At 41.7% G+C, this 121,370-nt stretch overlaps 1 protein-coding gene across 5 annotated transcripts; it reads right to left on the bottom strand.

Annotated features, from left to right (window-relative positions):
- Nucleotides 1–7,404: 7,404 nt before the first annotated feature.
- On the bottom strand, nt 7,405–104,552 carry LOC134577864 (pleckstrin homology domain-containing family A member 7-like). Of its 5 annotated transcripts, none has more exons than XM_063436773.1 (24): nt 104,148–104,552; nt 44,042–44,199; nt 42,586–42,693; nt 41,389–41,461; nt 40,015–40,115; nt 38,168–38,283; nt 37,095–37,550; nt 35,460–36,510; nt 33,063–33,155; nt 31,364–31,462; nt 30,429–30,497; nt 29,228–29,308; nt 26,374–26,523; nt 25,251–25,349; nt 24,193–24,301; nt 23,265–23,368; nt 18,885–18,983; nt 18,438–18,528; nt 16,576–16,676; nt 15,900–16,079; nt 14,023–14,424; nt 13,712–13,836; nt 12,311–12,450; nt 7,405–9,078 (listed from the first exon to the last, which is right to left on the bottom strand). In XM_063436773.1, exons 2-24 carry the CDS (start codon nt 44,126–44,128, stop codon nt 8,576–8,578), a joined length of 4,437 nt encoding a protein of 1,478 aa, XP_063292843.1. In that variant the 5' UTR covers nt 44,129–44,199; nt 104,148–104,552; the 3' UTR covers nt 7,405–8,575. The 5 variants fall into 5 exon arrangements, with proteins under 5 accessions (XP_063292843.1, XP_063292846.1, XP_063292845.1 ...); XM_063436776.1 differs by having other exon boundaries at nt 18,438–18,525; XM_063436775.1 differs by having other exon boundaries at nt 33,063–33,152.
- Nucleotides 104,553–121,370: the final 16,818 nt, after the last annotated feature.

The following is a 121,370-nucleotide window of genomic DNA, read 5'->3' as shown; positions in this document are numbered from 1 at the left end:
GTGGCAACGCTCTGCGGCCGCGGGACTCGCGAGATTTACACAGGGAGCTTAAGGGAAGGTAAGCATCAGCTTGCTGCGGGCCCCCCAGGACCGCTGGGCTTGTAATGAGCCCGGTGGTCCTGGTATGTATTATCAGCAATATCGGTATCTCTATTGCCAAAAATACAGAATATCGGTAAAACCGATAATCAGTCGATCCCTACTCTATTTCCACAAGCAAGTGGACTTCGGTAATAAATACGGTGATATGTCATTTTATGATTACCACCGGTCCTTTTCAGCAAAGGCTTAACATCAAAACAGATTGGAGCCACCTGGACACGGAGCTGTTTTGTAGGCACTTCGCTGGGCTGAGGACACCAGCTTGTGCAATCTGTGCATCCATTACGCATGCCACGGACTATTGTGAGATCTTACCTGATATCACTCCAACCATGGCTTTCCCAAGGGCCAAAGCCAAGTTTGACAAACCGGTTAAGGATAAGCTTGGTCATTTTATTGTATATTTAGGGAAATCGCAGGTGTGTAACAATTTCAATGAAGGTACCTGCGGATATAGTGCCTGCCGCCTGTTGCATGTTTGTTCTCACTGCTTTTGGGCACATGTGATGTCCACGTGCCCCAATAAAATGCATTCCAAACCTTATTTGACCTCAGTAAGTGTTGGTTCTCTGGCTAGTTCTTTAGCTACTCACCCTTCTAAACACTTGGTCAATTTCTTGATTACGGGTTTCACACATGGTTTTCCTATTGGTATTATTCACATACCAGCAACCAACTTTTCGACACTTTCGCTGAGACCTTGTGTTGGCTTCTATTGAATAAGTCCAGGTTCCATACAGTAATCCACTAGCTGGACAATTTTCTGTTTATTGAGAACAATTCCTTCCCCCAGGCAGCTTAAATAAAGCCATTAAGTTATTTCATTCCCTAGGTGTACCAGTCTCTCCCCCCCCAAAAAACAAAGGACCTGACACCATTATAAGTTTCCTGGGTATTCACCTAGATTCCGTGGCCATGGAAGCCAGGCTCCTGCTAGACAAAATAGTTAATATCCTACAAATCATCAACCAATACATCCAAGTTGGGTCCTGTAACCGTAAGGAGTTACAATCTCTCTTGGGCTCACAGAATTTTGCCATAAGAATCATCCCGCAGGGTAGAGCCTTCATCTCTAGACTCCTTAGCCTCCTTCCCGAATTTTCTAACATTTTAGTCGTATCTCCCTCAATCCACAAGCTACTGCTGTGGCAAAATACCGGTTACACTGGAATGGGAAGAGCATGTTTCACCCACAGTTGTCGGTACACTCCCCCAGTCATCTGGACGGATGCAGCAGCTACCACCAGTTTTGCAGCCATATTTGGCAACAAATGGCTCTGGTGTAGTTGGCCAGGAGGTGCGAGATATTGAAGGGTGCCTTATTCGAGGTGTATCCTATTATTGCGGCAGCAGTGTCATGGGGCCATTTATGGGCTGGTTCATCAGTGCGATGCCTTTCCGATAACCAAGCTACTTGCCATATCATTAACATCATCATCCTACTGGCTATCATGAGGAGGTTGACTTGGTTAGCTACCTCTAATCACTTTTATCTGGTTTTCTGTCTGTCATGGACTTTTCATTACCGCAGCTGACCAATTGTCTTGTTTTAAATTCCAGGCATTCCGAGAAACTCTGCCCACTGCCTCACGTTTAGCCACTCATGGATTAAATTGCTGGATCTTAATAGAGCACTCACCAATCCTACAATAGGACTTTCTCATTTTATAGGAGATCCATGGCAGACCATAAATTGGATAATATGTTGGACGTTATAGCTTTTTTTTTTGTCACCTTAGGTTAAGTCTGTCCCATAATACTATAAAGCTATACTTAACTGGCATTCAACATATGTGAAGCTTCAGTACATGGCCCTGCGCAAAGGTGTCCCCCTGAAGGCACCCACTTAGTGACCGGGGGTTTACTTGCTGTGACCTTAGGGGTAGCAAGAGAAAAAATGCCAATTAACTTATTCCCTGCACTGAGCAAGAGGTAGCAGGAAGTGGCAAGAAAATTTCATGCTGGATCAATCTTTTCATTTGCAGCAGCACACATGTATATGCCTGAAAAAAATAAATTATATATATATATATATATATATATATATACACACACACACACACACACACACACACACATATACATATACATATACACACTTTATTCCCCCTTCTACCTCTATAATTACTTACTTTCATTTTTAGTATTCCTGAGCTAGGGATTAGGTTCATTAGTTTAGCGGCAATTTTGCAGCATTTTTTCTATAGTTCAAGTTTGTGTTTAGTTGGTGACTACCGTCTATGGGAGCCGCCGTCTTCCTTGGCATCCTGCATTATCCAGTGCGCATGCGCAGGGTGTTCGCATCACACGATAATTGCGCATGCGTGAACGGATTGTTCACACGAACAAGGTGTCTGCGTATGCGCAAAGTATTCATATGAATGCGGTGTTCGCGAGTGTGCGAACTAAGTGTTTATTTCATGCCACTGAATAGCTTGCGCATGCGCAGTAGCAGCACGCATGCATTTCGGGACATTATGATCAGGGTGATGTCACTTATGACGTCAGGGGCTTATTTAAAGCGCCAGATCCAAATCTAGTTTACCTGTTCTTCATTGCAGAAAACAGGATCTGCTATATCATCATAATTTGATGGAGAAAGAAAGATTGTTTTTGCAAATTTGATAGAGAAAGAAAGATTGTGATTTGCAAAGATGGAGAAAGAAAGATTGTTTTCTTCTGAATCAGCATAATCTACGAATAAACATAGGTCACAATTTAAAAGTTATAGGTAAGCCACTTGTTCTTTTATTCACTGTTCATTTTTGGGTACTATACGTTATCGATTATACAAACAAAAGAGCGTAAATAATCATATATTCGCTATCATGATAGTTCTACGGAAAAGAAAGCATCCAGGTTATCCAAGGGGAAATCGCCTAAAGAAAAAAAAAAACAAAAAAAAAAAAAACGATGCGTAGCCTGTGATAGAAGACCTCTGGATTCTAAACGCCTCTGCGCAGAATGCTTATCGGCAGTAGCTGGTTCCTCTAATCCTACACCTACGCTGGATATTATGCAGTTTATAAAGCAGGCAGTAGCCCAAGGCATTAAAGAGGCAGGGAATGCACACAAAAGACCCAAGTTCCCTGATCCTTTGGATTATTCAGACAAATCCATGGATATAGAGACATACTGAGAAAAGTTCTCTTCTTCAGAGGAAGAATCTCAACCTTTTTGAAACCAGTTCAATTGGATCACCTAATATCCAGAGTCCGTAAGGCATTAACTTGAAAGAAACTTCTAAGGAAGAACCTTCTACTGCCAACCGCTATTTCTCAGATTGAAGGAGGACGAGATTTAATTATGGATGAATGGTCCAATACAGATTAAAAAGCTATCGGCACAAGGCAGAATCTCACGCCTCTACCAGTTTGGAAAATCTGGCTCAAGCTTTTGGGATTCTGCTCCAAAAGGTAGATGCAGTAGTGGTCAGACTTGTAAAACACCACATTACCAGTTGACAATGCAGGCTTGTTCAGACACCCTATGGATAAGAAAATGGCCTATCATCTTTTTAAAGCATACGTGGCAGCAGGCACAGGTTTTCACCCTGCAGTAGCCCTCACTTCAGTATCCAGAGCATTAAAGATTTTGATTGATAACTTGGAAGACGATATTAAAGATGGCAGAAGTAGATCCTCTCTTCTAGAAAGCCTTAATGACATTAAACTGGCTGTTGACTTCACTTCGGAATCCTCAATAGACGTGGTACGAGCCCTGGCAAGAAATAGGTCTCTCTCTGTATTAGCCAGGAGAGCTTTATAGCCAAGATCTTGGTCTTCATCAAAGTCAAGTTTGTGTGCCCTTCCTTTCCATGGAGATATGCTGTTCGGAAAGAATCTGGGTGACGGCATAAAAAAAAGCTGCGGAAGAGAAAAGAGCTTTTTTACTACAAGATCGTAAATCCAGAGATTCCTTTCGCTGTAAAAGATATGGGGAATTTCATTCCTTTCGTGACACCAGATCATATAGACCAGGAAGGGAATATGGAAGATCTTAAACATGGAGAGGAGGACAGTCATCTACCAGAGGTGGGAAGTCTAGAGGTTCCTCATTTCGCAAGAATCTAAGATCTTTATGACTGGGTTTCCTCCCAGTCTGGAGGAGTAGGGGTACTACTTTTCCAAAAGGCATGTGAACAATCCACAAAAGACAAATGGGTACTCAACATAATTCAAAGAGGTTATCTTATAGAATTCTACGGAGCACCTCCACTTCGCTCCTTTAGAAGAACAAACTGGCCAGGAGACAAGGAAAAAAGAAAGCTCCTTAAAAACATTTATTTCATCCGTTCAAAAAGAGGGAGTCATCATTCAAGTACCACGGGCTCAACAAACTATGGGAGTGTTTTACTCCCATATTTTTTTTTTTTTTACAAGAAAAGCCACAGGAGGATGGAGCCCAATTCTAGACTTAAGTAGACTAAACAGATCTCAAAACGTCCACAAATTCAAGATGGAATCTCTACAATCAATCATAAAAGCAGCATTCCCAGGACAGTGGCTAATATCCATAGACTTGGTGGACGCTTAAGTCCATATTTTCATCGCTCACCAGCATCAAAAATACCTCATATTTGCTGTAGAAGACGGTCACTTCCAATTTCATGCCCTGTAATTTGGTCTAAGTACAGCTTCTTGTACATTCTCCAAGGTGCTTGTCATCTTAATAACAGAACTCAGGAAAAAGGGCATAGCCATTTTCCTTTATTTAGACAACATCTTGATCTTGGCAGAAAACAAGGATACATTACTGAGTCACGGACAAATGTGTCTGCAATTTCTTCAAAATCATGGTTGGAAGATCAATGTGACGGACCACCTGGCATCCCGACTCAGTACCTCAGTCAATCGCTGCTTCTTTGTACTTGCGAGCACCATAAGCACTGTACTGGATCATCATAACCACCTTAGACTCCCACGAACCGCTGCAGCTTGGTTGGGGATCTCACCGTCCTCCACCCACCCTGCACCCAAGATCGGGCTCCAGCTTCCAGTGGGTAGACCTCTCCTAGTCCAAAGAGCGTAGCAGGAACAGCTCTTATAAAAGCTAGTGATTATACTCAGGGGAGTATTGTGATATAGCAATCCCTAGAGTGAATGTAGTTCTCCAATCCCCCAAACATGAGCCAAGGCTTCATGAAGGGATAAATGAATCTCAGTTTAATGGGAGCCACACTCTGCCTTATATGACAATTCCCATGCAAGGGGTACACCCACAGGGACCTTGTGGGGGACTGATTTGCAACTTCACAGACCAATAACAATACGGTTACAAGGCATGACACTCCTAAACACAGCACACAATCCCTCCCCTCTGCCTGGGAGATAATTGGATCAGTAATGGTCTAATTCTAATCCAATTCTCTCCAAGCACAGAAGAAAAAAAAAAAAAAACATACCTTTTTGACCCCTTAAGGACCAAACTTCTGGAATAAAAGGGAATCATGACATGTCACAAACGTCATGTGTCCTTAAGGGGTTAAAACACCCAAAAAGTACCCATAAAATACATAAAACCCTGCAAATGTTACATACCCCTATAGCCCTGATCTGTGTGACCAACATATCCAAAAATCACCCAGATAAGTTCAGGGGTTCAGGAATTTCCTGGAAGTCTTATTTTTGACCGACCGTGCAGATGGTCCCATGCCCAAAACAGTTCCAGAGAATTAGGGCTAACGGTCGGTATCTCTGTCTGGAGTACAAAAGTACATACTTCACATGAACAGAGCCTTTTAAAGTGCATTGGACAAAGTATATTGCAGGGCCCATAGTCCGGAGGCAAGAGGCTGGCCAGCAGGCCCCTACAAGAACCCGTGACGAGGTTCAGTTCGCCACAATCAACATGACCAAAAGTCAGCTATTCCCATCTCAGAACAGGGAGCCTTGTTCAAAACTTCCAAGGGCACGGTACAACGGTCACCAGAAAGAGGTTCAAGAATTCTAAAGAACCAGAATTTTATATTGAGCCCTATATCTTACAGGAAGCCAATGCATGGACTGACAAAGGGGTGAGGCATGGGAGGTGCGGGCGGACAGGAAGATGAGCCTTGCCACCGCAATTATTATAGACTGCAATGTGGGAAATTGGGAGCATGTAAGGCCAGTGAGAAGCGGATTGCAGTAGTCAAGGCAAGAGAGGACCGTGGCATGGACCAGCACCTTAGCCGTATCTGGCGGATGCGCGCAATGTTTTTGAGATGGAAGCGGCAGGATTTGGCAATAGACTGGACATGAGGGGTGAAAGAGAGGTCTGAGTCAAAGAGAACACCTAGGCAACGAATCTGCATGGTGGAGCGGATGGTAGAACCATTCACATGGAGGGAGACCGAAATGGGAGTAGCAACACTTAAAGGAGGAAAGACCAGAAGTTCTGTTTTGGACAAGTTGAGCTTAAAGAAGTGGGCAGCTATCCAGTTAGAAATAGCAGAGACACTAGTCAAGAGGGACAGGGAGAGATCAGGGGAGGACAGATAGATTTGCGTGTCATCTGCATAGAAGTGATAGTGAAAGCCAAAGGAGCTGATGAGTTTACCAAGGGAGGCAGTATAGATCGAGAACAGTAGGGGACCAAGGACTGAACCTTGGGGGACATCAACAGAGTGAGGAAAAGGCAGAGCCAGAGAAAGAAACGCTAAAAGAGTGCTGGGTGAGGTAGGAGGAGCACCAGGAGAGAGTAATATCTCTTAGACTGCGATTACAGAGGGTGAGAAGAAGCGGTTGATGAGCAACAGTATCAAAAAATCAAATGCATTGGGAGACTTCCTCCAGCAGCATTCAGCAATTCTGGAGCCTTTTTGGAGGTATTGAGTCAGCTTGGTGTGCCAAGGTAGTTGGGGGCGCTTGCTGCGTTTAAGTGTAGGAGGTGCCACAATGTCTAAAGCTTTAGACTTGATAATGGGAGGTTCTCCTGAAAGCCTGTCATTAAAAAATGCTGTTGGTCCAATAAAAAAGGTATTACAAGATACAAATGTTACATCTAAATCACTGTACTAATAGAGCTACAATCTCTACTAGAAATATTTATCAAAATAAACAGGGAATCCAGTAATATGGTCACAAATCCTTTTTGCCAAGTCACTTTAATGCTTGCTCTCAAATTAATCTATAACAGAACACAAAACAGATATATTCAGATTTGCTTTATTTGCACATTAATGTCTTGCATAGATACCACAAAACAAAAACAACTTAAAGCTTTGAACCCATTTCTTTTGCATGTTTTGAAATTCAAAAAAAAAAAAAAAGTAACAGAAATGGTTAGTGGATTCCAACAAGATTATTACAAAAAAAAAAAAAAAAGTCATAAAAAAAAGAAAGTTGTGGAGCTTATAATAAGAAAGGGTTACAGCCATTATATGGTTAGGTATTGCTAATAAAGCAATAGATTGACCTATTTGGTTTTAATGGCAGGTTAACGACAGACAGCATACACAGTAAGAGCCAGTCCAAGAGGCACGTTCATAACATTGCATGGATTGCATATTAAAATTATACAAACCCTTTACAAAAGGGCAAAATAACAAACCACTAGTTTACTGGTCAAGGCACTGCAATAAAATACAAAGTTAATAAAAATATACAGACCAGTCAGGTCTTAGGATTAAAAGAAATTTTTCGTAAAAAATAAACCATTCATTTTGGCAGACAGATCCATGATGAATGGTGGCCTCCACTTCATAAAGGCATTCCACGTTGACCTCTAACTGAGAAGATTTGATTTTGATTAAGAAACAATTGTAGAAAAACAGATAATATAGCTGATAACAGACAACTGTGGTAGTTTTTCAGTACATTAAAAAACAAAAATAAAAAAATACACAAATAATTCTGGTAGACATTTCGGTAGATATTTCCTTCCAGTTATGCGGAGATCCTAGAATGGCCATAGCCTGATGAAAAATAAAAACAAAAGAAACCAACAACTAGTTTCAGGCAGGATGAGAAGCCCTTCATATATTCCAGCCTTCTTATTCAACATTACTTTTGCTCACTGAATAGTGCAACTGTCCCTAGTCATGCAAGTTAAGAAAACATCAACTTTAACCTCGGCTTTGAACAATAATACTAGCAGTACGTTTCCTCTAAAACCTTTTCGAGTGCAACTTCATTAATATCTTCTCCAGTTATAAATCACATACCATTCCCTCTTTTAGCCTTGTTGCATGTGTAGCTCTGTCTAGCGTACGACTTTCTTCCCTAAAAGTTTCTTATTTCACAAGTTTAACATTTCAACTCCTCAGTGCATCTACGATTCCAATTTAGGATTCAAAAGGATCACAGCTTCATTATGTACATACTATTTACATCCTCTGACATTCTTTACATATCTTTCATCCAGCACTTCCCTTCTCGTGTCTCTAGCAATGCTACATAAATTAAACCATCTCCACCATAACATTCTGTTTCCACCATTAAGGCTCACGTAAAAGTCCTTCTTAGAGCTGTAGATTCAGTTCTTCTTAAAACTAGAAACTAGATTGGAGAAGAGTGATTCTGATGGGCTCTCGCTCTTCCTTGCAATAATCGGATACTTTGTTTAAACTCAATGGGTGGTAATGCAAATCTTCTATGAGGAAATCATAGGTTCCCACTTGCCCATTGCACTTTGATAGTGATGTATTCTCCTGTTTCATGGCTGGGCTGTGATCGGATTTTCCATTCTCATTCTGAGCACACCAATTCTCATAATGAAGGTTCTCTGAAGGGATAGCATTACAAAGATCTTTGTCAAATTCAAAATGTTCTCCTTGAGAGGTGCAGGTTTCTCCTGAATTCTGCTGGCAATTTCCCAGTTTATGCACATTATCTTCTGTGGAAGAAGATTTAGAAGTGGTTTTGTACCGACAGCCCTCCTTAGCTTCAGGCTGTTTGCTGGGATAGGAATCCTGCATAAAAAAGTCCCAGGGATAAACTTCCTCGGAAGCGGAGATATCACTTGCTGCATCACAATCATCAGCGAAGGTTTCGGCTAAATAAGGGGAAAAAAAAACAATGACAGTTGAAGACGAGAGTAATGTGTGTAGGCCATCAATCTCTTGCATTCTACAGAACAGACTAAAGAATCTTACAATAGCTGAAGTCAAAAAAGCATTTTGATAGTTTACTTTATTCACGTGATAAAAGGATCATACTTACAATTTTTTTTTTTTTTTTTTTAAAGTTAATTCTAATGAAACTCCAAGTACCATAACCTCAACAGACTGTTTCAATTAGGTGGCACAGAGAGGGTCAATGGGGATTTGCACAGCTACACTTTGCTCTCCTGTTAAAAAACCCTTTTTCAGGTCTTAAGTAGAGTAGAAACCAAAAAAAAAAAAAAAAAAAAAAAAAGGTATAACTCTGATCCACTAGTAAGCAATTTATTTTAATTGTGCCCGAGGAAGTCTATGTTACAACAAAACACATGGGGCAAGGTGAACGTGCTAAAACAGGTCTGTGTAATTGTGGACGCTGCAGGGATGTTGCATTAATATCACCCGAGACATGTAGTTTTGGGTGCAAGCTAGGCAGGTTTTGTTGACATTTAGAAAATGAAGAGACTGGGAAACGGGATTACAGAAAGGTCCTCCCAGTTAACAGTCCCTATACCCAGAAGAAAGCTGTTCATTAATCTAAGGCAGCCAATTGCCAGTATAGAACATAGGTGAAATATATGAAATAATAATAAATTAACATTTTATTAGTTCCTCTTGAGGAGAATAAAATGAAATAAACAAAGAAATATAGTGACAAAAGCGTATAAACAGTGAAAAAATATATTCAGTATATAGGAACCGTCTAGTTTCCTGCTATCTAAATATTGTGTACAGCACACCAGTATGCTCTTTAATTGATAACTGAGATAGATATAGATTGTTGCTAATATGTGCAACAATGTCTCATTAATCAGTTTATTCGCGGTGTGAGTAAGAGGAGTTACAGAATAAGTTTAGAAATAAAGTAACCTCAATAAAGTAGGACAAATGTTTATGTCCCTATAAGGTATAATGCTTAGAAGCAAGGCAGAGTCTTACAAGGGGTTGGGGGTGTATAATGGAGATAAAGAAGTGAGGTGGCAGTAGTATCTTATCTAGCAGTGTAGTCAAGATATAAGCCAATAGAACACTTCTGTAGTCCTAGTAAAAATTCCACCCAATACCACAGTACAGCAGTGTAGCGATAGACTTTATCCACCAGAGGTGAGGCTGCAATGGTATCTGATCTAGCTATGTAGTCAAAATATGAGCCAGTAGGACACTTCTGCAGTCCCACTACAAATGTTGGACCAAATATTCCAATCTAGCACTGTAGCGATCCATTGGAAATAGGTTAAACACATCTGATTAACAAGCAGATACCAAGTCTAATACAACTCTGTCTAATAATCTGTAACTGAATTATTGCCATAGAGGGCTGGGAGTATGATTCATCATAATACTGGCTTAAAGCCTAATAGTAGTATTCCAGACACCCCCTCCTATTACTATGCACACGAAGCAATTAGACATCCTATGTTAAAAACCTAGTGGTTATGGTAAAGCTCAACGCGCGTTTCGGCACCAGCATTGTGCCTTTGTCAAGAGCTTACCGGAGAATGAGATCGCGCCTCAATTTGAACACTGTAGTCTCCGCCCATGATACCCATGACGTCATCGTCACTCTCGGACGGCGTCAGGCAGTGGGCGGGCTACCAAGGTAGGGAGTGTGAAGTCCTAACTCTGATGGATGTGTATCTCCATAATCGCTCCATTGTAATTGAGCATCTTCTAAGGTGTCAGAGTTCTTGACTCACTGAACACATTTTAAAGATTGGTGAATAAACATGCCAATATCCAAGTCTAAGCAGGATCCCCAAACGTTTTGAATTTTCATGACTGAGAGGTAGATTGGGCCACCATTTTAGTTCCTTGGACACAAAGGATACATACATACATACATACATACACATATATATATATATATATATATATATATATATATATTTCCACAACCCTGCAATGCATCTTTTTTTGCTCCTTGATTTAGGTCTTTGTTGCAAGCACTCTCCTGGCATCATAGACAGCCCCAAGGGGGTCTAAAGATATTACATGGACCAAGCACTTTATTTCAATGCCTGATTATTATCCCCTTTGTGCAATTTCACCTTGTAATATGTATTAGTGTGTGTTATTTTAGATCCACTACAACAATTTAATAGGATTAAAGGGACACTATAGTCACCTGTACAATTTTAGCTTAATAAAGCAGTTTTGGTGTATAGAACATGCCCCTGCAGCCTCACTGCTCAATCCTCTGCCATTTAGGAGTTAAATCCCTTTGTTTATGAACCCTAGTCACACCTCCCTGCATGTGACTTGCACAGCCTTCCATAAACACTTCCTGTAAAGAGAGCCCTATTTAGGCTTTCTTTATTGCAAGTTCTGTTTAATTAAGATTCTTATCCCCTGCTATGTGAAGAGCTTGCTAGACCCTGCAAGAGCCTCCTGTATGTGATTAAAGTTCAATTTAGAGATTGAGATACAATTATTTAAGGTAAATTACATCTGTTTGAAAGTGAAACCAGTTTTTTTTTCATGCAGGCTCTGTCAATCATAGCCAGCGGAGGTGTGGCTAGGGCTGCATAAACAGAAACAAAGTGATTTAACTCCTAAATGACAGTGAATTGAGCAGTGAAATTGCAGGGGGATGATCTATATACTAAAACTGCTTTATTTAGCTAAAGTAATTTAAGGTGACTATAGTGTTCCTTTAAAGTATGTGGAGTGTTCGCACTCACTGTACATTGCAAGCAAAACTCTGGACACATGTAAGTTTAGTACAAGACTAGTTTACCTGAGTTACTTACTATGCCGAACATAACCAACATATTAAAATATAAATACTTATTACAGTGAGTGAGATATCTGTAAGCAGCCCTGCCTTAGTTTATACAGTATTATTTTATACAGATTAATATAGACATAAGGAAACAGCCAACTATCTTTGTAGTTTGCAGGATAAGTATTAAAAACTGCTTTAAAAATTAGGCATTGTTTAATTAAGTTAATTTTCTTTGTTTATCCTTCACAAAGGGTTCTATTAGAGGTTTGCATCAGTCTATTGACTGCATACAATATATATGATTATATGATACAAAAAAATTAAATAAAAAAGCCACCAACTTATCATGACATAATTTATTTTCCATGCAGAAAAAGACTGTTTAACTGCTCCCCAGTTACCTGTCATATTTTTGCTAAGTTGGGAGGCCTCTGATGCCAATGTGTATGATAAACTGATAATCCGTTCACGTTCCCCCTCCATTTCGATGGTGTAACCTTCTTCTGACTGTCTGCTGATTCCTCCAGGGGGTGGGCTAGGGCTAAAAGGCAAAACATATATTAGACATAAAATTACAGGAAGAGCTCTACTGAAAAATGGGTAGTTGTGTGGTGGTTTAAAAGGTACAGGGTGCCCTTAAAGGAAGGAAATCTGTTCCCATACCAGATATATACATGTAATAAAAATGAGAAATAATCCCAAGGCACACCAAGGTTTTGCACATAAAAAAAAAAAAAAAAAAAAAAAAAAAAAAGTTTTTTTATTCATGCATAGAAAATACAACAGAATATCTTTTTAGCAGAGAGAAAGTGCATAGTATAGTATGAAACATATATTAGAAACAAAGTCTGTGTGTCACAGCAGGGTAGGTAAGTAGTTAGGAGGAGGCAACCTAAAACACTAGAAGGCCAAGAAAAAGCTATTCAAGTGGGTTGAATATGTAAATAGGATTTGTTTCCCAGTAACAAATATGGGTTAGGAATGCGAAAATAAAATCTCCTGGAGAAAGTCAAATTCCATGTTTAGTGAATCAGATAATACAATAATCATCTAGGAGATTTTAGGACAGCTCTGATAGGGTACTGTACACACCTCATTCCCTCGTCTTACCCAGTTAGAGGCAGCAGGTGTAACAAAGACAAAAAGATTGCACACTGATGTGCGAAGCACAGAAGAAGGACAAGTGAATTGGAGTGCCTGGCTACAACTCTTCTTCTTGGCTGGCGTATCACCTGGGCACTTACATAGTACCACTTCCATCTACTAAACCTAAGTAATCAGTGTGTAAGGTAGATATATAAGCAGGGTACCAAAGTTAATATGCAATGAGATCTCCCATGATCTTCTTAAAAATTCTAAATATTTTTGACATAACACAGCAAAACTACTTTTAACTTTTTTTAACCTATCGTTCCTGTAAGTTTTCTTGTAATTGTCCTATTTATAGTTAAATTCCCCCCCTAATAATATTGTAAAGTGCTATGGAATCTGTTGGTGCTATATAAATTGCGATAATAATAATAATAATAATAATAATAATAATAATAATAATAATAATAATTACAATTAGTTTTAAACACAGGCCTGTAAGCATATGAGTCAATATGTGAAATATTTGACAGAGCTTAAAAAAGTTTATTCAATAAGCAGAGAGGTGCAAAATGTAACCTAAAATACATTTTGCTAGTTTGTCCCAAGTTTGCAACTCTATTGTTCTTTCACCACAGCTTTTTTTTTTTTTATCAACCTTCTACAATGTGATAAAGGGTGGATAGCACGTGATTTAATATTGAATACTATACCTAGTCACAGACCCTTTTTTAACTCGCTCAGAGTTTCTTTGGACTTCGAGTTCTGGTTGGGTGCTGGCATGTGACTTGGTTTCTGAAGAAATGCCTTGATGGGAGTGCATTTGGTTTGAGCTTGACTAGAAGGGGAATAAACAAAAACTGAATAAGTACATATACAATAAATAAAAATATTAACAATAAAAAAAAGCAATCTCAGAAATGTATGTTGCCTCCTAATATATAAGCTGCAGAATTAAGTTGGAAAAAAATAAAATAAAGGTGGGTATTTGTTCAGTCAGTCCAAGTATATTGTTCTCATTTACCTCCAGTTTCTCATGGCTGCCATCTTGCAAATCCTTTTTGGCTTGCTTACAAGCTGCAGTGACTAGTTTACTGCTTGTCCTCAATGGAGGAGTCACCTTGGTCAGTGGAGAGATCTCAAGGCTGGTCATGGAAGTAATGCTTTGTGCTTGGGGTTCCATCACCAGACTATATGTTGGTTCATCAACATTGCATTGGGCAGAGGGTCTACTGTCCTGTGGTGTGTTAGGGGGAGCTACCTTGGATTTCACACTTCCCAATTTTCCAGCTTGTGGAGTGGATGCGGTGCTTGGATAAAAGGAAGCCGTAACCCTGACCAATGCAGGTTTTCTTTGTTCCAAAGATGCTTTGTCTATTTGAGAATTTGTTCCAACTGGGAGGGAATCAGATGATGAGGACCTCAACTGCCAAATAAGAACAACGATAGATAAGTATACAGTGGAATATATACCACATATTTTAATTCAATACATGCATTTTACTGTTGCAGCAAAATAAAAAAGGGAAGAACATAAAACACACTTAGAATGTGTGAAAAACATATATTAATTGCTACATTTCCCATCATTGAAAACTAAAAGCTAAGCTAAATGTTACTAACCGCCAAAAATACTGCACCAGCTACACCAAAGTTTAAAGGACCACTTCATTGTGATGAATTGGTCTGTGTGCAGTGGTCTTTTAGTTTAACCCCTCAATGTAAAGCATTGCTATTTAGTAGATATTGCAATGTTTACGTTGCAGGATTAAATATGTATCCAGTGGCTGTCTACCTGACAGCCATTAGAGGCGCTTGTGCTTTGATTTTGGAGTCACACTCCTCACAGCTTATCTCCAATAGGAGCGTACGGGATTGGAGATTAAGAAGCGTTGGCATGCCATTGGGGGAGGCAGATTGAGTGACTGCAGGGTCTATCTTGGCGCAAAAAAAAAAAAAAAAGATAAATACATTTTTTTCAGGTTTTATTTAGGTGGGGCCCTGAATCTAAAGAGAAGAATACTATAGCAATAGCAAAACAGGTTTGTGCTCTTAAATGAAAAAAAAAAAAAAAAAAAAATATCTTTTTTCTATATTTTCCCAGAAACGTAACTCCAGACCAAATCAATATAGAGATCGTCAACACTTCGTGTGGACAATCTGTAATTAATGCTGCCACCAGGCTGATCTTTCTCACCAGTCACTCCTCCCATACCGCGCCCCTGTGCCGATCCTTACACTGGCTTCTTGTATCCTATTAGGCAGCAACTCAAAATACTAACCCTCACCTATAAAGCTCTAACCAACACTAGCCCCTCTTATATTCCTTCACTGATTCATAGATCTGCCCCTTCGTGGTTTCTCCAGTGACCTTCTCGCACCCTTACTGCCAACTCACGCTTGTAGGACTTTTCACGGGTGGCACCCTTCCTTTGGAACAGCCTGACTTCCCCTTACAGACTCTCCCCTAGTCTTAAATTGTTTAAAAAGTCCTTCAAAACACATCTGTTCAGAAATGCTGTGCTATGGACTCCCAGGTATCTATACCTATCCATATAGGTCTCTTGCTCTCCGAAAGAGCCACGTCCACTCTCACCTCCAGTTCTGCTACTTTTACGCCTTGTTTGGTGGCTGTCACCCTTGCTGCCCTGTTGTGTATTTGTACCACACCTCCTCTAGACTGTAAGCTTGTTTGAGCAGGGCTCTCATCTACCTATTGCTCCTGTCTCACTGTGTAATTGTCTCATTTATTGTAAATCACCCCCCCTTGCATAATTTTATAAAGCGCAGTGGAAATAGTTGGCGCTATATAAATACCAATAATTTTACTGGTTTATTGGCATATTATGTTTGAGATCAATTGTTCTGACAACGATTTTTAATTGGACATGTTTCCCTTACCCTTCCTCCAATTGTAGCTGTAATGACTCTCTGAGAGTTCTGCCTCTGAGTAGAAATGCCAGGTTTTGGTTTTTCATGAATCTGGGCCTCCTGGTGTTTCCGCATTCGTTCCAGCTGTTCTTCTGCACTCATTCTCTGCTTCCTAACAGTGCCAACGTCTGCCATGCTGGGAGGCGAAGACTGCAAAATTGGAGAAAAAGCAACTTTCAATTTACAAGCTCTACTTTTGTCTGCATAAATACTACGTAAGAAAGAAAAGAAAGGGAAAAAACAGAAAAAACATACCGCATGAATCCAAGTTGGGATTCAGCACATATAAGTAACTAGTGGTGTTGACAGTAGTAGAATATTTATTTTGCAGGCCATATTCAGCACAGAAATTTGCAGTGGTGTACAAAAGAGGATTTATAATTAGACATGGGTGGACAAAATTTATATCAAGCTTTTTTGTTGTGTTTTGTTTTTTAAATAGTTGATGCTTTTGCCAGCCTTAAATCTCCTGTAGATCCCCATTCATTCAACCCGGCATCAAACTTCACTCATTTCACAAATACATCCAAGTTAAAGAAATGAAAGCATACAAAGCTACTGTGTAAACATACACCTGATTACTCTTAATTTTTACCATTACTAAATACCCAAGAAGATACAAACTGGGGACTGAGTTTTATCATACCTTTACTTCTTTAATGATCTTGTGGCCTTTGGGAATGGACACCGGGCAGGAGGATTGAATCAGACGATAGTCTACTGCATCCTTATTGGGTTTTACAGCATCTAAAAAGGGAATGTTATAGGCATGTTAGATCATGTATTACCAATAATAAAAGTGCCAACCTTATAATGCATTACACTGGCATGTTCACAAAGAAATTACCTGGTGATCACATAGCGGAGCGGTAACTTTGAATTCTTCGCCATTTACATTTCATATATAAAATTTTATAGGGTTTAGAATGTGATTTTCGATTTTTTCTATTAGGGACACTTTAGAACGCTAGATCATTTGGTTGGTCACTTAAAATGGGATTGACCCATCTATTTCTTTTAAATATTCATTCTCCTTTACTGCCTATAGTGTTATTACGAAACTGATGTCTGCTCAAACATCTGGAGTTAGAAAGTACATAACTACGCACAGGAAAAAAAAAAAAATATATATATATATATATATATATATATATATATATATTTATTTATTCATTTTTCTGTGCGGTGTGTGTGTATATATTAAAAGGAACACTATAGTATTAACAAAAAAAAAAAAAAAAAACTGTATTCCTAACACTGTAAAGCCCTCTGCAAACTCCCTCCCTTGCAGCCCCAGTCAGTGAATAAAGGGTTTTTAACCCTTCCTTTGCAAACATGACGCTAGCACAGAGGTCCCATGGTGCTGGGTTGGACTCCTCCTTCGCCAACATCACAGCTATTCTGAAACCTAATGCGCATGCACGGCAAATGCCACACACATAGGAAATAATTTACCCAATGATTTCTTATGGGACTTTTCAACACCTCAAGGCATGAGGATGTCCAGCGCCATTTTACGGAGTCAAACTTTTGAAGACTGCAATGTTTTGCAGCTGCAGGATTAAGGGGCCAGGGACACTCCACCCAGACCACTTCAATGAGGTGAAGTGGTCTTGGTGCCTACTTTAAAGTAGGTGGATGTTGTGACTGAACATGCTTCTTGTCTAGGGTGCAATCCGATCTTATTAACAACCCTTAGAATCTCAACTTACTTAAAGGGATCCTATAGTGCCAAAAAAAAAAAAAAAAAAAAAAAAAAGTTTTCTTGGCACTATAGGCTCTTGGCAAGCCCCACTCCCTCGGCGCTATACTGGTTAAAACCCCTTCAGCCACTTTTCTTAATCCGGTGCTGGTGAGCTCACCTTCCGCCAACGTCAGCTCCGAAGTGGAGCCGAATGCGCATGCGCGGCCAGAGCGCACATTAAAACCCGCCCATAGGAAAGCATTACTTAAGGCTTTCCTATGGGGATCTTATTTCACGCTGGACTTCATGAGGATGTCCAGCGTCAGATAAGTGCGATTTACTCTGTGTAAATTGCAGAAGCTGCCTCTAGTGACTGTCAGGGAGACAGCCACTAGAGGCTGGATTAACCCTGCAGTGTAAACATAGCAGTCTGGGTGCCTATTGTGATCCTTTAATGGCTAACTAGCTGTCCCCTGTGTCTCATTTTATAAAAGTGACAAGTTTAAGCAAAATCAGCACATTTATAAATGCCTTTAGTTGCACATTCCCAATGTTAAAACAATTGGGAGGGTTTTCTACAAGAGCGATTCTCTAGTTTGAGTGATTTTTCTATGAGAAGCATTCTGTTAATGGAAATTGGTGATTATCATGCATGCGCTAGGTTTCTCTTGGATATAATTAACATGAATGACCTTGTAGGGGCGGAGTGAAGCTTTAGCTTGGAGAGGGTCCAGAATATTTAGCTAATCTGTTCCCAAGAAAATATGAAATTTTTAAGAAGGCAGATTTTTACTACACATTCAAACATACAAATGCCATCTTACCTCCATCAGCAGTCGATGCCTGTTGTCCTTCATTGTCCTTGAGTTCCAAATCAGTCTGTTGCTCATGGAACTGGTCTTGTTTATTCTGCTGCTGGAAATTGCCAGGAAGACAAAAGCATGTTATTTTTGTTGGGTGATCAAAGAAATTAAATGGTGGCTGTGTGTACTTGTAATCTCTTGCAGATAAATTCCCCTGGGATGTTATCTTCTCATAAGGGACATCTACTGAAACCATTAACCAGACAAGATGTATCAACCAATCTTCAATAATCCAATCAATCCTAAAGTTCTGTCATACATGCAGTGGAACATTTATTGCAACACCAGACACATGCGGAGTCATTTCTGGATTAATTCTGAGATTACAAAGGAAATGGACATCCACGTAACATAGTTAAAATGTACACTCTACTCTGGCCAACATATTATTAACTGAATTGTACCCACCTGGTCACTGTTCCCTCTACTCTGTCCATCTATTCCAGGGCTAGGGATGGCCTGGCGGTTCTTGGGGAGAGGTGGTCTAGGAGGAGTATTTTCAAAGTCCTTGACAAGTTAAAGCAAAGGGAAAAGTGTGTTAGCAGTTAAAGTTAAAATCAGTTACATTTTAAATATTGGTCTGACAAATATGACTGAACTTATATAATGTGCTAAGTGAATTAATATGAATGTACAGAGATTCCTCCAGGTTTTTATTTTTTATTTTTTTATTCCTGGGCCTTTAAAATGAAGGCAAAGCATTACGACATGGTGTAGTGGTTATGGTACCAGCAACTCTCTGTCATCTTCCTAGTGTAAATTGTTATTTTAGAATTGTTTGCCTTCTTACATGAGGTCTATTAGTCACTGCTCCCTGCCTTTACTGAAGAAGCTCTCTGTCAGCTGTCTCTCTCAACCAATAATCGATGCTCTGCATCGCAGGGCTTGGCTCTGGTGAGCCAAGAGAAACATAGAAACATAGAATGTGACGGCAGATAAGAACCATTCGGCCCATCTAGTCTGCCCAATTTTCTTAATACTTTCATTAGTCCCTGGCCTTATCATATAGTGAGGATAGCCTTATGCCTATCCCACACATGCTTAAACTCCTTTACTGTGTTAACCTCTACCACTTCAGCTGGAAGGCTATTCCATGCATCTACTACCCGCTCAGTAAAGTAAAACTTCCTGATATTTTTAAACCTTTGTCCCTCTAATTTAAGACTATGTCCTCTTATTGTGGACAGCAGAGAAGCTCCTGCTTAGGAACTTTCAGGCTCTCGGGCGTTCGTATTAGAAATGGGATGCTGGGGATGGGACATCCCGCATTCTTTAGGAAAGAAGTCAAAACGATAATAGGAAAATCCTGGCACCCTTTCATTGCAAGAAGTGCAACTATTTTTGAACAGAGAGCTGTAGTGGTTATGATGCTTGGAGTGTTCCTTTAATGGATCCCCTGAAAAGTAAATATTGAGATGCTAAGTGCCTTCTAGTCTTCATTTATGTTTAATTTAAACACTTTCATAATTTTAGTAAATCAAGTTTCAGTAAGTCCTAACTAGACTGGGATTTAGCTCCGATAGTAGGGCATGTCAATTTACCCCAACGTTTCGCTGTGAGCAGGATTAGTTCCCTCTTCCCTCCATGGAGTCACCCTCTGTCAGCTGGTGACATTTTTAGTGGCCTGAGACTAACAAATCAACTGTATGCAGTGATCAAACTGAGCCATACACACAGCTCTTTAAGTGGGCATTTAAATTACTGTAATTCGATCATGGTGTAAGCAAAGTTAAATCCCTGAAACAAATGCAAAGAACAATAGAATGTTTGTGCAAACACCTGATTGTTCTCTGCGATTGTTTTAGATTGTGTCACATAGTTTTGTGGATTTTCTTTCCTATTCGGGTGTATCTTGCAAGTTCTTTCCCATTTTTTTTACGCACTACAGATCTTATTTTTAAGGTTAAATCCCACCCAAACCAGGGAGACTCAGGTATCTATACATTTAATGGCCCCAGGCTGACCGATTAGCTGTATGCAGCACTCAAAATGAGCTCTGTATACAGCCATTGACATGCATTGAGAACACCAAGGTTCAGCGACTGGGCGAACAAGCCAAGACGAATCTAATCTTCCTGCTGCTCACAGGAGACCATGAACAGACCCTACAGGGTCTCCCTGCATGCCTCCAAGTAGATTGTGATTAGTGCTTGGCTTTGTCAGCTGCACAGCACTGATAACAGTGTAACTGCTCTGGAAAACTTACTTTATTCATTATTACAGGGAATGTAATAATTAAAAAAGCCAGTAGATGGCAGCAACATACCACTGTTTTAACTGGGAAACCCATCTGCTGATATCTGTACAGATTTGAACAGAATATTTCCTTAGGCCCTGCAGGGCTGCCCAGCAGGTAGATCCCCTGATGTTGTTGAACTACAACTTCCATGATGCATTGCATGCCTTTAGAATGCATTTAGAATGAAAAAGCATCATGGGAGTTCTACAACATCTGGGGATCTACCTGTTGGGCAGCCCTGCCTTGGGTTAGGGATAGTTTAGTGTCTAGGTTAGGCGTAAGGTTGTGCCTTATCGGAGTAAAACCATTACTATTATAATATTTATAACAAAAATAAAATAACATTCTAAACTTGAAGAAAAAAAAATCTTCATTTCTCACACTTCTATTTAACATCCTTTATAAAAAGCAAAATTATGCATATGTAAAAAAATATATATATTTTTTGGTGAATACTTAGTAGATATTGTACACATCCATGAATAAATACACTGTAAAAAATAATAATAATAAAAACATCTATCTGGAATCTAGTTTAACCCCTTAAGGACCAAACTTCTGGAATAAAAGGGTATCATGACAGATCACACATGTCATGTGTCCTTAAGGGGTTAAGAAGTGACTGAATGTAATCAGCTTATTGAACACTTGCACATACAGGTCCAGTTATAGGGGTTTTAGTATCGATAATGGAGACCAGATTGATGTGCTGCAAAACTCTTCTTCTTAGTTGCGGATTTAGAGATTTTTCCCACAGTACTGCAACCCACACCTACAGCTTGTTATACACACTAATTGTTGAAATTCTATTTTTTAATGCATGAATACTGTATGTAGTGCTATTTGTACTTCGAGTTAGGTTTTAACATTAGATCCCTTTTGTCTGCAAAATATTTTTAAGAATGGAAATGATACCATAATTATTTTTTTTTAAAACCCGTAACTGGAACGCATTTGGGTTTATACTGACTTTATATTAAATTCTGAACATGCGGGGTCCCCGAACTACTACTGTGGTGTGTCACAAGATATCAGCAACATTTACAGTATAACTTGTGCTATCAAAGGTGCACTGAACTGGGGCTAGGATGTGTCAGGAGGGGGCTGTGGCCTAACACGCAGAATCAAGTCAACTAGAAAAACGTCCTTAGAATGGTCGGACTTAACGTAGAAAGAATACACAGAAACAAACCGAAGTCAGGGGCACAGACAGGAGCAAAAACGAGAAGACAAAGCCAAAGGGTCAGGGATACCAGAAACACGGATAATCAGAATAAGCCAGGATCAATAACCCAAACGCGCTCTCTGATAACCAAAGAAGTGATAACCACAACAGGACAAGGAAGAAATAAAGAAATGGGCTTATATAGCCCTTCCCTTTCATTCATTGGTGGACAGGGGTCACCTGACTCCAGAACGTGCGTGTGCTTGCTTTGTGTGGCCGCGCACACAAGTCTGCGTGACCTCTAACCCTGCTGGAGGCAGGGCTATATCTTGTGCTGCTTTTACAGCGGCTGGCGTCCATAGGAACGCCGCGCTCATTTGGGATGGACGCGCCAGCGGATCTGTCCGTGACCCGCGCAACTTAGGTAAGTCTTGTTTATTTTTTAAGTGACCGCACCAATCTGGTGCGATTCGCAGACCGGGAGCGGTGACAGGATGCTGCAAGACCGCCCCACCCACACTTGTCTAAAGCAGGCATGTAACCCACAGCGCACATGAGGCACTGAACATCTTGTATTGCAGCCTAGTTGCTGTCTGGCTGCCAGGCGGCGACAGAAGCAGGGACCCATTTCTTACTGTGCTCTTCCTACACAAGTCCCTCGTGTGCCCTGCAGTGAGCCGGCAGCTGGGATAGGACATCTCGGCATCACTACTGGGCGAACGAGGGACCTGTGCAGGAAGAGTGTAGTGGTCCCATCACAGCAGCAAGCATTGGCCACCAGGGAAATGATCCACTCCAGCGCTCCCAGAGCACGGTAGGGAGGCTGGGTGGACTTCTTAATTACTAAGTGTGTGTGTGCATGCCAGTCATTATGTATGTCTAATAAGGTGTATGTATAGGACTGTGATTATATATATATATATACACACACACACACACACACACACATATATATATATACACACATATATATATATATATATATATATACACACACACACACACACACACACACACACACACATATATATATATATATATATATATATATACACACACACACACACACACACACACACATATATACACATATATATACACACATACACACACACATACGTGAGTTTAGTAAATAGCTCCCTAATTTGGTATCCTTAAACATTGCAATACCAAATAAGGATAACAAATACAGTTATCTACTAAAGAAATGAAATATTAAAATTTGGCCCGGGAAAGCCAAAAGGTTTGGTCACCCATGATCTAAAGGGTCAATGTAAGCACCATAACCTCTATAGTACATTATAGTGGTAATGGTTCAATGCATTCCTGTGAAAGTTAGCATTTTACTCTAGAAATAGGATTCCACAATATTCGGAAGACTTACTGCATGGCCTTCTCTCTGGCTTAGATGGTTCTGACCGGAATGATGAAGGAAGCTTCTCTGATACGCAGGCTGGGGTTCTCCAACTGGGGACGAAGCCATTATTCCTGCGGCAGAAAGTAAAGCGATACATACAAGATGTTAATACGAAGGGCTTTTTTGTGACCAGTATTCTCTTAGAGTTTGTTCTTCTACAAAAATTATTTCTACTTCTTTAATGATTATTATACCTCGGACATTTTCACAATACAAGTCCTAGGGAAGAATCAATATGGCAGATTTGAACAGTCCACCAAGGGTCCACCTTTTGATTAATATACTGAACTGATGTAGATAATCCTGGACCAAATGAATCCTGCTATTACGGGTGTGATAACTTGAGGGGTAGTTAAAATAAAAGGCATGGCTTGATCCACAGATGCATAAAAATCGTTCATCGAGCAGACAATGGTTCAGCTTTTTTACAACAAACTCAGTTCAGTTTTTTGGAGTTCAGAAACATTTTAGCCAACTGTGCTATGAAGAGAAAGGATTGGACTGAGGTTTTCTACCCCAGTGTTAACTTGGATCTGTTATGTTATGAAATGTCAGCCATGCCAAACCAATATAGAATTATATTATAAAACAACAATTCTTTCAGACAGGGTTAAAATTTTCTACCTGGCAGTACACGAAATTCATATATCCCCAATGTGAAGTGAACCAGAGTAAGATCACATTAATATGCAACACTTTTAAGGGATGTCAGACTGATTGCAGCCAGAGATAACCAGATAACCCTGTTAGCCCTACGAATAAGTTTCATTGCTTTAAAAGGTAGTGAATATAAACCATTAGAACACCAACTCGTTTCACCAATAGTACATGGTTTCAAATAATGTCAATACAGTATGAAACATAAAAGAAATGAAAAGGTCAGGGCATTACATACCGGGATGCCGTGTTGACTCAGGGATGACATGGAAACTGCTTTTATTAAATCGCAGGCCAGAAATTATGTCATTGATCATCCAAAGATCACGCTGGGCGGCAGCTTGCTCCTACATTAAAACATGTAAAAAGTTTGTTAAATCCCACAGATAAGCGATTGCTAAAACCTTATCCAACAGAACGGTTTTCATTACACGCATCATCAAAAAGGAATGTTATTACAGAATAAAAAAAAAATATATCATTGTACACTGCAATTGTAATACCAGATTGGAGAAAATACACAGGAATCCTTAGAGAGACTTTTTTCCTTAAAGTGCAAATTATAAACAACACTTCCATGGAATGTCCTAAAAGGGGAGTTTAATGGGATTATTCCTAGGTTGGATTAGCAATGCGGAACAAGGGGCTGTCGGTATGCTTAGTCTCAGAGTTAAAGTCTCCGAGTTAAATTATTCTAATTTACACTGATAAATGTGCTAAGTGAATTCTAATCATGTACAATGTTGTATATTTATTCATAAGAGAGGTTTCATGGGAGGAAAAAAATGCTGACAAAAAGTCATTATAATGGCAAAAGATTGGTGTCTGGCACTTAGAATTTTGTATAACTTTAACCCCTTAAGGACCAAACTTCTGGAATAAAAGGCAATCATGACATGTAACACATGTCATGTGTCCTTAAGGTGTTAACACAAATAGGCATTTATTGTATACACTGTACCTACAAGTGGAGCTATTCTAGCAGTGACTAATTAGTGAATCAGTCAAAATAATTACAGAATGCTGCACCAATCACAATACACATCTTCAGGGCAGGGATTTTTTTTTTCCTTCTACGGTGGCACTAGAATTTGCCCACCTGAACCCCGACCACTGCTTTCCTCATGTATTTTAAAATGTAACAAACTGCAGTGTACCTCAGTCACCTTTTTTGACTGAGACACATGCCCTCATTGATACAGATTAATTAAAAGGTCTGTATTATAGGTCTATTTGTGCTGGTAATTTACTATTGATTGTCCCTTTAAGGGTCATTGAATACGTTACTATTAATACCTGTGGATGCCCCATTTGACTGACGCGTTCCAAAGTCTCCCTCAATGCTTGCAAGTCACTGTCAAGAACCCTGTATTCCTCCCATGCTCGCTCTCGTTCCTATAAAAAAAAAAAAAAAAAAAAATTCTAGTCTCAAACTGGAAATCAAAAGTCATATACACTTCACCTGTCTCATAGATACCAACGACGGCATACATATACATTGAAATACAATTTGACTTCCAAACCATTTATACATTAGTGAATAATGAGTCTTCATTGATGTAACTTAAGAATGGTTCTAACAACGGCAGGACGGATGTGTGGATTGTTTGATTGTTCTCAACTTACTGCTGGCCCATATCAAAAGGTTAAAGGGACACTATAGTCACCAGAACAACTACAGCTTAATGTAGTTGTTCTGGTGAGTATAATAGGCTTTTTTCATGCACATACTGCCTTTTCAGAGAAAAGGCAGTATTTACATTGCCTCTAGGCACACCTCCAAATGGCCACTCCTTAGATGGCCACTGGAGGTGCTTCCTGGGTCAGTGCTTCCGAAAAAGCAGCCCTGATGTTCAGCGTCCCCACGCTTTGCATGGAGACGCTGAATTTTCCTCATAGAGATGCACTGATTCAATGCATCTCTATGAGGAGGTCCTGATTGGCCAAAATGGCATTTGGCCCTACCCCCTGTGCCGATTTTAGCCAATCCAATCGGCCATTTTGATAATGTCACAAAGGGGGCGGAGTCAGTGCCAGCTGACCATCGCCGCACTGGAAATAATGTGAGTTTTAAACTTTTATAGGGGGGCGGCTAAGGGAGGGCAAGCCACCTAAATGGTGGGTTAAACACTATGGGGTCAGGAATACATGTTTGTGTTCCTGACCCTACCTATATTGTTCCTTTAATTTAGTATAGTGCCAACATACGGCCTATGAGGTTGTTTTTCCTGTAAATTCGAGCAGCATGATTACATTCTGTTCATAAAGTATATATTTGCATAAAGAAATGACAAAATAATGTATGCAAATATACTATTAAACTATTTTTTGGCAAACTACAAGCACAATCTGTAGAAGTTATTCTCTAGGCATTCTAGATATGCAGGTCTATACCATACATTTCAAATTGCACTCTTACCAGGGAAAGATCACACAGTCTTGCACGCACATATACAAGATCATCCTGCAGCAGTCTCTGTTGGTACCAAATATTTTCTATAATATGATCTTGACCCTGGAACTCATCAAGGTGGTGGTGCGTCATTTGTAGTGCATCCTCTAGTTTTTCCTAAAAACAAAAATAAGCATAATAAAGAAACTAACTTAAAAAAAGAAAATTATATATATACAGCTAGGGTACAGCCCTAGTCACACCTCCCCTGGCTGTGACTGAGACAGCCTGCATGAAAAAAACACAATGGCTTTGGTTTCAATAAGATGCATCTTTAAAAGTTTTTATTTTCTGCTCTGTAAATTGAACTTTAGTTACATACAGGAGGCTCCTGGGGAGTTTAGCATGGTATTAGCAGAGTAAGCGATAAGACATTTTTAATAAAACAGAATTAGCAGTAAAGGAAGTGTAAACATTAGAGGACTCATTACAGGAAGTGATTAAGAAGTCTGTGCATGTAACATGCAGGAGGTGTGCCTAGGGCTGCACAAATAAAGTCATAAAAAAGGTTAAAAGTTACTAACAACCTAATTGCAGCTAAATCCAAAGGCCACTACTCCATATGAATTCTTCTTGACCTCTCTGCTTCCTTTGACACCGTTGATCATGCTCTGCTTCTTCAAACTCTTCAATCACTTGGTCTCTGTGACTGTCTTCTCATGGTTTTCCTCTTCTCTCTCCCAACGCTCATTCAGTGTCTCCTTTTCTAATGACACCTCCTCCCTCGGTTGGAGTCCCCCAAGGCTCTGTCCTTGGTCCCCTTCTATTTTCGCTTTATACTGCCTCTCTTGGCAAGCTTATTACCTCATTTGTATTCCAATACCACCAATATGCTGATGACACCCAGATAAATCTCTCCTTCCCGCACCTCTCCCCTGCCGTCTTGCAACATGTCACTGTTTGCCTTTCTTCCATCTCTGACTGGATGTCCTCCCACTTTCTGAAACTCAATCTCTCTAAAACTGAGCTCCTTGTCTTTCTTCCCCCTAATACCGATCCTCCTCTTTCGCTCTCCCTTCAAGTTAGTGGTATCCACATAAGTCCATCCTTGCAAGCGCGCTGTCTTGGCGTCATTTGATTCTGGCCTCACCTTTGAGCCTCACATCCTGCAGATTCCATCTTAAAAACATAGCCCACATCCGCCCCTTTCTTACGCAAGATGCTACCAAGGAGCTTGTCCATGCTCTAGTAATTTCTGGCATGGATTATTGTAAGCCTCTCCTGATTGGTCTTCCCAAATGCCATATTTCCCCTCTCCATCTGCAATGAATGTTGCCGCCAGACTGATGTTCCTCTCTAGTCGGTCCTCTCACACCTCAGCCCTCTGTCAATCCTTACATTGGCTTCCTGTATCCAATTCATAGTGCTAACACATACCTATAAAGCACTGAACAATTCTAGCCCCTCTTATATCTCCTCACAGATCCGTAGGTATGCCCCTTCTCGGTCTCTCTGCTCTGCCCGTGACCTTCTCCTGTCCGCTGCTCGCACCTCTACGGCCAACTCACGCTTGCAGGACTTCTCACGGACTGCTCCCTTCCTATGGAATAGCCTGCCTACCACCTTCTGACTCTCCCCTAGTCTTCACTCGTTTAAGAAGTGCCTTAAAATCCATCTGTTTAGGAAAGCTTATGGCCTCCCAGAGTAACCTCTACCTCACATACCTGTCTCTTACCCTCTCCTAAAGGGCAGCACTCTCTCTCCTCCAGCTCAGCTTCACTCCCACCTTATTTAATTGCCATTTCCTGTCCTAATGTGTTTTACACCCCACCTCCTATAGACTGTAAGCTCGTTTGAGCAGGGTCCTCTTCAACCAATCGTTCCTATAAGTTTTCTAGTAATTGTCCTATTTATAGTTAAATCCCCCCTCTCATAATATTGTAAAGCGCTACGGAATCTGTTGGCGCTATATAAATGGCAATAATAGGATCCTGATACACAGTTGAAATTGGAAAGTGACAATTTTCTTCTCTTATGAATGTCTAACAGAAAATCACTACTGTTAAGAGACTAACCTAATCACAAAATGTTATCTTTGTAATGGCACAAGTAAGCAAAATCCTTTTTGAGACGTGAGTGGGGACTAACTGAAGGGCAAGCTATGGAGTTTCTCTAAGCTTTTGCCTGTTCTCAGAGTTCTCATATTCTCTGTTTTTGTTGCAATGTGTTTGCTCGGGTTCTCCCCAAGATCAAAGGATAATCCAGACATGAATCCTGTGCTTACTGCGGTATCAGCTACAACTTGATGACAATGCCCAAGAAGGCCGAAACGTGATGCATCTCTCGTGCAGAGAGGACTTGCTGGCATATCTTTTGTGGACTGCGCTTATTGGTGGGATCAGACCGATATGCAAATGGTATAGATTCTCTTTGCAATGGCACAAGTGAGCAAAAACATCTTGGAGACCTTAGTGGGGACAAACCAAAAGGCAAGCTACAGAGTTTCTCTAAGCTTTTGCATGTTTGCTCAGAGTTCTCAAAATTTTCTTTTTTTTGTTAACAAAATGCTCTCTTATATAATTTTCTCGGTTTCATAATGCGTAAACAAATCTCTGCCAATTTATTCTAATGCCTTTAACACTTTTTCAGCACAGTATTATATAAAAACATGAATTTATAGAATAAAGCATTTATGTCCACTGCCCATATTTTTCTCAATTATTTCAGCACGCTGCCTAGATTCACGATTTAAATGGCATATAATCTTTCAACAGAATTTCCAAATACCACCAATTTCCCCTCTATTGCGCCCAACGGTGTCGTCGCTCAGCATTTCTATCACAAAACATGGTATCTTAAAAATAAAAATTGAAGAAATTACCTTCTCTGCTCTTAGATGAGTGGTTTCCTCTTCAATGCTGACAAGCAATTTATCCTGACCGCACACCTTTGTCAGAAGTACCTAGTATTGACATTTATAAACTGGTTACAAACTTTAGTTTTCAGGATATTTACCTGGAGAAACTGCAGATTTAAAAGGGGTTCACTGCAGGGTTTATGCAATAGATTACTTACTGTGTGCCCACATTCAATATTTAGGTCAAAATCAATCAATCAATCAATCAATGAGACAAAGCTGGAGAATTCCATATTTATCTTCTATATCAAACTATATCAGATTGGCAAGTTTAAAAGTTGAACAAAGTTCCAAATGGAATAATTCACTTAGTTTAACAGCAATCAATAATTCAGCCAGGTGTCAAATATCTTGAAAAAAAAAAAAAGCGAAAGGCGGAGTTCCTTTTTTATGACGGTAAGCTACTGTCAGGCAGAGTTTGACACAAGCCAAAATCAAGGTTTACTGCTGTTGAACAGAGGAAGGTTGCGTGTTGGAACGCACGACGGTCCCATTTACAAAATCCCATGGACTTCTCATCTCCTTTTGAACAGAAAGCCGGCATGGAGGGAGGATTACAGTGGATTCTTGTAGGGACTACATTCCCCAACACGCAAACTTTACATTTCAAACGTGTAAGTGTTTTTAATCTTATTAATAAATTCAATGTTTCTACAGAGAACACTTTTCTTGCATTTTTATTTTTCCATATATTTGAAACAAGGCTAAATTGTATTGGTTGAGGTTTCACTACCCAATACATGGTTAAAAGTGAATTGTTCCATTTGGGATTGTGTGTACCATTTCTAATTTGAGGCATTATAACATTTAGCAAGAAGTGCTTTCATTTTTGCTACAGTATGTATCTACTTTGTAGCATTAAGCACAGACTCCACATTATTTCCATTCCAGCAACTGTTTATTTGGTACCCATATCATGAATATAGTGGACTTGGGATGTTATATTACATCTCTGTGAATCTAAAGTGGACTATTTTAATAAACATATTTTAAAAACGTGTTTTTTTGTGTGTGTTTGCCTTTTTTTAAATCATTTTACTTGTGTACTTGTGTTTTATATCAGCTCCTGGTCTCATTAACATTGTCACTGTTTTTTCTTGCTACTTAAAAGATGAACAGCCCTCTTAGAAGAGATTGTGCACCACCCCAAGTCCAAATTACTTACATCAATGCTATTGTCTGCCAGGCGAGGCTGATGTAGGGCTCTCTCCCGATAAGTTGTAGAGCCAGATGGCTGAGAAGTTTAAAACAAGAGAATTACTTTGGCTTTTTTTGTTTAAAGTATGTGAACAAAAAATAATCAGTAAAACGAGAAGCGTCTAGACAACAGAATATGCACATATACAATAGTCAAGAGAAGTATTAGTATTATAATCTTTGGCCAGTGACTCTCTGAAGGCCAAAACAAAACTACAACTACAAAGACTTACAATTCCTAGCTTTTCTACAACCCTATTTTTTGTTGACTTGGCTATGATGGTTGCTAGCACTGCCCTACAAAAGTATATTTCAAATTTTGAGGTCCTGTGCAACCCTTTACTCCATTAATTTTTTGCTGCACTGATTTTTAGCTTCTTCAGAGCACATTCTGTCTGGCTAGGTTATCAGTCTTTTTTTCTATTGCACGTCTTCGGCACTAGATAAGCATGAAGTTTAAACTATGCAGTATAAAGTTTTAGAACCGATCTATGTCTGCCTAGCCAATATGGTTACTTTGCTACAATCTCCTTCACTCTATAACCTGTTTTGGGGGTTCACCAAGTTACTCGATACCAAATATTATTACTTGTGCAAGACGCTGTGTCTTCCCCATGTATTGTGAAACTAAATCCCGAAGAACTGTGTGTAGGTTTCATAATTACACAAACAATGTTTTAAATGGATTTTCTTATAAGTCCTGTCTTATGATTTTCTGGGGTACAAATTTAACTGTATCAACAACAAAAACTCTGTATCTAGGGTACACTCCCTCCTATAGGTGGTCTTAATTATTCAACTTGTACTTTGTGTATGTTTTTCATAGTATTGTAGAGGATTGACATTAGTATACACAGCTAGTTCTTTTACACTAGTTTTTAAATAAATGCATGTGTGTAATACCAGAACACTGAGAGACATCCTCTTTCCAGTGGGTGCATGAGCACCTGGTCGGCCCGAGACAGGAGGCAGGGGAGGTAGCTGGGAATAGCTGGCAGAGCCCTGTAGCAATAAAATAAAAAAATAAAAAAAGATTTAAAGAGAGTAGTGATTTATTTTTGTAATTATAATCCTTCTCTAACTGTATTCGTTGTAGTGTCTCATTTTCAAAGTGTGTAAATGTAGGGATTGTACAATCAAACACAGCTATGTTAAAGGGTCCTGTGCTTTAAAGTGGTCATGGTGCCTGGAGTCTGTATGGGCAGAGTTCTAGTAAGAATCACTGCGTATAAATAGATAAAGCACTGTGCTCTCAGAAGTGTAAGTCCAACTCTAGCAGTGTCATTAACAGAACAAGAGTTCCAGACGGCCAACATCAATTTTGTGTATAAACGGCATCCATTACACAAAATTACAAAGGGGGGATTGGATTATCTCAGGAAAGGAGAAGAGCTCACTAACACAGATTTAGACAAAATTTGAGAAAATTGGCTTTTTGTGCACATAGAAAAAGTCTTAGATCTTTGAGTTCAGCTCATGAAAAATGAGGGCAAAAACATGTTGCGTTTATAATTTTGTTCAGTGTAAATGCCAACACAACATCCAAACACAATTAAAAACACAAATATTCTATGCAAACACCAGCACTACACACAAAAGCACACCTGCATTTTAAATCCAACACTATGTACAAATGCACCCCTGCATTGTAACGCAAACACTACACAAGTATACCACTGAATTCAAATGGCAATAGTACAAACAAATACACCCCTACATGCACATACATACTCTACACAAAAGCATGCTTATATTCAAATGCACAAACACTGCTCACAAGTGCAAGGATGCGCAAATGGTAGATCTCCAGCTGGCATAGCATCGCGGGTGTTGTATGACCGATGGGGACCTATCTTTTTGGCACTCTTGCACTAGAAGGGGCTCAAAAAAGAATTCTGGCACCAGGGCCCTCTCTACACTAGTTCAGCCACTGCCTTTGGATATCCCATTAAATAATCTCCATTGTAGGGACATTTTTATGTACGGACCCACTTACTATAAAACCTATAAGAATCTGCATTGCGGCTTATTAGCTCCATTGTTTACTGGCATTTGCTCACTGATATTTTGTTTTCTTGAACAAAAGGTATTTGAGACTAAAACAGGTGCGGTCATAGAAAGACTTTAGAATTTAGACTTGTACAAGAACTTTTTTATAATGAGAGTCTAGATATCTCTCTCTCTCTCAGAGCTTGAAAAGAGACAAGAGATAGATCGATAGATAAACAGATGGAAAACATTTCGTGCCATTAAGCAACGGTCAAAGACTAAAGGAAGGTATGATGCTTACAGTATTGGAGCATATTCACCCACAGACCTATACCTGATGCTTTGAAATGAAACGGCTTTCAAAAATGTTGTTAACAAACGGACAACCACAAGAAATGTAAAATCTAAGAAACCGAGATTTAACAGTTAGCTTATGTATCCAGGTCTAGAGAGATGCTCTGGCTTTGTACTTCAACCATCATGAGTCATACAAATTCAAAAGAAAAATCTATTTTGTGGTTTAGTTTGAATTCACATCGTGATCATCTATTTCTTCGGATATACTGTACATGCCAACAGCCATATTCACGTGGTCATATAATGACACACTTACCATTTTTGACAAGTGTCTGGGTGCACAGCCAAGCCCAAAACCTCGTCCAGAACATACTGCTCCAGGAGCAAGTAATGACCTCTCAGAATACTGCTGACAGAGAAAGAAGGAGGAAGTAATTGTTACTAGCAAATGATGGAAATCAGATTATAGAAAAGTACCTGCTAAGTTTTGTAATGAAGACAAACTCTTAATGAAAAATGCTAAAATGGTAAACAATCCCTTAACATTGCAGTAACAAAACCAAACTGATGCTGTTGACAAAAAACGGATAGTGAAAAACAAAACAAAAACAAAACAAAAAAAACAAGAACAGAGCAACACTAATGTGGTGAGTATCTTTATCTGTAAAATGTTTGAGTACCGTATATACTAGAGTATAAGCCGACCCGAATATAAGCCGAGGCCCCTAATTTTTCCCCAAAAAACTGGGAAAACTTATTGACTCGAGTATAAGACTCGGGTGGGAAATGCAGCAGCAACTGGTAAATTTCTAAATAAAATTAGATCCTAAAAAAAATATATTAATTGAATATTTATTTACAGTGTGTGTATAATGAATGCAGTGTGTGCGTATGAGTGCAGCGTGTGTGTGTGTATGAGTGCAGTGTGTGTGTGTATGAGTGCAGCGTGTGTGTGTATGAGTGCAGCGTGTGTGTGTATGAGTGCAGCGTGTGTGTGTATGAGTGCAGCGTGTGTGTGTATGAATGCAGCGTGTGTGTGTGTATGAGTGCAGTGTGTGTGTATGAGTGCAGTGTGTGTGTATGAGTGCAGTGTGTGTGTGTATGAGTGCAGTGTGTGTATGAGTGCAGTGTGTGTATGAGTGCAGTGTGTGTATGAATGCAGTGTGTGTATGAATGCAGTGTGTGTATGAATGCAGTGTGTGTATGAATGCAGTGTGTGCAGGGCCGGTGCAAGGATATTTGCCCCCCCCATATGTCCTGACCTCCCCTCCTCCTCCCTCAGTGGTCCTTACCTCCCCACCCCCGTGTTCCTTCACCCCCCTCCCCCAGTGGTCCTTACCCTCCCCTCCCCTAGTGGTCCTTACTTCCCCCTCCCCTCCCCTAGTGGTCCTTATCCCCCCTCCCCTCCCATAGTGGTCCTTATCCCCCCCCTCCCTCCCATAGTGGTCCTTATCCCCCCCCTCCCTCCCATAGTGGTCCTTATCCCCCCCTCCCTCCCATAGTGGTCCTTATCCCCCCCTCCCTCCCATAGTGGTCCTTATCCCCCCCTCCCTCCCATAGTGGTCCTTATCCCCCCCCTCCCTCCCATAGTGGTCCTTATCCCCCCCTCCCTCCCATAGTGGTCCTTATCCCCCCCCTCCCTCCCATAGTGCTCCTTATCCCCCCCCTCCCTCCCATAGTGCTCCTTATCCCCCCCCTCCCTCCCATAGTGCTCCTTATCCCCCCCCTCCCTCCCATAGTGCTCCTTATCCCACCCCCTCCCTCCCATAGTGCTCCTTATCCCACCCCCTCCCTCCCATAGTGCTCCTTATACCCCCCCCTCCCACAGTGGTCCTTATACCCCCCCCCCCCCCTCCCACAGTGGTCCTTATACCCCCCTTTTTAATTTTTTTTATTATTATTATTTTTTATTATTATTTCTTATTTTATTTATATTTTTATTTATTTTTCGTCCCCCATCCCTGCTTGATACATGGCAGGGAGGGGGGCTCTCCTTCCCTGGTGGTCCAGTGGCAGTTCAGTGGGGGGGAGAGGGGTGCTGGCAGAGCTGTAACTTACCTGTTCTGCAGCTCCTGTCAGCTCTCTCCTCCTCTGCGCCGTCCGTGCAGCTCCTTCTATCAGCTCACACCTGGGAGCTGACCGAGGTGCTGAACGGACGGCGCGGAGGAGGAGAGAGCTGACAGGAGCTGCAGGAAAGGTAAGTACAGCTCTGCCAGCCCCCCTCTCCCCCCAGTCTGTATTATGGCAATGCAAATTGCCATAATACAGACTCTGACTCGAGTATAAGCAGAGTTGGGGTTTTTCAGCCCAAAAAATGGGCTGAAAAACTCGGCTTATACTCGAGTATATACGGTAAATGATCAACACATAATGATATGATCTGAATTAAATAATTTTTATAAAATTTACTGTCTTAGGGCCTCGTTCATTTTATCCAATGATTGATCTGGGGTATTGTCATTGGTGACCAAATATCACAAAATGAGCTACATGGCGTAATCTACTTACAGCTGAATCTTTTTATTTCAAGTGGCCTTACTCCGTTGCATAAACTAACCTATATAACGCTACATGAGCAGGTTTTCCCCTCAATCACTTTTGGGTCATGAACAGATGCATAATGTTTACGTGCTTTACCAAACATTGTTCAAACAAATCATTGAATATTAAGATATTTAATTGGCACAGAAACCCCACATATGATGTTACGTACCCTTGGTGCCTGGTTTCGGTGTCTGAGGGATGGAGTAAGCGATAACTCTGCAGGGTACTCTTCTATTATAACTCTTTCATTTGGATTATTTTGCCTGATTTGTAATCGGTTTGGGTATGCGTGAGATCTGGGTGGCAAAGGTACCCCACAACCATCTACTAGTCTTTCATCTTCAGCTCCAAGAGGTTGTGACCTCCGGGAGTATCTACCCTTTGCCACTGTAGATGAAGAGTAGGGATCATCAGATGGTATGACATCATACCGATCAGACGGTGTTTGAGGTCTTGATAGTGAGGACTTAACAATATGGCATCTGGTCTTGGAGCTGGTTATGAAATATTCACCAGATCTTTCTTCATTATGTCTGGAAGGAGGTGCAGAATTTGAGAGTCTTTCTTCTAAAGGAAGGATGTCTACCCGCCCAATAGGCGTGTTTGATCGGCCTGATAATCTTCCCTGAGAAGGAGATCCAGGTACAACCAACTCATCAATGGAGCCCACATGGGCCTTGGGAGACTGAACCTTTGGATTAAGGCTTGGAGAAAGGGGAGCATCTTTTCTGGTTGGGCTTCCAGCATATGACACAGGTATCATGTGACTGCTGTCTGAATAGTATGGAGCCTTCTCACTAGTTGATGAACTTCCATAATTGATACTTGAAGGCGACATCCTGTTTACCATCCGATGTTTAGAAATCTCAGATGGAGTCGGTGGAAGTGAAAATGATCTTGAAGGTTTAACTAGTCTTTGTACTACATATTCTGCTTTTTCGGGCGATTGACAAGTTATGGTTCTTGATGGTGACCCAGAATGTACAGGCGAAGAGGCTACATTTCTGCCATCTACATTTCCAAGAAGAAGATCAGTCCGCGGCATTGGTTTCTCATCTCTTGAACTCCAGATTCTATCTCCAACCTCAGAGCTGTATACATGTGCAGGAAGTACAGCAGGAGAAGAAGGGGCAGAGCGAGAGAGGGGTGTTGTATAAACATCATGTGGACATTCAAAACCCTTTTGTGGAATCCTGGATGGGCTCCTGGCACCATAGGACCTGTGTGTAAACAGATACATCTTACTTATAACTTATAGTTTAGTGAAACAAGCCTATGTTCATTCATTATACATAAAAGAGTGGTTACTAGAACGTCATTTAGAAGAAAAAAATAAAGACAAAATCGCCAGTACTTTGGCGTGACAGATTTGATATAATAAAGGTTTACAGGAACGCAAGGGGTTTAGGTGGTTCTGCGGGTTTTTAGGTGGTCCTGGGGACTTTTGACATTTACTTTGAGTGACAGGTTAAGGTAGTGTTACTACCATTATTTACACATTTTCCTCTTATGTACTAAACTTTGTTGTTAGGAGATGGCAAAAATAATTAGTATGCTTTTGTCTTTCAGTCCACTTTTGCAGCGGCTTATTAAGTTGAGAAAAATATATTTATGGTGTTGAAGCGAAAATTTGTAAATCATTTAAAAAGTTTAAACTGTATGAAAACTGACTCCTATAGTGTGCGAACAACAAATACATTATTTATACAAGGTTTTAGTTACGATAAAGCAATAAACTCATTTAATAACCAGTTATACTCAAACATCTTTGTAATTGTAATTTCCTATTCAAACAGTTACTTACTCTGAAGTTTCTTTAAATGCAGATTGATCTTTATGAAAAGGCACCCACTCCTCATCTTCTGGAATGGAGTCTTTCCGCTCCAAGGATCTTTTGCTTTCCAACTCTTGTCTACTATAAGTGAGTTCCATGTTCTTCACTCCATTTTCAGGGGTGGGTGGTGGGACTGACCCATTCTGGGCGATCGATGTGTAATGTTGCATTGCATCTGTTAATGACTCTCTGAGACCAATGAACAGCTGATCCTTATCCAAGTCTCCATTCCTGTCTTGCTCTGGAAGACTGTCCCTTGAACTTTCGTCTTGTGATCTGGATTCAGAGAGTTGCGCAATCTCAAGAGATTCTGCACTTTTGGCATGCTCACCCGACGGATTGATCCCGGTGTGGGAGAAATCCTCGTAGCTTGCATACAGGTCATCATGCGTTGAATTTGTCAAGTTGTGAACATGGTTAATCCTGCTTAGGGAAATAAAAATAGTCACAAAGACAAACAATGTAACCAAAATTATTTAAAAAATAAAATCAATGTAGACCATGGCATTTCTATCAACAAATATGTAAATTCATTATAACAGTGCAATTGGTGTTCTGTACTTCTAAAGGAATATAGTAGTAATGGTGCATAAGAATGCACTGGCACTGTACCACTGTGAGATGCCAAATTGTTTTAGCAGTCTTCTTAAGCTCAAAAGAAAAAGAAAACCAAAATGCAAATGTTATATATAAAATAAATAAATAAAAAGACTATAAAGAAAATGGCTATTTGATTTCTGCAATCCTACCATTTAAGATTGTAAAAAAAAAAAAAAAAAAAAATTTTCAAAAAGAAACTAGCTCACTGTGATTAGTTTTCTAGTAATTATAGGATTGTTCTTGTCAGACGTCTCCATTTTTTGTATGGGGTGTAGAATTAAAGAGTCTATACACTTTAGATATTCAGTAATCAAGACTATTCATGGCTTCAATAATACCCTCACTGTGAAGACAGATGACAATGCACTCGCTGTTCACAGAAAAGCCTGCAATAATGTATTCTATATTCTGAGTCTATTAAACAAGAAATTCAACGTGCATACTTGTTTTTGTCTTCAGAAACTACCAGGGCAGACTGGTTCATGGCTCGGATCCAAGCATTCATATCCTCAAGTGTGTCAGCGCCAAAGTAATAAGTCCGCATGCCAGGATGCTCGGCCTTTAATGATACAAACAACCAGTCAGGAATGGCTACAACATTATAGCATTTCTAGAACTCTAGGTTTCTCGTTGTGCAATTCAAAAAGGGCAGGTGTCCTACATTTAGTCTCTTCCAATCAATCTTTCTTTGCAATGTAGATGTGCTGTAGTCTATGGTAAATGCACAATGTCCATACGACTGTTCTTTGCACATCTAAAATCTAGAATATATTAATGCCATAGTAATAATTTGCACTAAGATCCTGAGAAGACGAATAACAAAATGTCAAGTTTGCTTTGCAGTAGTTTTTTGCACCAATATCATCAGTTTCTTGCAAAATGGCATGATTGAGTGTGGCTTCTATCACCATTTTTGCTAAATGGCTGTCAAAACCACAAATGAAGGAGCCATCTCCAATGGTGTTCTTCCTATATTTACTTTTTCGTTTTGTTAGATGTTCGAGGGGAAGGTTACAACAGCATCTATCACCAACACTAGTCAAGTACACAAAGCTTTTCTGCTACAGATGTACAATAAAATAAAAAGGATGGGTATAAACCCACCCAATGAGGGCTCTAGACACTACAAACAAGTGTAAAAATGGGATATTAAAAATATCAAATTTTATTCTGCACAATTAGCAGTAAATATAAAAATAAATATGAAACAATACAATGTGCAAGTGCCAAAAAGTAGTATAAAACAGTACAATTCTAAGACCAGGGAACAAAGCCCGGCACCAACCACTCACTTGTTTGTAGTGTCTAGTGCCCTCATTGGGTGGGTTTATACCCATCCTTTTCTTTTTTATTTTGTTTTATAGGCAGTTTGGGGTGTGCCTATTTGAGTGGCAGCTTTTCACCTATAGTGTGTATCTACAGTACCTATTATCTGGATCTATCTTTATTTGTACTGCAATAAAATAATAGTGCTTTAAATAAACCATACACTCATTCCTATGAAATCTGCTGAAAGGTTGCATTCTGTTTATGTTTTTTTTCCCCCTAGAGATATTGGTCAAATAAGATATTTTAAATGGAACACCTAGAACTATTACCACTATATATTGCACTATAGCAGTTATGTTGCCAGGATTATCTCCAATGTTAGTAGTCAAACTGTCTGCTTATCTGGGGTCTGCTGGGTACCAGTAACTGCCTTTATGGGGAGCCAGAGGCTCCTATACGGAGCTTTAATTAGTTCTCCTGCACTAAATTGTGCCGTGCAGAGCCAGCTTATTGGTTTAGATGCCACAAAAATAATGCGTAAACGACAATCTTGTGTCTACATTTTGGTTATCAGCCACTTCTTGTTACCATACCTGTTGCTACTTTAGAGAATAGGTTACAGACTACAAAAGTATTAGCAGCAGGAAGTTGGTGGCTGCCACGGTTGAAAGCCAGTCACTATTTTTAAAGGGAGTTGTTGCCATTCTAGTTACTGGTTTACTATACGGATTGGTTTCTAAATGATTATTGTGGACTTACAATACATTTGGTTTAATCTCTGTATGTATTACTATGGATATTTAATGAGTACCTCTGTACACCATTTCCACTCAAGTATACGATTGTTAACATTTGCACTGGTGTTTTGAATGTTGAAAGAGTTTTTTGTATACAAGTCTGTACAGAGGACAGTTAAAAACACAAACTTTGTACAGATGCTTTCTCTTATAGTATACGTGTATCAGTGTATGTAAATGTAGGCATTTGTTACTTAAGATCAAAAAAACTCAATAAAGCGTACCTTGAAGCTGAACCGTCGATTTTTCACCTCTCGTGGGCTGGCAGGTAAGATTTCATAACTAGGTAATAAGATGCTGCCCAGCACAGTCTCTTCTCTGCTGTCTGAGACCCAAAAAATTAGAACAATTGAAATGTAAGCATTGTTTTACGATAGAAGGTACTAAAGTAGGGATGGCAATTGGCAAATTATGACACGCAGATAAAGTTTGATCAAAAGTATCATAACGATCACCCAACATGAAATGTACCAATTACATTTGAGCTCCAACACTACCTGGGAGAAGGGGACTGCAACCCTGAATTATAAGACCTATAAAGCCATCTTTTTTTTGCAATCAGTAAAGAAAATCAAACAGCATGGAGCCCTGGAAATATGGACATGAATTATATTTATTTGAATTTTATAGTCTCTCAATGAAAGAAAAAAATAACTAAATGCTGACTGCCCTTTAAAGGTTTACTATAATCATTAAATATTTAACTACTAAAGGCTGCTTTGCTGGCGACCTAAAATGCAGATTAATGGAGACTTTATAAAATTTGGCGCCTACACTTTTTCATCTCAATAAATGTAAAGGTACCGGTATATTACATTTAAATATAATGCATGTTGTTTATGGCTAAATATTTTTTATTTTTTTTACACTCTACATTCTGCATTGTGGGTAGAAAAGAAAAAAAAAAAACTACATTTTTTTTCCACAATGCAGACGATTCAGCATCCTGATGGAGACACCACCACTTGGGGAATGGTGGCCTAGGGGTTCAGTAGAGGTGCCTTATGTGGTCCCACGCATGCACTGCCATCCTGAATCTTCAGCAACTGGTCTTTCATCTGCCAGGAGCCCACATCAGTGCTGTACTCTTGCACATGCATGAGAATACAGCACAAATGTCTATGGATGATCCCTGCACGATTGCAGCAATCTACATAGATATTGTCTTGTGATGAGTGAGACAATGCCTTAGTCCCACAGGGGTTGCTACAATGGTTGAGGAAGCATCAATACTTAACAGGGGTCAAGTTAAGGATTTACCATAAAACAAAGCAGTCTCTACTTTGTCTTCTATCATCTGACTGGTGTTTGTAATTTTAATTAAATTCCAACACCGTCTTTATGAGCATTTCATGGCAGAGCCGCTTTAAGCCTTCTAGGTTATGTATTAAAAAAACATGCACCACAGCTCCCAGTTATCCTACATTTTGTGCTTGTGTATAAAGAACATTTAGGCATTTTTATACATGGCATACGGATGAAAATGTAAATATATGACTAAAGTACATCATGCTTTGTGCTAGACATTAAACATTTATTTATGCAGAACCCCTATGCTTACAAGCAAAGAACTCCATTTTTAGATCATTCTAGATTACCTCGATAATAAAACAAGCAGAAATCGCAAAGAACAAACCATCTTCTTTTCCATAGTTTTAAACCAGAACTATCCTACAGGAAAATACAAATAAAATAGTGTTACAAAATGTTCCATATTGAATGATATTTGTTAAAATAACTTTCTGGATAATTCATCTCTAGGCATTTGATTCCCCTGATAAAATTGATGGATAATGAGCGCCGCCATTTAAAGCTTTCTTTTTGTCTCCTCTCTCTTTCCCTACTCTTCCACTTTCTATTTTGTTCTCCCTGAGGATGGACCACTCCTTGCGATATGGTTATTGCACTCTAGATTAACAATTGTTCTATCCGTATATATCCAATTCATGAACAAATATGCATTTAATAATGTTGGTTATGCAACCTCATTTAACTTTTTCCCTATGTTTTTGCTTCTTTGCTCATCGAATATTGTAAATCTTCAATAAAAATTGATATAAATCTATAACAGTCTACACCCTTGTTAAAGGGACACTGGATTGGCTGAAATTGGCAAGGAAATCAGCTCCTTATAAAGATGCATTAAACCAATGCAGCTCTAGGATGAAAGTTCAGCATCTGAATGTAGAGCGTGGAGACACTGGACGGCAGTGCTGCACACTGAGCAGCACTGCCCAAGGAAGCACCTCCAGTGGCCGTCTCATTAAGCTGTAGTTGTTCTGGTGAGTCTAGTATCCCTTTAACTATGGTTCAGAAAATGACAAAAAAAAATTCACAGTATTTCCTCTTTAAAATTCAGGTCCAAGATACATTCATTCAGCTCAATGAGAAGACTTTGCAAGGCAGGTGTTTTAAGCAATTGCTTCACCAAGCTAACCAAACCAGGAAGTGTCAGGCCCCGTTTTCTGATTGTCTGGGGGTGTAACATGATTAATTTATTAAAGTGCCAATTTCTTTTGAAACAAAAAACAAAAACAATAAAATGTAACACTCTTCACAAACAACACATTTCAGTTAAAGTGCTTTAGAGAGTGTCCCTTTAACTCTGCAGAACATCTATGCCTAGGGCAACATCATTGCTCTGATTTCTGCACATAAATGCCATCCATGCACATGTCCACTTGGGCATTTCTTAAACACACTTTAACTTCCTATCTTAACAGTGAAATCAGGTGTTTTTCAGCAAAAACTATAGTATCTCTATGCATGAGGCAGATGTGAGCTTCTCAATGTACCTGTTTATACAGCCATCCACGAATCACCACAGGAGAATTTGGGTCTCTCTTTATAGAATATTCTCTTTTTCCGAATGTGTGCACTCTTTTTATAGATCTAGTGGATGGCTATTTGGAAAAGGAGAGGGGAGGGGAAAACATAGGTCATATATTACAATAATGATATTTACTTTCTTTGCTTAATAAATAAATGCACATCCTCCGTTCTCTATTCTATCAAAGTCATGCAAAACTGGAAATGTTTTATTAAAATACACCAATGCAAAATTTCAATATACATTTGATCTAGAATCCTGAAACAGCTCCGGTAAATGTATATTAAGGAGAAACTATAGCTTAATAAAGCAGGTTTGGTGCACAGCTCATGCTCCAGGACTCTCACTGCTCAATGTAGGAGTGAAATTACTTGGTTAATGCGGCCATAGTCACACCTCCCTCGATGTGATTTATAAAGTCTTCCTAAAGACTGCATGAAAAATAATCTAGATATTGGAGATTCCTGTATAGCACAGTCTGTTTAATTTAGAATTTCGTATCTCTTGGTCTGTTAATAGCCTTCTAGAATCTGCAAGAGCCTCCTGTGTGTGAGATTAAAGTTCAATTTACAGAGCAGGTGATAAAAACCTTTTTTTGTTTTCATGCAGGCGGTGTCAGTCACAGGTAGGTGAGGTGGTTAGGGCTGCATGAACAGAAATAGGAATGATTTAACTCCTAAATGGCAGAGAATTAAACAGTGAGACTGCAGGACCATGATTTATACACCAAAACTGCTTCATTCAGCTAAAAAAAAAAATGTTTTGATACTTTGGATATCAGTTCAGGTTCAGATGACAAGATTCCAGCAATAAACACACAAACTTTAAATATACAGTGCTTTTCAAAATGTGTTCTCTTGGCGGCTCTCACCTTATCACAGTGTTTGGTCAGTAGATAGCATAGAATAGATTATAAGCATGTATGAGTGGCCCCTTCTACAAGACTGAATTGGAGGGATTCTATGAGCTTTTTTTTTTTAGCTGTGAGTTCAATCACGATTGCCATCACATAATGGTTTAGAATATATAAAAAAAAAAAAAAAAACGCAACTCCCACCTACAGTGAGCAATAAACCACACTGATACCGATGTAGCATTATCCTCCAATCCTACACAATAAGATTACTCTCTCGGTGACTCAATAGAAGGTTTACGGGAAAGCCCTTCTTTAGACAGATTTTTTTTTTTTTTTTTTTTTTAAACAATAAATTCGTACACGTTAATGCAGGATGAAGAGTGAGGCAAAAAGGTTTAAAAAATGTAGTACGAAAAAAATGTCTTAAACAAAATTAAATCTAGAAAAACCAACTAATGTACACCAGTTGTAGTGAAACAAGAGTCGAGTCTTTTTAATGACTATTTCTTTTGATCCTCTATCGCAGCATGGGTAAGGAAATACAGGGAGGGGAGTAGATACTAACCCTTGACCCCTGGCTGACTGAAGCCGTAGTGACTACGCTGCTGGTGACACTTAGCCCACTCCTGGGACGTTCTATTTCTTCAGTCATGGTTTGTAGTGTGTATTACTGAGAGGGAGAAGGTCTTTTCTATCTGGGTCAGAAGTAGGTCATCAAAAGCTCTGGAAACAAAAGGAAAAAATAATAATGAAATACAGCTTTAATCATCAACGGCGCAGAGCAAACTGATATATTTTCTTTTTAATACATCAGAAGTCAATTACATGATTTCCTACCAATGTGATATAGATAGGCAGCATTTTTAGCTAAACTTTTGGAAATCAGAATTGAAATTTTACAGAAATACTTGCTAAGTGATTTAAATGGTTGTCCATTTCGGACTCCTCAACGAGGTCTAAGTACAGCTAATGCACTGACTCATACCAACCAAGTGTCCCTTTTTAGGAGGGGTACTCCCTATTTTTGCCACAAATCCCTTTGTCCATCCTTTCTATCCTAATGTCCCACTTTTTCTAGGAGCTCCGGGTTATTGAAGTGTCCAAGTGTATAACATAGCTCTATAGCAAGAATACTCACATTAATGTGTCTAAATTACAAAAAATGTGTTTAGAAATCAGTCTGTGTAAATAATATACATTGTTCCTCTTCTAAATTACATTTTAGTTGCATTAATAGTTATTAGTAAGTCACATCAAATTTATCAGAACAGTCCAGCCACTGGCCACACCACCATTCACACCGATAAAATGAAAGTTTATTTATGCCAGAATACTAGATAACTCCAAAATAGATAATGAGGATATCCTGGAGTCTTGATCCAAAAAAAAAAAAAAAAAAAACACACACACTCAAACTCATGTGACTTGTATTTTACCGATTAAATAATCAGAATAACCGGCCGGCTGTTAATGGTGAGGCTCACTGTAAACAGCCTACGGTAAGTCAATGTGTATTGCTTCCAAAAAAAAAAAAAAAAAAAACACTTTATATTTTCTACAGTGGAAAAAAACACAAAAAAATGCAGTTAAGAAGTACATAAAGGTTTACTGGTTCATGGAAAAAATAAAAAAAATATACATGGGTTCCATCTAAATTACCACAATCTGACAAAATGCACAATATTTTATTTTTATTTTTATTAAAACAAATAAAATAACCTACTGGGAAAGATATACGCTGGCAGATTCCCAGAAGCTTTGGGCCAATCGTTAGACAGGATCTAGAGCCATCAGAGTTCTGACTCGGGAGCAAATTAGCGGCTCCTTAGCTTCGCAATAACAAATCATGGAGGCACCTGCTGATTCAAGAGATGAGGCATACTGACCCTTCCCCTGATCAGATCAATGTGACACTTGCATCGTTTGGGGATATAAACCCTGTTAAGACATTTGTTAAAGTCCTCAGATATGAGAACTTTATAGGTTAGATGGAGACATAAATGTGATTAGTGTTGTCGCGAACCCGAAATTTTCGGTTCGCGAACGGCGAACGCGAACTTCCGCAAATATTCGCTAAGCGGCGAACCGCGCGAACCGCCATTGACTTCAATGGGCAGGCGAATGTTAAAACCAACAGGGACTCTTTCTGGCCACAAAAGTGATGGAAAAGTTGTTTCAAGGGGACTAACACCTGGACTGTGGCATGCCGGAGGGGGATCCATGGCAAAACTCCCATGGAGAATTGCACAGTTGATGCAGAGTCTGCTTTTAATCCATAAAGGGCAGAAATCACCTAACATTGACACCTGTCCTCAAAGCCCCTGATACACACTGACACAGAGCAGAATAGAGACTGTCCCCCCTACATAGGGTCACTTGGCAGATATGGATTGACACCTGTCCTCAAAACCCCTGATACACACTGACACAGAGCAGAATAGGGACTGTTCCCCCTACATAGGGTCACTTGGCAGATATGGATTGACACCTGTCCTCAAAACCCCTGATACACACTGACACAGAGCAGAATAGGGACTGTTCCCCCTACATAGGGTCACTTGGCAGATATGGATTGACACCTATCCTAATGATCCCTGATACACACTGACACAGAGCAGAATAGAGACTGTTACCCCCTACATAGGGTCACTTGGCAGATATGGATTGACACCTGTCCTCAAAACCCCTGATACACACTGACACAGAGCAGAATAGGGACTGTTCCCCCTACATAGGGTCACTTGGCAGATATGGATTGACACCTATCCTAATGATCCCTGATACACACTGACACAGAGCAGAATAGAGACTGTTCCCCCTACATAGGGTCACTTGGCAGATATGGATTGACACCCGTCCTCAAAACCCCTGATACACACTGACACAGAGCAGAATAGAGACTGTTCCCTGTCCATAGAGACCATGATACACACTGACACAGAGCAGAATAGAGACTGTTCCCTGTCCATAGAGACCATGATACACACTGACACAGAGCAGAATAGAGACTGTTCACCGTCCACAGAGACCATGATACACACTGACACAGAAGCTGGCAGGCAGGCAACTGCTCTTCTATTACAGTGAAAACTAATTATTTATTTTAAATCTAAAGCTTAACCTATTGTTAAAACAGATATGAGTGGTGGCACTGACTGTGCAAATGGGCAAGGCATCCAACCTGACACAGAAGCTGGCAGGCAGGCAACTGCTCTTCTATTACAGTGAAAACAAATTATTTATTTTAAATCTAAAGCTTAACCAATTGTTAAAACAGATATGAGTGGTGGCACTGGGCAAGTGGGCACAGTATCCAATGTGAACCTCACACAGAAGCTGGCAGGCAGGCAACTGCTCTTCTATTACAGTGAAAAAAAAAATTTTGGTTGTAAAAGCACGCTAAAGAGACACCAGATATGATTGGCAACTGTCAAAGCACGCTGGCACAGGTCTGCAGAGCACACGCTGAAGTAGGCCTGACACCCAGACGCTTGCAGACAACTAACTGATCTTCTATTACAGTGAAAAAAAAAGATTTCTTTAAAATCTAAAGCTTAAGCTATTGTTAAAACAGATATGAGTGGTGGCACTGACTGTGCAAATGGGCAAGGCATCCAACCTGAAGCTGGCAGGCAGGCAACTGCTCTTCTATTACATTGAAAAAAAATTATTTATTTTAAATCTAAAGCTTAACCAATTGTTAAAACAGATATGAGTGGTGGCACTGGGCAAGTAGGCACAGTATCCAATGTGAACCTCACACGGAAGCTGGCAGGCAGGCACCTGCAATTACATTACACAGGGGGAAAAAAAAAAAAAAAAGCAGACTGATGTTCTAGCCCTAAAAAGGGCTTTTTGGGGTGCTGTCCTTACAGCAGAGATCAGATGAGTCCTTCAGGATTGTAGTGGACACTGAATACCCTAGCCTAGCTATCAATTTCCCTATCTAATCAGCAGCAGCTAAACTTTCCCTCCTCTCACTAAGCATGCAGCTTCAGAATGAATCGAAAATGGATGCTGGGAGGGAGGTTGGAGGGTGTGGAAGGGAGGGAGTGCTGCTGATTGGCTGGAATGTGTCTGCTGACCGAGAGGCACAGGGTCAAAGTTTGCCCAATGATGACGAATAGGGGGCGGATCGAACTGCGCATGTGTCCGCCCGCCGCGGCGAACGCGAACACGCTAAGTTCGCCGGGAACTGTTCGCCGGCGGACAGTTCGGTACATCACTAAATGTGATAAAAAGGGGACACCACTCTGGCCTGTGTTCAAGAAGGCCTCAGCAGACAGACTAGCCACTGATTTACAAAACCCATGATGCCACATATTTTTCTAATAGTGATGGAACAGCCCAGCTTAAGGGACAAAGACTTCTCTGGGAATCCAACTCGTCTCTTAGTATGGCAGATCACACAAATACAAATAGGTGTCCAATCAATCTCATGGAACCTTATACAGCATCGGCCAAGGCAAAAATTAATGAGACTATTTTGGCTCCAGGACTGGAGGCAAACTGGTTGTAATGACTGCATCAGAACAGTTACCACAAGGTGTTTGAAACCCACAAGCAGAGTGCTGTCACTCAAATACAAATAGTTGTGGTCAATATTCAAGTTAGCCTTATAGGAATGACCAGTACAATAATGGAGAGTAGACACAGGGAACACATTATTCCTTACTGCTCCTTATATGGTTTTGCACTTTTTTTTTATATCAACAAATCACTGGTGTGCTATATTTGTGTAAATTTTTACACACAGAAAAACCTGGGGAGAATTAGCATATAGGTTTATTACATTCTGCTGCTTGAAGTACAAAAGGCAGTCATTGCAAAACTCAAATCATTACATGAATCTGGAGCTGTGCATATGGACATGTTATTTCAGCAGCCTTAAATTAAACCCCACTGATTCCCCCACCCCGCAACAATTGGAGGAGACTTGGTGTAACTTCAGCAGGAAACGCGCTTGACAGTAACTTCAACAAAAGGTGAAGCACAATATACAAAAAACGAAATCAGCACACTATAGGTCTAAGGTAGGGCTGGCTCCATCTTCAAAAGCAAGAACCGTACACAAAGAATATCATTGGGGGTGCGTAGGGGATGAAATAAGACTTTTGGCTGCTTTCCACTGCAGAAAGACAAGTGAATGGAGTACAGCTTAAAATGACTTGGATTACAGAACTGTTCAAATACCGTAAGTTACAAAGTTAGTCTACAGCAGAAGTGGCAGTTCCTCGCTATATTTATCCATAGATCAGTGACTGAAAAATTTGGTAGCATTAACCATACATTTTTTAATTAAATTAATGACTGCTTTGTTGGGCAGCCGGACACATAGGGAGCAGCCTCATGGGATTTGATGGAGCGGAGACCTGTGGGTAAGTATCCGGTAGTATTTATTAGGAGCTGCGTGCGCCGCGGGTTAGGTGCAAGGCAGCGCGCTCCGCTTGTGTAGCATGAAAATCGTGTTCAGGGCCAACGCCCTGATTGGCGGATTGTGGCATGAGGCAGCCAACGGCGGTAAAAATCGGCGATATAAATTTAAAGGCGTTGACATTGTTTTACCTCAACCTGTGCTAGACAATTAACAAGGTGAGCTGCAGCTCCCATCCCACCCACCCACCACCCTCTCATTTATAAATTTTATAATGTTGTGACCTTATGGTATACAAGTCACCCTCCTGGGGGTGAAGCCTTGTATGGGTTAATTTTTGGCTTTGTTCTTTTTATTATTATTATTATTATTATTATTATTATTAAGGATATTGATGGTTAATTTGGAATTGTGAAATCCATAATAAAGGTTTACGGCCATTCTCCAAATGTTACAGTTTTAATCAAAATAAACAATTGAATAAAGAAGTTGTTTTGTGTTTCATTATATTTATGTATCATAAAATAGTGCAACATTCAAACCCCATGTGCAGTATTTGGCATCCACTTCCAGCAGCGATATCTGACAATGCAAATGTGATCTATCAGATTTGTATCAAATTATATCTACGGATATTGCATGGCAATATTACCAACAGTATATGTATGTATACCTAGATTGAAGTTTGTTCCATATATTTTCCGAATCTTTTCAAAAGTTTAACAGTTAAGAAAATGACTGGTTGCGTAAAATAGATCTACTTACCAAAAACTTTAAATTTCCCATTTCATATACAAAATATATATCTCCGGAGGTGCTTTCAAACACTTAGCAGTTTATCCAGAGGTCAGAGCGGGGCCTGCTTCCCAAATACCCCTGAACAGATTAGTACAATGTCTGTTGAACAGCAGACACTCACACATGCTTGAAATGTTTATATAAACGAAGTATGTTTTGTTAGGAAGGAATCAAAAGACTACAGCTAGACTACTGTGTACAAACATATACAAACTCAATAATATATACATGCACAATATCCTGCTTCCTGTTCATCACTCACATTTGGTTTAAAGCTGGCCTTGTATCTCTTTTGAATTGTGTAAGAACTACAGAAATGCACGAAACAGGTAGAGAAGGGTTTGCAGAAACTGTAGTCTTCTACTTAGCGTTTGCACAGGACTCCTATACACATCTATGGCTACGTAGATGTTATTTCTGTGTGTATGGGCCGGCCTGTGCTTTTTTAGATCTTTGCTATGCAGCCCATCACTGCCATTCAGAAATTCAGTCACTTCTCCATTTTCTGAGTAAAGGGCCTCACATACTTTAGGTGCATCGGTGGATGGCATACCACATACAATTAGCTCTAGAGAGTTAATGTTAAAGTTTCCAAAAGTCCTTTCATACATACTACCCTTAGCCTGGAAGTTGGCATGATGACAAATCATGATGAATTAATTTTTTATTTAAAGAACACTCCAGGCACCGTTGTAACCGCAGCAGTTTTAAAACTTGAAATATTTGCATTTGCCCATGACACCATAACCACTCTAGCTTGCTGCAGTGGTTATGGTACCAAGAGAGCACTGGAGCCCTCCCAGAGAAATTAGTCAAACCAATTAAAGGCTGTTTGACAGGGAGCGTTTCTGCACTCACTGAGCCAATGGCTATGGTGAACTACACTCATTAGCTTTCAGCCAGTGACAGTGTTTGTTTTCAGGTTAGTGAAGACATCAGGTTTTCTCCTGCAGGAAAAAGTTGAACGTGGTAGGGAAAGGGTACCTGTGGAACCAAGGTAAGCGGTCATGTCATTCTGATTCCATGGCATTCATGGAACCATAACCACTGCAGTCGGCTGTAGTAGTTATGGTGCTTGGAATGTTCCTTTAACAGCCATTCTAAAGCTTTACAAATAGCCAACCAGAGAGGAATAATGGCTTAATCATACAAATGATATAATGTTAACTACATATTGATGTATTTTACATATAAAAAGTTCATACCTTTATGATGATTCTGCAGCTTGACATAGCACAATCTAACCACCAAGTTATAATCAAAAAGTTAAAACAGCTTACCCTTCCAATAGTTAACGCCTGATTAACCTTTTAAAAAAAAAAAATGTGCAAGTTCTATCAAATGTCCTAAATGTGATTATATGCTTTGTAAGCCCTCTTGCCGGTTACCTGCTTTTGGGGCATGACAAGCTTGTCTGTAATTATACACGCACAGTAAAAAAAAAAAAAAAAAAAAGCCATTTGTTGGTTAGGATAAAGAGATTTCAAACTTCCTGAAATAGGAGTTCATTGTTAAGCACACATTTCTTTTCCAGAATTACATACTTTAACAAACCGGGAGGGTTAAAATACATTACCTCATTTAGGAAAATAAAATAAAAAAATAAAACACGTTTTGGAAGCCAGCCCAAAGACGATAAGTAATACGACGTATGTTATTCAGATTATACTCTTCTACATGAAACCTGGCAACACTCCATTTTAAATCAGAAACCAGCTACTGATTTCATTAAAACACTTGATTCTGGAGTCAAGCTGGCACAAACAATTTAAAGTCACACGGAACATGTCACAGTCCAAACGCAGAGGACATGGGGACATGTGCTAGTCTCTTTGTGTGGGACAGAGCAACACAAAAATCTAAAGAACATTCCAGGGATCAAGAGTGTGTGGGAGATTTTAACACGGAACAAGGACCCTTTAACAATGAAGGCAATGTAAGCCACCTACAAATCTGAATAGTCAGGGTTCAGACCAAGGGGGGAAAAATAAAAACATGAATGCCCCATTGATAGCAGGATAAAAAGGTCATAAACTAGCAACAGTATTAAAAAGGGACAATCAGTAGTGAGATTTTTGCACAACCAAAAAGCCAACTAAAACATTGGATATTGGTTTTGCAAGAATATACACAAACACAAACATTTATTATACATTTGAACGGGTTAGTCCAGGCACCATAACCACTTCAGTTATTTGAAGCAGATATGGTGCCTGGAGTTTGTATGTGTAGCAAGAGTTCTGAGCTGGCTGATGTCAGTTTTGTGCATATTGGACAACTGTCAACAGTTGGGCTGAGGGGAGAACTTGGCGTCAGGGAAAGGGGCAGGATAGGAAGGTTTTCTCAAACCAAAAACAGTTTTTATCAAAACACTGTTAACCACTGCAGTGTTGTACAATGGAGCAATAATGCATTCCTACAGGACCGTTGAGCCACATGTGCTAGTACAGAATGCTTTTGTAGGTGCCTTAGTGTGCATGATCATACCCATCATGGGATAACGTTCTCCAAGCAAAGCGAAGAGATGCTGAATGGCAGTGCTGCCTACTGTCAGGGCCGGCGCGTCCATAAGGCAGCACAGGCGGCCGCCTTAGGGCGCACCGGCCCGGGGGGCGCAAATGTCTGGGTGACCGGCAGGAGGGAAGCGCACAGCTCCCCTCTCCTGCCGGTCACTTCTTGTAGCGTGGCTGAGCGGCAGCAGCATCCCCACAGACCAGTTTTCCTTCCTGCCGCGGACTGTGTGGAGGGGGCGGGGATATGAACACGTCATATCCCTGCTCCCTCTGTAGCACACAGCGCGCCCAGCAGGGGCGGTGCTACCGCTGGCCACCTTCATGTGAGCATGGGAGGACTTCCTCCAAAGAAGACTGCAGATAGGAGGGGGGCTGGGCAGGACTAGCTCCAACTCCCAACTACCTGAGCCAGCAGTCCCCAGGTAAGCCACCCTCCTGTCTTTGGCTAGAAAAGTGTATTTTTTGATCAGCATGTGTGTGTGTGTGTATGTATGTCTGTTAGTGTGTGTGTGTGTGTTTCTGTCTGTCAGTGTGTCTGTGTGTGTATATATCTGTCTGTTAGTGTGTCTTTGTGTGTGTGTGTGTGTGTGTGTGTATGTCTGGCAGTGTGCCTGTATGTCTGTCAGTGTGTCTGTGTGTGTTTCTGTCTGTCAGTGTGTCTGTGTGTGTATATATCTGTCTGTCAGTGTCCGTGTGTGTATGTCTGTCTGTGTGTATGTGTGTATCTATATGTCTGTCAGTGTGTCTGTGTATGTCTGTCTGTTAGTGTGTCTTTGTGTGTGTGTGTGTGTGTGTGTATGTCTGTCAGTGTGCCTGTATGTCTGTCAGTGTGTCTGTGTGTGTTTCTGTCTGTCAGTGTGTCTGTGTGTGTATATATCTGTCTGTCAGTGTGTCTGTGTGTGTTTCTGTCTGTCAGTGTCTTGTGTGTGTATGTCTGTCAGTGTCCATGTGTGTATGTCTGTCAGTGTGTCTGTATGTCTGTCAGTGTTTGTGTGTATCTGTATATGTGTGTCTGTCTATCTGAATGTGTATCAGTTTGTGTATCTGCATATGTGTCAGTGTGTGTATCTTCGTGTATGTGTATCAGTGTGTATGCGTGTGTGGCAGTGTATGTGTATATGTGCATACATCTCAACATTCAAACACCAACACTACACACAAATAACCACCTGCATGCAAACTTCAACACTACATACAAACACACCCCTGCATTCAAATGTCAACACTACATACAAACACACGTCTGTATCAGACACCAAAATTATATATAAACAAACATCTGCATTAAAAAACCCAACACTACACGTAAATGCATGCTTGCATTCAAACGCAAACACTACATACAAACTCACCCCTACATTCACACAAACATACTCTATACAAACACATGCTTACAGTCAAACACACAAATACTGCAACGTGCTAAATACAATCCTGCAAGCATGAGGAATCGGTAGAGCCCCAGCTTTCCAAGCATTGTTGAAGTTGCACGACACATGGGGATCTATCTTTTAGCCATCCTGTGTACATACACAGACCGTCATACAGTCTGTATGTCTCTGTATGACGATCTGTGTATGTATTCAAAAGGAATAAACGCAGGCAACACTATAATAGTAATAATGGTATATTTTATGATAGGTGAACCACCCCAAAGAAAGTGCAACGTTTTGGCTCAGCAGAGCATTATTGCATGATTAAGGCTCTGCTGAGCTGAAACGTCACACTTTCTATGGGGTGGTTCACCTATCAATAAATATACCATCCTTACTATTGGAGTATTGCCTGCGTTTATTCCTTTTGAAGACTTTACCGGTGGATCCAGCGATGACTGCCTGACACGGAGCATCTATCACTGTGGATGGCCGGAGCATTTACACGGTATCAGTGTGCAGGGTTCTTTGTTTGTCTGTGTATGTATGTCTCTGTATGCCTTGTCTGTATGTCTCTTTATGACTGTCTGCGTATGTATGTCTCTGTATCACTGTGTATGTATGTCTCTGTATGCCAATCTCTGTTTCTTTGTCTGTGTCTGTATTTTTGTGTGGGCCTGTGTCTGTATGAATGTATGTTTGTGTTTGTACGACAATGTACCTGTATGTGTAAATTGTATGACTGTGTTTGTTTGATTGTGTGCCTTTTATGACTGTGTGTCTGTATATCTTTGTGACTGTGTGCCTGAATAATTATGTCTGTGTGCTTGTATGGCTATGTGTCTGTATGTTTGTGTATTTGTGCATGTATGTATTTTTGCCTGTATCTATGTCTATGTCTATATGGGAGAAAAAGAGAGATAAAAAAGGACTGGGGGGAAGAAAGGGGCTGACGGGGAAGAAATACATAAGATGGGTTGTATGAGACACACTAAAGGGGGGTGCAGGCACAAAGGGACCAGAGGGGTTAGAGAGTGGATATGCAACACTAATGGGGGTAAAATTCAAAAGGGGGGCTACGAGACACAGAGGTGAAGATGCATTGGATTTTTTTGGGTGCGGGGGAGGGGGGCGTCAAAATGCATCTTCGCCTGTGTAGTCAAAAATCCTAGCACCGGCCCTGCCTACTGTGCAGCACTGCCCCAGGAAGCACCCACAGTGGCCGCCGAGGTATCCATAGGGGGCAATGTAAACACTGCATTTTCTCTGGAAAAAAAAGGCAGTGTTTGCATGAAAATGCCTGCAGGTAATGATTAGTCACCAGAACTACAGCTTTTTGTAGTGGTTCTGGTGAAAATATAGTGTTCCTTTAAAAAGACCCCTAGATTATGGTTATAATTAGTTGAACAGTAAGTTTATGAGAACAATCAAAAAACAGCCAGATAAGCAAAACAAAAAACAAACACACGAACGCTTTTGGGAATACAAAATTTCTCAGTTCACCACCTACACAATATAACATGGAGTAAAAAAAAAAAAAAAAATATATATATATATAGATATTATAAAAATGTAAAAAATGGAGTATATACTTGGACAGCTATATAAACAGGCACAGAATAAAATAACGTACAGTTCAGGGGAATTTGTAATGTACAGTGCACATGAATTTGTACAGTTACGGGGTAGGAATGGAGATTACGATTTAGACTTACAACCTAGATCTATACAAGACATTAACCCCTTAAGGACACATGACACGTGCGACATGTCATGATTCCATTTTATTCCAGAAGTTTGGTCCTTAAGGGGTTAAAAAAGTTTAATGGGTAGTAGTACAATAAGGATTATAGAAAATTGGGCTTTAATTAAATAAGCAGAAGCTGCCGTGCCCCTGACTTGCCTTCTAACACAAGTTATAGTGGAAATTATTTGAAAACAAATCATACAAGCAGCTAGAAAGGACGTTTCATGGGCCAAACGGTGCCTGTGTGAAACAAATTGTTTATAAGCTTCATATTTTAAGTGAGGATACGAACTTAAAGAGAGGATAGGAAAACCTAAAAGAGGTCATTAGTTTGTCATAAAAACTTTGCGGAATTATAAAAACTAAATAAAAAAAAAATAAGTCTATGGAAACAGTGTTTTTTTTTTTTTAGTTGCCACTTACTAGTACATCTTTATAGAGAGATACACTGCACTAAATTAAACTTATTCAAATTTTGTAATTTTAAATTAAACACTATAGACATTCAGAACACTTCGTATAAATGAAGTGATATGGGTGCAGTGTCTGTCCTTTTAACCCTTTGACATTGCAAGGTTAAATCTACCTCCGTAAGCGGTTTTCCTGCTGAGATGTGCGCAGCACTCGCCACTTATGCACATCAATTACCCAAAGCTCCTCTATGATTGGATTGGACCAGTCTTTGGAGAAGGTCGTGTGGCCAACTATTATGTCCCTTTAAGTTGGCCACTGAGCTGAAAAGAAAATGTAAGTGCTACACTGTGGCAGTATTAGGTTAAAATTAAAAAGGGATGACAATTTTTCCACCTTATAGCTTTTGTAAAATCAAACAGTTTGCAGAACAGAGATTTGCCTCCGCTTCCATTCTTTGAGGCATGGCGCCTGGCGGTAAGTGGCAAACTATTGTAAAATAGTATTGAAGCAAGCTGTATTGGTTATGCAAATTCCAAATATTTACAGGTCACTAACATTCTGCAGCGCTGTACAATAGGAACCAAGACAAACATGTAATTCTATCAAAACAATGTAGGACATCTGGAAACAATAGGTGAAGAGGCCTCTAACATTGTAAGGAATGCATTGGACTTTAAAAAGAATTTTTTTTTACAATTACAATGTTTCTTCAAATAAAAACCTCTTGCTTCTGTCAAGTCTTACTCTCATAGACAAAAACCAATGTATGACCAGTCCTCCAACACAAAGTATTGCTAATTTCCCTTATATTAAAGTTGGGGAAGATATCTGCAGGTGACAACTACATTTAGGCGAAAGGGATACTGGGCACCACTCTTCGTATACCTACTTTGCACCGAAAGTGGGTGTAAGAGGAGCTTAACCAGGAATTTGGAACCTAGTGACACAGCAGTTTGGGGATGTACATCTTCTTGGCATATTGAGGATTTTACAACTCAGAGGTTTGGGACTGGAGTCTGTATGTGCTGTGTTACGCAAAGAGTTTGACCTCTTTGCTTCCACTTGAAGTAACATCATCAGAGCACCATTAGCCAGTCCAGATATCACTTCTGTGCATATTGGATGTCTGATGTCAGCACATACAGCATGGCGACAGAGACGCCTCCCTTCGTGCCACCAATAGATTGTCCTATCCCTACATTTCTTCCCCAACAGCTAAAGGAAGTGACATCAGGCAGGAGGATCGGTCTGAGGGGACAACTTGGCCTCTGCACTAGAACACATGCAAGGTTTAGATTTATTTTTTATTATTTCTGACCAGGATGAGAACGGTCTATCTGGGATACTTGGCATGAAATGATAGTGAAAGTCAAAAAGTGGAGCACGAAACAGATTCGCTCTTAATGCTCAGCATAATTCTTTTCAACTATGTTCATTAAATCTACCCTGAAATATAAATAAGAAACCCAAGTAGGATAGAGATTTTATTTTCTGTGGTATTTAGGATCTTCACCAATGTCTCTGGAGCAGGTGCGGTCTTTGTAAACTATTTCAGTAGCGCAGCTGTTAATGACTTGGCCCTTTCCTCTCTTAGTTTCCCCACTTTATCTATGCTTCCCACTCTTTCCATTTGCAGCTCTGACAAGCATCCAGTGGAATGTGTGTCCTGTTATTTGCCATGGGAACTATCTTCACCTCTATCCGGACAAAACATAAATGACAGAAATCATGATTGTGAGGCTGGCAGCAAAGCATCGAGAGTCTACTGATAATAGTTCTCTAAACTACAACATACTACCTTTTGCCAATCCATTTGCTTCTAGATTCCGAACACAATCTTCATAATTTGACAAGAAGAGAAGTTATATGAAACCTGGGGTGAAATATATTTTACCAACCCAGAAACAGAATGTGTACACACACACACACACACTCCTCCAAATAAAAACATACAATTACATCCATACACATTTGAATAAATAATGAGAATATATATATTATATATATATATATATATATATATACACACACACACACACACACACACACACCCATACACACAGCAACAGTACAGGGCATGCACGGGGGAGCTAGCAAATCAGTGCAGAGTGATGCCAGCAGCTCTCTTGGTGCAAGCACCACAAGTAAAGCGGCAGGGCAGGTACCTGCCATGCACAGTCCCAAGAGCAAACTGCCATCAGACAGGTGCTTGCTCTAGCCCTCCCCACCCCCACCCACCCACCCTGAAGTGTCCCACATCCTACAGAGCTACTCTATACAGTCTTGATATGGTTCTCTCTAATCATCATGAAAAATTGCATTGTCTGTAGGTGCATCACAGGATCTACACAACACATGCTTTCCATTTCAAGCATGATAAGAGCTGGGTTGCATAAAATGGATGCAAGAACTGCACTTGTGCTCACCACATGGACTCTCACTTAAAGGACCACTCTAGTGCCAGGAAAGCATACTCGTTTTCCTGGCACTAGAGTGCCCTGAGGGTGCCCCCACCCTCAGGGACCCCCTCCCGCCCGGCTCTGGAAAGGGGAAAGGGGTTAAATCTTACTTTTTTCCAGCGCTGGGCGGGAAGCTCTCTGCCTCCGATCCTCCCCGTCGGCTGAATGCGCACGCGCAGCAAGAGCTGCGCGCGCATTCAGCCGGTCACATAGGAAAGCATTCATAATGCTTTCCTATGGACGCTTGCGTGCTCTCACTGTGATTTTCACAGTGAGAATCACGCAAGCGCCTCTAGCGGCTGTCAGTGAGACAGCCACTAGAGGACATAGGGGGAAGGCTTAACCCATTCATAAACATAGCAGTTTCTCTGAAACTGCTATGTTTATGAAAAAATGGGTTAACCCTAGAAGGACCTGGCACCCAGACCACTTCATTAAGCTGAAGTGGTCTGGGTGCCTAGAGTGGTCCTTTAACCCCTTAAGGACACATGACATGACATGTGTGTCATGATTCCCTTTTATTCCAGAAGTTTGGTCCTTAAGGGGTTAAGCCACGTTCAGCAGGCATTAAGGATTAGGCAAGGTTGAGCTTCATCATAAAAGTAATTTTAAAAAAAAACTTAAAAAAAAAACTAAAATGAAACTTTTAAACTAAGTGACCATTCTTCTCCCCTCCCGTAAAAAAGCAGCAATCCAACATACAGCATTTCGTAGGCAATCATGTGGGCTGTATAAATATGTATATAGAAGGCATTCAAGTGCAAGCATATAAAAATACCATGAACATGATCTGCCTAGAAGGGCATCAATATAATTCCAAAAACTGATGCTTTACACAGAACACCAACTACTTTGTCCAGTAAGTTGACGACACCTAATTTCATTTTAGTAGTTCTAGCGTCTGGAGTCCTCTGTCCTTACTTTCAGTATTAAACCATTTTTTAATTCTAAACAAGAGGCCCAAGAAACACATCGCCTCTGTGCTGCTTGAACAAACGAGGAAGCATTAGTCTGAGCAGCAATGTGTGGCTATGATTTGATGAGAATGTCAGCTGACCACAAACAGCCTATCACAGTGCCATTGCTGGTATGAATTGTTATGACTAGAAGAAAGTGTGTAATCTCGGACTTAACCACACCTCCAGCAGGGGCAGGGCTGTGCTGGTCAGAGACTCTCTTTCAGGGTTAAACTTCTCAAAAATGGTTTAACACAGAATGGAGCGATAGTGCCAGGGTACTCCAAACTATAAACAATTCAATGAGAAGGAGTGGTTTATAGTGCCTATAATGTCCCTTTAAGACATGCAAGACTTTCAAAAATCCTGAAGTATGCTTAATTGTGTTTTCATGTTAACAAGCATTTTAACAACATCATTCAGAAATACCTTGGGCTGATTACGACCCTTTGTATTTTATTGGTCCCAATAACAGAGACCCTATAATAATCTAAAAGTTTGACTTAAGGGGTTCTAAACTTAAAATGCATCCAATAAACTTCAATATTGAGGATTACACATAGTTAAAGATAAACAGCACAGTGATCAATACTAAAAAAAAAAACAACAACAACAAAAAAAAAACCCACAAAACTATTTCTGATTGACATTCTCTGACATTTTAGCAGACAACTTTACCTTGATGAAAACATGAGGGGAAAAAAAAAAAAACGTCTCACATCTAAAAACAGCAAAATATTTTTTACAGTCTTACTCTAGTGGTTAAAATAACAAAAAACACAGCTGTTGCCCACATTTTATTACCCCAATAAATTCAGGAATGCCAGTTTACATGGGCTTTTTCAAATTAAAACAAATTTAAAGAGATCTGAAAGTCATACAAGCATTGATGTTGAAAGTAACTATCTGTATAAATCGTATACTGTGCTTGGGGCAACGCCATTCTGAGATCAGTTGAATAAAAAACGCTCACCACCTCAAGACATCCAATATTAGACCACTGGCGGATCCGGGGGGGGGGGCAACGGGGCAATTGCCCCCCCCCCCCCCCCTCCCCTCCCCCCTGAGAATCTGAGGTTCTCCCTCTCCCCTGCCGGTGCTAGGATTTTTAATTACACAGGCGAAGATGCATTTTGGCGCCCCCAAAGTTCATTAAAAAAAAAAAAAAAAATGCATCTTCACCTGTGTGTCTTTCCTCCCAAGCCACAGGCACACAGGCATCATTTTTCAGTCACACAGTCAAAGTCATACAGGTACACTGTCATACAAAGACAGAAATAATCATACAGAGACATACAGACACATACAGTCAGAGACATACAAGCAGAGATATACATGCATATAGAGACATGCAGGCATATAAAGACATACATGCATACAGATGCATACCGTCATACAGACACATACATACAGACAGGCATACAGAAACATACATACAAAGACATACAGGCATAAAGAAACATACATACAGAGACATACAGGCATGCAGACACATACATACATACAGAGGCATACCGTCATACAGACACATACAGAGGCATACCGTCATACAGACACATACATACATACAGAAACATGCATACAAAGACATACAGGCATACAGAGACACACACATACGTACATACAGAGACATAAAGGCATACAGTTACATACATGCATACAGAGACATATATACAGACATTCAGAGACAAACATACATCCAGTTACATACATGCATACAGAGACATACAGAAACATACGTACAAGACATACAGACACATACATACATACAGATACATACATACATACAGACAGGCTTACAGAAAAATACATACTCGAACACACACACACTGACAGACACACACACACACACTGACAGACACACACACACGCACTGACAGACACACACACTGACATACACACTCACACACACAGTAATTAATTATTTAATTATCTAAATTAAATTTAAATTTCCCACCCAGCCTCCCTACCTGGAGTGCTGGCGTGGGTCTTTCATTGGTGGTCCAGTGGGGCTGCTGGGAGGCGTGCGGCTGAAGTTCATTAGGAGGCGGCGAGGGAGCTCTCTGATCTCTCTGACCGGCTCCCTCGCAGGCTGTTTTCTGATGCCGCGGGAGCCGGAATATGACGTCATATTCCGGCTCCCGCGGCATCAGCAAAAGGCGCGCGAGGGAGCCGGTCAGAGAGATCAGAGAGCTCCCTCGCCGCCTCCTAATGAACTTCAGCGCCGCTCCGGGGATCCAGGAGGTGACCAGGCAGGAGGGAGCACTTCCCTCCTTCCGGTCACTGGAATTTTGCGCCCCCAGAGCCGGTGCGCCCTAAGGCGGCCGCCTGTGCCGCCTTATGGACGCGCCGGCCCTGCCTGCCGGCTATTGCAGGGCTGGCACTCTCCAGTCCGCAGGCACTGTTTGCTGGCCACCGGCAGGGGAGGGAGAGAGAGAGGACCCGGAGGAGCTCAGTCTGCAGCTCCTCCTTCTCTCGCGAGCACGGATCTCGCGAGAGTGAACTCTAGCCCTGGAGACCGGGGCTACAGTTCACTCTCACCACATGGACCACCAGGGATTCCCCACCGGACCACCAGGGTTCAAGAAATATCCCCCCTCCTCCCTAAACAAAGGTAAGAAGGGAGGGGGGGGGCATTATGTATATTTTAAATAAATAAATAAAAAATCATTTTATCAAATAAAAAAATAAAAAAAGCCCCCCATCCTTATCACACACATGCACCCACACACACACACACACACACTGCCCCCCCACACACACACACACACACTGCCCCCACATACATACACACACACTGCCCCCCCCCCACACACATACATTGCCCCCCACTCACACACTGCCCCCCTAACGTACACACTGCAACTTTCACACACACACTGCTCACACAGTCCTTCTTACACAAACACACACACACTGCACCTCTACTCCTATGCCCTACTACAGCCCCATTTCCAAGCAGACCTCAGGTAAGTTGTCAAACTGTTCTTAAACGGTTTGACTACCTACTCTGGGAGGGGGTCCCGGCACTACTGGCACCATAACCACTACACTGAGCTGTAGTGGGTATTGTGTCTGGATTATTTCTCTAAATAATCTGCAAGTGCCCCTCCCGAGGTCAGGCTCTGGATCCGCCACTCTATTAATCTGTATACTCCTGGGTTAGTCGTGCCACAACATGGGCCAGATTATTAAAACACGTCATGTTATTGTGCAAAGCACAAAGTCATTTCCCTTTCATAGGCCAATTTTTTCCACCTGTTTTCCCCTCGTATTACCAAACTTTCTGGCATCTCACCTTAAAACAAACAAAAACAAAAAAACTATTGAAAAATCCAGCAGAGAATTTAGAATTTAATGAGCACATGCTCTGCATATATATTTTGGAAAATATTGTAAAGTGCTGCAGAATAAGTTGAAGCTATATAAATACTATTCCTAATAGTACAAATAATAATAAAGATTTCATACGTGGCATGCAATAATGTATTGGGTTTTTAACCCATGGGTTGGAACTGCAATTTAGGTGCCCCTACTTTTTCAGTGGGACCCAACTGTTAGAACAAAAACATGATATTCATGGAACATTAAAATGTCGCTTAAAATCTAAGCCATACATCCAAACTTCAGCGTCCTGTGAAGAGAGATGCCGGTGAGAGGGGTAAAAGCGATTTGCGTCACTGGCTCTCTCCAATGTGGGTGGAACTCACCACAGAATTAACAGGTCAGCCTGCGGTGAATGCAAGCCAGACTGCCTGCCAATCAAGCACACCAGCACTATTACAGTACTCTCTGCAGGGTCCTAAGGCACCGAGCAAAGCGCAAGCACGTTTAATCAATTATGCGAAAATGATGGGGAAAAAACAAATTTGATGATGAACCGAGCAAGTCATTTTTTTTAATGAACCGAGCAAGTCATTTTTTTAATGATGATCTGCAAAAGGGCAGAGAAATAAGCCCAAGTGGTTGTCCTGTGCAGAATGTGGACAATCAAATAAAAATAATCAAATTGAAAATCCACACACAGAACGTTAATTTCTGACAAGAAAATGTCAGTCCAGACCAGTTTTGGTAGTTGTGTGGCTTTCTTTTGGATGTGTGTGGCCTTTATGTAAAGAAGCAGGTCTACTGTTGCTTTTCTCCACATCAAATTAATTATTTTATATAAAATAGGTCATGGTTTATTTGCAAAATGATGTGCCACTAAATAAGTAGGGTGTATTTAATTAACGTCTCCCAACCACCCTATATCATAGAAGACATTTCCACTCTGGAACGCATGTCACATTGTCCAAGTAATCTCTAAGGTGAGTTGAGGGGTTGGCAAAATGTATTCTTTGTACAAGTGCACATTTAAATTCCTCAATAATGCCACATATAGGTCACAACATTACGTTGTTCCTAAAAACAGACAAATTAGTCAGTCAGTCAGTCTCAGCATCTTGCACTACCATACTTTTAACAAAGTAGTTAAAATGTTAAGTAATGCAAATAATATGAAAACATTGCAACGAAAGAGTGACGTACAATATAAAATAGACTACTTTCACAGCATTAATGTGCAGTTTAGAGTGCGATGTTGTCCCTGACTGTTTTATACAATGTATGGACTAACAAGTACTGTATACATCTGCAGCCTCAGAAAGGAAATCCCTTGTAAGAGTATATTGGGCATACTTTTTCAGGTCGCTTTTATACCTACGTCATGGTTACAACCTATATTGTCTAAATTACAAAAAGGTTTATTTTAATGAAGAGTAGAACTTATTGCAGAGTTTTACAAATATTTTACCTGTATTGCCTTACCCCATCGTTGCATTTTCCATAACCACAATTTCAACCACAAGATTATTTACTAAAGTGAGAATTAAAAGTGAATTTAACCCCACCTGAAGCCTTCTCCAATGTAAAGGCCTGGGAAAGGGACCTGGGACCCATCGGACTGGGCGGACATATGGGAAGCAATAGCGACAGTGACCATATGTGTTAACCACAAGGAGCAGGCGTATAAAACCCTGCTCTGGTGGTACCTCACCCCCCTGAGACTCAAACAAACGAGACGCACAGACTGACAGATGCTGGAAAGGGTGTGGCGAGAAGGGAACATACGTCCATATGTGGTGGGAATGTCGGCACATAACATAAATATGGAAAGAAAGGGCCACTACCACCTCGAGAGCACTACAAAATTGACGCCCCCCTAGACCCATGGATTTGGCTGCTGTCCAAGCCCCACGAAAACCTGACCCGAGCACAAAACAAGCTAGTAGCAAAGGTGGCCTTAGCAACACGCAGAACAATAGCTACCCATTGGGGCAGCCCGGAAATCCCAGCGGCCCCGGAGGCCCAGGGAAAGTTTAAGGAGGCTATGGAAATGGACGAATTGTCCGCACCAATACATGAAAATACCAGATCTTTTCATAAGATCTGGGGCCCCTGGTTGGCATTGTAAGGCAACTTGTATGGCAGGGACGGACGGACAGGGGGGGGGAGCGGAACAGACAGTCCCCCTCCCCTCTACATCCCACCCCTTTCTTACACCCACCCACACCACACAACCATATACCCCTACTTACCGAGACCACCCACATAAACACGTAAACATAACAAATACAAAGAAAACATCTGACCCGAATTTCGAGAACTCTTAGAGTTCATACAAACACCACAAAATGACCTAAGGACACAAGGGCAACCCCTACTAGGGAAGGGGCAGAACACCCCTCCCCCTGCACCCATAAATCCCATACCGATTCCAAGTTCTATATCCCCGATCCCGGAGGTAACACTGCATCCCTTGAGGACCGAGACAACATAATGCAAAGTACAGAGCGTGATCACGCTACCTAAAAGAGCCCACGAATCCGGCGTTAAAAATAAACGAGCTTTCAACCTTTTCGGCTAAGGAATGGAACCAGACAGGGCTGCCCCCTTTCCCCCCTTTTGTTTGTACTGTCACTTGAGCCACTGATGCAAGCCATGAGACAACACCCTCTGATCACAGGGATAAAAGTGGCGGGGCAGGAATTTCTTGCCTCTGCCTATGCAGATGACGTAATGCTGACCCTCACGAAACCCAACGAATCCATGGCAGCGCTCAGAGACCTTCTAACACAGTTCGGTGCCTTTTCCGGTTACAAGGCGAACCTGGAAAAATCAAGCGCCCTCCCGATCGGCATGACGGCAGAAGACATAGCAACCATAAGAGATACCCATAACATTCCGATAGTACGAGACCACTTAAAATATTTAGGAATACGCCTACCGGCTGACCCGCAGAGACTTCACCTTTTGAACTACACTCCTCTGATCAGGACACTCATACACGATATGGAAAGATGGCACGACAAACCCATATCTTGGATAGGGCGCATCCATACGGTAAAGATGAATGTTTTACCGAGAATTCTATTCCTCTTTCAAGCGTTGCCAGTCAAGTTGCTCAAATCCGATCTAGCGCACCTTCAAAAAGCAATAGGTGATTTCATTTGGCAGAACCGCAGACACAGGGTCTCCAGAAATATATTATACAGGCAGAAGCAAAGAGGGGGGTTGGGCTTGCCACACCTTTACTCATACTACTTAGCAGCACAATTAGCACAGGTTGCCATGTGGCATACACCTCTAGAGAGGAGAAGATGGGTAGACCTAGAGTCACTCATGACAGGATCCGACCTCCCACAGTATCATATGTGGGTACGCAGAGAAGATAGACCTATCATGAGAACGGCATGCCCAGCTATCCTGAACTCCCTATCCATCTGGGACGCACATGCTCACAGGTATCATCTAACATCAAAATTATCCCCCTTGACCCCCATACTGAGGAATAGGGCTTTCCTGCCAGGCTTAGCAGCTAGGGAATTCGCTAACTTAGAGACCGCAGGGATCCAGAGGATCTGCCATATGTACGAACATAAGATACTAGTACCCTTTGACCAGCTCCAACAGAGAACACACCTCACCCCCACTGATTTCTTCCGGTATATGCAGCTAAGAGACTATGTCCAGCGGCCAGACGTTAGACAGGCAGCGACCGGCCCTATGACATTTTTTGAGAGAATGTGCCTAAACGAATCCACGCGAAAAGGCTTAATAACGACGATGTACACACACATATGCTCAGAAACAAAGGAATGGGGTCCACTAACATACACAGAGGCGTGGGAAAGGGATCTGGGGGAGGTGCTGTAGGGGGAGGATTGGAGGGACATTTGGGAGGCAAACCACAACGTATCCATCTGTGTAACATTACAGGAACAATCCTACAAAACAATGTTTAGGTGGTACACCACCCCAGTCACACTGCACCGCATGAGACAAACACCCACTGATGAGTGTTGGAGGGGTTGTGGACACAGGGGCACATACCTTCACATGTGGTGGGAATGCCCCAAAGCTCAACGATACTGGTCTCAGATACATCTCGTACTGTTTGGAATTTTCCATAAAGCACCTGACCTTGTCCCATGGACATACCTCCTAAACAGACCCATAGATAACTGGACGAGAGAGGAACAAAAATTAGTACATAAAATCACTCTGGCGGCTAGGAGAGCTATGGCGCAAACTTGGCTACAAACGGAATTACCCAACATCCAGAGAGTAATAGGAAACATAAAGGAGGTACACCTAATGGATAGCCTAACGGCTAGACTGAGAGGGACCACATCTAAATTCGACAAATTATGGGAGCCTTGGCATGACTATATTCTTCTCAATCCCCCCTAGATCAACAGTTTACCAAAAGCTTCACATTAATTGCAAGCCGAGCTGGGACGTCGCATGGGACCTCCCCCCCCCCCCCCTCTCCCTTCCGCTTTTTCTCTCTTTCTTCTCTTCTTTTTCTTCTCTCCCTCTGCGTCTTTCCTTCCCTACAAATTAGGGGTAGGGAGAACGTGGGGATCCTTCTCATAATCTCCAGAACACTAGCGAATAACCACACAACACACTTCAGTGCATAACCTGTACTCAAACTCGAAGTGCCAGACAAATACGCAGGTACACAACAACTGGTGAGGTCCCGAGTGGAGGGACTTGTCGCTCCGGCCCATTGAGTTACGATATGTTCCGTAATGTCATGTTATGTTTTTATTTTTTCTAATGTTTTATAATGGTTACACCTATACAACGCAAAGAAGGAAAATATAAGAAAAAATGCCTTGGCGGACTGTGATGATGATAGCATTATGATATGGGAGGACTTGTCTCAGCATAACTGTACAGCCAGAAATGATGTACTCATGATGAATATGTTTCGTGGCTTCTGCGCAAGCCCATACACTGTTTGAAGCATAACTCTGTCTGCCAAGATGCAAAAAATAAAGTATTTTAAAAAAAAAAAAAAAAACGAGCTTAACACAATAAAACCATAGACTAGCGCCCAAAACAAAGATACTAAGCACAGGGACACTGGTGGTTACACTAACCGGGGAAAATTCCCCCACTCCTTCTACCCACCCTGTTTTTCCTGACCTCGAGCAACGAACATAGTATGCATGGAAATTGAATGAAGGAATGTAAAAAGGACAATGTCAAATCTGAAAATGTAACCTCAACCCTTGTACTACGTTGCAACCCTTTTTCTTTATCCCACAAAAATGAAAAATTCTTGAAAACTCAAAAATAAAGAATTTATTAAAAAAAAGTGAATTTAAAGGCCAGAGTAGTCATACTGAAATATACTTTTTTTTTTTTATTGTGTTGTGCATGGAAAATACAATAAGGCCAGCGATGCCACAGAAGCTATTGCTGGCATATTTATCAACATTTAGAGACATTTGTTGGCATCCAGTAACATTGCACATTTTTTATAATAGTACAATGTAGAATGAGTAAGAGGTAAACCAACATGTCCGCTACGAAACAAGGGTTGTATGTGAATAAGTCGGATTAAATGTATCGACAGTGTGGAGAGATTATAGTTAGACAAGCGTATATGGAACATTTATTATCGCTGTATATAGAGAAACAAGGTTTGAAATGTCTAGCGTGGATCAGCTTTATCTTCCCAGAATGCCCCGCCCCTCCACTCGAGCAGTCCCGGGCAAAGGCATGAAAATGCATGTAGATCTGCTAAATAGCGTATTGTGGTACACCGTTAACCAAAATTAAACAAAAAAAACAAACAAACATACTAATCAAATAGTAGCTTCTTTCACATGTAAAAGGTATGGTTATGTCGCAGTCTGCGAATACGAATTTGTAGGTATCAAGTCCTAGGCTCTGTGTCCAAGAGAATCCCCCAGTGCCTCCTGATTCAGCCTATGCCTTCAAGGGTTACTGCCCAAACCTGTAACCAACAGAGAGACTCATTCCTCATAGGTCTCAGTCCTGAGAGCCCCGATGTCAGGCTTATCTGCTTGCACACATGGAGGTCTGCTGTGGAGTGACCAGGGCTGCTGGTCAGTGTTGTTCGGGTCCCGGCTGGGTAAGAACGCAGGCTCTTCAGAGCTTTTGCTCAGAGCTGTGATTTGGAAGTGGGCTTGGATGAAACAGGCTGTGACTTGCGTGGGATAGTAGCCGCAATCAGCTGCAGTTTCCAAGCGGGGTTATGTGCCGGCGGGATGTTGCGCCTTCTGCGGCTCCATTTTCTGGCTTGCCGTATTCTGCTTGGCATGTTTCAGAGCAGTGTGTGAGAGAGCAGCGCCTTCGATGAGTACTCGACCGGAGTATGTGCAGTTGCCAGTCTCTCTTCTAGTTTGTTCCAGAAGGCCTCGAATACGGCATCCAGCAGCGCCAGAATGTCAGGCTCTTGTGTTGCGACGGATGACCGCAGGATGGCCGCGGCCATTTTGGGGATAGCAGGACTCGGCAGGGTTTGCGGCCACTTCACCTGAGGGGGCCTTCCTGGGACCGGGAGAACCCCTACCTGTCCAGAGGAGACGAAGGCCCATATTCAAGATGTCAGCCGGTAAAGTGACAGTCTCCCCCAAGCCGACAACGCTTGAAGGCCGTGGTGTTTCCTCCTGGGGTTTCTGCAGGTTATATTGCATGGTTGGTGCAGCGTGTAGCCCCTGCAATCAGCTCCCAGTTGGTGGCGCATATAATTTGATATAGTTCCATTTGAGGCTTTTAAACAGGATAATTTGCTACGAGGAGCAGGAGCAGCTCTAACCCGCGTCCACTCAACTCTGCAGTCAGACCCCGCCCCCCTGTTTTAGGATTTCTGTAACAGGTTTTAAAATAGTTTTATTTGCTTTATTACGGACCATTTTGACAAAATTTTATCCTGAAAATTTGATGAACAAACAAACACCCATCTGGGATTATTTGGGGAGCCCAAGTCTAAATCTATAGATTTCTACAAATCCCACAAGCCAAGTAAATACTGCAAATCGGAATATTTAAAAGATGTTTGGATCAAACACACCAGAGTTTTATACCGGCTGGAGAATTTGCACAGTGCTGGCGTGCTAACATTTCCTTTGAAACCAAATACATAAAGATTCCAATACAAAATTAACATAGTAACAGAGACAAAAGAGAATTATGATTCAACTAGTATATTCCTCCCACTGCATTGTTGTAAAAGTTCCAGACAGAAAGCAAGATGTTATGGTCAACTTTGCAATTGTGTAGCGTATCAGAGAAATATTGAACCTCCCACAACGCATTCTTTCAGCAAGTAAACATCCATTAGTGAGAAGTGTTTTGCTTCCCTTAAGAACTGCAAAATGTTACTATAAAGAGAATCAAAAATAGCAAATTTACAGATCTTAAAGGGAGATTACAGGCACTCCGACCACTTTATCTCAGTGAAGTGGTCATGGTGTCATTCTCTCACCACCATCATTATGACATTGCAATTAAAAACACTGCCTTGTCTGCAGAACGACAATGTTTTCATTGCAGGGTTTCAACACCAGACAGTCGCTTCTGCCGAAATAGGATAAAACCTAACACTGGTTGGCCCAGTGTGATAATTTACTCCGCGTGTGCACTAGCCTCCAAATGCTTTCCTATGGGAAAGCATAGGATAAGCGGATATCATCAATCTCTATGATCCCAGCCAAGGATCAGAGACTGGCACAGTGAGGGAGAAAAGGTAAGCAAACTAAGTTATTGCTTTTACTCTCCACAGGTTGGGGACAGGAACCTAAATTGTTAACAGGGCACTATAGCAGTTCTACCTTTTTCATTCTCAACGCTATAGTCTTCCTTTAAAGATTTTAACAACCAGGAAGAACGAGTCTTTATGTTTGGAAATCAGGATTTAAGTTTAGTCTTCGGGATTTAAATCGAATAAATCTTGTAAGGAATCATTTCACCTTTGGTGTGCTCAACCAGGAGTACAACAAGATCTACAGAAGATCCAGCAAGATGGGATCTTCTGAAGACCCTATTGCACATGGTAAAAAGGTCGCTGTGGAGATCTCTAGAGCAAGAAGATTACTTGCCGTCGGACATTAAACGGCTGAATGTAACAGTCAAGGGAGGTCACTTAGATGTTTTAGTCTCATGCTGATCACAAAGTCTCCTTGAACCGCAAACACTACAATGAGCTAGAGTAGTTATGGTGCCTTCCTGGCTTTAACCTGATGTTAATGCTAATGTGTTACATAGATCCGCTTATAAAAACCCTCAGTTAAAATGGATCATTAGGTCATACATGACTCAGTGTTCCTGTGACATAATGTCTAAGGTCCATATAGCTGTAACAAAATCTCTACCAAAAAAGGTGGGATAGCCTTGAGAGAGAGAGAGAGTTAATTTATCATACAGTCTTTCATGATACTTAGATTTCGACTGAATTGTGATGATCTATTCTCTTTAAGGTTTCCTGTAATTGAAGGCCATATTTAAAAAAAGTTAATGGAATTCTGTGGTTGGTAAATCAATTATCTGAAATTTAGCATTCAAGTCAGCACAGGTGTTCCCTATTGCAACGATGATCATATGTTGACTGATGAAAAAGGCAAGCATAATTATTTTTCCACAGTATTTCTTGTTACTTCGACTATGGTAACCAGACTCAAAGATCTTTTCATTTCAAAAGCATGTGCAGATATCAAGAATAAAAAATAAAATAAAAAAAATACTATTTTGTGAAAATGTAATTAAAATGTTTAAATTAATAAAATAAGGAAAAAATGCATTGGAGTGTGGCATAAATGTGATATTCCTCCATATCTTCATAGGTGGGGCAGTAGGAAACACCACAGATACACCGGAAAATTATGTACGAGTGCATCACTGTTTGCTGAGGAAGGTAATTTATCCCAGCTTTCCCAGAGAGCTTCTGCAGGGTCATATCAACATGCTATCCCCAGGAGTTGGCATAAACCGATCAGCCATATTTAACCACCCCATTATATTCAGTTCCACTCCATATATTAATAATGCTATAGAATTATTTGTGTCTAGAATTATCACAATACATTTTTGAGCATACACCATATAATTTCTCTTGCCGCATATCCTGGTGTTATCTTTGTATAGATTTTGATCTAACCCAGATCCTTTCTTACAGCCTGGGTCCCAAACAGAACATTAACTAGCTCCCAGGACTCTCAGCTACCAAGACAAGCTACAGCCTTATGCAGAGGTAGCTCTTTTTCATGGTCTACCCAAGAATAACGGCACCACTTATTTTATTGTATTCTTCTATTTCTTAGTTTCTCTTTTTACTTCTCTCCCCTACAATATTACTACTTAATTGTTAACTTTGTACCTTCCATGCTCAACCTGTTTTGATAATGGTTTACTTTTTAGTATTGTGCGAATAGTCTTGTTAATTTATGTTCACCATTTATGACCTACCCTTATATCTTTAAATCTCAAATACTTTATCTTCTGTTCTTTATTTTCTTTTCCTCATTAACTGTCATTTCTCACCTCAATATCTGTGTCTTCCCCACCCTTAATTTGCTGCTTGGCTTCCCTACTTCCTCTCCTCTAATGTTCCAATTCTAATTCTTGGGGACTTCGACATTCCCATTAACCTACCATTGTCCTCAGTAGCCTCAAAACAGCTTTTTTTAATGACCTCCTCCCTTGGGCTATCACAGTGGGCTAAGTTCCCCATTCATGTAGTTGGCAATACCCTTGATCTTATTTTCTCTCATGAATGTACAATTCAATTGGATTCCAATACATGAAACATCTAAACAAAGTTGCAATTGTGAGGAAACGTAGTTGCTGACAAGATCTCCCATGGAACTTCAGCCTATCTGTAATTAGTTTATGCCAGGAGACAGCAAAAGAGAGAGGGATTCTCCCAATTAAAGCAGTCCTAGGGAAAGCCATTCCCAAGCCAACGTACAAGATACCAAACCAGGTACCCAAGGGGAGGGGGGAGAAGGAGAAGGTACTAGATGTCACTCAAAACACAGGACCTGAGTCACAGGTCATGAATCTGTCTTCTCGTATATTGAACCAGGACCAGCTTAGGGTTCTTGGAAGGGGACCATCATTTGTACCTACCCCACCATTTGACAGATTCGGTTGGATCAAAGATCTCCACCTTTTTATTTGTAAATTGGCCTTACACAAGTTCCATTCAATTCAGAATGAGAAAAAGGCTAGAGATCTTGGATTCACGACCAAAGACTATCAGTGCCTGGCCACCCTTTTGTCTCTCTTGGACGAGAATGATCCAAGTATCACCCATAAATATACCGACCTAAAACCTAAGAGTAGATACACACCAAACTTTGCTGGCTTCAGAAATATTGAACTTTTTCTTGAAGCAGCAAGGAATGAGATTGAGAAAATTAACTGTAAATCTCTTTCCATCCGATCAAGTGACAACCTCCAGAAAAAGGAACAGCGGGCCTTGAAATCACTCCAAGATGATAGTGATATTATTGTTAAACCAGCGGACAAGGGGGGTAATGTCGTGATAATGGATGTAAATAAATACGTTGAAATGGTGGAACGTGTTTTGGGTGACTCTGAGACCTACAAAATCATTAAATTTGACCCTACAAACGATTATCTCCAGAAATATAAAGAGATTCTGGACGACGGCCGCAGTAGAGGGTTGCTATCTGGGGACGAATATGACTTCATCCTCAATCGTCACCCTAAGATAGCAACCTTCTACTGCCTGCCTAAAGTTCATAAAAACAAAGAGGAACCCCCCGGACGTCCAATCGTTTCAGGTGTGGATAATCTAACACAGAATGGCAGTTTGTACATAGATAAAATTTTAAGACCTTTTTTGGAGGCCCTCCCTTCATATATTAGGGATACAAAACAAGCCCTAAACAGACTATCAGACCTCAAATTTCCATCCACAGCAAGCCTCTGTAGCCTGGATGTAGAATCCCTCTATTCCTCCATTCCTCATGAGAGGGGGATTGAACATGTAGGATTTTATCTCGATCAGAGATCATGTAAAGATGACTCCCATACAACTTTATTTTTACGCCTACTAGGCTTTATTCTGTCACATAACTATTTTTTGTTCAATTCCAAGTTCTACCACCAGGTGAGGGGTACAGCTATGGGCACAGCGTGTGCTCCATCATATGCGAACCTTCACCTGGGCTGGTGGGAACGTTGGATATCTACATCTGGGAATGTGACAGAGTATTTACCCAAGATTCTGTGGTGGGGTCGCTATATTGACGATGTTCTAATTGTCTGGCAGGGCACCCCTCAGGAATTCTCTGATCTGGTGACCCTCCTTAACCAGAATGAAGAGAACCTTCGATTTACATTTGAATTTGGGGAACGCTCTATTAACTTTCTAGACGTGACCATCACCATGGACGAGGGAGGTACATTCCAATCCACACTGTACAAAAAACCAACTGCCACAAACTCGCTTCTCCATTGGAGTAGCTATCACCCGAGACCAATGAAGGAAGGTATTCCCACGGGTCAATACCTCCGTCTCCGCAGGAATTGCAGCGATATTTTAGATTTTAAACTTAAAGCACAACAGCTCAGAGCCCACTTCAAAGCAAAGGGCTATCCGAATCGCTGCCTGAAGAAGGCATATAAAAGGGCACTAGGGACCCAGAGGAGTGCACTCCTTAGCGACAAACCTGACAATGATACAACTAGGGAAGCAGGCAAAATACGTATGATCGCGACATACGATGCAGGCTGGCCCGAGGTTAGAAAGTCACTGGACAGATTTTGGCCTTTACTGCTGAACGATGTCCATCTTAAACATGTCCTTTGCCCTCATATCGATATTACGGCCAGACGGGGACGTAACATCCGTGACATGTTGGTACCACTTCTCCATCCCAATACAACCAAGAGCCACCTGGCTAGGCACCCCACCCTGCGGCTCATACGGCTGCGGTAGGTGTGTTGCCTGCAGATACATCTCCAAAGGTTCAAAAACTGTAAGTGACAGTACAGGTGAAGACTCCATAAAGATAAAAGACTTCTTTAACTGTAACACCAAGGGACTAGTGTACCTTTTATCTTGTTCCTGCGGACAGAAATATGTGGGCAAGACCTTTAGGGCCTTCAAAGAGAGAATCATGGAGCATGTAAGGTCCCCAAGGAATCGCCTAGAAACACCAGTATCTAGACACTTAAAGGAACATCATCATGGTGATTCTAATAACCTTAGATTCTGTGGCCTCGAACTAGTAAAGAGGAACCAAAGACGTGGAGATTTTGACAGAACCCTCAGACAGAGAGAATCCAAATGGATATATCGGTTAAAGACTCTCCAACCCAGAGGCCTAAATGAGGGCTTTTCTTTTGCCCCATTTATTTGACTAGTAATTTGTCTATATATCTAGTTTTTGATATGGACCGAGTATTTAGGTCCTCTTTTGAACCATGCCTCTTCTTCTTTCATATACCACTCTTACATTGTACATAATACATTTAGTTTATAACATTTGATTGAACTATTTTACTTTATATTCTCATTGATACATAATTTGTCGTTGATTATTAATTTTGCCTCTCCTCTCCTATTTGTGCGCCACTACTGGACTAATAATCCGCTTTACACATCCGCCATCCCCTCCTCTAAATAACTCTTGGGATGACAGATGAGGCTAAGATGTCACATGAAGTCTCTATCTTATTATGACAGAGACTGACCATAGACGTTCAGCAGCGGATATGAATTGGCCGATCGGGTCCCAATTTGGGAACTATACGTTTGTACTCAGGCTTTTCTAAAACTGCTAAAGTTAACTCCCTTTAGGCTTTTCTAAAACTCAGGCTTCTTTGAAACTGCTAAAGGTAACTCCCTGTACGTAGCTGACCTACTTTCTATAGGAAGTGGATCAGTCTCCTCTAGTGGTTTGATCGCCTCGTCCGGAGATTAAGTCCAGGCGCATGCGCGTAAAAGAGGACATACATCTACGAACGTAGAGTCCCCGCGCATGTGCCAATATCTAGATACGGACATGCGCATCTCCTCTAGTGGATTAATCGCCTTGCCCGGAGACTAAGTCCAGGCGCATGCGCCTGCAAAAGAAGACATACATCTACGAAAGTAAAGTCCCCGCGCATGCGCCAGTAACTAGATACGGACATGCGCATACCGCCAGCTGCAATCAAGCGCACTCGGCTGGCGGGTACTTTTGAATCCCACCCCCTACTTAACAGGTAGGGACTTCTGGGTATTTAAGGGATGAAAGGAGAGGCTTAGTATGCACTACTTGCCCTTGAGAAAGGCGGTTAGACCGCCGAAACGCGCGTTGGGCAGCTTGTTTCACGCTATCTGAAATGATCCTGTAATTGGACAATCTTTTGTCGACTGCTTTGACAGCTTGTTGGATACCCCGCAGACTGAGGTTTATATTAGAGGGACTACTACAATTCTGAGTTAGGAGCTGTTATGGTGACTGAGCCTCTTTCTTAGCTCTGTCTAGACTCAGCCCTTTTCACACTACTTTGTTTCCTCTACTTCTGATCTCGCTATCCTTTCCATTTATTTTCCTTTGGTGGCACTAGATATACCAGGTATTTTGATAACTGGCAACAGATAAGCATACACACCTTAGGAATATCGGAAGTCGCTATAGGGAAACCCAGACCCTAGCTTTCCCTAGGACTGCTTTAATTGGGAGAATCCCTCTCTCTTTTGCTGTCTCCTGGCATAAACTAATTACAGATAGGCTGAAGTTCCATGGGAGGTCTTGTCAGCAACTACGTTTCCTCACAATTGCAACTTTGTTTAGATGTTTCATATACTAGTTGCATCTATGTGACTGTTGTTGCTGCTTGTACCCCATAAGGTTCTCTGCCGCACTGTTCTGCCAGTTTATATTTACAGTCGCTTTTTATCATTTTTTTTTGCTTTTAATCCTCACATTTTGGGGTGATAAAGTAGGTGTGTTTATTTGATAAAATTTGTGTTCTATTAAAGCTTTTGTTATTTTTGGTTTTAACTGTTTTGACACTGAGATTGGGGGTAGTGGTTGTGAGATTAAGGACCCCGTTTCTACGAGGAGCTTTCCTCACTTCCTTTCCTTTTTGATAGTTATATATTTAGGGTTAAGCCCTATACTACCCCTGTAACCCCTCCTTAGCTATTGGTCAGAGCTTTCCCTTTGACTGATAACTTATTTGTTGGATTCCAATACCACCTGTACACTGATGACACCCAGATATACCTCTCCTCCCCAGACCTCTCCACTGCTTCCCTTTCTTCCAGCCCCGGTCAGTGGCTTCCCATTTGAAGCATCAGAAACAGAAGACTTTAAGGTTAAACAGTTTAACATTTTAGACTCCTGAAGGTAAGATGGCACTATGGACCTTTTAGAACCATAATAACCAGGTTATGGTTCCTGGTGGGTTCGTTTAATGACAAAAACTCTTTAGTGCAATGTTAGAGAGAACAGAATAAGTTTAGATTACCTAATGTCTCACATTGCCTCATAATATTTTCTTTGTGACCCATAAATACCTTATCCTGCTAAATATTATAGACAGTAGGAATAACAAAAATAAAAGTATAAAAAATAATGTGAAAAAAATTAAAGATTAAATAGAATGCAATACCATTTTTATAAATGCAAATCCCCCCATATACTATCAAAATGTAAACGTTACTCAAGCATAATTTCAACATACACCAAGTGCAGCTGCAAGGTATCAGAACTATAAAGAGCATTGCAGCTTGCAAAGAAACTCTGCAGCGAGCCCAGAGGACCCTAGCTGGTAGAATGCATCCATAAAGTACGAGTTGGGCGAGTACCTTCAGTCCTTCTGAGCTATATCTAAGAGGATTACCAGAATTGTGTAAGAATTAGTTTCTCAGTTGGCGACTGACGCTTGTGCAAGTGGAACTTAATATGCTAGATTTAAGTTTTCACTGCTTTGTACAGTACCATAATGTATATGTACAGTATAGTTTAAATCTGTAAGAAGTTTTGTGAATAAGCATATCTTTTTGGAACCAAAGAACAAGTGTATTTGTTTGGAAAATCAAAAACCCAATGTGGCGGTAGATACTACTGGTTAAACAGCTGTAATTTATCATAAGTATTTATAGCAGTAATCATGTTTCACCTGCAGTTGTTAACACTTTTCATAATGAGTGTGTGTTATTTCAACGACTTGTTTATCGAATGTCTTCTTGCTCATGCCATTTATGCTATAGCTAGCCAAGCACAGGCTGTAGGAGTGCCTGATCCCACTCTAAAGTGATAGAAACATCTTGGGTCAAAAGAATTATTCAACACTCACAATAACTCACTCATCAGATCTCTGAGCTATGTGTACTAATGAGAGGCCAGCTGGAGACACCATCCAGACAGATCCCCTTTCACAAAACTCCCACATGAACCTCGGATCCAGGGTTTACCACCCTCAACAATTATACAGCTCAGCAGAGCAAGACCATAGCAATTAGAAGCAAGGATGGTAATTTAACCAGGCAATCTGGCTAGTTTATTAGCAAATATAAAAAGTTCGGTAATGTAAAAACAGGAAGTTTCCCATGACCTTAGTGGAAACAAACTAGAAACCATATCTCCGTAACAAAAAGTCTAGTGATAACAGCAAAATCATAATCATTGTTCCATAAAAATACTTAATTGACTCCATCTACTTTCAGTTTCAATAAATGTTTAATTCACCAGGTTGAAGTAATTTATAGAATAAAATAAAAAATAGTTTCATCTAAAATTCAGTTATAAAATTGAGAATTTCAAGAACAGACTTAAAGTGGTCATTATATTTCTTTATTTTCGGTCAATATCTATCAAGAATGGAACAAAGTGGGTTTGAGCCAGTGACAGCATGGCTAACTAGCCAATCAGAAATACCCTCACACAATAGGAATATGATTACTTGTGTGTTTGTCCTGCATTTTTGGGGGTTTCACTGTAGTTTCAAAAGAAGGAGGACAGCAGCATAGTTTGGATGTATTATTTATATAGCGCCAGTAAATTCCATACTGCTGTACAATGGGATGATGGGCATTGGCCATAATTGAAAGGGGCAATCTATGTACCATAACCATCATATGCCATTTTAGTGGTTATGGTGCTAGTATGCTGAATGAATCAACTGGTACACTCAACCAATTGATGCCATCCATACAAGGATTGAACTGAAATGACAAGTTGCAAGGTGGGGCCTCCATGGAGCAGATTTGTGGTTTCAGCACAAGAGGCGACTGACATCAGGAAACACCAATGCCACGAAGGGGTGTACATGGTCTTCAAGAATCTAGGTAGGTGGTACGTGTCAATGTAATATCCAGATGAATGCCTGAACCCAAGGTTTCTCAGCAGAACATTGCCCAGAGCATAGCACTGCCACTGCCGGCCTGCCTACATTCTTCCCCTAGTGCATCCTGCTGCCCTCTCTTCTCCAGGTAAAAAACAAAAACAAAAAAACACGCATACATACCCAGCCATCCACCTGATCTAAAAGAAAACGTTAAATCATCAGACCACTCACACCCCCATTGAAGGCACCTTTGGAGGTGGATGGGGCTCATCGTGAGCACTCTGCTGCACATGGGGCTTCATAGCCACAGACCAGTCAAACTGTGATGCAATGTGTGTTCGAACACCTCTCTATCATGGACAGCATTAAGTTTGTCAGCAATCTGTGCTACAGTATCTCTTGTGTGTGACCGGACCAGACGAGCCAGCCTTCGCTCCCCATGTGCATCAATGAGCCTTGGGCACCCATGATTCTGACACCGGCTCACCGGTTGTCCTTCCTAGCACCACTTTTGGTAGGTACAACGACTGCATATTGGAACACCCCACAAGGCTTGCTATTTTTTGGTGATGCTCTGACCCAGTCATCTAGTCCTGACTAGTTGGCCCTTGTTATATAGTCAATCAGATCTTTTCACTTGCCTATTTTTCCTGCTTCCAACATATACAATTTAAGAACTGAATGGTCACTTGCTAACCAACATTTGACAGGTGCCATCGCAACAATATACTCAAATGTTATTCACTTCCCTCGTCAGTGGCATTAATGTTGTAGCTGATAAGTGAATCACCACAACAAAGCCCATATACACTGAAGAACCATTCACATTAAGGTATAAAGGAAAACAGAATTTAATGAATCCAACAAAAAAGGAATTTAATGAAACCCTGATTGGTGGAGCTTGGATTAAACCTTTAATAGTCAATAACACGTTTTAGAGTCAGTTTGATTTTAGAATTAACCATTAAGATAGATGGTTTCTGAATTATTTTTATTTAGATTTACAAATATAAATCACATGTAGGTGTCTGTAAAAACATTAACAATGTATAACTTATATTTATTATTATTATTAAACAATAAAAAAAATTATAATTTGAAAGAAAAAATTAAAACATAAATAGCATTTTGACTCCATAAAGCAATACAAATTAGTATAATGCCATATGTAATGTTTCAAGATGTTAGAAACTGCATTTAGTGACATGACCAGATGACTTTCAGAAGCATGTGCTAACATTATTCAAAAGAATTACATGGAGTGAAACAGAAATGGATAAAAAGCATAGAATGCTAAAATTATAGGACATGCTGCTACACAAAATATTTCAAACACCCTAACAATTTATCGCACCCAGGGCGAGCATTACCAAAGCCAGCTTAAGTTTCAAGGGAGAATCATGTTGTAATTAAGTCTTAATATCTAACATTTCATTCCTATTGTAGATGTCTGCATTGCACAGCCCATCAATAGGCAAACATCATACCAAGTTCATAGTCTGCATACTATGCTTATGATGCTGGCATTTCAAAAATCTTGCTGATATACTTCATAGAAAGATAATCGATGCGTGTGCTGCCCTGTGTCATGGTGAGAAATGCCAGTCTACAGAAAGCACAGCTGCAAGGAGGGCAGCACGATGTCACAATACTATAAGATCTATTTTTACCCATCTATGTATAGCAATCTTATACCTGCCATTTGTTCTGGCTATGTAGGAAAATACCCCCATTGCTCCATTATAGCTCACAAGCTGTTGTGACTTTCTGGATTTACTTGAATATTCGATGTATCCAGTGAATAAAATAAATCGGTTATAAAACGATTAAGAAAATTATTTAAAAAGCTTAAGTTTCCTTTGTTTATACAGACATTTACAAAACACACCAGCAGGTAATGTTAGCAGGCATAATGGAACGGTGAACCAGAGACTATGCATTTTGACCAGTTGAGACTTTCAGTTACCCAATGAGGAGTCATTCCTGGTCATTCAATTTGGTAAGATCTTTCCACAACCTTGCATCATAACTGCCAGCTCTCAATATTTACCTACAATTGTCCATGCTTAAAAAGGACCACTATAGGCACCCAGGCCACTTCAGCTCAATGAAGTGGTCTGGGTGCCAGGTCCCCTTAGTTTTAACCCTGCAGCTGCAAACATAGTTTCAGAGAAAAGGCACTGCAGGGTTAATCTCCCTGACAGCCACTAGAGTCTGCTTCCGCGATTCTCAGTGTGAAAATCGCATTGAACTCACGCAGCGCTTTCCTATGGGCGGTTTGAATGGCCGCTTGTGTGCATTCTGCTCCACTTGGGAGCAGACGTCGGCAGGGGGAGGAAAGGCCACCAGTGCCGATTAAGGTAAATGGCTGAAGGGGTTTAACGCATGTGCGTACATCATCGTTGATGCGCATGCGCGCGGACGGATGTGCGCATGCGCACACGATATAGCCCCTTATCCTCAATTCCCATAACCCATTGCGGTTAGCCGGTCACATGACCGCAATTAATAATTTTATGGTATATAACGCTCGTTTTCAAAGTCTCATATTGAATTTAAAGTGCTACCAGTACCTATAATTACAATCTTTTAATATATATATATATATTTAAGTATATTCATAAGCTATTTATTTTAATCGTAATCTCTGCAATCTGATTGGACAACCTCTGTTTTAGGCGCCATTTACAAACATCTGTACCCTTATTTAAAGTCACCATGCCAGGTTATATGTCTTATTCCATATTGATAAAGCCTTTGTAGGCGAAACACGTTTATGGATTTATAATTGTATATTTTAATTATTAAAGATTTCTTTGGTCACCATTTTGTTTGTACCAAGTATCTTTAGAGACATCTTTTTACCTGGCATTTTATACTACTGAACTCCAAGAAATCCTTGGTGGGGATTATTCCACCTACGCTGTCATCAAGGAGTAGTCAGCCTGCTCCACTCTTGTGAGTATCATTTCATTTATTTATTTTATTTCCATACTGTTTTTATACAGAGAACACTGAAGAAAATGACACCACATCATATCCCATAAGCGGGGATTTGTACCGCTGTACGCCATCTACACTAGAGCTGGTTATAGCTCTACTAAATGTGAGTGCGACATTATTCTCCTTTTTTATATATTATATCTTAGAGACATATTACACTATTTTGGATATTTGTTTTTATCTTTTCATATCACTGGATTACCTGAGGAAGGACCACGTGGATACCACCATTGTAGCAACTTATCTTGAAGATATATCCAACTAACTTTTATCTTATTTTATTTTATTTGGATTTATTGGGACTTTTTCCACTTGGACTATTTTTTTTATTATTCTTGATTTGTTTGGCGCAGCTTTTATCTCTATTTTATAAATAAATACCACAGGCTAAGTAAGTAACCTGGGGAGAGGCTTACTAAGGCACTGTGTGACAATTGAAATTCATGGTACTTAAACTGTCCAGGCGAGCAGCAAAGAAAGAGGACGATACATGTGGGGATATCAGTCCTATTGTGTTTTACACCCCACCTCCTATAGAATGTAAGCTTGTTTGGGCAGGGTCCTCTCCAATCTATCGTTCCTGTAAGTTTTTTGTAATTGTCCTATTTATAGTTAAATCCCCTCTCTCATAATATTGCAAAGCGCTACAGAATCTGTTGGCGCTATATAAATGGCGATAATAATAATAAGTCTTATAATCTGACTTATCTGGATTGGCTATTCAGGTTACTTATGAGCATATCTGGTTGTATGTGGTTTTCCTACTTCTAACTATACAGCATTTTTGCTGCTGTGAGTAGTACAACTATTGCATAATATTTGCCTCCTGTCTTTAATAAAATGCTTATTTTCTGATGCCACAAGGGCTGGGAAAATCTTCAATTTTAAGATCTTAAAAACAAACTAGTTTCACACACCTGAAGCTAAAATACAAGCTGGGAAGTTGTATCCCACAAAATCATTATAGAAGCAGCAAGGTGTATAGAAGCAGCAATATATAGGTAATGTTTTGAGTACAGAGTGATCATTGAGTTGCATGACATACCAAAGATAGTAGAAAGCTCTTAGATGCCTAAATTTGTATGTGCACCATATAAACTTAAAGGGACACTATAGTCACCTGAACAACTTTAGCTTAATGAAGCTGTTTTGGTGTGTAGAACATGGCCCTGCAGCCTCACTGCTCAATCCTCTGCCATTTAGGAGTTAAATCCCTTTTGTTTATGAACCCTAGTCACACCTCCCTCAGTGGCGGATCCAGAGCCTGACCTCGAGAGGGGCACTTGCAGATTATTTAGAGAAATAATCCAGACACAATACCCACTACCACTCAGTGTAGTGGTTATGGTGCCAGTAGTGCCGGGACCCCCTCCCAGAGTAAGTAGTCAAACCGTTTAAGAACAGTTTGACAACTTACCCGAGCACTGCTTGGAAATGGGGCTGTAGTAGGGCATAGGAGCAGAGGTGCAGTGTGTGTGTGTGTGTGAGTGTGAGAAAGTTGCAGTGTGTACGTGAGGACGGCAGTGTGTGTTAGGGGGGGCAGTGTGTGTGTGTGTTAGGGGGGGCAGTGTGTGTGTGTGTGTGTTAGGGGGGGCAGTGTGTGTGTGTGTATGGGGGCAGTGTGTGTGTGTGTATGGGGGGCAGTGTGTGTGTGTGTATGGGGGGCAGTGTGTGTGTGTGTATGGGGGGCAGTGTGTGTGTGTATGGGGGGCAGTGTGTGTGTGTGTGTATGGGGGGCAGTGTGTGTGTGTGTGTATGGGGGGCAGTGTGTGTGTGTGTGTATGGGGGGCAGTGTGTGTGTGTGTGTATGGGGGGCAGTGTGTGTGTGTGTATGGGGGGCAGTGTGTGTGTGTGTATGGGGGGCAGTGTGTGTGTGTGTATGGGGGGCAGTGCGTGTGTGTGTATGGGGGGCAGTGCGTGTGTGTATGGGGGGGCAGTGCGTGTGTGTATGGGGGGCAGTGCGTGTGTGTATGGGGGGCAGTGCGTGTGTGTATGGGGGGCAGTGCGTGTGTGTATGGGGGGCAGTGCGTGTGTGTATGGGGGGCAGTGCGTGTGTGTATGGGGGGCAGGTGCGTGTGTGTATGGGGGCGTGCGTGTGTGTATGGGGGGCAGTGCGTGTGTGTGTGGGGGGGGGCAGTGCGTGTGTGTGTGGGGGGGGCAGTGCGTGTGTGTGTGGGGGGGGCAGTGCGTGTGTGTGTGGGGGGGGGCAGTGCGTGTGTGTGTGGGGGGGGCAGTGCGTGTGTGTGTGGGGGGGGCAGTGCGTGTGTGGGGGGGCAGTGCGTGTGTGGGGGGGCAGTGCGTGTGTGTGTGGGGGGGCAGTGCGTGTGTGGGGGGGCAGTGCGTGTGTGGGGGGGCAGTGCGTGTGTGGGGGGGCAGTGCGTGTGTGGGGGGGGCAGTGCGTGTGTGGGGGGGCAGTGCGTGTGTGGGGGGGGCAGTGCGTGTGTGGGGGGGGCAGTGCGTGTGTGGGGGGCAGTGCGTGTGTGGGGGGGCAGTGCGTGTGTGGGGGGGGCAGTGCGTGTGTGGGGGGGGCAGTGCGTGTGTGGGGGGGCAGTGCGTGTGTGGGGGGCAGTGCGTGTGTGGGGGGGGCAGTGCGTGTGTGGGGGGGGGGGGGGCAGTGCGTGTGGGGGGGGGGCAGTGCGTGTGTGGGGGGGGCAGTGCGTGTATGGGGGCAGTGCGTGTATTTGATAAAATGATTTTTTTTTTTATTTATTTAAAATATACATAATGTCCCCCCTCCCTTCTTACCTTTTGTTTAGGGAGGAGGAGGGACATTTCTCGATCCCTGGTGGTCCGGTGGGGAATCCCTGGTGGTCCATGTGGTGAGAGTGAACTCTAGCCCCGGTCTCCAGGGCTAGAGTTCACTCTCGCGAGATCCGGAGAGTTGCCATGGCAACGCTCCGTGCTCGTGAGAGAAGGACCTGGAGGAGCTGCAGACTGAGCTCCTCCGGGTCCTCTCTCTCTCCCTCCAGTGCCGGTGGCCAGCAAACAGTGCCTGCGGACCGGAGAGGAAGATCTCTGCTCTCCCCTCCGGTCCATGAAGGCACATTGCAGGGCTGGCGCTTGGACAGCGCCAGCCCTGCATTAGCCGGCAGGGGAGAGGGAGAACCTCAGATGCATGTGACTTGCACAGCCTTCCATAAACACTTCCTGTAAAGAGAGCCCTATTTAGGCTTTCTTTATTGCAAGTTCTGTTTAATTAAGATTTTCTTATCCGCTGCTATGTTAATAGCTTGCTAGACCCTGCAAGAGCCTCCTGTATGTAATTAAAGTTCAATTTAGAGATTGAGATACAATTATTTAAGGTAAATTACATCTGTTTGGAAGTGAAACCAGGTTTTTTTTCCATGCAGGCTTTTCATGCAGGCTCTGTCAATCATAGCCAGGGGGGGTGTGGCTAGGGCTGCATAAACAGAAACAAAGTGATTTAACTCCTAAATGACAGTGAATTGAGCAGTGAAATTGCAGGGGGATGATCTATACACTAAAACGGCTTTATTTAGCTAAAGTAATTTAGGTGACTATAGTGTTCCTTTAAAGCAGCAATATCATTGACCATCCCAAGGTAAAATTATTATTTCACAAAGATACTCCTGAATTACTCCTATGGACGGTGTTGGAATTTCACTTACATTCCAACCCAGTCGAGATAAACAGAGGCAAAGCAGTAACGTGTGCCATTGCAGTCTACAATGGGAATAAAGCAATTAATGTCAAGTGTGTTTGGACTCTTGGGGGAGCCAAGTAATCTAGTAGTAAAGGTTATCTTTGGCACATTGTGGGAAACATTCTGCCCAACAGCTGCTGTGCCAAAGGTTAGTCTCACTGGCCTGGGGTACCCTGGCTGTAAATCTAGTGCTACTTGTATTGTGATGCTTTAGGAAAAGCAGCTCTGTGCACCATTTTGAATTCCATCATCTGATCAGCTCTGCCTGCATACACAAGTTATACCTTCTATAGAACTAAACAGAATTGACGGTTTCCTATGGCAGGATCGCCTTTCCCAGCACAAGAGAGCCTTCACACCAGTGTTAATTCTGGCAGCAAATTTATATTTAGTTTTAGTTGACTAAATCTCCAGTAGATTTTAATTGAAATGACTCCCCAATGTGTCTCATTTCTTTCCCCCCCTCCCCCCATGTGTCTCATTTCCCCAACCCCCCTCCATGTGCCTTACCCGCCAGTGTTAATTTTGGTGGCAAATTTCAATCAAGTTTTAAATCACAGTTTGACTAAAAAGCGATTTTAGTCATATTTGAGTCATCTGAAATGTTTTAGTCAACTAAATCTCAAACATTTTAGCAGACGAAGATCCGACTAAAATTGATTAGTCAACAAAATGAACACTGCTTCACACTCCGTGAACGGTCTATTGAAGGTGTTCCATATAACTAATTTTAGTACATATATTACAATTGAAAAATTAGTAAGGAGACAATTTTATAATTGTTGAATTGAATTGGTTGCCAATATAATGCTATGTTCATGAGTGAGTGCCTCTTTCCCCCCCAAAAAAAAGTTAGCAGCTAATCACCTATAATATGGTTAATGCTGGTAGGGGGCTTGTAGTATAAAACACCATACATAGTGTAACAATGATTCAGTTAAGCCAGTAGGGGGCTAGAAATTTATGGTCTTTCCATTATTCACAACGTCCAGTGCTCACTGAGCCGCCTATTTCTATAAAAGGCTAGGTCATAATTGCCAGCATAAATCAACTATTTAAATAAAGGTTGACCCAAGGTCTTCAAATGAAAAAACACTAAGTTTCAATGCTCCGCAGGGGGCTCTAAATTTTATCATCACAGCACCACCCCCTCCTCCCCCCCCCCCCCCCCAACCGCCCTGATTGTGCCAACTGCTGCACAATTTGTCAGCGTTTTATTCTAAATGTAATTTAATACATTTATCATTAACCTTTTAAGGACCAGAGGTTAAGCACACCCCCTGTCTAGCATGTAATGCATCTTTAAGGGGTTACGAAGCAACAATGTTAACATATGTTGCTCCAATAAGAATGTGCTTTATATTGCCAATTCTTTTTCTGTTTACAGTGGATCGGTTTGCTTTTCAGATATGAACTTTAAAAATAACAAAAAAACACTGCAGCGGTTTATAATGAAAAGTTACAATCTAATGCTTTGAGGATTCCCCATGTTTGAGTGACTGATTTCGAGGAAGCTGCTATGCAGTCAATAAACCTGTCTTCAGGTTTCTCCCATATAGCCTTTCAGCATAATGATAATGAGAGAGCAAGCAAAAATGCTGTTTGATAACAGCAAACACCAACATCAATATCTTCATAGCAGCAAGAGAGCCAGACTTCCCTCCCATAGAAATAAACAATTGTAATGTACCAAGGTAAGTATTGCTGGAGTGACGGTTATCTGGAAGTCCACATAGATTAGTTATCTTTGCGAGCCCACCATGCACCGTCTACTGAAGGATTTTAAGCCAGCATTTGGCTTAAGGAAAAAAAAATCTGTGGCTGAAGGAAAAAAAATAAATAGATGAATAGGCTCTAATAATTCAGTATGTAAATGACAGAAAACTGAGGGATTCCTAATTTCGAGTCATCAGAATATTAATTTGTGTATTTGTACTCCCTCTTGAGTTCCAATAGTTTTGCCTCATTCTAATGTAAATATTCAGAACATGCTGTCACTTTAAAAATATAACAAACGGTTTGCAAGTATTAGGTATTAGTTTCTTGCCCTGCATTTCTGGGTTGGTTCAGGACACCAGGAAAAATAGCACAAGTGCATTCCTAGATTTAACTTTTACCATGCCAGGTAACCTTCGGCATTTCAGATGTTCGTCTCCCAATATGCTCTTAAGGCAAAGATCTGGAGTGCCAAAGGTTGTCTACTGCTGTACTATGCTAAGGGCATCGGACCATGCATAGTATTCAGGTTCCGGTTTCCATAGAATACTATGGAAAGGGGGTGGAGAATACTATGGAAAGGGGGTAGAGAATACTATGGAAAGGGGGTGGAGAATACTATGGAAAGGGGGTGGAGAATACTATGGAAAGGGGGTGGAGAATACTATGGAAAGGGGGTGGAGAATACTATGGAAAGGGGGGGGGGACACTATGGGATGAGGGGGGGGGGGAGATACTATGGGAGGGGGGGAAATTTCCTGGAATTTCCTTCTTAAAATGAGGTGCGTGTTATACTCCGATAAATACGGTAAATATTATTGGAACATGGGTTATTCACTACTTCTGACATTTTAGGAAAAGTCAAACATTTTAAGACATCAAGTCTTATCCCATCACTAAACACACTGACTCACGATTAAAGCCTTATATTCACATTATCGCACTCTTTGAAAGGCGTTTATTTTCCATGATGCCCTATTGCTAAATAAAAGGAATGCAACTACATATGTAAAGTTAAAAAAAAAAGTGAAAACAATTCTCTTGTGAATATGTGTGCGTGCAGTTCTCTGCACAGTTTAATATTAGGAATGAGGCACTCAGTGGGATTTCGACATCTGACCTAATCATACCTACACAACATTTTTTTTTCCTTCATAAACACATCCAGATCATTAAATCCAATAACAGTTTTTCTCAAAAATGCTGTATAATGTTTCCTTAGCGGAGATGGTTTGAGGTCTTCAAAAAAACGAGCTGGACTTTAAATCAGCAAGGGGTCCTGTGTGGCTTAATCACTGCTATTGTAGCCAGCTAAGTGCATCCTGGGAAAAAATAGCCTCATACACACTTCAGTGATCTTCCCACAGCAAGGGGCACACTATTGTACAGGAGAGAGATTTAAGCGAGGGGCCTAATAAAACTGCTTAAAATAACGGTTAGATTGTATTCCATTAACCAATAACTAATCTCACCAAGCATAAAGTACACACAAGAGCGCACATGAGTGTTATGGCCTCTGATGGGCGAGAAATCCTAGGTACTTTAAAGAACATAAAAAAAAAAACAAAAAAAAAAACCCACACAAAATGTACTCATTCATTAAAAACTGTTATATGTAGTGTGTAACACACACACTATGCTCACGTGTTTGTTCACTTAAGTGAAAATTTAAAGTAAATTTGAAAGTGAAGGCCAAAGAAGTCCAACTTTAAGCAAACTGACTGAAAATGTTAGCTATTTTGTCCTTAAATTTGAAATTCACTTTAAACTACCTTTGAATTCTCCAGTAAATAGCCTGTGTCTCTTTGGGTCTGCCCTTTCTCCAACATTGGCAGTGAAGCCTGTTTGATAGCTGAAAACAGCCACAAGGGATTGCACTCCGAGCTCACTCTTCTGGGGCGCGTGCGCACTGCACCGCCTTTCCTTCCTGATAGTGTCCATTCTGTGAACCCTTGATGTCAGAGGAAGCCAGGAGGTAAGGACTATAGCGGTGTTACTGTGAGAAACTGTTACAGAATGAAAAATGTCTGGGCAGTGAAGCAGGATATCCTTCACTAATCAAGGTAAACAGAGGACTTAACTGCCCCTTCAACTAAACAAAACCTATTAATAAAGCCATGAAGATCTAAGTGGACAACAGGTTGCAAAAAGTTTAATGTCCCTTTGGCACTCAGAATGCTAAGAACGCTTCACCTTATAGAATCAGAATAGCAGCGTTGAGCATTTGTTTCGTGAACAAGTTTCGGAGGCATGGCCACCTGTGCCAATAATATTTTGTTAGGTTGTTAGGGGGGGTGGGAACCCGCACAAAAAAAAAAAAAAAACCTCAATTTTGCGCTTCACTTTTAAATTTTCTGCTTTTTAGAGAAACAATTATCAATACAGTAACAGAACATTCCTTCTTCATCATTAAACACAAAATACAATTAAGTCATTTCCTGTTAGGACAATGCAGATCTTATTCTTTTGGTTTTCTCTTGGTCGTGTTATGTTGTATTCTGAAGGTATTTTGTGTTGGAAGGAAATGACTAATTTTCCACGTTAAATACAACAGGCTAGCAGCTTATTAAGCCAGTAGGTCCACTGGTGATGAAAGGTTCATGCCAAAGCACACATATCCAATACAAACAATTAAGATTTGCACATGCAGACAGCATAATCTCTAGAAGCAGAATCCTTGTTTGTACTTGTGTGGCCAAACCAAGGGAAACGAACTTTAGCAATGCAGGTATAGGAACTCAGCCAACCAACCTTGTGAGAAAAAAAAAAAAAATTAAAAAATAAAATCTATATAATAAAGCAGTCACCCAATTTGTAAAATCAACCAACGCTAGAACCTTCTAGCATCCATAGATTAGCTATACAACATGGGATAAAGCTTTGTAGAGCCCAAATCCAGCAACCTCTACCTTGTTAAAAAGAATAAAATCCAGAGTGCATACAAGGCATTCACTGAAACCCATGCCAGAACCACCACCCTTATTTAGAGCCCGGTCAAAGCAACAAACCTGCAATATTTTCAAAACGTATCCTACTGTTTCAATTCCACAGCAAAGGATTTATCACCAGGGCTCCATATAGTCCCTATTTCAATAGGACAATCCCTATATTAGGATCCTGTCCCATCATCCCAGGGAATTGTCCCCAGAAAGTGTCGCACAGCACATCATTAAACAGACTCTCTACGCTCAGGGTACCAGGACCATGAGGATCCACCCCTTTTGGCCAGTGCCACAATTTGTGTCAAGGGCCTGCCCCATTTGACCCTGGAAGCCTAAGTGGTTATGGTGCTTTGAGTGTTCCTTTAAAAGCACCACTGCCACTCCCCCTTGAAAAGGAGTATTTCACGAAGATATAATCTTTCTAAGATACTCATATTGACTGTTCTCAATCAAATAATATACACAGAGACAAAAGCAGTAGCTAGTTTGTTTCCATATTTTTCCTACACCGGACACTTCTACACACTGGGCGCAGCTAACGCCATAGAGAAGAATTAGTCCCCACAGCCATCACCAGCAACACCTGCAGAGAACAGGCTCTGTCTATAAGGATACCATGGTCTTGAGGGACCCTCTATAGATCTCAGTGCTGTACTCTTGCGCATGCCCTCGGCAGCAATGTCACCAAAACCATCAGGGGTCTCTGCAAAATATGGAAAGTCCCCAGACATTGACAGTGCCACTTTAACCCCTTAAGGACACATGACGGAAATATTCCGTCATTATTCCCTTTTATTACAGAAGTTGTGTCCTTAAAGGGTTAAGCAAACAATATTGCATATCCAGCACTGTGGATATGTTAATGCTCTATACAGAACATTTATCGCCATTACTTATGGTTTGTTCTTGGGACAGAGCATCTAGGAACAGCTACTGCACCACCCTGGTGAGCTGCCAATTTGGGGGTGAAAAAACAAAAACACAAACACTTTCAATACATCGGGCATGAACACAAATCAGGAAAATCAAACCCCACACAATTTCCTGATAGGCTGGAATTACTAGCAATATTGTAAAATTCCATCTACATTTTACTATACGAGTGTCCTGCTCCAAGAATATTTTACATTCTAGCTGAACCCATTACAAAAAGAGCCAAAACAAAGAAAAACACATTTTAAAACAAAAGCACATTTAGAAAATGGCAGTGATGCAAAAGGAATTTGGAAAAAACTTCAAAGTGCAAAGTTACAGAGTGTAAGAATTCATTAAAAAATGATTCAAACCACAGTTCTTTGATTGTGCTTCATTGTCCTGCCCAATGCCCGAGTGAGCATTTGTTAGTAGCCAGAATGAATAATAGCCTTAATAAGTAATTCATTAGAAACTCTACTGGAAGGGATTGAAAGAGCAGGTGCCCTGCAGGGAAAGGATGACAATACATTGATTAGAACTGGACTCCAGTCCTGTTTACACATCACTAACACAGTCTGGGCCTTTGTGCTACTAAAGATTCTTTTCACAAGTCTAATGCTAAAGAGGTTCTGGTCTATTGATATAGAAACAACTTAATAGGAAACAAGTTAAAAGACTTCCCATTTAAGTTTCCCTTTTTTAAAAAGATACCGTCCTTCTTTGAGAGAAGAATCCCCCTCTCTCATTGCCACTTAAATAGGATTCCCAATAGCTGCAGTAGAACTAACAAGTTGGCATAACTGTGTGTGACGGAACTACTGAAGTAGAGCCTAAATGTAGGGGGTAGAATTATTTTTACTGTATATCCTCCATACAAAGCAAAGCACAGTACAATTGTCCCTCCGCGGCACCAATGTGTCTGGGGACTTAAAGGGACACTATAGTCTCAAAAACAACTTCAGCTTGACAAAGCAGTTTTGGTGTATAGATCATGCCCCTGCAGACTCACTACTCAAATCCCTGCCATTTAGGAGTTTAAATCACTTTTTATATGCAGCCCTAGTAACACCTCCATGCATATGTCTTGTACAGTCGGTCTAAACACTTCCTGTAAAGGGATATCGAATGTTTAAACTTCCTTTAGTGCACAGTCAGTTAAAATGTAATTATATATATAATTTTTTTATTCTCTTCCACTGTTCATGTATCATTCACCTTAGAGGTTTTGCCTTCATGTGGCAGGTGAGCGTACAAGGTAATGGCCATTGGAGTAGACAAAAAAACCTCCAGTTATTAAATGTGCGATATTCAGTTAAAGATTTATCTGACTATGGCACGGCCTTGATCCGAGGAACATTTCCAGAGTATCTCCTGGGTCAGGTACTCAATGTGTAAAATAAGTCCAGGCAATCCCTAGAGGTCCCGAAGCCTGGCTAGGAAGCACAGCAAATGTCCAGGTCCCATACTCCTCCCCACAATGACAATTTCCCTTTTCCAGACCCATATTTTGTTGGTGGGTGGATGGCCTTCAAGCCTCTTCAGAGGTCCATGACACGGGAGCTTCCATTACACTGTGCATGGATGTTTGTTCGAGTAATGTAAGGGATACCTGAAAGCTTTCAATAAACGACGAAGCCTACCTTTCTTCTCACAAACCGTAAACTTTATACCAGGGCTCCATAAACGTCAAAAAACCTACAGGTACTGTAGTTCTTTGTAAAAGCTGAGGACCTACTGTCAGCTCTGACCACTGTGCCCTACTTGCCCTAGTGCTTGTACACTTTTTCATAAGCTATGGTGGAACCTGATGCTGCATGTTTGTTTCAATACCTCCCAACACTTCAAATGGACAAAGAGGGACACTTTAATTTTAGTGGTATGAGTGGGCAGTGTAGGCAGTGGCTGGGCTATTTTGAGAGACTTCTGATTAGCAATTTATGCAACCAAATTCCATTCAGAACAAAAACAATGTATCTTTTTTACACAGACTAGCACTTTTATTGTAGTTTAAAGACACATTAATGTGAGTAATATTGTTGTGCAGCTCTCTTATACACACCAGCAACATGGAGCTCGTACAAAAAGAGGCACATTAGGATAGAAAAGGGTGCAGAGGGATTTAGGCCTAAAATAAGGACTGTCCCTCCTAAATAGCAACACTTGGGAAGTATTTCGAACTGGTTAGTTTCTCTTAAAGTTTAAACGGTTACTCAAGTGTGCACGAGATGCCTAAATTAAAAATAAATAAACCACATTTAAAAAAAAAAAAAAAAAGGAGGATTTGCTTCAGAATGGAGGAGCACCTGATGATGTGCATATAAATTTGCAGATATCAGAAAGGACACTCAGGTTTCAGTCTATTCAGTCCCTTCCTGATAGATATGCACGTAAAAGCCAGATTGACGCATAACCAAAAGAAGCATTGCAGTAAAGGACAAAACCAAACAAAACCAATAACAAAGCACCCTACTACTACTACTATTACAACATCCGCATAACTATACCCAGCACAAAAACACTTACTTTAAAATGCTGGTTCCTATAGAACAGATGATTCAAGTATGCCCCACTCTGTTATAAGCATCACTAGACTTAAGGAAGCACTGCAACTTCTAAAGGTTACCTAAAATACCTATTGGAAATTACAAGAAATATCTATTCAAAGGTAAATGTAATGAATAGGTAACCACAAGCGAGTCACTTCCTCCCCACAAAATATGTAAATAGACATATGCACTGTACAAAGAACAGATAGTACTGCACACATCTCCCCAGCACTGAGAAGTTTGGAGATTCCATTAAAGGACCACTCCAAGTACAATAATCAGTAGAGCTCTTTTGGTGCCATGGCACCCCTCCAAATTAAAAAAATGTCAAAGAGTTTCTAAACGTTTACCTTCCTGCCTTTGGTCCCCCAGCCTTCACTCTCTTCCTCCTCACAACTGGCAGCAAGCTTTCTTCACTGAGCTAAGCCTGCGATCCTTAAGCTCCTTTCAGGATCCGAGGTAAGAAGTCAAGATGGTAGAAAATTGACTACTTACATTGGGAGAGTTCCTAGAGCACCATAACCACTATAGCACTCTGTCGATCGCATAACTCTTGTCCATGGATTTTTTACACTCAATGTATATCAATCACATAATTAGTCTCCCCCCCCCCTTTTTTTTTTAAATTAAATTTCAAAGAAATTACTTGTAAAAATATACATAAACATTAACAACTAGAAAGAGCATTTCTGAGATCTCACCTAATGAACACTGTCCAACCTTGGTATGAGTTAGTGTGAAAATGTGGTACAAACTTGCAGTTTATCAGACCAACTGAACTCAGAACAGAAGGAACGCAGGCACTTGACTCAGCAAAGCAAGTGTAAATAGGTTTGACAAATTTCCAGTGAATACCATCTGGTTGTGTGTTGTAGCAGTTATGGTGGCTAGTGGGTGTTCCTTTATGATTGGTCTTGCCATGATTTTCGTTTTCTTACTTTCCCTGGATAGGTACACTTGAAACACTGTTGCTACTTTCCTAATGTAGTTAAATAAAACAATGACAATATAACGGGGAAAGGAAAAAAAAAATGTAGACAAAAATTAAAGAAGGGGTGGGGTGGTTCTGTCATTGCCTAAAGTCATATGACCAATCTTGACACGACACCCAGCTGCTCCCAACCATCAAGGTTGGTGCATGGCTTTGTTGCTTCAGCTTGTACAGATCATCACGGTCTAGGCAATCATTGTGGTTTGTCTAGGTTACAAGACCCCAGAGGGCGTAAAAGAAAACAAACATCAAAAAGGTCCACGTTATTACTACTTGATGAAATACAACTGGCACATTACCTTCCTAAAAGCAGAAGAGTCCCCGTGTACAACACAAATGCCATTGATGTTCACTTTTTTTTCTCTAAGGTTACTCACTTAGGCTTTTCAGGAATTTACCAAGCTAAAGGGAACAAATACATGTAAAAAAAAAAAATATATATATATATAAAAAAAAAAAAAAAAAACACTATATATATATATATATATATATATATATATATATATATATTATTCGTCATGGAGATAGAGATCTATCTATAACTATTTTTTTCTTCTTCTTCAGATTTTGGCCTTAAATCTTCAGCTAACTTGCCTTTATGGGTTTAGTGACCAACCAGGAATTAATAGTGAATTTCTAATTTTAGACCACAATAGCCAACCTGGAAAAATAGTCTGTTTCTAGTTCATATACACTTGTCCTTCGATTTCAAATTTGAGTTTGAATTTACAACATTTCTCACTTTAGTTAATAACCATGTTAATCTTTTGTGTGTCTAATGTCAGTTCCCTAATCCTGAAGGTGTGCCTTTTTACAATAACACCGCACCATAACTGTTACGAGGAGGAAAAAAATGAAAGCAATTTTCAAGTAAAATGCCTCTCGGACAAATGACACAACCAATACCCCAGGATAATGTAGCAGAGACATTCCTCAGACAGCCTAACAAGTGCCTTGTGGTATGGGCTCCATAGGATGGAAAGCTGAGCCCACATAGTTATCATGCTAAGTTTCAGCTGGCAGAGTAAAATTGTTCCAATCGTAAATGGAAAAGGTATTTTTAAGATATGTATTTATATCACATTAAATCACAGAACACATTCTAGTCAGTGCCAGAATCCAATAAATGCAATCCCAGATTAAGACTCAATGTCTTGGTCGGCTGGAGTAAATACTGCAGAGGTATTTGCAGTTTAAGTGTTGATACGTTTGAAGTTCCAAACAAAAGTTGTTTAAAGTGGAAATGTCACTTCCGGATGAATGGATATTGAACAGGAAGGGGTCAATTATTTACATGGTTTGTCCATGGATATAGATTATAGCACTTTTAGTTTGTGGTGGTAATGTCTCTAAGAAATTGGGCAAGTTCAAATCAGAAATCGCAATACCACACCTCCCTGTTTTGGATCCAAATCCTTCCGTCCCTCTTTTTTTTTTATGGTCTCTTTCTCCCTCTCTCTCTCCCCCCCCCCCCCCCAAAGAACTCCATATTATTGGTGTGTGAGTAACTGTATAACAGAGCTCCACAGCAATAATACTCACAGTACTGTGTCTGCAAATCTGTCTGTGCAAACATTGATGGTATTTAAAATTACATTTTAGTTGCATCAGTTGTTATCAGTAAGTCATCTTAAATCTTTCAGAATATCCCTACCTTGGCCACAGCACCAGAATTGAAATGTCCCGCTTTGTTGATTTGAAAATTTAGAAAGGATGCAACACTTACTTTGATGGAAAGAAGGCAACCCAACAAAGTGGTTTCTCAACATCTGGCAGAGTCACATGGCACAAACATACAGGCTTTGACTGTGAGAAGTCAGAAGAAATTAACGCACAGGGTTATTGAAGCCAGCATTTGATTCTTTAGAAGCAGCAACAAGCAGAAAATCAAAGTGACAAGTCAAGTCTATGATTAATGACAAGTCTAAATTTAAGAATTATGGATTGCCAAGTAAAGAATGCAGATTAAAGCAAAACACTGCTCAGATAAACCATTACAAACTGGAACATATCAGAAATATAGCCATTAAAATTGAAAGGTTTGAATTCCTGCAGCCAAATATGAAGTATCCTCTTATTCCACAATATCCTTCTTTTTTAAAGATTTTAAGAAAATGGAAGGAGAAAGGAGGCAGGGAGAACAGACTTTGGGGTTTCCTTAAAAGGGAAACTGTAGGCACCCAGAAGACTTCAGCTCATTGAAGAGGTCTGGGTGCCAACTTCCATCACCCTTAACCCTGAGCATGTAATTATTGCAGTTTCTATAAACCACATTAATTACTTGCTAGGGTTAACTCCTCCTCTAGTGGCTGTCTACCATGCGGCCACTGGAGGGACTTCCGGTTGCTTAAATGACACTGAATGTCCTCAAGCTATGCATGTGGACTTCCAGTGTCACCTAATCCCCATAGGAAATCATTGAAAAGCATGCAAATTAGGTCTCCCCCGCCAGCTGATGTGAGCAAGGGAGGAGTGGAGGCAGACACGCGCCAGAGGGAGTAAGGGCCATGACAGAGGGCAAGCTAAAGTGCCAGGAAAACAAGTTTGTTTTCCTGGCACTATAGCTTCCCTTTAAGGTGAACCAGCACCAGAGACTTCATGGCACCATAACGTCATTTCAATTAAGTTATGGTGCCCAGAGTGTTCCTTTAGGTGTGAAAGACAGGAATTAAAAGTAATTTAAAAAATTAGCCACATTGAAAACATTGCCAAAATGGAGAATTATTACCATTTATTTTTATAGTTTAGCTTTTGTGGTCTAACATCACAAATCCACTTAAAATTTCCAATAACCAAAACTTCAGTTCATTATTTAGAGAAAAATCGGGAAGGTCTGCAGAATTCTATATAGTTGTCATGCCTAATCGCACCTATTAGTGTGATTCCTTTTAAAAAGGAACACTATATATTCTTTGCTGCCCATTTATTCTGATTTAGAGAAGAAGGGAAGTTACCATGTCAAGTTATGGTTTTAAATGCTCATATACTGAAGCAGATTGCTTCTCATTACAACCATGCCTATATTGCCATGTAAAAATAAATATGTCTTCTAAAACTTCATACATAAAATTCATATTATACAAAATATTACAATACTTTTCGTCATTCTGCTCCTGTATTTGGCAACAAGATTTCTTATTACCGTTGGCTACAAAAACGCATCAAGATCATCACATGCAGTACAACGTATCCAACAAAAAAATAATTTTTTTTTTTTTTTTTTTTTTTTAAAAGAGGAAGCCACCACGAATGGCTGAAATCCAAGTCATGCATCTTTTGACTTCTATTATTCCCATAGGTGGGACCACGGACAGACAACATTGTTAAGATATTTTTGTCCAACTAAAGTTTTAAACTTTCGCCATTTTTGACCGCTTTAAAATAAAACTAGCAGCTTCTCCAAGAACCGGGATATACCTTTAACACTTGTCAGGAAGCTCTCTACTGTATATTGACAAACACACGGGCAAAAAGCAGGTACAATCAATGTGAAATCAAGGTAAATTATCAAAACTTTAGCATGAATATGAAAGCAATAAGTGCATTTTTAGAGTTGCAATAATACTGCTTCTCGGGTATATAAGCTCTATGGTTGTGCCCGATAAGTATTCATAAAATATGCTGACACCATTAAGTACAATATTTAACCCCTTAAGGACCAAACTTCTGGAATAAAAGGGAATCATGACGTGTCAGACATGTCATGTGTCCTTAAGGGGTTAAAGGTCTGAGTGAATTAATGTGCAATACAACTTTAATGTTGTCCCATCCAACCAGGCTCAGTTTGTTGATAAGATACAATGTTCTTGATTGTGTATTCACAATAGCATTATCTTTGCCATGTACAGAGCATACAGCTCACCACTCATGGCTAATGAATGCTGTATGGATGTCTCTTTACACTTCTTATCCTCTGTTAAAGGGATACTATACAAAAAATTTTTTCCTAACACTACAGTTCTACTATTTCCCGTTTCTCTAAAACTGCAATGTTTTATATAGCAGGGCAAGGGAACACCATGAGATAAAGTGGTCTATGCGCCTATAGCGTCCCTTTAACCCCTTAAGGACACATGACATGTGTGACATGTCATGATTTCCTTTTATTCCAGAAGCTTGGTCCTTAAGGGGTTAAACGGAGATTGATACGAGCAGGATAACAAGAGATCTTGTAATGATGTGTATTTACCAGAGTGGTCAGCAAGTTGCTTTTTATACCACAGAAGAAAAAAAAAAAAAAAAAAAAAAAAAACAACAACAAAAACACAACACATTAGGAATGTCAAAACATACTGAAATTACATTCACAGTGTAACTAAATCAGAGTCCTGGGAATTATACGAAAATAAAATAACTTGTGGTGGATCACTCCAGCACTTGGGTAAAAGAGTTGACCTTGTTGCCATAGAGACTGACACCTACCAAACTAAAACCATTTAGTTATCACCCCATTACAGCAGAACAGTCCTTACTGCTACCTGTTTATATAATATTGATTTTAGAAATGTTTATCTCTTGTAAGGTTGTAAAATACAGAGGAAATGTAATAAAAATAAAAATTAAATCATAAAGCAGATGAGATCCACACATGGCCAGATCTGTTTACCAAGGACATTGTGGTTTAAATTAAAACCCATCCTAAAATTGTGGTTTTCAGCCCGTTCGGAAGATGAACTTTCAATGCGCTTTAGTAAACCCTGTGGTGATCAGCAACATACAGAGGGAACCGAAAATATGGTAAGTGCACATCATTCAAAGAATCCAATACACAAAAACATTAAACTGAACACCAAAATGGCTGCTAGAGTAACACGTCTTATAAATTAAATATTATTAGGCTCTGAATAAAATTTAAATAATAATGCCGGACAATAATCACAATCCAGGTGACTACGTACAAAAATAGCATATGAAAGGGGTGCCCAAAAGTTAGAATTCTATGATGTAGCTTTAAAAAAAAAACATCTGAAGATCTACCTTTTGGGCACCCTGGGTCACTGAATTCCGCCAGAATATACTAGGATTAAGTTGAGGGCATTAGTGCCTGTTAAAACCTCTTGCATATTAAAGGGACACTATAGTCACCAGAACAACTACAGCTTATTGCATTTGTTCTGGTGAGAATAATCATTCCCTTCAGGCTTTTTGCAGTAAACACTGTCTTTTCAGAGAAATTGCAGTGTTTACATTACAGCTCCACTGGCCACGACTCAGACAGCTGCTAGAAGTCCTTCCTGGGGCAGTGCTGCACACTGTGCAGTGCTGCCAGTGTCTCCACCCACTGCATGCAGATTCCGAACTTTCTCATAGAGCTGCATTCATTCAATGTATTTCTATGAGGAGATGCTCACTGGCCAGGGCTGTGTTTGGCTTGTGCTGGCTCTGCCCTGATCTGCCTCGTAGACACTCTCAGCCATTTATGGTACTTGCTGATAAAGAAAGAAAATCTGGTATTTAAAACAATAACGTTACTAATGATGGCCTTTATTTAATATTGTTGGGTAAGTTTTCAAAATGATTTAATATTTTTGGATACATTTTTGAAAAAAAATCAAAAAATTTATATATATATATATATATATATATATATATATATATATATATATATATATATATATATATATATATACATATATATATATATATATATATATACACACACACACACACACACACACAATATTTCAAGATTTTTATTTTATATTTTAATTTGTTGAAAATATATAGGGTTTTTTTGTTTTTGTTTTTTTTATTCTTTATTTTTGCTGTGCAAGATATAACAAGCATGCTTGTAATGCCACAACGGGAGTTACAGGTTATTTGAATACAAACATGGCGAACATTTGCGTGGCATTTAGAGAAGAAGCACAATTTTATGAAGTTTATAATGCAAGCTAACTATAGGCTAAATTAGTACGTCTAATGTGGTGGGTCACATTGAGGTCAGCAAGCTTGAAACATTAAACATATATTGGTTCTTGAATATGTAAGAGTTTGCTTAACTATACAGGAATTAACAATGAGATCATATTGAACAGAAAATATATCGTTTTAGAAGTTTATCCAAGAATATTAAATCATTTGGGAAGCTTATCCAACACTATAAGATTGCCTGTGCTAGGATAAAAGGAATGTGGAGAAAGATTGAGCTACACCGTGAACGTCAACCAGACTGCAACAAAGCAACATCTACGTCACATCCAACTATTGCTACAGGTAGCAACTATATCTACTTATATAATAAGCCACACGTAGTCAAAATAAAATACAATGATAAATCATGGCACACTAGTACTGAATAGAGGAGTATAGGCTATATTTATAATGTTGCCATGTAATACCTTTAATCTTTACCTGGAAATATGTTGTAATATCATAATGCAATGCATGATAACCTTGTGTAGTGTGATTCAGGCTTTATCATGGGTAAATCATAGTAGATGCGCTAACAGACATATCCCACAGGCAAATAAATAAGCACTTTCTCATGAAAGGCATATCCAGACACAACTCTGGGGTTGATGTCACCGTCCACAACACCTGTACTTACAAAAAGGAAATAAATGCCTGTCAAGCTGGTAAATCTTAAGAAGTAGGATAGAACAAGGATTTTTTTTTTTTTTTTTTTAAAAGCAAAGTCACCAGAGGAATTACTATTTAATATATGGGATGGGAATCTGGAATATTGCAGGCCTACAAAGACAAACTCAAATTTCATGCTTGGAGCAGATGAGAAACCCAAGAACAACCAGGTCACATGGGTGCAAAATCTGATCTACCCATTTCAAAGTCTGGTGTTGCTTAAAAGATGGTCTCCACAAAAGCAGACACAAGGTAATAAAATATAAACAGTGTGTCGGCAAAATTAACAAAACGTCTGTATGTTAACAGGTGTGCGCAGGGGTGGGGGGTGGAAGAGGGGGAATAAGCACTGACAATGTGATGATTCACATCACTTTATTAATTCAAGCTGGTAAGAACTCTAGCCCCCAACCCACTTAACAAGAAAAAAAATTAAATCAAATCAAACCTCAGTAGGAACAATGATTTTCTGTTGAGGGACACATGCACGTGTTCACTGCTTTGTTTCTTGTTGACTAACCTCATTTAAAAATGAAGGGGGTGAATGGTGTCTGGCTGGTGCCTGGTGCTATACAGGGCACACAAGTGCTTGTTCAGCCAGCGAATGTAGCTTACACATTTGCAGTTTGTTGGTAAATCCAAATTCACAATGATCATAACTTAAAAGAAGTACACAAAAAAAACCAAACTAAGAATATGTATTTTATGTGTTATTTGACACTTTATTTAGAATTAAGAGCCCACTTTAAAAATAAATCACTCTTAAATGAACATGATAAGTATAATAACCACTACAATTTGCTGTAGTAGTTATGGTGCAAGGATTGTCCTGGCAACCACCAACTGTAAAGAGTCAAACCGTTTTTTGTTTTGTTTTTTTAAACAATTTGACAGGCCTGCCTGGCACCACTCCCTGCCTCCACTATCATCTCCTGAGAGTCAGAAGTTACAGCTCTCCTGCAATACAGGGTTTAATTTATTGTCTGAGATTGATCAGCAAACACTCCCAGCCAATGAGACAAGTGCTGCATTAAAGGGCCTCGCTCAGGGGATCCAATAGGAATACCTGCTGAGGAACTTTTAATTCTAGGTGACACTGTAGTGGAGTCGGTAACAGCACCTGGCAGATCGAGGGTAATAGGTCTAACTATTCAAAAATTATTTGATGTGTAGTGGTTATGGTACCTGGAGTGTTCCTTTAAATGTAACTTCACCTCAGATCCAGGACAGTCTCCTCACTGCAGCCTGATCCACCCAATGTGAGATCTTTAAGCACGATTATCTGAATCCCATCAAGCGCTCCAGATATACAGCACATACATAGCAATCACTAAAGTACTGAATTTGATGCTTTGCATAGAGATGCATTGGGGACACATCTAGCGCCCCGCATTGGCATTCCTCATTAAAATGAAGTCATTTTGGTGCCACCCAAATCTGAAGTTGTATTTTTTACTTTTCAATTATGAAATAAAAAAGGAGGAATGAAAATAAATGTTAAAAAATGTGCATCTTTTGCAGTGCACTCTTCTTACCCAACAGTCAATCCTGGTGCTGCCAATATGTTCTATTCCATAAACCTCTACCCAGCAGGTGTTTGTGAGATATGTAGTTCAACACATGACAGCAGATAAATTATTGAAAAGGTATGTATTAAATTGATGTTAAAAAATTCACAGAACTTGGGAAAAGGCTTCTGTGCAAATCAATAGCTCAATTTGTGTTTTTCCAAAAAAAAAAAAGGAACTGGTCCAGGCTAGACATGGGCACAGTCTCAGAAGTTATCCCATGAAAAGATAGTCTTAAAGGAGGTAGGAACTTGTTTAGCATGGGCACAAGACTGCAAGGATTGTAGGATATGGATGTATAACTTCTCAGTTAGCAATGTGGCAAGCAAGAGGTGGCGGACACCAGGGGGACCCTTGATTTTCACCATATATCAAAAAAATAAAAAAAAGTAAAAGTGGTTTCATACAGAACCAGGGAAGGCACCAGTAGTCTCCTAGCACCATGAACACAATGAAAGGCAATTGTCATGGTTACATAATTTAGACATGACATACAACTAGTTTTGCCCACACAAATGGTCCTAGGCAATATATTTAACAATTTGTCATGCTTTAAGTGCATCACAATACAGCCATTATGTACATTTCTATTTGCATCCCTAAACAAAAAGAATCACAACAGAAGACAAATTAACATGAGTAAAGTCTGATTGGAGGAGTGCCAGTATACCTGAATATACAGAATACATTAGTGACCAATTAAAAAAAAAAAAATTAAATTAACATTTAAGGTGATACTAATCACAGTTTCAGATACACAAGACAAGCTTATTCCTAAAATCCCTCCAGCCAAAAGAGAGAAGAAAAAAAACCGCTCACATTCAACTCCCTACAACCATTCAGAATACAGACAGGACAAGTGAAAGAGGACACATTGTATACACAGAGAAAAGACAATGAGGCTCAACTTAAACGTTCACAGCATTTTGTACACTATAGAGCGCAAATGCTTTTAATATAAGACATAGCAAGGGCGACCATATGTTAGTTTCCCTGGATCCCTTAAGGATAATAAGAAGTGCAGGAATGCACTAAAATCACAGCGGTTTTGCAGGGTGCATCTTTTATAAGCATTCACAATTAAAGGGACAGCACTCGCGCAGAGAAGCTCTAGCAAAAGGGAACCTTACATACCTAACTTGAGTCTGATAAAGATGATTATATAAACATTATAAAATGTTAAAATATAAAGTTTACCCTTTCAACACAATACTTTAAATATAAGTAAATCTTCTGCTCTACAAGGGTTAATTAACGCCAAACAATGTACAGTGCACTGTGTGAGCTCCCATCATCCCTTTGTAAACATGTGCACAGTGGACTTTAACCCCCCCCCTCCCTTTTTTTGGAAGCCGCTAGAGATTTGCACGGGGCAGGTCGTGAGTGGGTTGAGTTCTCTTTCAAAAAGAGTAAAACTCTGCTGAAATAGTTAAAAAAAAAAAAACCTCCCACACTGAAAGCATGCGGTGCATGTTACTCATTCAGGATGGGTTTCTTACCTTGACTCTGGGGATATGATGTGATACAGGCGAAATGCAATCTACTTTCGGAGTTCTGCCATAAGTTAGCACCAGGAATCAGCCAGCCAGTAACCCCTCTCAGTCCTCACTCTCCAGTTGTTGAGCAAATGTTCCTGGTCAGTCTATTATTCTTTTGCTGTCTTGAGCCTGCCTGTTGCCCCTCTTCTCTCCTCCCCAAACATTGCTTTGTTTACTTTCCAAGCCAGCCTTTTGATCTGCCTTGCTTTCTTTTGTACTCTCTCCCTCCTCACTTCCTTTCCTCCTCTTCTCTGCCTTCCTCTCTCATTCACTAGACTTGAAAACCACCTTGTGCCACTCACTCCTAATTCCCTTCTTCTTGCCACACCTCCCCCCTCCTGATGCCTCTCCTGCTGTGAATGCTTGCCCCCCCCTACACTGAAAGAGGCAGGGTCTCTCTTTTAGAACAATCAAAAGCCCAACCTCCCAGTACTGCCCAGATTCCAGAAAACAGGGCTAGGTTTACAGGCTCTGCACTCCCTCTTCCCACTTGCATGCTGATCCCAGCCTGTCTCCAGAGGCAACAAAAATGTTTAAAAAAAAAAAAAGAGGAAAGATTGTATAATTGGTTATTTGCCTGTTACAAAGTTACAGTGCTGATAAACTGGGGAATCTGAACTAGAGTTTGTATTTAAAGCTAGCTGGCAAGGATGTGTGCAGTTTTATTGTTCTAATATGCAACCCCCACTGGACCTGTGTGACTGGATTAACGACCCATCTATTCATGGTTTGGAAACTCTATATTCTACAGCACCCTGGCTGTAAGTGTTCTGACATTGGCTACCAGCTGATGAGAGAATGTATTAAACTCAGCTTTTCAGAAAAGCATCAGGGTGTTTAAACATGCATTGTTTAATGGCAAAGAAGCAGACTTTAATTTATGAGGGTGGTTTGGGTACATGGCAAAGTGAAAACGTAATGCCGCAAACCATACAAGTGAATTAAAAAGGAACTGTAAGTTCCAGAGAAGTGACAATTCTATGTTTGTTTACCCCAGGGTGAAAAATTAAAGGGACACTCCAGGCACCCAGACCACTTCTGCTCATTGGAGTGGTCTGGGTGCCAACTCCCACTACCCTTAACCCTGCAAGTGTAATTATTGCAGTTTATTTTAAACTGCAATAATTACCTTGCAGGGTTAAGTCCTCCCCTAGTGGCTGTCTATTAGACAGCCACTAGAGGGAACTTCCTGGTTTCTAGCACAGGTTTTCTGTGCTAGAGCGTCGCTGGACGTCTTCACGCTGTGTGAGGACCTCCAGCGTCGCTCTATTCCCCATAGGGAAGCATTGAAATTCATTTTCAATGCTTTCCTATGGGGTGCGCTAATGCGCATGCGCGGCATTGCCGTGCATGCGCATTAGGTCTCCTCGGCCGGCGGGCGAGATCAGTCTCGCCCACCGGCCGACGTAAGCAGAAGGAGGAGCGGCGGGGGAGGAGGAAGCAGCGACGTGGGACATGTCGCTGCCTCTGGTAAGTCACTGAAGGGGTTTTCACCCCTTCAGCAACTGGGGATTGGGGGGTGGGAGGGAGAGGGACCCTCCAGTGCCAGGAAAACGGATCGTTTTCCTGGCACTGGAGTTTCCCTTTAATAATGCAGCTGAGATAAGTAAAAAAAAATAAATAATTGTACCTCTGCTGTATTTCCTCATTTCGGCTTCGCCTCTGTCCCATGACCCCATGACCAGGCACTTGTATGTTCAGGTATCTAATAGAAAAATTACATATGCGCGCATGAACACTCGGAATTTTCTCAAGTAATGATATATGCATGCATGTGCTGTGTGCATGGCACTTCAAGAGTTAACTCATGTATTTTATTCCGCCTTGGCCACTATTTAAAGGGACACTAGTCACCGTCCAGGACAACTACAGCTTAATGTAGTTGTTCTTGTGAGTAAAATATGTCCATGCAGTCATTTTAATGTAAATGCTGTCTTTTCAGAGAAAATGCAGTGTTTACACTGCAGCCTAGGGACACCTGAGTCAGTGCTGCACAATGTGCTGCACTGACGTTCAGCATCTACACACTGCATGGAGACACTGAACATTCCTCATAAAGATGCCGATTGGCCATGGTGGCATTTAGCTCGGCCCCATCCCACGTCAATTGACTGAGATCATCAGAATTGACAATCTCAGCAAATTCAATGCTTTCCTATGGGATCAGGGTTGAACTAAAGGTGAGTTTTACAGCTTTTCGATTGGAACAAAGGAGGGCCGCACACCTAAATAGTGTTTTTAACATTATAGGGTCAGGAATAAACATTTATATTCCTGACCCTATAGTGTTCCTTTAAGTAAATATATAAAGAAACTACATTTTAAAAATGTTTTAGCACAACCAGTACTTGGTTGTGTTATAATCTTCATATTTATGTAATATAATGTAGAAAGTGAATTAAAATAATACAAGTTTATTTATTTAACCTGTCACTGCAATCCTCTATACAGAATAGAAATACCCACCTCTGACTAACAACTTGTTGATGTGGTTATGGTGCAAAGATAGATCCCTACACTTAAAATTCACCTTGCTGCATTTAGCTAAAAGGCAAAGTCTTAGGAACCCCTACACACTTATTAACACTGAACAGGACACACATTGTCTGGATGACAGCTCTGTAACATGGCTATGTCATACAGAAGCAAATATAAACACAGACACAAAGAAATCAGCCCTACACACAAACTCCCACTGCTCTTTGCCGGCAGCAATGACTGTAGCATCCCAGCACTCTATCCCAAATTCTCATGCACATTCAAATAACTGGAGGTTTTTAGTACTACTACAACGGCCATTAACGTATAAGGATACCCCTTTTCTGTCTCATTAGAAATTGTACCGTTTAGATAAAATCAGAAAGGTGAATTGTTAGTGTAGAACTCACCTCATAGGGCAGGCGAGTTTACACTTTAAAAACCTCCACTTATTAAAATGTGCATAGCGATTTAGGGTAGTAAGCAGGTTACTTTTTTTTGTATTTAGGCTCATGAATAACAATGTCATAGATGTTGTCCAAGGTTTGGTGGAAGTGTGCTTAATTGTGTGTCTTTGTTTTCTGAAACATACCTTTATAAATATTAGTTTTTTTACTAGTGTCTCAAAAGAACAAGATATAGTTTAGTTTTAGTGTATTAATTATCTTAACAGTATACTGGCTTCTTATTTTGAACTAGCGCCAATGTTATTGAGTTTATGGTTAGAGTTTGGTTAAATTTAGTACTGGAGTATACAGTGGTGTTTAGTTTTAATAATGAGTCAAAGGGACACTATAGGCAGGGCCGGTGCAAGGATTTCTGCCGCCCTAGGCAAAGATCCATTTTGCCTCCCCCTCAAGTCACTCACTCACTGACAGAGACAAACTGGCAGACACACACACTCACTGACAGACGCACACTCTCTGACAGACATACACTCACTCTCTGACAGACATACAGACACACACACACACACAGACACTCACTGACAGACATACACTCCCTCACTGACAGACACACACACACATACGCACACACACAGACACTCACTGACAGACATACACTCACACACACAAATACACAGAAACTCACTGACAAACATACACTCACTAAAGACATACAAACACTCACTCACTGACAGATACAGAAACACACACACACTCACTGACAGACATACACTCACTCAATGACAGACACACACACACATACGCACACACACAGACACTCACTGACAGACATACACTCACACACACACATACACAGAAACTCACTGACAAACATACACTCACTAAAGACATACAAACACTCACTCACTGACAGATACAGAAACACACACACACTCACTGACAGACATACACTCACTCAATGACAGACAGACAGACAGACACACACACAGACACTCACACACACACACACACACACACAGACACTCACTGACAGACATACACTCCCTCACTGACAGACACACACACACACACACACACACACACAGACACTCACTGACAGACATACACTCACTCACTGACAGATACACACACACACACACACGCACACGCTGACAGTCAAACACTCACTGACACACACACAGGAAGAACCTCACTGAAATACATACACTCACTCACTGGCAGACACACACACAGGCAGACACTCACTGACAGACACAAACACACACGTCATATTCCGGCTCCCGGCATTACAGAGGGCGCGTGAGGGAGGAGTGAGAGGCTGCAAGAACAGCTTTCCTCGCTGCCTGGCTTCTCCTTCTCCCTCTCCTCCGGACGGTCACTGGCATTTGTTGGCAGAGCAGGCACCTGGCATCAAGGTAAGCAGGTGCCTGCTCTGCCTTACCTAGCACAGCTTCGGGGGTGCCCTGAGGTGGCCCAATGGTCATCTCCTGGCCCCCTGTAACAGGGCACCTGTCTGCTCCCCCACCTTCGGGCACCTTGAGGATCGGCCCGGCACTGGGGGTGGCTCAAGAGCCGCTCGCCCAGCGCTGTGGCCCCAGACAGGAGCAGGCAGCCCACCAGGAAACATCCCGGTGGGCGCCCCCAGCAGGCTGGCGTCCCAGGCGAATGCCTAGTTCATGTAACGGTTGCACCGGCCCTGACTATAGGCATCCAAATCACGTCAGCTCATTGAAGTAGCCTAGGTGCAGTGTCCCAGGTCCGTTAGCCCTGCAGTGGTAATTATTGCAGTTTTTAACAAACTGCAATAATTACCTTTGAGGGTTTTAACTCCACCTCTTGTGGCTGTCTACCACTAGACTTCAGAGTGGGGTAGATGACTAATGGTAGAGTTAATAGAAACAAACATGGAAGTAAAAGGGATAAAGAGGGACACACAAGGGAATGAGGGGGGTGTTCATAGACACATTGGAGAGTGGAGTAACACTTAAAAAATGTTCAGTTGGGGGCGTGGCCGGACCGTGCATGGGAGCAGACGTGTAGTCGGTGAGCTCCGTGCCCTCGGCCTATATTCACAGCTATCTAAGCCTGCAAACGAGCTCTAAATGGTGAGAACTAAGCGACACCTGCTTCTGGGGACCCCCAACACCGGTTCCCCGAGGAGCAGTAGAGGTACCCTGGACGACTTTGTTTCCACGCCGTCTGATTCTCGCTCCGCCGGGCCGAGCGCTAAGATGGCGTCGGCCTCCCCCGAGGTGGAAAACGCGGGAGTCCCCTCCGAAGACGGAGACCAGATGGACGCATTAACTATGATTCGGCAAGAACTTACCCGGATCTCGTCCAGCATGCTCACGAAGACGGACTCCACTGCAATGCTGAAAGAATTCCGAGCAGCCATGCGTGAGGAGATAACCGCCATGCGCTCCGAGCTGACAGCAGTGGAGGTACGGGTGGAGGCACTAGAGACGGAAGCTGAGGCCAACCGATCCCAACACAGGTCGGCCGAGATAGCCACCACTAGGCAGGGGAACCTGCTATTAACACTGAGGCGACAGGTAGAGGATTTAGAAAACCGGAGCCGCCGCCAAAACATACGCATCCGCGGCCTACCGGAACCGGACTCAACCCCACTGCCAGAAAAAGTACAGACCCTATTCAGGCAGATATTAGGCCGCAATTGCCCTGAGACAATCCAATTTGACCGTATTCACAGAGCCCTGGGCCCCCCAAGGCAAGATGGGAAACCCAGAGATGTGCTATGCTGCCTCCACGCCTATAGCCTGAAAGACGCACTAATGGCGGCCACTAGGGGCTCCGATAATATAATGTTCCAGGGAGCAAACGTGGCACTGTTCCAGGACCTCTCTAGCCTGACCTTAGACGCGAGGAGAGCACTACGGCCCATAACGGCCATGCTGCGAGAGAAGAATGTGCCCTACCGCTGGGGCTTCCCTTTCAGCCTGCAGATACGACAGGGCAACACCTGGCTGCACATCCGCTGGCCTGATGATGTGGCCCCCACACTGCGAGCACTGCGACTACCCCACGTGCGCACCCGTAACTGGCTGCTGGAAACGCCGCTGGCCCCCAACCGGAGACGGGTAACGAGCAGCCCACCGCCGGACGCACGGAGAATAAGAGAATCCCCAGCCCGGATGCTCGGCGGCCCGGCAGGATCCGAAGAGTGACACCTTAACGGAGAATAGACACGGCCTACTATTGAGGTACCTGGGGTGGGCATCGTGGTTGACCATAGCGGGCAATAGTCTGAAGGTTGGGAGGTGGGAATAAACCTCGGACGCTGGCCACAGGTGACTCTGCTACCGCTCCCCCCCCGCCCCGTGCAGAAATGCATTGCAACGAACTTTGGGACGCTCTCAAGGAACTGTACCCGCTCTCTCCCCCCCCCCCCCCGTGGATTATCAGGGTAAGCAAACAGATTAAACGTTAGACCCTCCCGGGATTTGGGTGGGGGACGGGTCTTTGGAGGGCATGGGCCTGATTGGACTCGAGAGAACAGACTAAACCTCCGGGCTTGGCTGCCTTCGGGGGGGTGGCTGGGGTTGGGGGGAGGCGGGGGTGTATGATGTGTTCCACTGGGTTCCGCTAAACACGTTGGGCCTCGGTGCCCGGGGAGAGGGGCTTTGAGTATTGGTCAGTTAGATGAGAGTTAGACCCCCTACCATGTTAAAGACCAGCTGAAATCAGATGCATACCTAGACCTTAGTATCAGATATGGTGTTAGTTTTGATTATGCTTGTTTTGCTCATGTTAGAACGGCCGAGGGCCGGACGTTATGTCTTACACATACTAGTTGTCTCACCGCACCTTACACAGAGTGCTCTGACTCTACCTGTACGGATCACGCGTACGACCCCGCGGACAGACTGAGGGTAACGGACGGGAGGACCGCGGGTGACTGAGTTATTTAAGGGGACTGGGGACTCAGACCTGTCGGACACCTCCCACACAGTCAAGTCCAATTAATCCTGATAGCGGGATATCCGCTACTTCCTGACCTACCTCCCGACCCTACGGACTCCCCCTCCCCCCCCCCCCCCGACGAGTTTCCCCTACACCCCCGCCCTCCCCACTGACTACCTTCCCCCCTCCCCCCCCCCGGCCCACAGAACCCACCCCCCCCCTCCCCCTGTCGGCTATGGCGGGGCATTCGGGTGGTGGTTTTGACCCGGCCCCCCTGCGGCTCTGGACCAACAATGTGAGAGGTCTGAACACCCCGGAAAGGAGGTCCCACCTGCTTCGGTCCCTGTGGGCGGCGCGGGCCTCTGTGGCATTCCTCCAGGAGACCCACTTTAAGGGTACTGCCCCCCCCTCCCTGGGGGACTCGAGGTTCCCAACTGGGTATTTCGCAAACCACCAGTCGGCAAAAAGGGCAGGAGTGGCAATCCTTTTCGCCCAACACATTCCGTTCTGTTGCACGGATTCGAAAATCGATCCTAACGGGCGCTACTTATTTCTTAAGGGTACGATTGCCGATAAGAAATACACGTTGGCCTCACTCTACGCCCCGAATACGGGACAACACCGATTCCTCTCTAAGACCCTCCAACTATTAGAACAGTTCCGAGAGGGCCTGCTCATCGTTGCCGGTGACATTAATGTGCCGTTAGACCCCAGACTCGACACCTCTAGAGGCTGCAGCTCACACTCCGGGCTCTGTATCCGGACGATCGGGAAGGCCTTACGAGACGCGGGACTGGCCGACACCTGGAGAGTACTCCACCCTGACGATAAGGACTTCTCGTTCTACTCACAGGTCCACCTTGGCCATAGCCGCCTGGATTATATCCTGATTTCCCAGGAATACTTACACCTCCTTATGTCTTGCGACATCCAGACGACGATATGGTCGAACCATGCCCCAGTTCTAGCCTCGCTACGCTCTCCCCTGTTTAAACCCAGAAACAGACAATGGAGGTTGAATGAACAGGTGCTCGGGGACCCAGTAGTATGTACGGATACGAGGGAGGTCATTCGGCGCTACTTCTTGGAGAACCCAGCTTCGGATACCTCCCCTCAAGTGAGATGGGAAGCCCACAAATGTGTCCTACGCGGCCACTTTATAAAGACCTGCACGAGACGCAAACGAGAACAAAATCTTGCACTGAAGGACCTACACGAACTCGCAGCGCAACTCGAAAAAACACACAGAGCCGATCCGACGGCGGATAATCTCCGCCCCTTGCTAGAGGCGAGGAGGAACCTCTGTGCCCTTCTGTCACGAAACTTGACGCACACACTCCGCAGGTCCCGGAGATTCTTTTACGAAAACTCGAACAAATGCGGACGCCTGCTGGCCCGCATGCTTCGCAAGAAAAGGAGACGGTCCAGCATTACAGTCCTGCAAAAGACTAATTCACCCCCCGAGCGGAAGCCAGAAGCCATCATGAACGAATTCAGGGAATTCTACTCGAAACTGTACAACCTACCGAAAGGGAACGATGCGGAGACGGTCCAACGGAGACGGGCCGACATCCAGGAATACTTGGAACAACACCTCACCCGGAGGCTTACGCAGACACAAACCGAGGACCTAGACGCCCCAATAACCCTGGAAGAGCTCAAAGGCGCCCTTAAGGCAGCAAAGACGAACAAAGCCCCGGGCCCGGACGGCTTCCCGGTGGCATACCTGCGGACATTTGAGGAACAGCTCCTGCCTGAACTGCTGACGAGCCTTAACTCGGTGCTGGAGGGTGGGAGGTTCCCGGAGGACACCTTGATGGCAACAGTAGCGGTGATCCCGAAAGAGGGTAAGGACCCCACGTCCTGCGCCAGTTATAGACCTATCTCCCTCCTCAACGCGGACCTCAAGCTCTTCACAAAGATTCTGGCCCGCCGCGTGGGGGGAGTGGCACCGGACCTGGTTCACCCGGACCAGACGGGTTTCATTCCGGGACGGGAGGCGAAGGACAATGAGACCCGAGCCCTCAACATAATCCATTCCGCTACGTCCTCCTCCCGGGGGGGCCTCCTACTCTCCACTGACGCCGAGAAGGCTTTTGATAGAGTCGACTGGCAGTTCATGGAAGAAACCCTCCGGAATATGGGTTTCGGCCCAAACATTCGCTCCTGGATAGCGGCCCTGTATACATCCCCGAAGGCCCGCCTGAGGATAAACGGAGCGCTATCCCCTGCATTCTCCATCAACAATGGCACGCGACAAGGGTGCCCCCTGTCCCCCCTCCTGTTTGCCCTCACGCTGGAGCCCTTTCTAGCGGCGGTCAGACGGGATGGGGGCATTACGGGAATTAAAGTGGCTAACATGGAACACAAAGTAGCCGCCTATGCGGATGACCTGCTTTTCTTTATTGGTAACCCGATAATAACGCTCCCCAATCTGCTGCAGGCCTTTCATAAGTATGGAGCGCTCTCCAACCTGCGCCTGAACACAGAGAAATCCGAGGCACTACCCCTGGTGCTCCCCCCCGACCTAACAACCCAACTGAAAGCTAACTTCCCTTTCCGATGGTGCACGCAACGCATTAAATACCTTGGCATCTGGCTGACGAGGGACATGACAAAGCTCTACGCTGAAAACTTCCTCCCCCTCCTGAGGACACTGGCCACGGACATGAAAAGATGGGGAGGGTCCTGCATATCCTGGTTCAGGAGAATAAACGCGGTCAAGATGAACCTCCTGCCGCGCCTCCTGTACCTATTTCAGACGATCCCCATCTATATTCCCAAAACCTTCTTCACCAAGATGTCCACGGCAATCAGTCGCTTCGTGTGGGCTTCAGGAGTAGCTAGACTTAGATACACGCACTTGATCAGGCCAAAGCGCCAGGGAGGGGTGGCACTACCCTCGATTCAAGCCTACTACCAGGCGGCGCATCTCCTCAGGATGATAGACTGGCACGTGCCAGACACGGATAAGCAATGGGTAGGGTTGGAACGAGCAGCCTCCGGGGAACGTCTACCCTGGGCAACCTGGCTGCCGAGGCCCGCGCAGGCAACCGAGATTCGCTCACACCCACTTATTGGAGCTACTCTACAGATCTGGGCGTCTATACGGTACAAACTCGACCTCACCACTAACCCAAGCCCGTTGACCCCAGTGATCCATAATCCGGAGATTGGAGGCGGACTGGCCCCCAGGGACATTGCCGTCTTGACTGACCTGAACACTCCATATCTGGGCGAATGGTGCGCGGGAACTCGCCTAAAACCGCTAGAGACTCTAACCACCTCAGCCCCCCCAACGGGGCTCACCCGGTTTCGTTACCTACAGATCCAGCACTACCACAGCACCCTCCCGGGTAAGCAACTACTACTCAGAAAAAAGACGGGCTTTGAGACCCTCTGTACGGAGGAACGACACTTACCACGAGGAATTTCCACGCTATACTCTATGATAATACAGGCTGCCAGACTCCCCACTGCGCGATACCAATCTAAATGGGAACAAAGCACGGGCACAGTCCTCTCGGAGGCAGACTGGGAGAAGATACACATCCTCTCTCATCAAGGCACGTCCAGTGCGAAACTACAAGAGACCAACTACAAGCTCATGACGAACTGGTATCAGACCCCCCATAGGCTGTATCAGATGGGGTTGCTACCAGCGGCTACATGCTGGAGGTGCGTGACAGACGAAGGTACGGACCTACACATCTGGTGGTCCTGCCCTCCCATCGAGGCATTCTGGCGACAAGTCCACGAGAAACTCCGGGAGATACTGGATTCGGACATACCATTGCAACCCCTGCCGATGCTACTACACCACTCCGCGATGCCCCTGGGAGCATACAAGAGATCTCTTACGCGACACTTCCTAAACGCAGCCAAGAGCCTAATCCCCACTCGCTGGAAAACCACAATAGCCCCAACCATAGCTAACTGGATGGAGGCGGTAGAAGAAATATACAGTATGGAGAGCCTCACAGCTGACCTCAGGGGGACGGCGGAAAAGTGCGCCAGACTCTGGGCACCCTGGATTGAGTACACGGCCCGGGTGCCGGCGGGTGACCGGGGCCGGGGGACCAAATAGACGGGAGTTTGTGAAGACACGAGTTGTTGGGCTTTCTGTCGGGGTGACGCGGGCGGACCCATCGCCGGATACCTCCCCGCTGTTGCCGACTCTCCCCCCCCCCTCCCCCCCCTAGCCCTCCTCCTCGGCCCTATACTCACCCCGTCCATAAGACAGTCCCTCCGCCTCAAGACCCATAGACTGAGCTTCGGTCACGGACATAATATAACGAGACGAGACGGTGGACTTACACGGGCACTCTCGAGTAATCGGGGTCGAGGTTTCTACTCTTACCATTAGGCATCACATTGACATGGACAAGTTCGGACAGGGGGCATTGAACACTCAGACTCACCTACCCGACCTGACCACTCAGACCCACCGACCTGACCCCCCCCCCCCCCCCTAGAGGGGCAGACGAAGACGGGTTACACACAACCCAGCAGCGCAGTTGCGCCCGTTCAATACATCTTACATGAGAGATTCAGAAGGGTTAGAGACCCAGCACTGACAGGCGCGATCAGACAACCTAAGAGAAGAATAAACACTGACTTCAGTCAGAATTTATGTAAACGAAGCGGAGTGAGGAGGCCACTAGGGCTTATAAGACATACCCCGTGTTCTATGCAGGATTCTATTTGTTGACTTTAGTCGAGATGTGTACACATGAAAATACGCAATGTTTTGTAACTGAAAAGTTTATTACCGCTTCTGTACACGAAACAGTTTGACTTCCCTCCCTCTGCTTCCTTTGTAAACCCTTCTTTTATTTTGACGTATTGGATAATAATGGAAAAACCTAATAAATAAAGATTGTCTAAAAAAAAAAAAAAAAAATGTTCAGTTCAAGAGGATTCCAAAATTCCATCACAGGTGTCAAATAACCTAGGTGCATCTCACACAATATATTAAGAGCAGTGAAGGGATGAATACTATTGTAATATTGGTTACGTCAGAACCCAGAGGTGACTAGATTAACCATTAATAATCCTTAAAACGGGTAAATGGAGATTTTAGTAATCTGAAAACCAAAATGAAAACCCTTATCAAAGTAGTTAATTTGGAAGTATTCTCCTACTGACCTATAGTCACAATGTGGCTCTTTTATGCAGAATTTGTATTTTCTATTCAATTTATGTGAATGTATTTTCCATATAGCGATGGTTTCTCTTCTCAGCTATCTACTGTGAATTCCACGTTTATTCTAACTCGTTGAACATATAGGCCGGTCTATTCTGTCAGGGCTAGTCATTAAAGTGAGAGTGAATTGAAAGTGGTTTTCCGATTTAAGGCCAGAGTAGCCACACTGAAAGCATAGATGATTTTTTCCAGTTTGACTAGTTTTACTTTAAATTTAAAATTCACTTGAATTCTCACTTTATTGAATTTTTTGTCAATCTTCGTTGTATTCAGTGCTTAGAGTAACACACAGGCTTGTCATTCCACAACAGCATGCACAGGCTTATGATTACAAGTTATTGTAAACAGCGTTAGGGCATTCGGTAAATAAGCACAATTTTGTTGTAAAATAAACATGCTCAAACTAGTTATATGAAGTAAAATTATGCAAGATTAAGAACAGATATGGTAGTCAAGTAGGCTAGCATGGCTATAGACATAGCAGGTTAAACGGATTGATTATTGATGGTACCCATTACGTTAGTTTAACCACTGGCGAAATAACATAAATGTAAAAAGACTACGTGTCAAAAGCAAAATAAAAATAATAACGTTGGAGCTTAGTGATAGCCTTTACACAGCAGATCAGGGCTAAGTTATAGAGAAAGAAGCAGTTCAGCCTTCAGCTGATTCCCATGCTTGAGATGTGCTCTGGCATCCGAAGGGTACCTGCCAAGGTGGAGGCGTAGTAGGAGTGAGCTAAGGCATACTTCCAGCCCCGGCCCTTGTGGAGGTTGGCCTCTTTGAGCCGCTGGCAAGAGAGCTCAGAGAGATCCAATCCTTCCCATAGTGGGAGACACACAAGGCCCTGATGCTTTTGCACCGCCAGTGGCGGATGGGCCTCGGTCTGTGCGGGCAATGCTTGGAGCAGTGGCGGTCCTTGGGGGGGCAACGGGGCAATTGCCCTTCCCGAGAAAATAGTGCAGTTGCCTCATCAGGGGCCTGGTCGGGTGCTGCAGCCTTTTAGCTGACAGGGCCCCTTTAATGCTAGCAGAGAGTGCTGGAAGGAAGTGACTTTAACTTCCTGCCAGCTTACAGACCACACGGGCTGGGAGGCCACAGTGGAAGAACTGAGAGAGGAGGGAGAGCTCTGCAGCTGACTCCCATCAGCATCAGCCAGCCCAGGAAGTCACTTCCTGCAACCAAAATGTATGGAAGCAGGGGGTGGTTAGCAAATGTAAATTGCAATTTGTGTGTATGCCAGTTTGTATGTTTAGCTATGTGTCAGTGTGTATCTCTGAATATGTGTGTGTGTCAGTGTGTATCTGTGAGTATGTGTGTGTGTCAGTGTGCATCTGTGTTTGTGTCAGTGTATCTATGTGTATATTTGTGTTTGTGTCAGTGTGTATGGGTGTATCTGTGTGTGCCAGGGAATCTGTGTGTGTGAATGTGTCTGTGGGTGTCAGTGTGTATCTGTGAATATGTGTGTGTGTCACTATGTGTGTACCAGTGAGTGTCAGTGTGTACCAGTGAGTGTCAGTGTGTATCTGTGAGTGTAAGTGTGTATCTGTGTGTGTGTGTAGGTATGTGTGTGTCTGTGTGTATCTGTGTGTGTTAGTGTGTATCTGTGAGTGTGCGTCAGTATGTATCTGTGTGTGTGCCAGTGTTTGTATCTGTGCCAATGTGTGTATGTCTATCTGTGTGTGTAGGTGTGTGTGTGTATCTGTCAGTCAGTGTGCATGTGTAGGTATGTGTGGATCTATGTCCCAGTGCGGGTATCTCTGTGTGTGCCAGTGTGTAAGCAGATATAGACTGTATAGATTGTAAGCTCACTTGGGCAGGGCCATCTTCAACCTATTGCTCCTGTAAGTTTTTGTAATTGTCTCATTTATTGTTAAATCTCCCCCTTTGATAATATTGTAAAGCGCTACGGAATATGCTGGCGCTACATAAATACCAGTAATAATAATAATAATATGTGTGTGTGTATCTATGTGCCAAAGTGTATTTGTGTGTATATGTGTACCAGTGTGTATGCCAATGTGTGTATGTGTAGGTCTGTGTATATGTTTTTGTCAGTGTGTATCTGTGTGTGTGTCAGTGTGTGCAAGTGTAGGTATGTGTGTGTATCTGTGTGTGTGCCTGTGTAGGCATATGTTTGAATCTGTGTGTATGTATCAGTGTGGGAACATGTGTGTATCTGTGTGTTATTGTGTTTCCATGTCCCTGTGTGTGTTACCTCATAACTAAGTACTATATATGCAAAACATTGGAGATTTAGACATACATAAATGGCCGAGATGTATGCAGCCCACCAACTGCAGCAAAGTACTCCAATAAAGGTGGGAAACTAACTGCCTAAATATGCATGACTAAATAAACAATAATAAAACACACACAGCACTTACCTGCAAGAAAAGGCAGAGGACTAGTAGCAACTGCCTGCAGGAACAAACTGAAACAAAAGGATTAATGCAAAAGGAACGGGTGTGGCAACATAAAACAAACATTTAAAGGAATCCAAGAGACCGGGAATTCCAGGAACGGAATAAAGGAATAAACCCAGAAAACCCAGCATAAAGAAAACCAGACATAGAATAGAAAACCAGAAAAACCAAGAAAAACTAAACAAGAATTGTAATAAGAGTACTGGATACCAGAAGCCATTGCCAGAATGATCCGCAGCTAGGAACAGGATGTGACACACACCTGGCTTGGAGGACATACCCTGGTGGCTTTTGGCCCAGGTGGGCTAGTGTGGGCTAAATCAGGATCAGCCGGTGAGGTTATGCTTGAAGGAGGCCAGCTCACCACACAGTTTGCACTCCTCCAATCTCCCATCTGAAACAGCTGTGGTGATGCCATTCTGTTCTGTTCCAAAATTTTGCAAAGATTACATTGAGCCATTGCAGGGTTCTCTCCACTATATTATGGAGAGTTCCCCAGTGTTTCGTAGTGGTACTCTCATGAGGGTTTGGTGAGACTTGGTGCGTGCAAGTAGTTTCAGGAGCAGAGTTCAGGAGTCAGTAACTCAGGCCGTCAATTGTTATAACAGCACGGACCAGGATAACCCCCACCAGTCGAAGGGCGGAAGATACATGACTCAGACGCAGATCAGCCCCAGCTCGTCCCACACTAGGCCGCAAGGGGTCTTGCCAGAGAGGTCGACCGCCACTCCCGGCTTGTCCCACACTAGGGCGCAAGGCAAAGGGTTCAGGTCGCGTCATGATATTAGGAGCCAAGCTTCTCTGGAGTGCCTAGTAACGTCCCAGGTTCTCCAAGTTTCGGTACAGCACCATTTAGCAGTGGAGGTAGTTTAATTGCCCAAGATTAGTGTGAAAATTCGCAGAGCTTGTGTTCTTTGCAGCTGCTCGCCCCCACCCTATAAGTCATATTAACCACTTGTTGGATATTTGGATGGAGCTATCACAATAGAAACAATTAATAAGTTCCTGCTAATTTACATACGTTAAGCACATTGCCACATATTTAACCTTGTGGTAAATTGAGATTTGTTGTGGATTTAAGTGAATTAAACATTTTAGACCAAAATAGCTAATATGGAAGTATAGCTGGCTTTTAGAATTTTCCCAGTCCTGCTATTCTGGCAAATTCTTACTTTAATAAATAACCCTCATACCATCTGAAAATGCCATGCATTGAATAAGTATGCAAAGTCTGCCGTTTTTTTCTCTTGCTTATGACACAAATAAATAGTAAAACATAGAAACATAGAAACATAGAATGTGACGGCAGATAAGAACCATTCGGCCCATCTAGTCTGCCCAGTTTTCTAAATACTTTCATCAGTCCCTGGCCTTATCTTATAGTTAGGATAGCCTTATGCCTATCCCATGCATGCTTAAACTCCTTTACTGTGTTAACCTCTACCACTTCAGCTGGAAGGCTATTCCATGCATCCACTACCCTCTCAGTAAAGTAATACTTCCTGATATTATTTTTAAACCTTTGTCCCTCTAATTTAAGACTATGTCCTCTTGTTGTGGTAGTTTTTCTTCTTTTAAATATAGTCTCCTCCTTTACTGTGTTGATTCCCTTTATGTATTTAAATGTTTCTATCATATCCCCCCTGTCTCGTCTTTCCTCCATGCTATACATGTTAAGATCCTTTAACCTTTCCTGGTAAGTTTTATCCTGCAATCCATGAACCAGTTTAGTAGCCCTTCTTTGAACTCTCTCTAAGGTATCAATATCCTTCTGAAGATAGGGTCTCCAGTACTGTGTACAGTACTCCAAGTGAGGTCTCACCAGTGTTCTGTACAATGGCATGATCACTTCCCTCTTTCTACTGCTAATACCTCTCCCTATACAACCAAGCATTCTGCTAGCATTTCCTGCTGCTCTATTACATTGTCTGCCTACCTTTAAGTCATCAGAAATAATCACCCCTAAATCCCTTTCCTCAGATGTTGAGGTTAGGACTCTATCAAATATTCTGTACTCTGCCCTTGGGTTTTTACGTCCAAGATGCATTATCTTGCACTTATCCACATTAAATGTCAGTTGCCACAACGCTGACCATTTTTCTAGTCTACCTAAATCATTTTCCATTTGGCTTATCCCTCCTGGAACATCAACCCTGTTACATATCTTAGTATCATCCGCAAAAAGACACACCTTACCATCAAGACCTTCTGCAATATCACTAATAAAAATATTAAAGAGAATGGGTCCAAGTACAGATCCCTGAGGTACCCCACTGGTGACAAGCCCAAGCTTCGAATATACTCCATTGACTACAACCCTCTGTTGCCTGTCACTCAGCCACTGCCTTACCCATTCAACAATATTGGAATCCAAACTCAAAGATTGTAGTTTGTTGATAAGCCTTCTATGTGCAACAGTGTCAAAAGCCTTACTGAAATCGAGGTAAGCAATGTCTACTGCACCACCCTGATCTATAATTTTAGTTACCCAATCAAAAAAATCAATAAGATTAGTTTGGCATGATCTCCCTGAAGTAAACCCATGTTGTCTCTGATCTTGAAATCCATGTGTTTTTAGATGTTCAAAAATCCTATCCTTTAACATGGTTTCCATCACTTTCCCCACTACTAGTAAAAGACGAAAGTGGTCCTCAAACAAGATTAGAGAAATAGAAAAACTGATATTCCTTTTCCTAATACCCCCCTGTCATTAATTACATAATAAGTCAGTTTGAAAGCTAAGTTT

Source organism: Pelobates fuscus, chromosome 11, assembly GCF_036172605.1.
Source record: "Pelobates fuscus isolate aPelFus1 chromosome 11, aPelFus1.pri, whole genome shotgun sequence".
Lineage (NCBI taxonomy): Eukaryota > Metazoa > Chordata > Amphibia > Anura > Pelobatidae > Pelobates > Pelobates fuscus.
The sequence above is the reverse complement of the archived record's forward strand: the minus strand, read 5'-3'. Positions and strand labels throughout refer to the sequence as shown.

Coding starts and splice junctions, on each gene's coding strand:
- LOC134577864 (XM_063436773.1), bottom strand. CDS start 44,128: ATGACTGAAGAAATAGAACGTCCCAGGAGTGGGCTAAGTGTCACCAGC. Junction 38,284..40,014: donor ATCGACGGTTCAGCTTCAAG/GTACGCTTTATT, acceptor GTATCATTAAAG/GCCGAGCATCCTGGCATGCG. Junction 16,677..18,437: donor GGCATCGACTGCTGATGGAG/GTAAGATGGCAT, acceptor TTCCCTTTTTAG/ATGCTGTAAAACCCAATAAG.